Source organism: Convolutriloba macropyga, chromosome 5 (assembly GCF_964194025.1).
Source record: "Convolutriloba macropyga chromosome 5, txConMacr16.3, whole genome shotgun sequence".
In the NCBI taxonomy this organism is placed as follows: Eukaryota; Metazoa; Xenacoelomorpha; order Acoela; family Convolutidae; genus Convolutriloba; species Convolutriloba macropyga.
The window spans coordinates 28,120,103-28,232,961 of record NC_134472.1 but is presented as its reverse complement, the minus strand read 5'-3'; the positions used below and the strand labels follow the sequence as shown (position 1 = coordinate 28,232,961).

At 36.2% G+C, this 112,859-nt stretch overlaps 5 protein-coding genes across 10 annotated transcripts; all 5 read right to left on the bottom strand.

The window, feature by feature from the left end:
* Positions 1–15,375: 15,375 nt before the first annotated feature.
* LOC142339289 (sodium/glucose cotransporter 1-like) lies at positions 15,376–45,884 on the bottom strand. Of its 2 annotated transcripts, none has more exons than XM_075389201.1 (11): positions 45,270–45,884; positions 44,557–44,871; positions 40,056–40,301; positions 39,292–39,444; positions 33,728–33,938; positions 30,151–30,310; positions 29,430–29,604; positions 28,783–29,024; positions 27,674–27,904; positions 27,132–27,336; positions 15,376–15,602 (listed from the first exon to the last, which is right to left on the bottom strand). In XM_075389201.1, exons 2-11 carry the CDS (start codon positions 44,834–44,836, stop codon positions 15,454–15,456), a joined length of 2,052 nt encoding a protein of 683 aa, XP_075245316.1. In that variant the 5' UTR covers positions 44,837–44,871; positions 45,270–45,884; the 3' UTR covers positions 15,376–15,453. The 2 variants fall into 2 exon arrangements, with proteins under 2 accessions (XP_075245316.1, XP_075245317.1); XM_075389202.1 differs by having other exon boundaries at positions 44,557–44,873; positions 45,286–45,884.
* Positions 45,885–50,698: 4,814 nt separating this feature from the next.
* LOC142339287 (inactive phospholipase C-like protein 2) lies at positions 50,699–80,728 on the bottom strand. Of its 5 annotated transcripts, none has more exons than XM_075389199.1 (10): positions 80,373–80,728; positions 64,147–65,007; positions 61,245–61,414; positions 60,570–60,687; positions 59,720–59,857; positions 59,294–59,414; positions 56,105–56,464; positions 53,510–54,369; positions 51,782–52,937; positions 50,699–51,445 (listed from the first exon to the last, which is right to left on the bottom strand). In XM_075389199.1, the coding sequence occupies exons 2-10, from the start codon at positions 65,003–65,005 to the stop codon at positions 50,932–50,934; spliced, it is 4,296 nt and encodes a 1,431-aa protein (XP_075245314.1). In that variant the 5' UTR covers positions 65,006–65,007; positions 80,373–80,728; the 3' UTR covers positions 50,699–50,931. The 5 variants fall into 5 exon arrangements, with proteins under 5 accessions (XP_075245314.1, XP_075245312.1, XP_075245315.1 ...); XM_075389197.1 differs by lacking the exon at positions 80,373–80,728 and adding an exon at positions 75,518–75,673 and having other exon boundaries at positions 64,147–66,143; XM_075389200.1 differs by lacking the exon at positions 80,373–80,728 and adding an exon at positions 75,518–75,536.
* A 4,108-nt stretch (positions 80,729–84,836) lies between these two features.
* Positions 84,837–85,591, bottom strand: LOC142339286 (uncharacterized). Its single transcript, XM_075389195.1, has one exon. It carries the CDS (start codon positions 85,543–85,545, stop codon positions 84,976–84,978), a length of 570 nt encoding a protein of 189 aa, XP_075245310.1. The 5' UTR covers positions 85,546–85,591; the 3' UTR covers positions 84,837–84,975.
* A 97-nt stretch (positions 85,592–85,688) lies between these two features.
* LOC142339285 (toll-like receptor 7) lies at positions 85,689–87,275 on the bottom strand. The gene has a single exon (XM_075389194.1). The coding sequence runs from the start codon at positions 87,241–87,243 to the stop codon at positions 85,840–85,842; it is 1,404 nt and encodes a 467-aa protein (XP_075245309.1). The 5' UTR covers positions 87,244–87,275; the 3' UTR covers positions 85,689–85,839.
* Positions 87,276–87,453: 178 nt separating this feature from the next.
* LOC142339924 (NHP2-like protein 1) lies at positions 87,454–88,068 on the bottom strand. The gene has a single exon (XM_075390284.1). It carries the CDS (start codon positions 87,981–87,983, stop codon positions 87,591–87,593), a length of 393 nt encoding a protein of 130 aa, XP_075246399.1. The 5' UTR covers positions 87,984–88,068; the 3' UTR covers positions 87,454–87,590.
* Between the last annotated feature and the right edge of the window lie 24,791 nt (positions 88,069–112,859).

The following is a 112,859-nucleotide window of genomic DNA, read 5'->3' as shown; positions in this document are numbered from 1 at the left end:
TGCTGAGCATTATATTGAGCAACTAACTTCTTGTTGATATGGGTCTCATTAACCGAAAGAATGGTTTTGGCACAATTACAGTTGAAAGATTGAAATTCATACAATTTTTATCTATGAGACACTACCAACCATTAGCAGACTGTTAGGGAGTTCTTCGGTAATCAGTTAACACAGCAATAATAACAACATATTCGTGTTTTAGCGATTGTTCTTGTGAGATGAGTTGAACAGTAGTGCTGTTTCAGGTCGGCATCTCTGTAGTAGTGAATACTAAGCTGCTCGGTTCAATGATCCAGGTACTTTGTTTGCGATGTCCCTAGAGCTAGCTTCCCAAACCAACTTGGAATTCATTGGTGTTTGAATTGGCTCATTTTTTCTTCTAAGCAGAGACAGCAGTCTGAACGAAACAAGAAATTTAAAAAAATTGCAACCTGAAAAATCAATTTAGGTTCCGATTGAAAAACCCAATTCGATTCAGTTTTTTAAGAAAACCATCAACAATACAACTTTTCAAACATGGGTCATGTAGTTGGTTGCTTGTATCTGCGCAGAATCTTGCAATGACCAGGTCTACATGTCCAGCTGTTATCGTCAGAAGTCGAAAAACAAAACTGTGACTATCACAACTTATCAAACTTTTTATTAAGTTAGGAAATTAATAAGTTTCCTAACATTTAGGAGACTGTTAGACGAGCACAATATACCATTTCTTTCAGACTATAGAACCAGGCTAGATTTGTACAAGAGCATGATTCTGCCTATTACTCATTTCTCGTCAATTTATTGCTTTCTTAACGCTGAAAGGATGAAAACACTGTCAAATGCATACAGTGGAAAGCTTCCAAATGAATCTCTGGACAATTTGACTACAAACTTGCTTGAATAAATTTAAATATCCTTCCTTTACCATTTTATTAACAACTAATACACCAATTTTTTACTCGCAAAAGTAGAAATGGGTTAGTACAATTACTTTTTCATTAATCTGGTGTATATTGATGAGGGCTTGTTTACTCGATTGGCTACAAACCGTTCGTTCAAATACCGCAGACCAGTGCTCGCTGTTGCGGAACATAATTTCTGGTTTCGCTCTCAACTACTAGCGAACCAATTGCCAACTTCTTCAAGAACATCAACGTAGACGCAAAAAAACGTTCTCCAATGGATGTGGAGACAATTCGAGTGGTGCTACAGTGAATCAAACTCATGCAAAAGCTGTGAAATCAATCTCAAAAACTGAAAGACTTTTGAAAACCTGACATAAACTGAATTGAAACGGCCCAGCGTCCCTCACGATTTTTAGATCTTTATATCCTTTATATTAATAGTGATTATAATCCTTTATAAAGTGAAGATGGACCCAATCTTTTATGTTTCTATTTGGCATTGAAACAGTGAAGTGAACTTTGCACCTGAAAGTGTTTAGAAAAATCTTTACATAAAATTATGTATTTATATATATATATATATATATATATATATATATATATATATATATATATATATAGTGTAAGAGCAGACTTTGTCAAAAATTTTTGTTTGTTTTCTTCAATAGGAAAACTATCGTTCTTTTATCCGTAACTTTTATTGCCCGGCATTTGCAAAATTTTGCCTCAAATTTTTGTGAAGTAATCCATTATAACCCGGGTTAATCACAAAACATTGAACTTAGATACCTTATCAAAGTCATATAAGGAGGCCGACTACACAAGTACAAAAATTAAAAATTGGTGCAAATAAATTCTTGTTGATGTGGGTTTGATTAACTGAAAGAGTGTTTCTTGGCAAAATTACAGTTGAGGGATTGATCATCATACACAATGTTTTTATGAGACATTTCGGACCATAAGCGGACTGTTAGGGAGCACTTCAATTATCATTTAACCAAGATATTATAACAACACTTTTGAGTATTTGTGAGGTGTTTATGTGCTCCTTCAGGTTGGCACCTTTGTAGTAGTGAACAGGAGACTGCTTGGTTATAGGATCCTAGTACTTTTTTGCAACGTTTGTAGAACAAACCTCCCAGACCGCATTGGAATCCATTGGAGTTTGAATCAGCTCATGTGCTACTAATCAGAGAACAGGTAGAACGAAATAAGAAAATAATAAAGTTTTTAATCTAAAAACCAATTCGGGCTTTGATTGAAAAAACCAATTCAACTCAGTTTTTTAAGAAAAAAGCAACATTAAAATTTTCAAAGATCGGATAGGTAGTTGGTTGCTTGTATCTGCGCGGAATCTCTCCATGACAAGGTCCACATGCCCATGTGTGAGCGTCAGACGGTGAGAAACAAAATCGTGAAAATCCTAACATACGAAACTGTTTATCCGTTTGTTTTTATTGCACAGCCTTAGCACAAACTTGCCTCAATATTTTGTGAGATAATACGTTATAATCCGGTGTGACCATCATACACCAATCTTGGATACCATATCAAAGTCATGTATAAAGAGTATGGCTTCTTAGATACCATATCAAAGTATTCTGAAACACCGTGTTTTGGGCTGCTCAAAGCTTCAATGCTCCAGAAGCATAACTGCATTTAAAGACAGAATTGGAATTTTTTTCACTGGTTTCTTAGATAGCATACTCAAGACCACAAAATTTTCTGACCCACAAAAGATCAAAATTATGACCCAAACTAGCATGTCATAATGGAAAAATCAAAACTCGGTTTTTAATTTGAGAGTTTCCCGAACAGAAGTGAACCTTAATCATTTCAGGTCTATTTTGGTTAAATCAGACCAAATACCGTTTAAAATTATTTACAGATTCATAAAAACTCTATAAAATTATATCTCTTATCTCAGATACCACTGTCAGAGACCATAATGATTTCTCAGAAAACAAATCCAAGATCATACAATTTGACCTTTGTGATAATGGATCCAAAAGCCTTCATTTGGTTGCGATGTTTGACAATTTTGCTTAATCTAAGAAGCAATATCCAGGATCATATTTGAGTCCGAGAAAAAGGTGAAAAACCACGCCCAGGATTCTTCCCAAGTAGAACAAAAGAGAATAAAACAAACTATAACAGAATAGATAATATAAGGTCGGAAAAATAGCTCAAAAAACCAACTTTGCAATCTTCATGGCTTCATGTTGATGTTTCCCCTCTTTTCACACTGGGGCCTGGCGACGGCAGAATTAAGAAGAAACGAAAATTTTTTGAAAAAATGAAGCCAAAGAACTCAAAACTTTCTTATAGGAACGTTAGGCGGACATTTTTTTTTAATTTACATTCTGCCTACAAATTTTTGTTGTGGATATCAATTTAGTTCTTTTAAACACTCCTTCAACCGCTAAATTTTGACAATAATAATTGAAAAAAGTTATGCGAAAAAATGGAGAGTTCCAGTTGACAAACGAACTTATTCCCCGGAAATTTAGGTCAACCAAAATTGTATTAGGCAGTCTACTTACTTCTGAGAATCGGGGATAGGAAAAATCATTACGTTAAAGAACCCATTAAACCGATAAACTTTCCTTTCGAAAAAAAAATTACGAAAAAGTGGGATAGTTGCAGTTGACATAAGAACGTTTTTCCAGGAACGTTAGGCCGACCAATTTTGTTTGACAATCTACATGTTAATGGTAGTCTGGGATTTTAGTTTCATACGGTTTATTACATTCATTGACCCAAAAAACTTCCACTATTTTTCATAAAATGAACGAAACTGGATTTTACAGTTGAAATATGGACATCTTTTGCAGGAATGTTGTTTTACAAATTACATACAACGGCGGGTAATCGGAGAGTTTACTTTAATTCAATTTATTCAGTTTTTTCCGCAAACCATTTTCATTATTTTCGAAACTATCATAAACCAAAAAGTGGATATTTGAGTTTGTGATACGAACTTCTTTCGAGGAAGGGCGGGTCACCATTTCTTTGGTTTTGCAATTTACCAATTTACATAGTACTCATTTTCTATTGCCTCGTAAACCGGGGTTTTGGTCTACGGAGATAGGTCGTAAACCGGGGTTTTTGTCTACGGGGATTAGTCAACATGCGTTGTATGGTTCCAGAGATTTTTCAGTTACTTTTTCATTTGCCAGACGAATAGCATTTTTAGCTACTGTTCCCGCTATGATTGCTGAAAAATCCTTAAAGCAAGTGAAAAATCGTCTCTATTGTGGCGTCTAAACCGGACGGTCCTTGGCTGTCTTGTGTCTTCCAACCTGCTTTTTTAACTGCCGACTCACCTATGTTTTTGAAGACTACGGTGTGATACTGGAATGATTCAAACGTGTTTTCGCCGAATTTGTAATTGGCGTTTACTTGTGAAGGAGTCGGGTGCTTCTTTTTGAGCAACTCATATGCAGTTTTTCCATTATTTTATCGTTTCATGATTATATCCACCATGATATTTCACAAGTGAGACAATTGATGGCGTTTGAATTTTTTCCAGTTTCCATGAATTTGTTGAACTGTTTCACTTCTTAGTTTTGTCCTGTTTTTAGGGGTCTGACGTAGTTTACACTGCAGTGCTCAAACTTCCGGAAGAAGCACGGCGAGGTCGCCTTTGCACTACAACTGTAGGTCTCGGGCAAGGGTCCTGGTAGCCGAACGATCGTTGGTCAATTCACGCAAAAGACAAGAAGATGGGGAAGATAGCGACAATCTTAGATGAAATTTCTCCATAGAAGCCATGCAAACTGCTCAGAGTTTCATCTTGACATTCAAAAAAATTTTTCTCAGCGTTGTTTTTGTTTAGTATTATAAAGTTTGCCCGTCAGTGGCTGATTTTTTTATCAATTCTGTCAACCTTTTAGGCGTTTCCTGGCAGTGTATGCCAGAATGTTTTGTAAACTTTTCAATTTTTTCGCTCCATTTTTTGGAGGCCGTTGCGACTGGGGATATTTGTCCACCATTAGCATCATCAGCAACCGCTGGGGCTTCTCGTGGCGGTCAATGGGCTGTATGATCTTGGTTTTGCGGTTAAGGGGTCTGAGGGCAGGGCTGTAGTGAGGAGGTTCCGATCACCAGGTACTGATTTTGAATAAGATCGTGGACATTGATACCCGGGAGGAAGGTCAACGAGCGTTTCAAACCACTGCACCTTACGTGAATTCAATTGCAAGCCTTGTAGCAATCGCTGGCGTTCCTTAGAAAAGTTTTGCAATGACTGCTTTCTTTTTGATCATGGAAACGCGGTCATGGAACATTTGAAGTGAAAAATTGAACGTAGTAAAGAGCAAAAGTTTAAATCAAGAAATGAAGCATTCGAGCAGATAACTGACTGCCATAGTGTGAGAAATGAACACCAAATCTAGAGAAGAAAATAAAGTCTTAGATACTGTCCAAACTAAGTCCAATTACACAGGGATAGAAGTTAAAAAACAAAAACTGCTGAGCATTATATACAGCAACTAACTTCTTGTTGATATGGGTCTCATTAACCGAAAGAATGGTTTTGGCACAATTACAGTTGAAAGATTGCAATTCATACAATTTTTATCTATGAGACACTACCGACCATTAGCAGACTGTTAGGGAGTTCTTCGGTAATCAGTTAACACAGCAATAATAACAACACATTCGTGTTTTAGCGATTGTTCTTGTGAGATGAGTTGAACAGTAGAGCTGTTTCAGGTCGGCATCTCTGTAGTAGTGAATACTAAGCTGCTCGGTTCAATGATCCAGGTACTTTGTTTGCGATGTCCCTAGAACTAGCTTCTCAGACCAACTTGGAATTCATTGGTGTTTGAATTGGCTCATTTTTTCTTCTAAGCAGAGACAGCAGTCTGAACGAAACAAGAAATTTAAAAAAATTGCAGCCTAAAAAATCAATTTAGGCTCTGATTGAAAAACCCAATTCGATTCAGTTATTTAAGAAAACCATCAACAATACAACTTTTCAAACATGGGTCATGTAGTTGGTTGCTTGTATCTGCGCAGAATCTTGCAATGACCAGGTCTACATGTCCAGCTGTTATCGTCAGAAGTCGAAAAACAAAACTGTGACTATCACAACTTATCAAACTTTTTATTAAGTTAGGAAGTTAATAAGTTTCCTAACATTTAGGAGACTGTTAGACGAGCACAATATACCATTTCTTTCAGACTATAGAACCAGGCTAGATTTGTACAAGAGCATGATTCTGCCTATTACTCATTTCTCGTCAATTTATTGCTTTCTTAACGCTGAAAGGATGAAAACACTGTCAAATGCATACAGTGGAAAGCTTCCAAATGAATCTCTGGACAATTTGACTACAAACTTGCTTGAATAAATTTAAATATCCTTCCTTTACCATTTTATTAACAACTAATACACCAATTTTTTACTCGCAAAAGTAGAAATGGGTTAGCACAATTACTTTTTCATTAATCTGATGTATATTGATGAGGGCTTTTTTACTCGATTGGCTACAAACCGTTCGTTCAAATACCGCAGACCAGTGCTCGCTGTTGCGGAACATAATTTCTGGTTTCGCTCTCAACTACTAGTGAACCAATTGCCAACTTCGTCAAGAACATCAACGTAGACGCAAAAAAACGTTCTCCAATGGATGTGGAGACAATTCCAGTGGTGCTACAGTGAATCAAACTTATGCAAAAGCTGTGAACTCAATCTCAAAAACTGAATGACTTTTGAAAACCTGACATAAACTGAATTGAAACGGCCCAGCGTCCCTCACGATTTTTAGATCTTTATATCCTTTATATTAATAGTGATTATAATCCTTTATAAAGTGAAGTTGGACCCAATCTTTTATGTTTCTATTTGGCATTGAAACAGTGAAGTGAACTTTGCACCTGAAAATGTTTAGAAAAATCTTTACATAAAATTATGTATTTATATATATATATATATATATATATATATATATATATATATATATATATATATAGTGTAAGAGCAGACTTTGTCAAAAATTTTTGTTTGTTTTCTTCAATAGGAAAACTATCGTTGTTTTATCCGTAACTTTTATTGCCCGGCATTTGCAAAATTTTGCCTCAAATTTTTGTGAAGTAATCCATTATAACCCGTGTTAATCACAAAACATTGAACTTAGATACCTTATCAAAGTCATATAAGGAGGCCGACTACTCAGGTATAAAAATTAAAAATTGGTGCAAATAATTTCTTGTTGATGTGGGTTTGATTAACTGAAAGAATGTTTCTTGGCAAAATTACAGTTGAGGGATTGATCATCATACACATTGTTTTTATGAGACATTTCGGACCATTAGCGGACTGTTAGGGAGTACTTCAATTATCATTTAACCAAGATATTATAACAACACTTTTGAGTATTTGTGAGGTGTTTATGTGCTCCTTCAGGTTGGCACCTTTGTAGTAGTGAACAGGAGACTGCTTGGTTATAGGATCCTAGTACTTTTTTGCAACGTTTGTAGAACAAACCTCCCAGACCGCATTGGAATCCATTGGAGTTTGAATCAGCTCATGTGCTACTAATCAGAGAACAGGCAGAACGAAATAAGAAATTAATAAAGTTTTTAATCTTAAAACCAATTCGGGCTTTGATTGAAAAAACCAATTCAACTCAGTTTTTTAAGAAAAAAGCAACATTAAAATTTTTAAAGATCGGATAGGTAGTTGGTTGCCTGTATCTGCGCGGAATCTCTCCATGACAAGGTCCACATGCCCATGTGTGAGCGTCAGACGTTGAGAAACAAAATCGTGAAAATCCTAACATACGAAACTGTTTATCCGTTTGTTTTTATTGCACAGCTTTAGCACAAACTTGCCTCAATATTTTGTGAGATAATACGTTATAATCCGGTGTGACCATCATACACCAATCTTGGATACCATATCAAAGTCATGTATAAAGAGTATGGCTTCTTAGATACCATATCAAAGTATTCTGCAACAACGTGTTTTGGGCTGCTCAAAGCTTCAATGCTCCAGAAGCATAACTGCATTTAAAGACAGAATTGGAATTTTTTCACTGGTTTCTTAGATAGCATACTCAAGACCAGAAAACTTTCTGACCCACAAAAGATCAAAATTATGACCCAAACTAGCATGTCATAATGGAAAAATCAAAACTCGGTTTTTAATTTGAGAGTTTCCCGAACAGAAGTGAACCTTAATCATTTCAGGTCTATTTTGGTTAAATCAGACCAAATACCGTTTGAAATTATTTACTGATTCATAAAAACTCTATAAAATTATATCTCTTATCTCAGATACCATATCAGAGACCATAATGATTTCTCAGAAAACAAATCCAAGATCATACAATTTGACCTTTGTGATAATGGATCCAAAAGCCTTCATTTGGTTGCGATGTTTGACAATTTTGCTTAATCTTAGAAGCAATATCCAAGATCATATTTGAGTCCGAGAAAAAGGTGAAAAACCACGCCCAGGATTCTTCCCAAGTAGAACAAAAGAGAATAAAACAAACTATAACAGAATAGATAATATAAGGTCGGAAAAATAGCTCAAAAAACCAACTTTGCAATCTTCATGGCTTCATGTTGATGTTTCCCCTCTTTTCACACTGGGGCCTGGCGACGGCAGAGTTAAGGAGAAACGAAAATTTTTTCAAAAAAAAGAAGCCAAAGAACTCAAAACTTTCTTATAGGAACGTTAGGCGGACATTTTTTTTAATTTACATTCTGCCTACAAATTTTTGTTGTGGATATCAAATTGGTTCATTTAAACACTCCTTCAACCGCTAAATTTTGACAATAATAATTGAAAAAAATTATGCGAAAAAAATGGAGAGTTCCAGTTGACAAACGAAATTATTCCCCGGAAATTTAGGTCAACCAAAATTGTATTAGGCAGTCTACTTACTTCTGAGAATCGGGGATAGGAAAATTCATTACGTTAAAGCGATAAACTTTCCTTTCGAAAAAAAAATTACGAAAAAGTGGGATAGTTGCAGTTGACATAAGAACTTTTTTCCAGGAACGTTAGGCCGACCAATTTTGTTTGACAATCTACATGTTAATGGTAGTCTGGGATTTTAGTTTCATACGGTTTATTACATTCTTTGACCCAAAAAACTTTCACTATTTTTCATAAAATGAACGAAACTGGATTTTACAGTTGAAATATGGACATCTTTTGCAGGAATGTTGTTTTACAAATTACATACAACGGCGGGTAATCGGAGAGTTTACTTTAATTCAATTTATTCAGTTTTTTCCGCAAACAGTTTTCATTATTTTCGAAACTATCATAAACCAAAAAGTGGATATTTGAGTTTGTGATACGAACTTCTTTCGAGGAAGGTCGGGTCACCATTTCTTTGGCTTTGCAATTTACCAATTTACATAGTACTCTAGTCTGGAAAATCAAATTGTTCACTTAAAACAACTCCATGATTGACAAAATGCTTATTCTGATAAAAACACATAATGCAAAAAATGAATTGTTTGAGTTAACATACGCACTTCTTTTCAGGAACGGAAGACCAATTTCGTTAGTTTTACAATCCACCTTCTACTGGTAGTCTGCGTTATCATTTTGTTTGGCTTCAAGCATATTCTTTGGCCCACATTGTTTTACAAACTTTGAAAACATGAAAAAAGCGGATATTTCCATTTGATAGATATAATTCTTCCAAGTAATTGTTGCTTTTGGCAAAAAATCTGCGAAAAGCTGATTTTATTTTGTATGCAGTTTTGTCAACAATAGCGTCTTTCATTCGAAAAAAAAATAAATAAAAAAGCATCATGTCAGGTAGTTCTTCAAAGTGATTCAAACCTGATATAAATGAACAGATTATGTAAAATTTGCGACAAAAACAGGTTTTGATTTAGCTTGTCTGGAGAAAAAGTTTTCATTTTAGATTGTATCGGGTCAGGGAATTGTTAAACGTGAATCAAATTTCGTTAAAGTTGGTATTTAAGACGTAGTTTGGCGATTAATGCGAACAAAAATTTTAAAAATAATGGATGTTCATCAAGCAATGAGTTTTTGAAATTGAACTATATTGAGATCCCAGACTACCACTAGTACGTAAAGTGTGAAACTTTTAAATTGGTGTAGATGTCTTTGTAAAATAGTACAATTATATCTGAATTTCGGTAATATAATTCACATTTTTTCGAAAAAAATTGAAATCCAGGAGTTATTCAGTGTTATTGATACTAGATTTTTATATTAGCGTGCCCATTAAGATTGTAAAACAACAAGATTTTGATCTCTAGGTATAGTTTTGAAAAGTTGAGTTGACATCTCAAGCAGGTGAGTAGTGAAAGTTGTGCATAAGTTTTCTCTTCTTCTAGGATTTTCTCGAACATTGATTTCTGTGAAATCATTATGCCTTTAGGAGGTTTTTCTTGTGGTTTACGGTCAAAGATCTGTAAAATAATCAATTTTATTTTATTTTATCAAATTTTTTAAGTTTTATTCGAACAACCAATAAATTTTGTCGAGTCGTTGTTGAAAGTTGTTCAAAATTAGTACGGAGATACAGAGTATACGTAGTCTGCAAAAAAATTTTTTGTTATAGTTTTGGTATAGAAAAAAGTTTTCATCTAGATATATCCACTTATTTAACTTACTTTGCTGATTTTTTAATAAAAAGAAAAATTCTATGGGGTTTAAGAGTGGATTAAAACGAACGCCATTGACATCTCAGGCTACCAGCAATTTCTAGATTCGAAAACAACAATAATGATTGGCCTGGCGTTCCGAAGAAACTATTTGTATTTCAGCAGATGGAAACATGTTTTTAGATTGTTTTTTATCAATAGCGAAATTTTAACAGTTAAAGGAGTTGATTAAAGTAAGCAAAAATGATATTCCATATTACAAGTGCATGTATATTTTATGTAAAGACTTCATCGGTCAAAAAAGAAGCCGAAATGAATTAATTTTTTTTCAGATTTCAGCTGATCATAGATTAAAAAAATTTAAAACGACGCCAATTAAAATTTGTAAAATTTTGTGGATGTTTTTTCTATATTTGGTATATTGCTCATCCATTTCCTTCGTTGAACCTGGTGTTTTTAAATTGGAACTATCAGTTATTCCGATTGCCAAAAGACTAATTGTTTGATTAGGAAGCTTTCAAAAACAATAAAAAGAATATGGAAAAAATTGCGCCAATTTTCTTTTTTTGGTTGCAATATTTTTTCATTAACGAGAGGTTTTGTCTGCTACAAAATCAAACGCGTGTAATTGTTTTTGGAGGTTATGTTTTTGACCTTTCCTGTGAGGTTGGATATTGATTTCAAATTTTAAAAACAAAACTTTTACGAAATTTTAGTTATATTAAAATTTTTTCCCGCTCTTCATTGAACTTTTGCATGTATAATATTTTTCATGACTGACAGCTTTGTCAAAAAAATTAAATTTTGTGTTCTGATTTTGTTGATTTTTTTGTCTTGTCCTTGAGTCTCATTTTTAAAATTTCATGACTCAATAATTAGCATATTCGTATCAAAATTTCTCGTCCAATTGGTGAGTAGTCATTGATTTAAGATTAACGCAATTTAAATTTGTAAAATTTTGCAGAATGTTTGAGTTTTATCATTACTTAATTTTTATTTTTTAACTGTTCAAAATTGGTGCCTCGCAATTGGACTTATCGGTGATTTTGATTGCTGACAAGTCCATTTGGTTTCTCAAAAATCCATAATTGAAACTTCGGATTTGGTTTATTCTCCTACAAAAGTGTTTCTATTTTCTTTCAATAATAATGAAAAGTTTTGCCCTTCAATATTGTTCTGTCGACTCATGAATTCATATCATTAACAAAATGTCCGAGTTGGTTTTAGACTCTGTAATTCAATGTGTGGTAGTAAAAGTATGAAGTGCGAGGTTGTTAAAGCAAAAGTACCCACGTCGAGGTGGCCAGACAGAATTGAGCTCTAATCAGACCATCTTCGAGCGCACACATGTTCTCGGTGCGCTCGAATTACATGGTCTGGAAAAGGCTTCGAGCGCACTTTTGCCTGGACAATGGTCTGGAACTTGCCTGATCAGAGGCCACTTTGGTCTGGGACGGTCTGATCAGAGGTCACTTTGGTCTGGGACGGTCTGATCAGAGGCAGTTTCCAGCGCACACTAGTCTGACCAGAGACCACGTCGAGCGAATTTTTTTTCAAGTTTTTTTTGTTTTTTTTTACTGACATTTGTTGTCTCTGGTAAGAGACAACAATAAAACACCATTCTGATCCAAACTCCATCTGAAAATCTGATGGGTTTGATCAGAACCAAGGGGTCCAGCTGATAGCAACTACCGGTCCCCTCAAGAAAAGATTTTGAATCAAATTAGATCAAGACGTTTTTATGCAAAGCTGTCTAAATTCATTTATTCGGTTAAAAACATAAATAAATGGCATTTTCAATAATTTTTTGAGCATTTTTTTTTGTTTTAATTTCATTAGCAATACTTTTAGGATCGGTTTTTTGTTAGTTGAATATAGGATTGATAACATGGATTTTCATGAAATGAATATATTATAGCGATATTGAGAGATTTGTTCATGTTCAAAATCATTCTCTGATCGGACTATTTTGAACGTACTTTAGTCTAAACAGAGGCAACTTCGAGCGCACTTTTTTCTGATCAGAGGTGATTTCGAGCGCACTTTTGTCTGATCAGAGGTGATTTCGAGCGCACTTTAGTCTGATCATAGGCAATTTCGAGCGCACTTCAGTCTGATCAGAGGCTATTTCGAGCGCACTTCAGTCTGATCAGAGGCGGATTCGAGCGCACTTCGAGCGCACAACGATCTTCGAGCGCACACTCGTCTGATCAGAGATCACTTCGGTCTGGGACGGTCTGATCAGAGGCCCCACTTGTCTGGGACGGTCTGATCAGAGGCGATTTCGAGCGCAACCTCAACCTGGGTAGTTGGAGTTTTACCTAAAAGCTCCTCTTTTTTCATTTCAGCATCTGTTTGCCTATATGAGTTGAAAGCGAAATTGCTAGAGCAACTTTTTCATAAGCTCCAATGGCAAACATGAATTTCTTCAATTGTGATTTAGTTCATGTACAACTTGGTTAAGCTCTCTTTGAATTTGATCTGATTTTGCATTCTCGATTAAGATTTCGAATTGAGTGCAGAGACTATTTTCCATCTTTTTCTGACTTCTGGGTTCACTTTGTTTTTTTGGTAAAATTTTTTTGGTAGTTCACTTTATAATTTTTTTTCTATTAGAGAAAATTCATCAGATTTGATTTTATGTCTGTCAATCCGTGAAGAGCCCTTTTGAGCCCTTTTTCGTAGAGACCTTTGTCCTTTTTATATGGATCAATCAAAATTTAAATAAAAAATGTGCTCTACTTATTTAGAAACAGTCTATCTCAGCTTCAATTGGTAGACAGTTGAGAGAGCGAGCCTCCTTGGCCTACTTGACAGCCGAGTGACATTAGCGAGCCTCCTTGATCCTTACCTTGATAGACAATAGTTCATTACAAGTCTAATGCAATAATGTCTCGCTGGAGATGTAAGCCTTCGTTTAAACCAGCTGACCGAAATATTTTGCCGACGTAATTTCTAAAGCGGAGGGTGTTATGGAAAATAGCTATCAGCTATCTGAAAAAACTTTTGAAAGATTTATGCTATGAACACTCAAAAACAAAGCAAAAAAGAAGTCATGAAGATCAATAATTTTCGTTTGTCCTCAAGTATTCAGAGTTATCCAGTAGCTCGGTATTAGCGGGCCTAAATATTGGCTTTGCGGAAAACGGGATTGGCATTCTTCTCCATATGCTCGAAGAAATTACCTGTCCAAGTTGTGGGAACTTTACTCACAATAGGGATCCCCTTTGTTGCATCGAGGAACGGGCCTGTTTGTATCAAATTTTTATTGTTAGCTTTGTGCCACTTTTGCCAATAACAATCTGCTAATAATTTCAGGCGTCACTTGGGTCCACTCAAAATTTGGGTGAGCCTGCTATCGTCGTCAACGCTCTTCAGCAGTTCTCCCGATAGGTTGACCTCCTCGCTATAACTTCTGAACGTCGCTTGTGTTCAATCATTGTTCTTATTTGTGGCGCATGTTGCAGCGTTCGTACAATAGTGAGAGCAAAAGCACTGATTGAATTTTTGTCTACGTTTTGCCGAAAACTATCTCTTTCCTAGTTGAGAAAACCGAACAAAAACGACGATACATTTATAAGTAATCTATGAAATGTTCGGTTTCAAACGTAAGTAAGTGTCGGTACGGTTAGCTTGTTCGGTATTGTCGGGTTCAAACGTAAGAATGATTGGATATCGTCCTTTTCGGACGCAAGAGAGATTCGGTTTGTCCGGTTTTAGACGATTCGGCATTTAATCGTAAGATATCGTTGGTATGTTCGGTTTTAGAATTCAGAAATTGTCGGTTTTTGTCCAAATGAAATTTTGATTTTTTTGTGTATGTTGTCAAACGTTATGATAGCGTTCTTTTCGTGGGAATTTCAAACGTACGTGCTAGAGACAATTTCTGAAAGAATGTGCAAAAGTATATTCTCTAGCTCGTTCACAAAACTGATTGAACAATTACAATTTTTTGGTTATTATTGAATTCAAAATTGTAACATAATGGAGAGAATGATTGAACATTGATGAGAATTCCGTTGATTAGTTCACATCCACTGAGTTTTGACATACTTTCTTGTAGTTTACAAGCAAATTTTTTTACGGTTGATTGCGTTTGAAATCGAACATGACGACAGTTTTTTGGTCGTCTGCTGGACTAACCTGCTTTGAAAACCCAGAAGATAGAAGTTCATGATATTTTTGTGTTGTGTTAAATACCGAACAAAAACAATGATTCCGACTAAAGAATGTAGAAAATTTCGTTGTTTTTGGCTATACAAAAACGACGAAACCGACGATTTCTCATGTTTAAAAACCGATGATCTCCCAAAGAGGGTTTACTAAGTTTTGATGTCTGGTGAATTTATTATGAGGCAAAGCTAAATTTGCAGCTGGTCACGCCATAAAAAAACTGCTCGCTATATGTGTAGCCCTAGAATCGGTCCAACTTACAGTCTAGCCTTTCTTTCCTCAAGTTTAGATGGTTTTTATGTTTTAATTCTGCTTTCGTATGTTCTTAAAGATTGTTTTCAACCTCACAAGCACCACCACATTTTTAAAAATGTTACAAGAACTTTTCTAGATTTCGAATTACTGCCAGATAAGAGTTGTGAAAAGTGTCTTTTATCAATTAGAGTTGTCAAACGTGTCCGAAGGGCATTAAGTTCTTTCCAACAGCCCTTTGAGATCATTAGTTTATTCATATTTTTGCATGATTTGCGCAGGAACCTTGAAAGTTTTCAATCATCTTGCAAAAAACTAGAAGAATCTTCCCAAAAAGTAAGGTATGCGCACTACGCTAGGAGCTCTATATTATGGAGATCCAGTTTTTATCTAAATTTACTTATTGTTTTGATTTTGAGCTGCTAATTGGAGATATCGGCTAAAATTGGGATCCTTGAGAAGTAATAAAATTTGAATTATAAACATATAAAGATAGAGGTACATAAAAAAACAAATTGCAAATTGGTATTTGTTAGAAAAAGAGTACATAAATAAGTACAGTAGCCCCAACTATGACAATGGCATTTGCATCCGCAAATCTGGCCCAGTGGAAGCTCTCTCTGACGTCGTAGCCCATCTCTCGAATTCGCTTTTTCTCTAATCGTGCTTCTCTCTCTTCTCCTAAAACAGGACATTGAGTAATTAAATATCACATTCAATCTTTCGTATTAGTGATATGAAATATTAACATCGGGGATTGGCACCTTTACCGTTTTTAGTAGCCGTCATCCGCTACTCAAATGGGTACTCTTTAGGCGTTATCCCTTTTACTACTCGACTGTTTTTAGTCTTCAGGTCAATCCGCTGAACCAAAAAAGAGCGAAATAGACAAACGCGCTGGTCCAGGTCTCCTATAAGAAAACGAGCAAAAAGTGCAAATCTTTTTAGCGTGTCACGATGAATTATTTGTTCACTTTAGGCATATTCAATTTTGTTTCTTAGTTATTTGGTTTTTTTTACCCAAATGGCTTTTTTCACTCATTAAAATGTTTAATTGTACTCAAATAATTTTTTTGTTACTTTGCCGTTTTACATTACTTTCAGATATTTTGTTATATTTTTACTCTCCCGGTGAATTGGCAATGCTACTTGAATAAATATAATTCAGCAAGTACTTTTTGAGGAAAATTTTGGGTTGTCTCTAAACAACTAAACAATTTAATTTTGAAACACAATTTTAATGAAAATGATTTCAAAAAAGAAAGTTTTCCTCCAGCGTTTTTTCATCCTGCTCTCTGTCCTTGCTATATTTCTTCTCGGTACAAAACAAAAATTTACTAGAAAAACTGTACAGGTTTCATTGCTACGTTAAAACATTGATTAGACCGCTTCTCTAAAAATCATTCCAAATTCCCGTCCTTCTTTATGTTTTTCCGAGCGTTTCTTCGTCTAAACGTAAAATTCTGCTCTTTGAAAAATTCCAGAAAGTGGTGAAATGGTTCACAGTAAACCGAGAAACAAGCTACAAAAACCAGTTGCGTCTATTAAATATTCTACCACTCCCATGTTTCTTCAACTAAACATTTTGATGCTCATAAATTAGCCAAAAACAAAGAGTGCAAGCTATTACTGCCTGATGTCAATGAAGACCAAGCACAACTATCAGCGACCTTCAAGATGCCAAAAAGACGGACAGAGAAGGCAAGACACAATTTTGTACATCGGACATGCAGACTTATCAACCGACTGTGCACATACACAGAAAGAAGCAAGAGCATTGCTTTAAAAAAAATCGCATTTTGCACACAAAATGTGGAGATTTTTCAATGAAAAATGTTCGGAATTTAATAACTACAGGTGCTAATACTTTTGTGATTGCAACGACTGCAGAAATAACTGGACATTCTTTTCACCATGACGACAGGGATAGTTTCACCAGAACTACAAATTCCTTAAACAACAACAAAAAAAATGGTGCTTTTTACGACTGACTAACGCCATTACTGTTTATAACGAAGGTAAATAAGCAACTGTGAAGATATTAATTAATAATATTGATTATTATCAGCCATTATAATGATTGCTGTTGAGGTTGATATTTACTTAAAGTCAAATAAAGCGGAATTATCTGAATAAACCCGGTCGCAAAATCATACTGACTTCTAACTCAATATTATCAGTGCAAATTGTGAATAGTGCTGGAATTAATAGCAATCAAAACGTTAATTTCACCATAATTCGGCAATCTACGTTAAACTGTACTTCAATTCAAAGCAGTTTTTGATAACTGGATAAAATTAGTTAAATTAGCAACCAAAGTTTCGACAAATTAGCCTTTAAGTATCTTTTCATAGATTATGTGGAAACAGGCTTTTGTGAATCCTCGGATTAATGAATGGTTCACTTAAATCAAAAAATAAAAACTGTGTATTTGTTTGTGCACTTTTTAACTAATATTTATGTTCCAGACTGTGTTTAGAGGAGTGATCAAATAATTACAATAACTCAAATGAATATTTTTGCAAAGTAAGCTAGCTATACAATGCGTGAAAAAGTCACAAACAAAGCCGTTTGTTCATTTAATCAATTTTCTCCTCAAAGAGGAAGAAATTGAAAAACATAGCAGGACAAGTCCTGACGTACAATTCAAAGAATTTTCATTGACTAAAAAGAAAAATTAGACCTAGAAAGAACTATGAGTGAAATGCGAAAACCATTTTAGAAAAAATCAGATAAAAAAATAAGAAAAAACAGACAATCAATGTCAAAATGTCGCATGTGAACCAAAAAAACCACTAGCGGGAAATGAAAAATTAATTCAAACAAAAAACTAGGTCTAGAATGAGCTGTGAATAGATTGGGAAAACCATTTAGAAAAAAATCCGATCCAGAAAATCGAAAAAACAGTAAAAGTCAGAGTGAAATTGCCGCATGTGAACAAAAAACCACTACCGAGAAACCGAATTTTTGTTCAAACACCGTTTTCTCACTCTACTTTAAAATTAGAGCGAAAAAAATTCACGCCGCAAAACCACTCGCTTTTTCGCTTCATTTCCTGTTTCGGCGTGACCAAAACCACTACTCCAATTTGACTTCAAAAATCATGAAAATGTGTGAACAGATCTTAAAAAAAAACATAGCCGGAAGAATTCCGGAAGCGACTGGAAGCAGCAAAACTTCACAAAAAAACCGTAATTGCAGCTGAAGTCATTTCCCTTTGCTTTGTATTAAATCTTTAACTCATTACCTCCCCAGGTCTGATCTAAAAAATAGCTAAATTTAAACCACTATCACCAAGAGAAACAAAATGCAGCAAAATTTTATATTATTGAAAACGTTTGGCAACATTAAAAAAGAGCGATATAATTAGGATGGCCAAAATACCAACCGCCTGAAAAAGCTGAAACGGTTATCAATTGCGCTCAAATAACTCATGATTCTAATCTCAAAGTCGCGAAAGCAGACGGCAAATAATATACATAGAAACTAAGTTAAATTTTTCAATAATGCGCAAATTTAAGAATCGGAAAACCACTATAATTAGATTTCCAATCACAGCAATTAAGCCAAAAACAACACATACTTCTTCCTTGATGTATATATTCCAGACAACATGATTTCATACTAATTCAAAAATTAAATTAATAGAAACCACAAGCCACAAAAAAAATCAGCAACAGAAGGCAAAACATTGTTTAAAAACAATACCAAGGACTAAAGAAAACTGTAATAAGCAATGATAAGCAAAAATTTTGGAATAGGTTTTCTAGCAAACTCTCAGGACTAATGTATGATGAATGAAATCAATTGCAAACCAAAGAAATGACAAAAATCTAAGAAAAACCTGAAATGATTCAATTTTTAACAACTGAAAAAATTTTAAAAACGAATAAAAATGTAGATGCAAGGACAAAGCCAGAATGATACAAACTAGAATGTGAGAAAAAGGACAGAATGTAAGGAACACAGTAACAAAAAGACTAATTCTTGATTTTTGAAAGTTAAAAATCAAATTAAATAAATGAAGAAAACGATTACATTTTAATCTTCAGCATTCGAGACATAGTAAAAACAACGAGACATCTGAGACAAATATCCATCATCAAACGAAACGGAACAAAAAAGGCAAGATCAGAATTCAAACCTACAAAAAAATTTGCAAAAAAAATGTTCAAAATTTTTCAGACCGCATTTATGAAAAAATTTTTAATAAAAAAAATAGGTTTTCAAAAACTTAACGCCAAAAAATGATTGATTTTTGTTGAACGAAATTTAAGTCCGTCATGTTGCACAAAAAGAATAGTGCTAGTAATTAAAACCAAATAAAAAACAAAACTGAGAACAATTGGAAAAAAAACTACCAAAATCGGATTAGCATATGTACAATTTTATAAAACGAAATTACATCGAGATAGAAAGAGGTGTTGAGTATAAGAATTATCAAAGGGACGATGCTATGTTAACTGATTTTTGACAAAAAAACGGCTGAAAGATCAAAAAATGAAGAAATTACTAGAAAAAAAAGACAAAAATTAACAAAAAAATCAAGAAATATGTGACAATTTTGAACTTCAAACGCATTTTCAGGCTCTGCAAAACACTGTGGTATCAATTTCCGAGGTTTACGTTTCAATATAGCATCCAATAAACATTATTTCTACGAAAAAGCAAATCGCAAGCAAGAAAAAAGGGGCACTTGGACGAAAAAACGGCCAAAAACCGTTATCTATATGTGCCATTCAGTCAAAAACTTTTTTTCAAAGTCAAGAAGTCATTCACTAAACGCAGCGCATGATCAAAAAACTTCTCTCGCTCAGAAAAAATTAGTTCACACTGCATTTTTACTCACTTTCGCTTTCAGGTCAAAAAATCGTCTGAACGAATAGTACTTCCGGTAAAAAAAAAACATAGCCGGAAGAATTCCGGAAACGACTCGAAGTAGAAATCTGACTATTCTCACTAATGAGATGCATCACCAGCATATTAATAATCGACAGACATTGTAACCAATTCACAAATAAAAGACTGGAGAAGTGGAAACTTGACAAAGAACAAAAGCAAAAAATAATATTCTCTAAAAATCCAAACAAAATTCTCTACAAAAAGATAACATGCAGCTCCCCATTCATAACTCATAGAAATCAGTTAGTTATATACTTGGCTTGATCAATCGCCCACCTAGTACTTGCAGAGAAACGTTGAACGACAAACTAAAAAAAGACTAAGAAAAACTCTTTAACGAATTAGAGTTTTGTATAATTTGTTTAAATGAAAACTGCCCTGCTAAGCCTTCAAGTGCAAATTCAAAGAATCAACACCTACAAAAATGCTCCTTATTGGGAAAAAGTTACAAACAAAAAACATTAAATTGGAAGAAATCGGCAAAAAACTTAGAAAAAAGAAAAAAAGTGGCCAAAATTTGTTCTGATTTTCTTTAACAAAAACAACTCAAAACTATTATCAATCAAAATGAGAGACATCCAAAAGAGCTACAACAACTGAATTCCACTAGAAAACTCCCCAAATGCTATCAAAGGTTGAGGAAGAACAGAAACGACATTTAAAACCAAATTGAACAAAAAAAAACGAGAAAAAGTAAGGTGTTTTTTTTAAATTTACAAGAAAAAATAAAGCCAAATAAAATTACTTTGAGCAAATAGAGCAAAGAATTGCTCAAGAAATAATGGACAAGTCACAACAAGCTAAAAAAATTGTCTACGATGGAAAAAAAAACGAAAAAAAACAAAAAATTAAAAAAGGGGTTAAAAAATTCTCTATTTTTCTGTCATTTTTCTTTAGAAAAAAATGTTTTATACCAACAAAATTGTAATCAATTTATATCCTTGATATTCTTTGAGTAACGAGCTTCTATGCAAATTGCACTTAAAGCAGTAAAACAAAACAAAAGGCCAAAATACATTAAATTTCGTCGAAAAATCAGCAAAACTGATCAAAAACCTCCAAATTTGCATAAAACTCCAATTAACTACTTGAAACCTTCAGCTCCTTTCAGAACGAGCCCAAATCCAATACAATATCATAATCAGACCTCATAAACCAGAAAAATTGCAAAAAACTGCTTTTAAAAGCCGCACGTGAACAAAAAAATTTCGCTCGCTCAGAGAAAATTTTTTCACACATCAATTTCTCGCTCTCTCAAAAACAGCGGTATGAACAAAAAACCACTCTCTTTTTGCTCCGCTCTTCACTTTTGTTCAGCAACCAAATCACTCCAAATTTTTTCACGCGTTTCATTTCCCGCTTAAAAATTCACTCCAATAAAATTGATTAAAAAAAAGGACTTCTCCAATACTCCTCTTCGAGTCGTAAAAACCGTAAGAAAACCAATACTCCTCTTCGAGTCGTAAAAAAGACAGCGCCCCAATACAATTCAAATTCTTTGAATTGTAAAAAAGTCTTTTCAACGATTGATTCAATTTTTCCGCAGGCTGTCAGCGCTGCAGCTTTTGTATCTAACCGTAAGAGATATCGATCGATCTAAATTGAATTTACAGGAAAACCAGGTTGCATAATGTTTCTAAGCCTCAAATAAACTTCTAGGTTCGAACAAAACAAATGAGCAAACTCAATATTGTAATTTTTAATCAGAACTTTGATCGATCTCACTCTTTTCATCACTAGAAATCTTTTGCTGAACAACTCTTTTGCTGAACACATGGTTTTTTTTAAAAAGGAACTCTGTTTGGATATTAGTGGACAGTACAGCTGCAGCAACATGCCGATTGAGATTTCCAATTTTGTATATTGCAACTATAAAATTGAGGTTAGGTGCTGCTTGGATCCAAATGGATGGGTTAGTCCACATTCAGTTTGTTGTTTTGATAAACGATGGAGAAATGTTACTACCGCACAAGTATATGAAATAGGGAGAACAAAGCCCGCCCAATTGAATTTAGATGAATTGGTCAATACCGTTGAAAACGGTCATTATTTCTGGCAGCCCGACGTGACTATATTAGTTATCAAAAATGAAATCGTAAATCCGCAGATCACCTAGGCAACCTCCGAGCTCATCTTCCATGATGTTGAAAGAAAACGGTCGGATTATGACGAGGTTCAAAATTTGGTGTGATGGTTAGAAAGAAATATCAAGAACCTTAGATGTTTTCTTTATTTAAGTTAGAGCGAAAGAAGAACTTACCTGACGAATTTTGTTGCTATGTCAATAAAAAATAGGCACAAAACTAAACTCGATTCTAATTTTCTTTTGGCGCTATCATTATTTTATTGACCTATCAATCAGATGTCAGAAGTAAATTCTCCCACCCACAGAAACCTGATTCTAACATCAACCGACCTCTAACTAAAGAACTCGATTGTAACTAAGCCATATATGATTCTCATGAAATGTCGATGAAAACACCTCCGCGATTTGGAACTAGGATCTATTCGCATGTCAATCAAACAAATTATTTTTAGCTAATCCAAATTTTCTCTGTATGTTTTTGCACAGATAAATACTATATATACGAGCTAATTTTGTATATTTTCAGCTCCAATTTTAATTTTAAACTCAACTTATTGAACTCTTTTGACCCGTGTTATCGACCACGACAATGATGTCCAGACCACCTGCAGAGAGACACATTTTGGATCTGCAGAGAGCAGAATCAGTGACTGCTTGGATTATGTCTTTTGTTGCTAAATGTCGCGCAGAGAAGAAAGAGGACAAGATTAACACCAATGGTACTATACAGGACCTACAGATAACCAATTTTTTTCTCAGTTTGTGCGGGCAAGATGCAATTGTTAAACTTAGTAGCCTAATGAGTGCTAGGTATAAAGACACCGGATTGGCAATTCAAATTTATATTTGTAAAAAGATTAGTAACGGCAGAAAGGGCTAAAATTCTGTCCGTAACACAAATGTAGGGGAGTCAATCGACGATTTCCTAGCACTTCTCAGAGAAGAAGCACGCTATTGTGACTTCTAAAAACTCAAATCAGCGGCCAACCATGAGGAGGAGTTGGCAAAAATTTTTTTAAAAAAATCAAAACCCTGAAGAGGAATTGGTAAAGTTTATCTAAGGTTTGAGGGACCCTGAAGCAAGACTTAGACTATTTGACGGTTATAAAGCAAAGTCAGTAATGTCGGTTACCAAATGACCGAGAGCTTACAGTTCAGAATCAAGCAATGGTTTTTGCAAGTTCTTCATCAGGTAATAAGACTTTTACTCTGATAGAAGAAGTTGGGTACAAATTCAAAAAGACCTTTCGAAAACCAAACAAAGAAATTACGGCTAATAAAAACAACAACATGTGTACTAGGTGTGGAGGTAGGCCACACTCTAGTAGACACTGCCCAGCGCTAAGTAAAAAAAAGAAATAGCTGGAAAAGGTGAAACATTCCTCAAAATAGTGTAGAAGCAGATTCAGATAAGTACAATAAAGAATAAACTTTGAGAACAAACAGAGATTTCTTCAGAGCAAACATCTCCAGCATCGGTGAAGGAAACATTTATACAAAACAACAAGTCTGTAGCATGTCTGCGACATTGGAATAAATCTCCAAACACAACTGCAAAGTAAAAATGCAGGTAGACACAACACAGGTGCAGATAGCAAAGTGATATCATCAAAAATATGGACTGAGCTTGGTAAACCTCGGATGGATGGTAAGCTAAGACATCTCGAAGCTTATGCTGGTCATCAATCAACGCTTCCGGGATCATCTAACTGTATTGTTGAGTGGAACGGAAGCAGGCACAAAAAAACAACTGGCAGTCTGATAAAGAATTTGGATTTCTTGGCAGATACTTTTTACCCAAGCACGGTACATCTGCCTGCTGTGAAGGGTTCCAAAGCTCATGTGAAGCTGATACCAGGATCACAGCCAATATTCTGCAAAGCCAGAAAAATACCTCTACCTCTTCAAGACAAAGTCACAGAGAAGCTGAAATAGATGGTCAGACAGGGCATCCTTGAACTGGTGCAGCCAGGAGGAGTCACTAATGCATCTCCTGTGGCGTGACAGAGAGAGAAGAGTGTAGAACTGAGACTTGTGTGGAATTGAGAGTTCATATCAGTGGCAAGGTTTTGAACGAGGACTACCAGCACCAGACATAGAGAAGATCTTCCACAACCCACATGGGGATCATACATGGGGCTCATTCACTCAGATGCCTACTATCAAACTGAACTTGACGGATAGGCGAAAGCTATAAACACAATCAAAAAATCTCAGGGACCGTTTAAGATGTGCCGACTACCTCAGGGTTTGAAAAACTATTCTTCAATCTTCCAGAATTCAATCGAATCAACACTCAAAAGAATCAAAGTTGTTGTGATCTTTCAAGACGTTGTGCTGGTCTATAGAAATACCAAGGAGCAGTTCGATAAGAAAACACTTGCAGTTAAGAGCCGACTACGTGAGAAAAACTTTACTAATAATGAGAAAAAAATCTAACTCAAAACAAGTGGATAGCGTTAGTTTTTTGGTATACTCTATTTCAAAGGAAGGAATAGCAAGCACCAGATCCCAAACATGTCGAAAAAATGAAAATGAAAAATCACTGACAAATAACAAACAACTTGAATCATTTGTTGGGCTCGCAAATTTTTACGGAAGAATGATTCCTGATTTTGCAACCAAAAATGCTAACCTTAAATAACAAGAAAAATAACAATTTCTCATGGGTCAAATTGCACCAAACAACTTTTGCAGACATAAAAAGTGAGTTATGTGCTAACCCAATTTTACTGCCATATAGTTTACAAAAAGAAGCAACAGTTACCACTGACGCCTCCGCAAAAAAAATATTGTCGGGGTTCTTTCGCAAGAAGGACATCAAGTTATATTTGTTTATATAAGTTATATCTCCAGTTATATATCCAATTATTTATATATAGAGATAGTTAACACCAGCGGAACAAAACTACTAAAATAAAGAGCGTGAGATGCTGACAATTGTCTTTGTGCTCACAAGATTCAAACAAATTCTTCTTGGAAGAGGATTTAACCTACAGACAGATCATCGCAAACCTCACAAATAATTCTTTGCGCCAGAAGAGAGGGTCCTGAAAACAGAATCAGCTAGAATCACAAGATGGGCAATATCTCCAATGGGTTTCGACTTTGAACTGAAGTACATACCAGGAGAGAAGATAACCCATGCAGATGCTTTGAACAGAATGCGTTTCGACGAAGAAGAATCCGACAACGATCGAGTGTGCTTCGCAATCAATGACATCTACATCGCTAAGAGTGATTTGGTGACCCAATCAGAATTCAAAACTGAACATGGATCAAACAGATTCTTCCAAGACATAATGAATTGAATCAAAATTGGCAATTGGAAACAATGTTCAGAAGCAGAAAAAGGATTCGACTAACAGAAAAATGCAGTGAATAAACACAATGGAATCATCATCAGAGGTGTTATTCCTTTCATTCCAACCAAACTACGACACTTGGGTTTGGCAAAAGCGCATGAGACACACTCTGGGAAGAAAGCAACTGAGGCATCAATCAAAATGATAGCATGGTGGACTGGAATTACCCATGACGTTCACCATTTTGTTAGTAAATGTAAGAATTGTCAAATGAACAGGCCTAGACCGAGAAAAACAGTCTCTACGTGGCCAGAAGCCGAAGTTTGGGAGCGGCTCCAGGTGGAATGGGGTTATTTTAAAGACCAAGGCAATATCATAGTATTTTTTGACGGTGGTTCTGACTGGAGAGAAGCTTTCTCCGCGGAAAATAGAACATCAGAAACATTGAAAGTATATCTGGGTCAAATCTTCGGAATATCAAAAACCTGAGTATCTGATAGTCATCCTGAATTTGTAAGTGGTGACCTTAAACAAGGGTTGTGAATCACTGCGAATTAAGAAAATGGATTCACCCGTCTGCCATCCAAGAGCTAATGCACCAGCTGAAAGAGCAGTTCAGACAGTGAAGCGGGCGCTTCAAGCTTGGAGTCCCAATCTCCTATTGTGTCAGTTGGAGAACTCCTGCAAACGGCACCGATGACACATCGCAACACTTCAAAGACGAGGGGCAAAACTCCAGATGGACTTCTATTGGGACGCAAGAGAGACTACCAGCAATAGCAGATTTCGGCTTGAGAGAACCCATTCTTTTCAAGGACAATGAAAAACCAAAGGTAGTTCCTGCTACCTTCATCATCAAGAGGGGCTTGAACACATTTTTCATACAGCCCGAAAACTCAACACGGACTATTCTAGTGGGCGACAAGCAAATTGCGAGATTAGAGAGGACAACCTGACAACTGAATCATTAATTGAGGAGACCAGATCTAAATCAGAACCAAATTTAGAACAAAGATGAGTGACCTTCGCTTCAAGATGAAACTTCTGCAGCAACATCAATTGCACCAAAAACCCGAACCATCAGAGCCTTCAAAAACATCAACAAGAAACAGAAAACAACCCGACAGATTTGGAGAACCTCTACCCGCAAACATGCTTAAAAAGAAGGGAGGATAGGATGGTTTCAAACAAACGTTAAGAAACTTAAGAGTTTTTATTTAAGTTTCAAAGAGCGAAAGCAGAACTTTTCTGACGAACTTTGTTGTTATGTCAATAAGTAATGGCCACAAAACTAAACTCAAATTTTTTTGGCGCTATCATTATCTTATTGACCTATCAATCAGATGTCAGAAGTAAATTCTCCCATCCACAGAAACCTGATTCTAACATCAACCGACCTCTAACTAAAGAACTCGATTGTAACTAAGCCATATATGAATTCTCATGAAATGTCTATGAAAATAGAAAGCACCTCCGCAATTCGGAACTAAGATCTATTCCCATGTCAATCAATTAAATTACTTTTAGCTAATCTAACTTTTCTCTGTATATTTTTGCATAGATAAATACTATAAATACGAGCTAATTTTTGTATATTTTCAAATCGAATTTTCGAATTTTAATTTTTAATTCAACTTATTGAATTCTTTTGACCCGTGTTATCGACCACGACATTTGTTACTTTTAAAAATTGGAAATTAATAAATATGCCTGATATAATTACTACTAATTGTACTTTTGAGTGTATTGAGAATATTGCATGAAATTTTGAGAAACTAACTAGTATTAGGTCGTAACTTGGTCCAGTTCAATCCTGAAATCTTTTTAAGACAATTTCAGCATTACGGGCTCGATCCATTTAGATAAAGAAAGCAAAAGTTGCAAAGTCATAAAATTACAGGTACGATGCATGCTTGCCTTCGGTGGTCATTCCGCAGAACCTCTTAATAATGTTGGAACATTTCCTGCTGTGCTGCTCTTCTTCACTCAGGTGCAGCCAGCTTGACCTCTTGGACGAAGAGACCGTTTGCCCTCCGCCCTTTGAGGTCTTCTTAGGTCCAAACTCTGTCTCAATCATCATCACATCTGGTGATGGGAGTCCGAATTCGTTCATCGGGGTCACCTGAGAATAAAAATAAATTGGAAGTATTTTAAAAAACTAATAGCTCTCATTTTATGTTGTTTTTGGAGGCATGAGCTTAAAGTAAGTTTGGAGAAAAATAAATCAGCCAGTTCCAACATTAGCATATTCAGTATATTAAAATGCATACGTTATAAAGCTAAAACTAAGCAATGAAATAAAGTGGTCTCCAATGCCCAAAAATTGAACCCTTTTAGTTAATCTTGTCGTTAAAAAATTTAAAATGGGTTTTTTGTAAAGCGCTTCAGACAACATGGTGCATCCTGCGTGCATCCATGCAAACAATATTGGGTTAGCTAATAGAATAAAAGATAAAAACCTGTGTAACAATATCCTCCATATCCTGATCTGGCAACATATCCTCTGGCTCCCCTAAGTCCAATCTTCTCTGGCGTGAGAACCTGGATGCAAACGTGAGTCTGTACAGGTATTTGGGTGGGATTGGTTCTGTGAGTGCAGACACTAGGACTGTTACACCCAAACATACCAGGAAGCTGGCGCCAGCAAAATAGAGGTAGTGGAAGTGCCTTAGGAAAACTGGCCTCGTATCCTAAAAATAAGCCGTACATTGATAACGGCCGCAAAATGAAGCGAAGTGGCGACATGATGTAGTTTCTATTTTTCTATTTTGCAATCAAAATTACCTCCGATCTTGGTTATTTTCAAAGCTAGGGAATCGTTTTCCCCAACTACTCCCACCTTTGTGCAAATTGCATGTTTTCTTTGCAAACATCTCAAAACACAACTATTAGAAGACAATTTTTTGAAAAGGAAGATGTTATGGCAGATCACGACTGGAAAAATTAAGGTCAAAGAGGAAGATATAGAAAACTTATTATATCAACTTTTTGCAAAGAAGAGCCATAGCTGTTCATAGTATCAACTAATTCAAAATAACCGTGCCCTAAAAACCAAATTTAATTTTAAAATACACACAACTTTCCCTCCCTTTTGCATTTTACTAACATAAAATGAACAGGTCGGATCTTTTCCGGCTTTGCCCCCCCCCAATACGTTACGCGCCCCCAGTTATAGAGCACGTGTATATAGCCATTCTCTCTCTAGTGCGTTTCCCTATAGCTTGACGATTGCCAAAATGTTTATTTTTATTTCATCAATATCGGCATGAAATGAATTTCATTTTAAAAGTTTTTTTTCATCTAAAAGCAAAAACAGCACCGGCATCATTTCAGCAAAAAAAAACAATTCACCGGATTCACTGCATTCACAGTATTATTAGCCGTTTTCACTACTGCCACCTCGCTGAAGCTACTGAAGCGAATGAGGAATTTCCCGAACAAAATTTAATCGCGTTTTTGTGTAATTAAGTTATCCTCATATACTCCTTTCCTTTATGAACAACGCATCCATCTTATATTTGATGTTTTTAAAATCTTTTCTACCATAATAAGGCAGAAATATACTCACAGGTTGCCCGCAAGCAGGTGTAGTGTAGACAACATTGGTGACTATGAAGTGAGTTGCTCCAATCACAATGCCAACTAGGAGTCCAGCAGCTGCACCTGGCTCTGTAGTCCTCCTGGATGCGACTGCAGAGATAAAGACTGCAGCTATAGGTGCTCCCATTGCACTCTGCACCGACTGCAAGTAATCCATGAGGACACCAGAGTTCGACTCCATCACTATAGGAACCCACAGCACTGAGACACCTGTACAAAAACAGATCCTGATCCAGTTTTCTCAACAATACCGCGACCGACTAAAAACCGATATTGCATCTCCGTTTGTTCCTTTTGACAACGAAAGCTGATCAGATGTTAGGCAACTTATTTCCAGACTCAAGAGATCTCCGTTTTAGTGCAAAATTGGGTAACAAGCGCAGGCTTTCTGAGCTTTGCGTTAAATGTCCTATGATTTTCTTAGAAATGCGCTGAATTTTCACATCCTATGAACTCAGCGCTTTTCATGAAATTATTTTTGAAATTATGAAAAGTTTCATGAAATTTTTTGAAAAGTTTTGAAAAGAATTTTTGAATCCAGTGGTATTTCCAGCACAAATACCATTAGCCCGAAGTTAACTATAAACCATGTAAAATATCTCCCTATCGGCTCACCTATGAGAACGGCTACAAATATCCTTCCAACTATCATGAGTTCTGCTTCGGGAGCGTTCTTCCGAATGAGCTTGTAAAAATCCATTGTGAAGACAGTGGATGCACTGTTGAATACAGAGGTAAGTGAGCTCATGAGGGCAGACAGCATAACTGCCAACATCAGTCCTCGAATACCCTATAATACAAATAATATTGCCCAAGAATGTCTGATGGATATAAGTACTATTTTTTACAGTTTCAACAAGCGCTGCAGATTTATGTTTGATTGTGCAGAAACACTTTTTCTTCTTCTGACGCTAGACAGCAGATTAGCCAGCTTAATCATTTTAATAAATTAGGTAAAGTTGCTTTTGTATTAATTGTTTGCATTCTCGTTAGGTTACAAATTGCATTTTTTGTTATAGGTCAAGGTTATTTCCCATTAGAGCCCCCCCCCCCCCCCCCGGGCTTTGTAGTCAGATAACTTATTCCTCCCAATCATAGTAAATATACCATAATGTGGAGGGGCTGAAATTTCGTGTTGGACAGAATGGGAAAGACCTTAGTTCGCAAGCCAGACCTCGCACAAATTGAAAATTTAACCAAAAAAGGACCACTACCACTTTAAGGATCAATTAAAATAATCTAAAATGCTGAAAATTTTGGATAGCAATTTAGAAAGCGTGAAAAATCAGAAAATAAATTAGAAATAAACATCAAAACTCATTCAAAGAAGGTTTACTTGAGGTAGTAGTCCGACTACAAGTCTTGCGTAAGCAGTGTTAGAGCATCCTGAAGAGCTTCCACAGAATTCAAGACACTTCTCTGCAGAGTTGCAGGCCACCTCTTCTGTGTACAGAATACGACTCACCATCCCAGGAATTATAATCAGGAACAGTGGGCTAAAATACAGAACAAGATCCTACCCTAACAATGTTCTAAGCTATAACACTTTACATTGGTGATTTATGCTTTGTGGTTATATTTGACAACCTTGTCGTGTTTTCTCTATTTACCTGGGCATCGTTAGGCTGCCGTACTTTCAAGTTAGGTTGATTACTATCGACGATTCGCGACCGTCGTTTGAGAGCAGCTTGATCATTGTCCGTACCTAAAGTTTGGCTTCTGCATGGCTCACTCATATTTTGAAATACTGATAATAAAAATTCTTGGAATGTGGAATATTTTTCTCCAATTCTTCAAACTACTATTGACCAGAGCTTAAGTTGTTCATACTGTAGCTAATCCTCTATTTGTACAGGGTCCATTTCACCCGCATTCAATTGAAGATCAGGTAAATGCAATTAATAGAACGCAAAAAGATCATAAATGAATTATTTTATTTTTCCCACATATTTACAAAAAATATAAACTATAAGCCAGTCACACTTTTTTTGCTCAGACAATATTGGACTTTTTTAAGGCATCCTATACCAACATACATGGGGTATTTTAAAGCTCTCTTCATCTAGAGATTCACTTGAGAGAAACATTTTAAGAATTGTTGTTTTTGAAAAAAGTTCATGACGCATGGTAGACCATTTTAACCGAATCTTGTTACTTTTGCCCACTTTCGTTGATTTTGGGGGTACGTTGTTACTTTTTGCATAGTTGTTAGTGTCAGTTTATGTGAATTCTACCAACAAAAAATTCTCAAAAAAATTTAAGCCTGGTTGATTGCTTGTTGTCTATTTGGGCATATTTTTCAAGAAAATGTAAAACCTCTGAAAATATGAGGAAGAAAAAAAGTGCAGTTATGGTTTTTAATTTTCAATATCTAATGAAAAACTTTCACGTTTAGGCGTTTCCTAGTCCATGAGAGTATATGTTTGAGAAACAACAGAGCAATTCCTGTTTGACAATCAGCACTTATGAACTACGTCTCAAGGATCTATAAAAATGAAGAAAAAAAAGATTTATTCAAAATTGTTGTCAAATTGAGGAGTATCAAACACTAACTTTTCCTCTATAAAAGTGTGTCGTCAAAGACTAGTTTATCTTGTATGCTAACACCATAAATAACCTAACGAATCAGAAACGAGGCTTCCTCTTCTGCCGTTAGATTGCAACTAAAAAATAACTCTAAATTACATGCTGCTGAACACTTTTTTGCAGTACTCTTTCTTCTCAAAAAACCTAAAGAAATTCTAAGGAAAATGACCGCGTAGTTTTTTTATGTCTGTTGACTTTCAATTGACCAGCAACACGATGATATCAATAAGGATAAAAATTAAAAATTGTGATCAAACTGCTTTATTTCTTAACAAATTTGAGAATAAAAATTTTTGGGTTTAGTTTAGTTTGCTCTCTTGTTTTTAAATCTTCAGTAAATTGAAAAATCTCGACATTTAGATTCTTAAGTCAGTCAATTATTCATCGTCAATAGTCTGACCTGGTTAATTCTCAGGTTTATATTATCTTTTTCAGACTCAATTTTTTTGTTTAATTCTAAATCCACGTTAATAACACACGCTAAGCTAAGGGATAATCGAGAGGGGCTGGATATGACGCAAATCTTGTTGACATGATCATTCGTGCTTTTTATTCATTTTGCTTGCCTTTTCAAAGAAATGGAGCCGGGCTTTTTCCATTCCGTAAGCATTTTTTTTTGTTTTTTCCTAACTTCCGCTCACAATATTTGCCAATAGTTCAAAATATATCTTCTTTCAACAAAAAGTATAACTGCCTTGATGTGAGTAGCATAACTGCAGTTCAATTCTGGTTAATTGAATCGCTTACGATGAGCAATTCAAACTTGGATATAAAACCCGGTCTGTCTGGGTTCATTTTTTGAGCTTTGAAAACTGACTTCTGTTACAGGTTTACTGTAGACCAAAAAATTTCAAAAAACTAGACAAACTCGTCAAACATAGTTTTTGACAAAAATACAATTCGTTATAGGCGGGCGCTTCCACTAATATAGTTTGACTTGTTATCAAATAACACCTTTTTCAAAATAGGTTTTCAGCTCCGATGGCTCATCATGAAATCGTTTAACCTTTATACTGACTATAACTACTTGAAATTTTTGTCTATTTGAAATATCATCGCGATCTGATTGACTAATTTTTTGCAATAATTACGGTTCACCGAGCGGAAAAAGTATCTCTTAATGGCAACGTGTTAAAGTTTTGAATTATTAAAACTTTGACAACAAAATATTTTTAGGACATTTTTGAAATTGATAGTAAAAATTTGAGGTCTTTATCATCTGTCAATAATTTTTGTCAAAACCGTTCTAATATAGGCTAAAAACCGCAAAAATGCAATTCTTTGCATACTGAGGGAAATTAAATTAATTTTTTTGTTAATAAACTGCAGAGCTGGCAAAGCTCGTTTTTGTCAAGGCTTAGTTATAATCCTGCTACGCTTGTAAAAAAACGCCAGCTTTCGTAGCACCTAGCAATTTTTGTAACTTGTTGTTTTTGTAATTTTGTAAGCTAAGATGTAATCTATTGTTATTTCTGATTTTGCCTTTAATTACCACATAATTATTATTGCTGTTTTAAACTTTTCTAAGAACATAAGGTAGTGCAATAAGAATTTATTTTGGCAATTTACGTTCCAATTAGGATAATCTTTCTCATGAAAAAAAAATTTGAATCATTCTTGCGATTGTCCATTTTTTATTGGTCAATAGTGACAAGGATACAGGGTAATTTGATGGAGTGAGGAGGGCGTCATATAGGTCAAAGTATTTTTGAATCTTCAAAAAGACTCTTGCACTATATGAGCCAATATTTTCCCCATGTAACGTGCTAAATAATTATTTCGCAAATGTTAACGATAGCCTAATACAATGCTGGAATTTGGTAAACTAAGCTTCAAATACAAATGGGGCCACCTTCCGTGACTTGCACAAAACTATGCGATCCGTCTTGTTGTACTGTATACTTGTTGCTACACGGCTTAAGAAATATCGAAAGAATTCAACAATGACTAGAGAAATTAAAGATTTATCTGATTCTTGCTAAAAACAGTCATAAAAGTCGGGTGTTTGGTTAAAAACCTCTCTCTAGTTTCTCTTTGGTGGTAAATTTGTTTTCGGTTTCTTTTTGCTGATATTGGTCTGAAAAAACCGGCACCCTGGGTTAAATGCTGTGACAGATTATTTACTTCTAGCAATAATATCACTTAAAATTTGCATTTCTACAGCAGATTTTAAGACCATGCATTTATGTTGCAATTTATCGCCGGCTCACTGTTCCTGCTACGTCTTTGTGCAGTAAAAGTCAAATGTGCAAATATCGCAAAAATAATTCCCATTTATATTAATCAACAGTTTTTCGTATTTCAAGAAGTCAATTGTGCTTACTCACCTGAGTTTAAGCCACCCCGCCACCACTACTCCGAATTTACCACTGGTTAGGCTTCTGGCAGCCAGGGTTCTCTGAACAATAACTTGATCAGTGCACCAGTACCATATGCTGGTCACGACCATACCAGTGAAGACACCAGGCCATGGTAAGTCTCCATCCACAGGGTTGCGGAACAACTTGAGAGCATCTTCACGGGGAAAACCGCAACCATCTAGGCAGTTCAATAGGATTTTGTAATCAATAGTATCACTTAGTAATATTTTGTCACAATATAAAAATACAATAAATGAACAACCTTCTAACATTTCAAAAATTTTCATGTTTTCAGAGAGAAAAATTGAATCCAGTTATTTTTTCATAGAGTTCGTTTTTTCACACCAGCAGTAGCCCTACTGGAACGACTATTGATCAGTACTTTTCCAGCGCAATACACGTTAGGGTTGGATAGTCAATGCCGATAGGGTCTTATTTCAAATCTTAAGACTTGCCAAGACTTCGTCAAAAATCTTGAGTTGATCAATTTTTAGTTACGTGCCATGATTTGTTCAGATTTTCACTATATTTATTGTATGGTTTATCTAGGGTAGCTGCTTTGATGGATGGCAGTTAAGGTGAGTTGTAATGGACCGAAAAAGAGCCTCGAGCGCCTATTAAGTGCCCATTCAGCATTTTGGGTTGGTTGTCAGCAAAATTACCACCAAATTTCGTTTTTTGTTGCGATTTGGATAGTTTTGACTATGTAGCCGATTCCGGTTTAATTCAAACCGTTGATAAGTCATCACGAAAGGTGTCAAAGAGGGGTAAGAAGATCCAGCAGCCCCACAAGTCAAAAGTAACCGAACATATGGCAGTTTTCAGCTACTATGTTTGCGTTTTGACGACGGAAACGTCGCTCTCCCCGCCGCACATAATCGACCTTCTTCAACCCCAAATTTCCGACAACGACCCTCAAGATTGAGAGACTTTAATGCAAGCCCTGACACGAACAACTTTGACACATACAAAAACACCTAATATAGATGACACGAATTGATGAGCTTGCGTGTAAACCGGTTTTGAACACTGATTTTGGACAATTTTCCGGCTTTTTTGGTTTTCAGGACATACTTCAGACTTCATCTGGCTAATTTTAACTGTTTTCCGGACCTATTTTGAACAATTTCTCGGCTATTTGCCCTTTATGACCTAGTTTGGGCATTTTTTTTTACTTTTTTCAACATTTCAGGTCTTAACCAAGACTTGACACAAGATTTGCAAATTTTCAAGTCCTGATTCAAGTTAAGCCAAGTCATAAATGTCATTAGAGATCTGATAAAGTACCTGTTCAAGGTCTGCAATATCAGTCCTGATTAACACTAGACGTTCAATCCCTTCTTTGACCTTAGTTTTAGCAACTGCAGTTTCCGTGTCATCATTACTTCTAAAATTATGTGGAGCGATTATTCTCGTGCACTATTTTTATTAGCATTTACCGCTCCCTTATGCGAACCAGAACCAATCAAATCTTTTTCCAGCTGAAGACCGCTTATTCTTTTCAGCAGGTCCATCTGTATCAGAGTTTGAGGGAAAATCAGACATTAGTCACTTCACTGTTTCCTCAGAAAACTATTTAAGCTTCAGTTTTTGCTTTTCATTGGGTTTCTAGGAATAATTCTATTTCAAGGAATTTTAATTCTATTTCAAGAAAAAAAAATAATTCTATTTCAAGAAAAAAATTAATTCTATTTCAAGGAATATCTGAAGGACCCAAAGGCACTGGAGTACAGAGATTTGTTGAGGGACCTTTTTTAAGCTTTCATTGTTTTTAATTTCCTAATTATCCAATATAATTTTTTTAAAATGTTTTTAGTATTCCAAACGTTGTAAATAAAATATATTCTTATTGTTTTATGTATTTTAGAATTTGTACATTGCTATTTTGTTGACACTTTTAAGGTGTGTAACATTTTGGAATTCAATGTTTTTTTCTACCTACTGTATTTTCATTACGTGCTGCAGTAAGAAGCATCTGAGCTGAAACATTTGACTTGTTGAAAACTCCATGAGCTGCTGTACCACATCTACATTTCCAAGCTTCGTCGAAAACTCTTAATTTAATGATGTAACAGCTCGTTCTCGTTCTCTCCCTTTTGTGCTGACAAAAACCTTTATCTCGTGAGTGCTCTAGTTTTTCTTTTTCTTTGCTGATTTATCAATCCGCGTTGACAGAAACCAATCGTCGCTAGATCACAAAACGTTACTGCTTAGTGCAACTATTGATTGGTCGGATCGGTGTTTAGCCCATTTTAAATAATGCTGAACTGTTGAATTTTGTCAAGTGCTTTTGGCTTTCTGGTGGGTCATTGCCTCGCTTCTACTGGACAGGGCACCTCCTACCTTTTTCTTTTACCCAATGCTACTTTCTGATATTCAATTCTTTTGGTTAACGGCAACATCTTACTTAGCAACTTCAAAGATTTGGTGAAAAGTGGTATTAGGAAAAGCAACCCAGACAACTAACGACAGCATAAATTGAACCAACAAAAATGCGACGTGTACCCTGTTCGCTAGGTGTAAAATTTCACAGCGAGCAAAAGAGTTCCACAATTACAGACAGCGACAACTTTTAGGTCTTTTCACTAACCATTTGTCAGTATTGAAAAAATATTAAACTTTTTTTGGCGTTGTTTAAGTTAAGTTGTGTCTAATGAGGTCAACTTGATTTGTATAATCATCCGCTTACGTAAGTGTAACGCCGAGTAAGCAATTTGGTAAACATATTTGAAGCACCTCTTGAAAACACTTAAAAAAAGGTTTGAGAGTGGCCTCCAGGCTTCCCCATCTTCTAACTTTCCTTGATTTGACCCGGGAAAAATATTTTTACCAGTAATATAACAAGGTGATAAAAATAACGTAATAATATATTAATGATATAACGTCAAGATCGCAATAATAAATTGACCATAAAATAACAAAAAACTAGGAGCGAGCTCTCTTCCTTACAGCTATCAGTAGTCATCCCTGGACAATGCGCATAGATTAAACGTAATTACTGAAACTTTGATAATGTTTTTTTTCGGTTTTCATACAACGTCATATATTACTTGTATGATTCCCGTTAATCTATAAAGGAATCATACAATATTTTTTGATATCGCTAGTGTCTGTAGAACTACCCGGAAACGACTAAATAAAGACTTTTGAATCATCGGAATGATTACAGCCGCGTTCAATAAAGATCGGGAAACTCTTCCCCCTACTCATAACAGTTAATATATAAATTGTATAATTGAATAATACATGACTCCAAAACCTACAGGGAGTTCTCTTGAGGGATCGCTAATGATTTCCTAGATTTCATTCAACCCGGGCCGAGGTGTCAACGCTAAAAACGCAAAATTATGTAAGATTGGCGTTGAATGCGTTGAATTTATGTAAGCTCTACGCCTGAGCGTAGATATTACATAAATTCAACGCATTCAACGCTAATCTTACATAATTTTGCGTTGAACTTTGGCGTAGATCTAACATATTTGAGCGTTGAATTTTAACGTAGATCTTACAAATTTAGCGTTGATCTTACATAAATTCAACGCATTCAACGCTAATCTTACATAATTTTGCGTTGATTTTTGGCGTAGACTTACATATTTAATGTTGAATTTTAGCGTTGATGTTACATAAATTCAACGCTAATCTTACATAATTTTGCGTTGAATTTTGGCGTAGATCTTACATATTTAGCGTTGAATTTTAGCGTAGATCTTACATATTTAGCGTTGAGTTTAGCGTTGATCTTACATAAATTCAACGCTAATCTTATATAATTTTGCGTTGAATTTTAGCGTAGATCTTACATATTTAGCGTTGATTTTAGCGTTGATCTTACATAAATTCAACGCATTCAACGCTAATCATACATAAATTTGTGTTGAATTTTGGCGTAGATCTTACATATTAAGCGTTGAATTTTAGCGTAGATCTTACATATATAGCGTTGAATTTAGCGTTGATCTTACATAAATTCAACGCATTCAACGCTAATCTTACATAATTTTGCGTTGAATTTTGGCGTAGATCTTACATATTTAGCGTTGAATTTTAGCGTAGATCTTACATATTTAGCGTTGAGTTTAGCGTTGATCTTACATAAATTCAACGCACTCAACGCTAATCTTATATAATTTTGCGTTGAATTTTAGCGTAGATCTTACATATTTAGCGTTGATTTTAGCGTTGATCTTACATAAATTCAACGCATTCAACGCTAATCTTACAAAATTTTGCGTTGAATTTTGGCGCAGATCTTAAATATTTAGTGTTGAATTTTAGCGTAGCTCTTACATATTTAGCGTTGAATTTAACGTTGATGTTACATAATTTCAACGCATTCAACGCTAATCTTTCCATTCCATTTCAAACCACTTTACGATTTCAAAAGTTTTTTCATTTTTTTTTCAAAAAATTAATTTTTTTACTGTTTCGATCCCCCATACTGCACAGGTGAGAAAAGTGAAGTCAGCAAAAAAAAAACTTTAAGTGCTCTTTTATAGTGCAAAACCCATTTCAGACTATTTTACGATTTCAGAACTTTATCAAGTTTTTTTTCAAAAAATCAATTTTTTTCACTGTTTCGAACCCTTTACTGCAAAGGTGAGAAACATGAGGTCAGAAAAAAATCATTTTTAGTGCTCTTTTATAGTGCAAAATCCAATTCAGACCATGTTACGATTTCAGAGTTGCAAGTTTTTTTCGAAAAATGAAATTTTTTTTACTGTTTCGACCCCTATACTGCACAAGTGTGAAAAATGAAGTCAGCAAAAAATAACTTTTGAGTGCTCTCTTACAATGCAAAAACCATTTCCGACCATTTTAGGAATTCAATTTTTTTAAAACTTATAAAAAATTTAAATTTTTCCCAGTACGCCTCACATGGTAAATGCGTTGAATATGCGAAGTTAAAAACTACGCAAAATCAACGCAAAATCAACGCAAAATATGGAAGATCTACGCTAAATTCAACGCAAAATATGTAAGATCTGCGCTTTATAAGAATTGCGGCTCTTAAGGAAACCAAGGTACTGTGGCACAATGGTAGAAGAGGCGAGAAACAAACAGGAGGTCAGCAGTTCGAGTCCCATACGCAACTGGAGGTTAACAGTTCAAGTGGACGCTTTGATTTTTTGTAAGATCAACGCTAAATTCAACGCTAAAATATGTTAGATCTACGTTAGATTCAACGCTAAATATGTAAAATCAGCGGAGACTAGCGTTGACAAGTCGGAAAATTCACCGCAAGTTTCTTACATAATTTTGCGTTGAATGCGTTGAATTTTCGTCTTCAATTTCAACGCATTCAACGCAAAATTATTTAAGAAAATTGCGGTGAATTTTCCGACTTGTCAACGCTAGTTGCCGCCGATCTTACATAATTTTGGCTAAATTCCTCGGCCCGGGAAGGATCATAAATGTTTAAATTGGTTCCCTTCTTTGTTTCCATCAAGGATCATGCATATATGATCCATCGATGAAATAGAGAAAATTGCGACCCGGATGTTCTCTAGGAATGTATTTTTAGCACTAACCAGTGGTGTTCTTCGGGAAAGAGAGAGCATACTTCATCTTGAGATCATCCCATCCATCTACTTTAACAATGGCAAACACCATAAGCACAAAAGCACCCAACAGCATTATCACGCACTGAGCCACGTCTGTGTAGATCACAGCTGCTAACCCTCCTGTCAAAAATGAACAAAATGGGTCAGTCTTTGACATCAGTCTTTTTTCCAGCTTTCTCTTCGAAAATCATATCTTCATGAAAAATGTATCATATCAATTTAACTTTATTCCACTGGAAATAAATATGGGGTGTTAAAGTTATTTTTACAGATGATTGGTCATGGAACCCTTAAATTTCATTTATAATCGTATTTGTAAATTGTATCTGGTTTTAATGGTAAAATTTAATCAACCCAAGGGTTACACATTAAATTTAACTGATAAAAAACAGAGATCAGTAGTGGACCACATCAATTCAGTGAAAAACTAATGTATAAGTTGTAAAAACTCTGTATTGACCTTGAATGCCTTACAGGACACGCATTTGTGGCAGATTCTATTTCAATGATATCTTTCATTTTTGCTTAATCTAATATCGAACCACCCCACCATCTTAATGAAGCCCAACACATTCCCCTGCTCCCCAATTACCACACTTGTTACCATAATTTGGGCAATTATTGTCCGGGATATATAATGGGAAAGGGCTGTCATTTTTTCGATGTCTAACAATGCCACGATTAGGTAGCTACCACAGCGTGGAAGACGCCAACCAACATTATTTACAAACCAGCAATAGTGAAGAGAGCAGTGATTGCAAGAAGTGCCAGAATGGACAGGTAGATGTTCCATTTGAACACCTGTTGGATGAATGTGGCACCAGCAACTAGACTCACGGATATCTTGGTGAACACGTATCCAAACATGGAAATAGTAGCCAAGAACAACTGGATGCGTCTACCGCCGAAGCGTCTCTTCATGTACTCTGGCATTGTGTACACTCCCGATGCCATGTACACGGGCAAGAACACCCAACCTTGAATTGAAACAAAAGTTGCAAGTCGCTATAATTGATATAAATTTGACATCCAAACAAATTGCATTCCTTCGAAGACTTCAATTTCTTTTTAATTGAAACGAATCGGAAGCTACGCTACCCCAGCAGGACCGGGGAAGAGAACTAAACATACTTTTTCTTTAGAAATAGCATCTCTTTTGTCATGTTATTTGCCTTTTCATGACAGACGGCAGTTAGTGTTAACCTGTAGACGTGTCTAGATGCAATAAGAGCAGGCATTTTGATCTAGTTGGATCCAATAAAGAGAAGTGTACTTTATTACAATGGGAAATATGAGTTATATTATCTTTTTTGTTCTGACCCCACATGGTGGTGGGGGGGGGGGGGAGGAACTATATACTCAAATGGGTTTTTTTGTTCAGACAATTTTGGCCGATCGATATATTCATCGTAGAGATATGAGTGGTATCATTAAAAAGCTGGACCAGAGTAGAAATCAAAAATAAAAAGATTTTTTTGATTTTCGATATTTCCAGGAGTTACCGGGGATGAAATTTTGTGTGAACACGGGATATTTATTCGTTTTTAGTGTAATTTTTCTTCAAATTAAGATATTTTCTATAAAAATAGTATTTCAAAATTAAATTTGACGCAAAAAAATTGAACCAATTTAGTGTTCCTAATAGACTAAAGGCGATAAAAAAGACTACTTCTGGTCAAAGGGAAGTTCAATATCAAAAAAAAATCGAATTGTTTCTGAGAGCTATTTTTTTTATAAAAATTTTATAATTTTTTTTTTGTTTTTTTAAGTCACCTAGAGACAAATCACTTTTCATAACGAGGTTCCGTTATTGACAAACCTTCTTTACAGTCAAATGAAGCCCAATGAACAAAAAATCGTTTTCAAGGAATTGTTCATGTTTTCTTGGCTTCGACTCTGCGTTTTCGTAATTTCAAATGAAATTTTGAAATTCTTTTTGAGGTTTTGCTAATATTTTGGAGTCTTATGGCATAAACTTATTGACAAACATTGCAATATGTTCCATAATGAGCATTAAGTGAACGTATATAGTGCTTTGAGTGGATAGCTAATGACTGTTAAGACCTTAATTTTCCGAAAAAATTTGAACATTATTCAATCATAAACTTATTATCGTGAACTGTAAATCAGTCTCAGTGATGACAGCAATTTTTTCTATCCTACTGCAACCAAATTCAATCTGGCTAGCGGTTTTATCTTCCCACTTATAGTTATATGCCTTCAATGACACAAGACTTGAAAAAACTTTGAAAATTTTTCAGATATTTCTGTATTATTGGTTTTTTGAAATCTTATCACGTTATCCTAAAATTGACAGCTTCTTTTGGAATAAAGTAGACGTTCAGTGGATCACAGATAGAGTTTTCAGAGAAAAACTTATGAATTAAATGGCTTTGACATTTTCTTCTCGCACTTTTCTACTGAATTTTTGTTCTTTGCCTGTTTTTGTTGTTGTTTTCACAGTCATAAGACTTATTATGATGTCTTACTGTTTATATATTTATTATGATATCTTACTGTTTATAACGCGGTTCTACCGTATTTGTTCATATTTTGTTTCCTGAAGTTATTTTTTTAAAAAAGAGGAAATAATTGAACAAAGAAAAGTTTTTAGTGAAAAGTTTATTTTTTAATGCCTTCGTCACTTTTCTTTCTGCCTGTTTTTGTTCTTAAGGTAGTCGTATATTGATGATAGGTCTCTCAATCTTGTGATTGAGGACTGAATGAATGATTTTATCCGAAGTAGTCAGTTTATAGCGAATAGTCTTGTTTATGATATACATTTTCAAATATTTTTTTTGCTGTTCTTTCGTAAAATTGTACATTATTTTCGTCAATGAAACTTCACATTCAATTTCTTGTATTTCAAAAAATAACATATCTATTGATATTATTTGTCACTGATGCTTTGTTTGTTCGACCGTAAGCTTTTTTTATAAACGTTTTTTGAGTGGTCAATTTTTGTGTTTCTTTTTCTCTTCTTTCAGAACAATCGCGTAATAACAGATCCCAATGGTTTTCAAATGAGGCCGAAATATACTTATTTAATACCTCAGTAAAAATCTTTCAGCTGAGTTAGTAGAAATAAGAATTGATTTAAAAATGCATAATATTCAGATGATAGCTACGATTTTAATGGTAGCAATAGTTTGTGTTTTCGCAAATCGTTTGTAATTTTTAAAGTTTTTCTTTAGTTGGTTTTTATGGCTTAGTCTAACCAAAGGTAAGTCCTTTTGGTTTTGCAATGACTTTTTCGTAATTTATCAAGGATTATATAGTTAAAACTAATGGTATTTAAGACTTTTGAAATTTCTTGGTTTAAAAATTGTTGCTTAATTTTTGAATTTCGCCTCATTTTTCGTTCTCTTTGTCGATTTGTTACGTAGTCACATTAGGAAAACTTTCCATCTGCTGTAATTTTAAGAGAAGGTATGTTTGAGTAGCTAAGGTTTTATCTGACTGCATTTTGACGTTGTTACTATGTGCTTTTAATTTTACATTTTGAGTTTTTGTCGTGAAATTTTTGTTTTTGCTAATTTTGTTGTTTGTTTTTTTTGTCTCGTAGTCTCTTGAATGTCAGATCTTGTAGGCGCTATAATGAAGTATGGCATTATGTAATTCAATAAGTAGATAGGTTGTGTAACGATTGTTTTTAACTCAAACATCTATTTTTGTTATCTCTTCATTTGGTTGACAATTAAGTCAAAAATGTAGATGAGCTCGGGTCGGAACATCATGTGCGAACGCACATTAACCAGCTTCCTTGTTGTTTTTGAAAGTCCCCCCGTTGTACAGTCATTGAGTTTTGAATTATTATAACATTTTACACAGGCGTAATTAAAGAACTCATTTCTTGAAATCTACAATTTAATTTGTTCCTCGATAAAAGCTTTTTGAACTTTATTTCAATAGTAATTTACTGTGATGTTAATTGACATTAGAATTTTTAAGCTTCTGCTTAAGACATAAATGGAACCTTTTAAGTGGTGGTCCTGGTTAAAAAACTAAAGAGCTGAAATTACATTTCAGTATGTTTTGATTCTTCACTGGGTAGTTTTTCAACAGCTAGTTGAGAAAACAGGCTTCAAACTGTAAAGAAAAATTGACAAGTTGTTAATAATCAGCTAGAAAACAGTTGAATTTCATAACCATGTTATGAAGCTGAGTAAAAACAGCCAAAAAACAATGCTTTAAAACTGATTGAAGCTATAAAGTTAAATCTTGCACAATAAAAATAACTACTATCTAGCTAGAAGATATTTAGCGTGCAAAAGTCTTCACGCTTTGTGTATTAAATGATTAAAATTGCAAAAACATCAATGGAAACTACTTTTTAACACTTGCAGAAACATATGTTCTTATGCCACGTTAGGGTGTTAATTCGGTGTTAATAATCGGTGTTCTTAAAAAGAAATTCGGATTCTTTTTTGCAGTGCAGATAATTTTCTAGGGCTGAGAAAGACTTGCTGAGAAAAACACCAACTTTTTTATCTGAAAGTCTTCTTCACTTTAAAGTTGACAAAAAATATAACGATTGAAGACAAAGCAGTTTTTGAAGGTATTTGTGGCTGTCAATGGGGGGCTAAAACATTATCTAAAAACATTGCCTCTCTTATAAAGTTTTCTTATTTTTTGGACTTAGATAGTCTTTAAAAAGTTTGCTCTTGTTTTTTGTGCTCTATATAATGCAAAATTAAGAGAAAAACGTCAAAACGATCGAAACCGATCAAAGGGCCAAAAAGTTGCTTCTATAAAACTTTTCCACTATAACCAAACTTTGAAATGATAACAAAATTTTGAAATGATCAAAAGTTAAAAATTTTATTACAAGATAACAAAATTTTGAACATTTGAAATGATAACAAATATGTTGAATTTCGATTCCCGCAAAAAATTAAAAATTGGTTTAGAACCAAAAGCCTTGCTAGCATGAATTTCAGGGGAACGAAAAGGAGTAGTTTTTGAGACACAGACAGGGAAATAAAAACCCTACTGTTTTTATTGCTTGATAGTTCACATAAATTCTGGTAGCGCAGCCGCTTGCTACACAAATTAAAAACTCATTGAATGTCCTTTTCATTAAAAACAATTAGCATCATCTATTGCATCAACTACAGCATCGTCTCAGGCTCTCCTCATAATCCATGTAAGTATTTTGGTCGATTCGGTTTGGAGATTGTCATGATATATATAGACAAATCGGTCAATATTCAAGCAACAAGTAAAACATACCTAGCAACAGGAGCACCCACACTGCGTTGAACTCATAGCTGGCATATGCGACCCCAGACACCACCCCACTACCCGCCAGCCCAGTGAAGTGTTCACTCCCAATGTTGCTAGCAAACAGAGAACCTCCAACTGCCCAGAATGGCATGTCCCTACCTGCCAGGAAGTAGCCCTTCGAGCTGCCTCGTTTGCCCGGTCGAAACACTGACCAGAGTCCAACTAAGATGATAATTGTAAAGTGAATGCAAAGAACAACGACATCGACTATGTTAAGAACTGCCATAGTCTGTTTTGTTTCGACAGAAAAATTAATGGAAGCTCTACGCAAGGAAACGAAACTTGATAACGTATTGATAAGATGTTGAAAAGAAAACTTAATCTTATCAAGATTTTATCAAGGCAAGATTGAATATCTTGATAAGATCCTGATAGTCTTATCAGGATCTTATCAAGATATTCAATCTTGCCTTGATAAAAATCTTGATAAGATTAAGTTTCCTTTTCAACACAGGGCAAGAAACAGTCAAGACATACGGACTTGCAAGATCTTTGCATGTGTTAAAGCAATTAGCTATTTTTCTACCAAGTGCCTATCAAGAAGTTTCAAGATTATCAATAAAATTTAGCTTGAAGAGATCATGCGAAGATATTCCAAGTTTTGAGAAAAAAGTCCAGATCATGCATATCTTGGCGAGATGTATCAAGTTTCGTTTCACTGAGTATGCTACACACAATCTAAGTAAATGATAAATGAATAGACAACTGATACAACTAGAGATTATTAATGCATATTATATGACTCGTTATAGGGACGAAAAGCTTAAAGCCCAATTATGTCAATTGCAATTATAAGGTGAAAAAAATTAGTCGACCAGGAGCACAATTACGTTGAAAATCCTAGATATGATTCAAATTTGATAACTGAAAAATGCGAAAGGTGAAAATTGACGGTAAACAAAATAATATAATAGTTAAAAATTAACCACATTCATAATGTGAATGTTCTCATGGTCCTGGTAAGACTCTTACCATAAACAAATTGTGTACAAGGTGAAAAAATTTATCAGGTGCTGTTTAAAAAGTAGTTTGATGACTCAGAAAAATAAAAACAATACAAAACAACATTGTAAATATTTGAAGCTGCATGCTTACAAGCTCAAATTAGCTGAGTGTCCAAAATCATTAATCCACAAGGTACAAAAAAAAGACAAATTGTGTATTTTGGCATCGCTATTCGTAGCTTTAAATTAGTTATATACCAGAAACACAATAAGTTATTGATAACAATCAAAACTGAAGTTTTCGAGTCATAGTGTGTTTATCGTTCTGCTTTTGCGTTTCAGCAACTGAAACTTGTGCAAAGTATGCGTGATAAACTACGCGTAAAATAGTATGCGTGCAAAAGAGCAAGAGTATATATATACACTGGTGCTCTCCCGTGTGTTCACTATCAGCAGGTGATTGTAATTGTATGTTTTTTCCTATAAAAAATTATATAAATTCCTTAGTTAGAAGTCTTTTTTATCTTTGTTAATAGAAATTTCTCATCAGTTTAAATTAAATCATCACTAGGGTTACATTTCCCCGTGTCGAATTTTTACCCCAAAAAAGATGTAAGATTGGGGGGGGGGGGTAATCGGGGGTACTCTTTTGGGGGTAATGGGGGTAATTCGAGGCAAGAATGGGGTTAATGGGGAGTAATTTTGGGGGGTTAAAATGATGCAAGAGCAGGGGGTAATGGGGGGGGGGGGTGCGATGCAAGAGTAGGGGGTAATGGGGGGGGGGGGGGGGTACGATGCAAGAGTAGGGAGTTAAGGGGTCCATTACCCCCTCACTCTTGTTGCGTCGTTTTACCCTCCCCCCATTACCCCCTACTCTTGCATTGTTTTAACTCTCATTACCCCCTACTCTTACACCATTTCTCTCAACCCCCCCCCCCCCCTCAAAAAAAATTACCCCCATTACCCCCAAAAGGATGTAAGATTTTCGAAGGAAATAGGCTAAAAATTTACCGATTACCCCCCAATATTACATCTTTTTTGGGGTAAAATTCGACATGGGAAAATGTATCCCCAGTGATTTAATTTTAAACCTCTTAAAATTAACCCTAATCTTACATGTTTTGGGGGATAAATTTTGGGGGACAAAATCTAAAATGTCGCCCACTACCTCCCATTACACCTCATTGACCCCCCCCCCCCCCCCCCCCTCCAATCTTACATAGTTATACCACCCTAAAATTACCCCCTTTTCTTAAGTCTTTTTTTGGGGGGGGATTTTTTTTTGGGGGGGGGGGGTAAAATCTAAAATCCCCCCACTACCCCCCCCCCCCCCATTACACCCCATTACCCCCTAATCTTACATCGTTTTACCCAAAAACACAATTACCCCCCTACTCTTACATCAGTTTTGGTGGTAATTAGGGGGATAATTTTGACACAAGGTTGAACGCGCAACCCACGCATTTGCATTTTCAATGGCAATATTTTCAATTCATGACCAGCGAGCGCAATCGCTCCCGACTCATTGGGTTAGACGACAACATAATAAAATTGTTCTGCCACATAAATCTGATTGAGTTTTCTACTACATTTAACAAACCTTCTCCAAACATGCCCTAGAAACAGGTCTTAATTTATGTGAAAATTCGGCGTGAAGTGAGAAAATAATAGATATAACAGGAACTTCAACATAGAAAATGGTAACGTGGTTTGTACAGTAAGTCAAAACTCAAAAAAGACATTAAAACCAAAATATTAAAAACTTTTATTAGCTGGAGAATGTTCGTAAACCAAGTTTACGAAAGACTACCCAGGTTGAGTTCCAAACCCAAATTGAACTATGATCAGACCCACTCGAACACACACCCGTGTGTTCCTAGACCGAAAGTACAGGGTCTGGACTGCAGTTCGAGAGCACAATAGTCTCGATCATTGTCTGATGTGGGTCTGATCAGAGGCAGAGTCGAGCGTGTTTGAGTCTGATCAGATGCCCTTTCGACCGCAGTAGAGACAAAATAGCTAAAGTAGTGTCAGAATAATCTCAAGTTAACTTCAAAAAAATTTGAGATTTTTCCACTATGTTCTGGGTTTGTTTCCATCCTTCTTTCTGATCATAACTCAATTTTGGCCTGGACCTCAAGCTGGCTATGCTTGGAAAATATATGGCTTAAAAAGATTATGAAAAGACTCATGAAAAGATTCTTACTCAACTTCAACTGCGATTTTGGGCCATTTATTTATAGTTGATGTTTTGACCCCCTACTAGATTCATGATGCCTTTCATCGAGCCCCTGATTTCGTGAAGCTTTCTGTGTGAGGATGAGTGCTCACTTAACTAAAGTTCCAGCTTTACCACAGCCTGATCAATCTTGACTGCAATAATGGTGCCACGTTTAAGTTTCAGATGCAAAAAAAGGAAGCCATAGTATGCTCACGAAATGAGCAATATGGTATGTGGGGAATATTATTAAATGATAGCAGCTGAGAACAAGCAACTGTTAATGCACTGCAGAGTAAAAGCCTAATCCAGCTCCGCTGAGATTACGCTGAAAAAAATTATTTTCACAAGACGAGGAATAGATATTGAACATTTTGGGTCAAAACTAACAGATGTTACTTTTACAGTGTACTCGGCACCAAAACGCCAACTAGGGTAAAACGGTGAACGCGGACTAAAAATTTGAAAGCGGTAATTTTTTAAAACAGCAATTAGTTTTGTCATGTATACGTAAAACATTTAAAACCATTTTTTCCACAAAATCAAAAACATAAAACATTTATCATATCTTGAGAAATGGAGAAGTGCAACTTCACTTAAATTAAACCTCTCACCACAATGCTTTAAATTTTTGCGGCGTAAAAAAGTTTGTAAAAATTGAAAGGACAACAACTTTTAGACAGATAACTTTAAAGAAGGTAAAAACTTGTTATGACCTTATAGTAACATTAAATCAGGTTTCAATTCTTTAGAGGAGTAAAAAATGGAACAAATTTGTTATTCCTGGATTTTTTTCATAAAAAAAATTTAGCAAAAATTTAGAGAACTTATTACCATAAGACATTTTTCTGATCTGCGTCTAGAAATGATTTCTTTCAAACCGTCCTTCCTATTACGTTTTCTAATTAATCTTCCTTTTTTGATGAAAAATTATTTGATATATTTTCAACCCCACAGCTTTTAGGTTGATAAGAATTTTAAGCTCTAACATTTTCAGCTGTCAGGTTAGACACATTTCAGCCTACAGGGGCAATTTGAGGGAAAAGTAAAGTTTTGTAAAATTTCTAACATAGCTGATTTTGTGGAGAAATAATTAGACAATCTTTGATAGTTAATTCGTTTTTGGCATTCGCTCATGTCTCTCAAAAACAAAAGCGTTCAATACTCATTAGAGAATAAGAAGATACTTCATGGTTACCGCTTTTTTCATATTGCCAAAGAAAGACTGCGAAACTGTTTCATTTTAAAAAAGAAGATACCTGTAAAAAATTACCTTGCAAGTTTTGTGTAATATTTGTTCACTTTGAACTGGTTTATTTTTGAAACACATGATAGTTTCAACAACGTAGACACAACTGTTAGATACAACGTAAAAAGCTTAAAAATTTTACTCTGGTATAATTTAGTCAACCTCTACTTTATACTACTCCATTTTTAGATTCCCAACTGTAATTGCGTAACGATGGTGAAAATTTATGAAAACTAAAGATTCGCACTGGTTTACAGCGTTTTGAGAAAAGTAACATTTAGCAGGATTTAAAAAACTAGAGGGCAATATAATTCCTATGAGTCGGTCAGAGCTTTCGCATGTTCAATATTGAAGCTGTTTAGAACAAACGAAGTAGAGAAAGAAATTTCAAGATTAGGATTACTCCAACTGGCGACATTCAAAAAAACTAAGTTTTGAAAAATTATTTGTATTCAAAGTTCAAAAGAAATCACAGAAAACTCATGCTATATTTGAAAAAGGAGAACATGTCAAACGTCAGTCAGTTTCAGGCGTATAGTTTGATGCTTTATCACAATTTCATTCAAAAAGTCTCTAACATCAAAGAACTCACAAAGGTCCATTGCTCAACCAAAACTAGATGAAAATCATTACTTGAAAAATAAATGGCTCAAGCTTGATTCATTATCATTTTCTTAACTGTTAGCTACACTTGTCTCAATAAACTGTTAGTTCTCTTTCTTCTAAGTTTATTATTATACTTTAAAATGGCATCCTCTAAAAACTTCTCAAAGTTTTTTGTTCAAGTTATTTTTTTAAGTTTTTTCTATGTTTTTTAAGCTCAATAAGATTGTTGCCACTAGAAATCCACTCAGATGTATGAAGTGTAATAAAGCAAAATGATTAGCAATTCTTTTCTTTGGATAAGCAAATTTAAACTTTAAAAGCATTTCTCTTCGACTCAACTTGTAAGTTTGTGCATAATTTTTGTCGCAACTCTTTGTTAGTTTTGATTGCGTCTGCTTGAGAGCTCCCACGAATTAGAGAAACCTATGTTGTTTGTAGTAAAATGTGCTCCCTGAAGCGTACTTCGTTTTAAATAGTTATTTAATCAATTAAGAACAAGAAAAATCTATTTTCTGTTTTTGGAAAAGATTTAAAGCCATTTTTTTTGAAAAATACCAGTAATAAAACTTATCTCGGAATTGTACGAGTGCCATTTTTCAAATGACAATTTGTTTCTCTCTCTCGCACTTTCTCATCGAGGACTTTTGCATAGTCAACAATCTACCAGCAACGAAGTTGAGATTTTCAAAACTGTCACTACTTTTGGATAAATATATACAAAACGAATATCATCCAAAATGTTATTGATTTGTTTGAGATTCAAATCTTGATGCCATTATGCATCGCTTTTCTACTGTAACTCTTAGGTGATAAAATTATTCGGAAAAACTTTTCTGATGCAATCGGTGACGAAAAAGAAACAAAGTTTAAAAAGAATAAGATTGAAATGCCTGTTTTCATTATGCTATTTTTTTCGAAGAAAAGTTGCAAAAAATTACATGAACTGAAAATATCGCCACATATGACATATCTTTGGTGATCTATATGAGAAGTGTCCTGAAATGATGAAAAGAAGTAAAACTTCAGATCTATTGGAGCTGATGTGGCAATCCTGAGTTACAGCTTCAAAACTTGACGGCGAAAATAAGTTTATTTACAGAATGAGTCAGTTCCAAAAGAAGAGGAAATAACATGATAACTTGGAACTCGCATCATCAATGTTTGAATATTAAATATCAGTGGAAGACAAGGTTGTTTTTACAAAAATAAACAAATGGCTAATGTTTTGAATGGAAGCACAATTAAATAATGGTTCACTTTAAATTATTAGTAAGAGGTATTAAAATCAGGGCAAGTTTTGTTGGTTAAGAGTTTTCAAACTTTTTCTTCACAGCGTTGCTTGAGTTCACGGACTCAACCGGAAGTGACACAGACATTTCATGAAGATTTAAAACTCCTTCACGCACCGACAGATCGGGTGAATCACTGCTATTTTGTGGGCTTTCAAAACGGCTACGTGGGAATAAGTTGGCAGAAAATCTAGGAGGCGAACTGCTAACGTCACTCATGGGAGCTTCGTCCAACGTCGTCAACTCCAGCATCTCACTTTCTTCCTTTTCTGGTTCTTCTGTTGTGACACAGAAACTGTCAATAAATGAATAGCTTTTGTTAGGGTCAAAGCCCTGGTTCAAACTACGAGGGTGGCTTGTTCGATTCCGCTCCGCTTCCATTGTATAGAGGGAGCATTTAGGAGGTACAGGGGGTTGTTTTCGTATGTTGACAGACGTCTCTAAGTTAAGAGACATAGCATTGTTGCTTTGGTTCATTTTGTTTCGGAATCCAAAACTAGCTTTCTGAATGGCCGTTGAGTTCATGTATCTAAAGAGAAATTTAGGGTTATTTTAATCTTCTGCCCCCAGTCCCATTTTAAAAACCAAGTGAAGTGTTTACAAAAATTGAAATCAGAATCAATTTTTATCAGTCCGGCAGCGTTCATTGTGTACTGATTTGTCGGATATTTTTTACTAAATTGCTATACAATTTCCACAGTTGAAAAAAAATCAAAACACTTTATAATAAATTTGCCACCAGCTAACATCACAAATGATATAAAGATTTCAACTACGATTTTTTGTTTTCAGTTAACTTTACTTAATTCCACAAAAAAAAATTAAAATAGCGATGCCCAAACTTAGATGCTCATGAAAGCCTTACTTTGATCTCTGAGAACTGCGGTGTTTTAGGAATGTTCTGTTCAGCGATGCAGTCATTCCAGCGCTGGCCAATTCAGGGGGTTCTCCGTGCCAGCTATCTCTTACAATATCTCTTCCGGTTCGCCTATCAGGAACTGAACTCCCACCCTCAAATGAGATCTTGCTTCCGGTCCGGGGTAACTGAGTTGAGACATCGCCCTGAGTATCTGAGGAGCGGGTGGAGTTGTTGTCAACCACATTGCTATCGTTACTACTATCGGCTAAGGGCAAGTTCGACTCTTCAATAACTTTGTATAACGTATCACTCGAAGGGGTTGAGACCGAGTACAAAAAGCTCGGGCTTTGTTTTCGCAGTGATCTTTGAGACGAAGTTAAGGAGGTGTTGGAGCTGAAATTTTTATCAATTGTACATGACGAGGGCCTTGGAGGGTTGAACATTTCTTTCCTACTGTCAAATCGGTTCCCGTAGGCAGTCTGTCTCATAGACGGGTCATTTTTAGCATCGCCCGATGTCTTATCTCTAAAAGATTGGTACCGTTTGGGTGGTAAAGCTGGTTTAGGGCTGGATTCCTCAGATTCGAGACGGATCATTTCGTCGGTCATAGAAAGACTTTTAGCTTTGCGGTGTTCGGCTGACAAGAGTACCTCGGCTTTGGCAGCTTCCTCGAGCATAATGTTTAATTTATCTTTCTCAGACAAAGCAAAACTCGATCTCTGCTGCGCTGGTACTTGATTCGGATCCACGTTTGTGTACTGATTAGGGAATCTGGCTTTCGGTTCAATGTTGGACTTCGAATTAACCTGGCCGACCTGATTTGTTTCTGGTGACTCGTTTTTGTCTATTCGTGAAGGCGAGTTCATTGACGAGTTACTTAAGAATCCGCTATCGCGATCGCTGACAGCTTCGACGTTTCGTTCGTGTCCCTCCAACAAAGTTGTTGGAATGTCGTATTGTGGAGCAGGGTTGCTGGGACCTAATCCAGTCATTCCTACAGATCGTCGGAAGGAACCCTTGAGAGATTTCTTGATGAAAGAAGCCCGCTTGAGAATTCCAAGAGAAAATTGGGAACTTTTGCTGGGTTGGACATGCTCCTCGACTCTTACATGGCACAAAATGGAGACTGGAGTTTTTCCAGTCAGGTTGATGGACCGCACTCCTAAAGACAAATGCAGAAAACGATTCCATGTAGAAAAGATTCTGACCTAATCTTATAAATTTATAATCTTGTAAGATCTTATAGGATTTCATAAGATTCGCTTTGTCTTACAAGATCTTATAAGATATGCTTTGTCTTGTACGACGTTTAATGATATGAACTATAGGTAAGAATCTTACAAGATTGATATTGCTAAATGGTCATGGTAATATTATTATTCTACCGACCTGATGAAATTCTATTAGCATATATGTAAATTACCATTCCCACTTATCAATATCTGTTGGCGAGGAATTCAAATTCAAAAGTTGATTTTTGAACGAAGTTTTCGACGTTAACAGGTGGAGGGAGTTTGCTTTTCATCAACATTCAAATTACAAAGTATACCAATTAATCTCTCTTTTAAGTCGCAACAATAAAATTACCCGAATTCAGTCCAGCCAGATTACTGATTGTACTATTATTTTCATCGTGGTTCATTAGCCAGTGGAAATAATTGCTTCCAATTCCACTTATTTTCTTATAAATCTTTGAAAAAGAAACCAGTTAACAAATGAGAAGTAATGGCGAACCTTGTGCCAAAGATGATACGGGAATATAAAACTCTGCCAACACTTTTCGGCTCTGCAAAGACGTCTCATCGGTCACTGAAAAACCCATAAAAGCCAGATCAGGGTACTCTAGTTTCACCCCTCTCAAACCCTCTCTCAACTCCTCCTTGCTGTTGCACGCAAAACTGTGGGTGCTGGTATCAATTGGATGACCCAGGATCTCAACGCGGAGGCAAAACTCGGGTTGCGAACTCGATGCTGCTACTGAATGTTGGCTAGACGACATTGAATGATTGGACAGCGAGCGACTTGATGACGTTATATTACCCGACGACGTAGTTGAGGTGTTCAATACGTCATAATTTGCAACTTGGTCCACTATAGATATGTACAGAAAAGACATCGATAGAGTTTTAGTGCAGCTGAAGTCCTGGTTCTCGTTAAAAACGTCAGTTTGAAGTAACTTTGGCTTCAAAAAGTACCCACTTGACCCGTTCGCATCAAAAAGACTTCGATTCATTTTGTTCATACGGTCGTCTGTTTGCTGGTTTAAAGCTACGATCTGGACGCCCCCGTTCCAAAATTGGAGCAGTTCCGGGTTGCTAGAATCAATTCTGGTTGGTGAGGGCGAAACGGAAACCAAATTATTTTGAGAGAAAGACAATAGTTCCAAATACTGTTCACGTACGACATGGACGGCCTGGTTCTCAGGCAAGTTGTGGATTGATGGATTAGAATACTTGGAAAGTAAGTTGCCATTTTTAGAGTTGAGTTTCCTCAGAGTATGTTTGGAGAGTGCAGTCGATCTGAGGACTACACATTTTGACATTCTGGATGACAAGGCAATTGTAGGTGCTTTTCCTTGGAGAAGGTGTTGCTTCCTGGCAAACAAACAAGTTTTTTCTCTAAAAAATTACGCAAAAACATTAAACTTGTTGGCTAGCTTTGTGGTTTATTTTAATCCTTTACCAAAATCACTGAAGTCTAATCAAATGTTATGTTAGGGATTCATAAAAAACCAAAAAATGCAGTTACATGCTACAAAAACGTAATTTTTATATCAGCCTGCTTTCAATGTTTTTTAATACCTTTTTACTGCTTTCAAAAAGAATCGTTGGAGTTTGGCAAAGGAAACAAAATGTGGGCAACCTTTTGTGTATAATATGCATGATGCTTTTCATTACATAAAGGGTTTCTGAAGAACATCTCCAATCAAAATATTTTTTGATCATTACCATGCAGTAGATTTCAATAGATCCTAGTGGTTGAAAGCTTGACTATGTTTCTTTGGACCAAAGTGAGATGAATCTATAAGCTCAAAGGATTAAATTTCCAAGTTCCTCTTTTAATAATGTACGCTCAATAATTCCTCACCTGCGAATATCACCGTAAAATTTCTTGCAAGTCATTTAGAAAAAATTGTTTGATTTACCAAATCAACTAAAGGATAGATTAAATGTTAATCTGGGCCAGATACTTCACTGATAGCATCTTGAGTCTTACAAATTAAATAGACAATCATTCAAAATACACATTGGTCAAACATTACTTGCAAGTGCACGTTTACATGTTACTTAAGAGCGATTGAGAGACAACCATTAAGGTTTTTATGGAATCAAACTACAAGATCAAACTGAATACAGGAAAAAGTTTCACAATTCCAAAGCCTTAACTATCTTGTGCTATGTGGCTAAGTCCAGTTGTTTCAACACGCACAAAGTAAATTTGACGCAGCAATTAAAAAACAATTTACTCCTATCTCTTCAAATTTAAAAAAAAATCCTCGAAGCAGCTATTTTTTTTTCAATTTTTGTTGTTTACGCGGCTTTTTTTGAAAAAATGGATCTCTGGGTTTGACCCTGTCCGATAACCAAAGGACAACATTACAAAAAAGATGACACGGGTCGGCAAAAATCATAAATTTCCCTATTCTCGACTCCAACAAGACTATTATCATATAGAGAATCACAATGTAAAATCATAACGCCAATTCTAAATTAGTATTAGTCGTAAAATTTTCTCATATAAATTTAACGCACCCCTGACTAACAAAAATCCTGAATCGAGAAACTTTTGCTATAAAAAAGTAAACATAAGTTTGTAAATATATAACATAACCGACTAAACGTCGGAAGAATTGCTCTTGAACGACTAGTGGGAGCTCTAATCAATTGCATACTGCTTCAGTCGGGGGGGGGGGGGGGAGGGGGGGGAGGGGTAGCCTAAATGGGACTAAGAAGTTTTATAGTGGGCTTCAAATAACCACATTAGAGGTTAACATATACCACTATTAAGATTTAAAGTAAAAAAAAAATGGCACCAGTTTCGTCGCATTTTTCATTTGACATTTGTATTAAATTGCCGCCAATTGAGTTCAGCTGCTTGAAATTGTGATTGAGAGAGAATTTTAGATCACGCGAAATGCAAAAAGTCAAGGGCGTAAAAGTCATTCGAAAAGTCAAAACCGTCAAGCGAAAATTTTGCATAAAAAAAGACACACACGTTTACAATAATTGCTATGAACTGCGTTCACGAGCAATTAAAAATGTCTTATTAGTTGTCTTTTTGCATTGTTAGTACTCTCATACGTTTAAATCACTAGTGCTCCGTGCTTACCTTCGTTGATCATAAGCTCCTAAGTGCTCCACAATTTCATTCATCTCATTCCGTCTCAAATTCGGCTGCACTTTGTACACATCACTCAGTTCATCAGCACTGTTCTCATCACTAACTTCGCCCCATGAGTTATTACAGTCGTCTGCAGCATGGGGCACTTTGTCATACAAACTAGTCCGTTCATCATTCTCATCTTCCTCATGGCCATTTGACGAGAGATGCGCGATAGATCCATGCTCACTTTTGCTGTGAGGAAGGAACGATGTGGAGCCGAATTCTGATGTTCTGTTCAGCTTTTTGCTCTTAATCAGGATTTTGCAACACAGCGAGTTCAATGGCAAGTCCATTACGTTTACGCCGCTGAAAACGAACAACATGTTGAAATTTGAATGGCTGCGATGACGTCACGGGGCAGTGAAAAACACAGTTTTTGTTGTGCTTAATACAGTATATTTCAATTTTGAAGGCAAAAAGTGATAAACATTTGACTGAGAAAAATACGATAAAAATTCGCAACAACTATGTATCTTCTTAGGCTCAAAAACAAACTATTAGTGTCTGAATAAGATGTCTCTTAGTTAGACCGAAAATTAGTAGATCAGAGGAGTTCAAATAATTCATGAAAAACTGCTCCGTTTGTCGGAGCAATTCAAACAACAAAAAATCAAATCATTTCATGCAGCACATTTTCCCGGGAAGTCCGTCATACAACATCCTCAGTAATCATACAAGGTTATATATGAGTTCCGGTATATGATTTGTATGATTTAGCGGTAATCATAAAAGTGTAATACAAAATTTTTGGATGCTCACAAGGCCTCAATTTCGCCTGTGGTAAATTAGATACTAGTTTCGGTTCCAGTTATCCCTAATTTTCAATTGAACTTTCCTGGTAATCATACAAGGTCATATATGAAGATATGATTTTCTGGTAATAATACAATAAATGAGATATAAACCCGTCATATATCAATCTATAATCACCTTATAATCTTACAAAAAGCAGAAAACAGGAAAACCAGATCATCTGAAAAGTATATGAATGCATCGTTTCTCTGCAATGAGAAATCAACTGCAAAAAGAATTTTAGTTTTACAAATGTCATTTCAGAAAAATCAAGCTCAACTCTACGAAAATATTTTTAGCTCCAGCTTCACCCTAAAAAGATTGGAAAAGGTTTGGCGCAAAAATTTCAATTTTTAACGAAACAAAATAAACGGACTAACGGTGGATAAATTGCTCTCGAACGACAGGCGGGGCAATTTCAATTCGAGGGGATATAGCTTAGCGAAATATTATCGCCGACCCCATAGGGGATTCAAACAGCGGACCACTAGAGTGACGGTCCATCATCTTAACCACTAAGTAACAATGGCGTTGATTGATTTTCGCTCGCAATCACTTCTATATAAACAACAAACTTCATTTCAGAAAAAAGAGGAACTTAAATTAGTTAAAAATGAAGAACTCAAGCGCGAAACAAAGTAAGCCAAGAAGTCAAAGAATAATCTAGAAAAAAAAGCAACCAAGCACAAATTTTGCATTGAAAAGATATTAATTGCTTCAAACTTCTGTTCGAGAGCAATCAAACATCTTTTGCTGCATGTACAAAAGACAAGCAAACATATGACGACCAACAAAAAGAGATCAATGTAGCTTTTTTTGTTAAATGACCGCAGGCTCCAGAACCGTACTCATTCAAAACTAACAAAAACTCGGATCAATAGTTATTGGTTATGGAAATTGTTAGGGCAAAAATAAACTCTTACTGAAATTTCGTAGAAAAAAAAATGGGTAAAACTGATCAATTGCTGTCCTTTGGTTATTTCGCAACCGATGGACCGTTTGGGCTTAAAATGGTAATTTAACAATAAACTCAATAATTAGTGCAAAGCCGATCAAGATATGGACAATTAGGTGCCACCAATAAAACCATTATTAAAAAGAGAAGTTAGTGAACAAACTCTACGCAAAATTACAAAACGAATTCAAACTTGTTTTCTACTCACTTGTTTTCTATCTTGTTTTCTATCCTCCTTTTGACCATTCTATCTCTTGTACAGTTTTTTAATGATCCTAGCCCCTTGGCGTCCACCATTATGCGTTTCTGATTTCAAAAAGAACCCCTATTTTGGTATAGTCGAACTAAAAATCCTGTCTGAAATAATTTCTCTCAAAATTCTGTTTTCAATTGTTTTAATGCTGTGATTTTTATCAAAATTGGGCTTCTTTAGTCAAATTGAAAAAAAAAACAGCTAGATTTTTTACAGATCATATTTGCGGTTTGCAAAATTTATTAGCAGTTTTACCATTTTTCGACGACTGAGAAAAAATATATTATGATGAAGCTTTTGTTTGTTCGGTCAAAAGCAAGTAAGAACGCATTTCTATTTTTAAGAACCTTTTAGAGCGAAGCAAAAAAAACTGACTAAGCTCATGATTTTAAATCTTCTTTTTGATAGATTATTAGGTGGATTGCAGCATTATGTACATTCCTATCAATGATTTATCATAATGTGGAATCCTTGTTTTCATGTAAAATTCATTTATGGTTTCTTGGTAATCGTACAAAAAGCGTTTATGATCTACTGTTAATCATACATCGATCATCAATGATTTCCTCATAATGATACATATATCATAAATGATTTCGTGATATTCATATATTTATCCTAATTGGCTTCCTGCTAGTTATTGTTGTCTCATAAGTGCGTTCTTTTTATGACCTACTAATTACATAATATTTGTTTTATCGTACATGGTCATATGTGATTTTCTGGCAATCGTACAGGGATCGTAATAAAACATAGCGTATGATATGCATGACATCATAAATATAATCCTTGTACAATAACTAAAAAGGAGCGAACCGTGTTGAAAGTGCCGCCCATACAATCGGCTTTTCGATGCCAACAATTATGTTGCAACACCAACACGGTATTCATGGCAATTGCACCTGGGTCTTGTGTTTTCAGGTATCCTCAGAAAGTTGGTTTACAGGTATGCCTACTCATTGGGCGAGACAACGTAATATCGTAATATTATTTTTGAACGGTAATAATTTGATCACAGACTGATTGCATGAGATTAGTTTTTTTTTATTAAACTAAGTTGAAGTGGACCATGACATAATTAATTTATTTGTTATACTCTGAAACACTTTGCTTCCAAATGAGAGATGGAGTATACCTTGGGGAGTGTTCTTTGGGTAGGAATAGTTTTTCCCGGAAGATGGAGAGCATTGTTTGGACCAGAGATGCCTGCTGAGTGAGACTGCAGTGGTTCTCAAGTCCAATTACTACTGGGTATACTAGAAAAACAAATAATAACAATTATTAACAATAAATTACTCTTCTGATTCCTTTTGATGCCAAAGTTATAACTAGACTAGTTTAAATTGTAATCAGGAAATTTTACAAACAATCGACTAGCTATGAACTTTTATGGACTGTTAGTTTTTTCATAAATTTCGAAAAGGGACATAGCAGTGTCACTCAACAATGTTTAAAAAGTATCATAATTTTGTTTAAATATGATAAACACTATTCATCTGTTTTGTGGATCCACATTAGCTATGAAGCTGCAAGTATCTTTCTGAATTGTAAAACTTTTCACCTGATGTGACGAAAGCGGCCTGGTTGATGGCCTGTATGACGTGTGTGAATGGGATGCGAGAAGTGAGTGTGTATCCATGGTTGCAGAATGGCTGTCCATCCTCCCCGTCCCACACGTCTATCTCCACATAGCGCACACCTGTAATCACACAATGTAATAGTTAAAAGAATAATATTTCGATTCCGGCAGAGAACTTTATTTATCCTACGATGTAAAAGATCTGCGCTGTTTTTCTCCGACACAAAATCTGATAGTCCCAAGGCCAAAATATTTTTCCATAAATATTTTTAGACAACGGTTTCTGAATATTTTGACCGACCAAAGTCCACAATCCTCTCATATGTGAGAGTCACTATAATTCCACAATGAATATTAATACTTTCAACATAACGGTCTAGCGTCCCATGAATTTCTCTCAAACCACTCGCGAGCGTTGGCTTTGGTGGCAGTCAGCTTATGGGGATGAGAGGGGGTACAAAAGTGGAGAAGAGACGGAGGCGATCTAAAAAATCCTAAAAAAACCGCCCTTCACATCATTAATGCCGGAATTCTCAGCAGCATCAGCGAGACGTGGACATTGAGGCTAATATAGCTCTAAGCCCAGGGACTAAATGATCTAAGGCTTTTGCAGTTCACCCCGTTTTCAAGGATCAAAAGTTAAATTGTACTAGCTAAAAATCGCATAGAAAACCCAACATAACCCAAATAATGTTTACGGACTTGGTTTGAGAGCAATTTATTATTCTTTCATCGGAGCGTTCCATTTTTTTGATGCATCTAACATAATGTACCATAAATGAATACAGTGAAACCCAAGATGGAATGAGCTTGTTTTGATAGTTGTGGTTACCTCGGGTGAGTAGTTGTGTGTACATGTCAGCACTGCTCTCTCCCAGTAGTTGGCTGCCTGTGAGGAATGTGTTGTGGGAACTGTTCATGTAGTAGCTACTCAGCGATCGACTCATGTCCTGTTCACACAACAACCACTTTCACCTTATTTACATAACATAACATGCCAGGGGCACAGACGAATAGTTGAATTGTAAACTTCACGATCTTATCGATTATACCCCCCCTAATTGTCCTATAACTTATAGTTCATCATTACCGTAAATAATACCATAATGGGGCTTTATTTTCATGGCTGCTATAATGAAGAAAACGCAATAATGGAGAATCTCTGCAAAACTTTAAACCTTTCAGTCCGTAAAAAATTTATGTTACTCATGTTTAAAATTTTATGCGACAATAAACCTTTGCATAACCCGCCATTTTCATAGGATCTTAACTATTTCAATTAACTGCTTGTGAATCTCAATTTCACAAATAAGCTATTATATTTCAGATTTATTTACATTATGTAAATCAATTTATTGGAGAACATGTAAATATTTAACAATCTGGTTATGTTTTTTGAAATGTTTTTTTATTATGTTAGAAAAAACTTGAGAATATCAACTAATCAATGAACTCTAAAGTCTATAAATTTATTTCTACGTGAAAACTCTAGAATAAAAGAGTATACCTGATGTACTGAGAGGTGCCTGGGATCCATGAGACCACAGTGTCGACTGAAGAAGAATGACGTCAGACCATCCACTCCTAGCAGCAGGTTCTGTCTATACTCAGGCACCACTTCGAACGAGGACACTACACTTCGACAGAGGGCAGAAAGAGCAGTTTCACTTGCTACGCCTACAAAAATTAATCCTTAAACTTTGATATCAGCCTGCAGTAAAATTTCAACCAATTTTTTTCTTAATAAGAGTCAGTGATTTAATCAATTTGCAGTGGCTTTTTCTCCAGAAAACCAGAAAGCCCAATTTTTTGGTTCCTAAAATTCGATCGTTACACTGATACTGACCAGTCAAATCCATGTACTTAATGGAGGAACAGGGTTGCTACCTTTTGGTCAAAATGTCAGCTATTTTTGTGGAACACTGTTGGAGCTGTATTTACAAAGGCTACTATATAATTGATGGTATGGTTGAATTAATTGGTTCATATAGATATTGAAACAACCCAAAATTACTGCACAAATATCAATAATGAAACCAAAGTAATCTAAATATTTCTTTCCTGTTATTATATAGAAAACATGTATCAAAGTTTTGCATCAAAAATTATCTAAATTTAATTTTTTTTACCAAAGTTATGCATCATTGTCATCCACAATAAGACATCAATTTTACATAAAAATTCAGCGTTATCGAGGAAATCAAAATCACAAAGCTTTGACATTGTTATCTCCAGCAATTCAGAGGTGAAGACTGACCGGACTTGCCCAATGGAATATAAGAGTGAAAAAAAACTAGTCAATGAGCAAATATGATCAACGCGCATTCAGTGAGAATTAAACATAGTATCTCTTGAGCAGAAGAAACTATTGTGTCCAGTAAACCTCAACATAAATTATGTCCCGGAACGGAGAGATAGTTTTTAAATTAAAACTTTAGTTCCCACGAACAAAATTTATAATAATGAATAATTAAACTTTAAAAGAGCAAGGCCGATCTCAGGGACGTTTTAATGTATTCTAAAATAGTTTCAACACTGAACATATTAAAGCTAATAAAAATGAGTAAGAAAAATTGATTTCTAAAAAATTTGCAACACTTGCTTCATATTTTGATTATGAAAAATTGGAATGAGGTAAATAGCTACAAAAGAGCATCGTTTCCGGACAAAACAGTCCCAAATTGCAAAATATTTCCAGAAAAACAGTCTCCGATAAAATAGACCAATAAAAGTAGACAAAATAGTCCCTGACAAAATAGTCCCGAATAAATATGGAAACAATTGTAAAATTAATCTACTAGCCATTAACAAAAATAATCTGTGATTTAAGCTTGTGAATTCATCGTTTTGAAATGATATGAATAAAGACGAAACCAAACACCTGGTTCAAAAAATACAATTTGACAAAAAACTATGTTCTAATCGGCTTAATATTTGTTCAATGACATAAAATCAATGAATAATTTAAAGAGTTTCATTGTTAATTGGTGTGCAAATGTTTAACTCTATGTTTAGATGGGATTATTTTGTCTGGGCTGTTTGTCTGCTTTCTCGGAATTATTTTGGCTGGGAGTGTTTTGCCTGGGAATATTTTGCTATTCTGGTCTGTTTTTTCTACGACTGTTTTGTCTGTTCTCCAAGAGCATATATGGACTACAAAATGTGCAAAGCCGTATTGAGAAGCCTAATTTTAGATTAAAGTTTGAGTCAGTAACAAAAATTCTATTACACTTTGATTTAGTTTCAAGCAACACAAAAGTTATGAAACAGATATAAGAACAATCATTTGCTTCAACTGAGTTGACACTACGACGTAGAGCTGACATAATCAAAAAACTTAACTACAGAAACGGACATCCTAGTCAAAGTTGAAATTACCGAAAGGAACTGGAAGTGGTAATGTTTCTTTCGAGGGATATCTGATGCAGATAGAAAATGAAGAACAGGTCAACACATTTCCCTATTTATTGTGAATACAATTTCTTATTTTTGCTTTAAAAATAATTTGCTTATTTTTAATTTAAAATCCGAAAGCCACAAAGGAAACTTAGTCTGCAATATTCAATTTTGAAAGTTTCAAAAATCCGATTTGATCGTTTTAAAAACTGACAACGTTCAACAATAAATTTGGACAACTCAGGAAATGAGAAAACAATACAGATGAAATTCAGGTACCAGTACTTAATTTTAAAAATAAAACTTCTATCATAAAACTTTTATAATAACCAATAATTTATCGCAACAATTAAAGTAAACTTGGCAATCCTTAATTAAGCTTAACTTTTTGGTTTTATTTTTTATAAAAAAGTTAATGCCCTATTTCATTAACAAACACATTCCACGTTTGTCTTTATGCTGTCCTTTAAGAATATTCATAAAATGACCTGAACTTTAATATAAACCGAAATTAATTTGCCTTGAATTAAGTTTTTTTGCAAGTTCTTGCCAAAACATACGTGATGGAAAAAGAATATTCCGTCTCTCTCCATTTTTTTCTTTACAGGACACTCACTTGATACTATTAAGACCAAATTTAGACTATCATCAAGCAAGCATGATTAAGAGGATTCCTAAAAATTTTGTTTCGGAGCTGAATTTCAGCAAATAAGAAAACAGAAATTTCGAAAGCATTCAAAAAACGAATATTTTAAAAATTTTCAGTTGTCCTATTTTAGATCTGGTTAATCTATGTTTTGCAAATTTTGTAAATTATAAAATAAGGAAGTGTACTTTCAATGGTGAGTTTGAGCTAACTGAAGTTCACAGAAAAGAGAAATTCATTAAATTTTTGGACTGTTAATGTCCACTATAATAGCGACGCATGCATTCCTGCCGTTCTGTAATCAGTTAGTCTGCGTAAGAATGAATTTTCAATTTTAAAAAAATTAGTATAGAGCCTTTGTACTCACCATACGTAATCTCAGAGACTTCATTTATCAGCACTGACGCCAACTCCGAAATGTTCAACACAAGGTCACCACTCACGCTGTACTGGAACACAATTGACAACAGCAACCCAACAGATGTCAAATTGTCAAACAAAGACACAAAGTCATTACACGAGATCAACCTGCCATGCTTAAACACGCGTTCCAGAGCATAAGGCAAATTCAAACTCCCCGCTAAAGGTGTCAGATCATGGAACAGTTCAATTGCACTGTGAAAGTCCAGATTTTGAGCTCCATAAGATTTCGTCTTAAATTCAGTTCGGACATGGCGCTCTTTTTCGACAGGTAAATGTGAATTAATTCCTTGCTGAGATCTGTAGATTAAAAATCGAAGACCAGTTACCCAGTAATTGACCGTTTCTGCGTTTGAAGCCAGCAGTTCGCATGTTGTACCGTTGACAAATATTATCGTAAAGCCCAAACGAGCGAAGGAATTATTAGTTGAACTCTCTTCGCCAGTTGATGAATTAGCAGAATTCATTTGGGTACCCGCTTCCACTGATATTAACCCCCGTCTGATTCGGGCGAACCGTCTAACCTCATACTGGGCATATCTCTGACCTTTTCGGCTAGGTGACCAGGATATGAAATTATGCGAAGAGTCCAACTTGAAACTCCGGGCAAACTTTTTCCCACTTATTTGAGATGAGGATTGTTGGGACGGGTTTTCGGCTTGTGCGTATGTATTGCTATAATGCTGTGGGGTTCCTCCAGACACCAGTGACGTGTTTACTAAGAGTTTGCTGTTGCTGTTTTTGACTTTGTGCAAGTTCGATCCTCGAACCATAAACTGGTAACAGTCTTTTTCGAGTAACACCATCGCTATAATAAATTAAGGCAAAATATCCAACCCAAAATGAGGTATCAATATCAAACGTGTGTGTTATAATTAGGACAAAATTTTAAAAAAAAATAGCAACACTTTTGACAGTAATAAGTGTCAATTTTTTCAGGTGCCACAATAACACACCGCCAAAATTGGAATTTTTACGCAGAATAATTTAAGTTTAAGTTTTATGTTTACAAACAAAAATACAAACTAGAGGTCAGGAATTTTTTATTATCAGAAACGAAATTAATTATTGTATGAGAATTCATGTTTCATTATAGAGCTTTTAAATTAGCATTCTCTATTTAAATTAGAATTCGCCTGCTGTTTCAAGAGTGATAATTCAGGAATCAAACTGAGCAAGCCAGGTGTTCGAGGTTCGTAAGAACTCAAATCAAATACGTCTAGAAGTAAAATTTAATCATCTTCGTAAACAACAATCAACAAAGTCCAATCAAGGTACAAGAAAAATGAATGTATTTATAACTATTGTAATTAAATTTTGACCTCACGCGTTACAAGTTATAACAAAAAATATTAAAATGAGAAATTATAAAATTAGCGTAGCAGAAAGACTTGGTCTGTAATAATGTTGACCATCGGATAAAAATTTAACCGCGAAGTTTCATTTTATTGTAGAAACTGCAGCGGTTCAAAATGACAGAATCTGAAAATTAAAAGAGTTAAAACCAGATTTGTTTTTTTAAATGAAAAGGCGAAGTACATGTTTAATTAAGAAAACTGGCTTTCATTAATTTTTATGTTGAAGTTGAAAGGTAAGCAAAAATTAAACTATCGAATTCAACGTTTTGTGTTTTGCGCGGATAAAATTTTACAACACAAATTTGCCTGTTGATAAAATCAAACGCTAAATGCGCTGCTTAATAAATAAAGAGCGAAAAAAGTTATAAATAATTAATTAACGCACGATTGCAAAATCAAATTGAAAAATTAAAGAAAGAACGTAATTGAGAAAGCATAACGAATATTATAAATAGACAGAAGCGAAAATCATGTCAATGTATAAGAAGACACCATATGATGGTCCATAATGTGGTTTGAGTTAAGCCATACATCATTTGAGAAGAGAGAGAGAGAGAGAGAGAGAGAGAGAGAGAGAGAGAGAGAACTGAAACACACAAGACAAGGGAAGAATTAATAAGGATTACGCATTGACCAATTTTGTTCCAGTTCTATTGGGAAAACTGGTAAATCCCGGCAGGTGTTGGTTAAAAAGGAATCCTTTATTTGAATATGGAATCAAAATCTAGGAAAACACACACACAGTGTTTATGTGTCTGTGTTTCTTGTTCTGCGCGCGCTTTTTCAATATTGACTATATCGACTTTTACTCATCCAAATCTACATCTCACGTGATGATTTTTTTCTTTTCCAAACCTCTAAGCTTAAAATAATTGATATAACAGAATTGAAATCATAACTAGGAGAAAGAAATCTTGCAAGTGTTTTTTTATGAATTTCAGCATGAACTTTGTTCTCAAAAGACTGCCATTACAAGTAGTATATTTATTCTGTACTGCCCCCAAGTCGTTTGTTAACCCCAAGAACCCCAGACAGGCAGATCCCCTTTTCCCCCCTTTCAATTGCGGACTTTATAGAAATTCCCTTTTCAAAAGTTAGCCTAATGAAGCTACAAACAGACATAAGACAATGGGAAACAACCGAAAATTTTAAAACGTTTTCTAGTCGCCATAACGCTAGACAGAACAAGAGAACAAATCAAATTATTTTAAAAAAGAAAACAAAAACGAAGTGGAGTAACAAATCCTTAATCTTGAAAAGCGTTCAAAAATGGAACAAATTGCTCTCTTTAATAAGAACTTTTAACAGTAAAACTTGCTTTAAAAATGTTTTAACCGAGTTTTTGCTCGATCAACACAAGAAAGTACCCGTTAATAGACAAATAGGAGCCTTCAAATCCTATTTTTACCTATGAAAACGAACAGCCAAAATTTGAAGATTATTATGTTAATAACAATGCTGATTAATTTATTTAACATTTTAGAGCATGTAGATATCTAACCTTAGGGTTATAGTCTGAGTGATTTACATGTTTCAAAAAAAAAGTTTTCACTTATACGGGTTCGAATTTTTCGCCTTTATGCAGCAAATTTTAAGCTAAAAATTAAGCTAAAAATCTTCAATTTTCGTGCAAAACGGCCAATCAAGCTTAAATTGAGTTGAAAGCTCTGCGTGAAAGCTTTGTTTAGAATAGAATTTAGATCACTCAAATTAGAATTTTCATGATCGATGACTTAACTTAAATGTATCTTACTACGTGACCAAAATTGGTAGACAAAACAAAATCTTTGACCGGAAAGATCCGCGACCTCCACTACACCTAGATCAGCACAAGGTCGTCCCTTAGGAGCTCTTGTGGAACCTAAGAACAAAATGGATCGATCTCCCACACCCCCCAAAAATCCAAAAAGATATTTCAGATAGGTATGTTTGTATATATGTATGTGTGTAGACACTGTACGTCTATGTGTTCCATGCAGCTTATGCATTAACAAGAAGGACCGTATGGTTTTGTGCGTGGCACACAATGTTCCCACCTAGTAATCAATAAAATACAGTGGACTCAATTACCAAAATAGGAAGTCTATTGCAGAACTTTTTCTGCAAAAAATATTTCTACAGGATGCAGAGAAAGGTAGGTATCAACTTGTTGTACAGAAACAAGACAGAAAAGAAGAGATTTGACCAACTTTGATGACTAAACTTGCAATTTTGCGCGTGCTAATTACAAGGGTTAGAACTGATATAAATAATTAATTAACTTGACTCATATAAAAATATTTTGTTCGTAAACGTAGTGGTTGACCGTTACTTTTGCTGAATCTTTCTACTGAATCTTAATAATTTTGCTTCGTAAAAATACAAGAGTACAAACATACACATTATTAACGTGACTTTTCCCCAAAAACCATTGAAAAGTAAGCTATTTAAAAATGTTCTTGAGGTTTTCACAAGCAGAGCTTTTTCCGACACCTTAAGAAAAAACCCTTACGTAACAGTAAAAAAAAACGATTTGATGTCCTCTGTGAGAATGTTTTCATGGACAAAATTGAAAAAAAAAATTAAAAAACCAAAAAAAAACAGCCATCAAATGATGAAATCTGTTAGCAAGTTGATCAGTTTACCCTTTACTCCGCGGAGCGGCAGAAGTCAAATAATAGAGCAGAAAGAGAAATTTTCAAGCATTCCATCATTGCACGATGCAGCAATGATGGCAGTCTCATTGGTGTATTTTTTATTACAATTCAAAAAAGTTGAATTGTATTGGGGCACTGTCTTTTTTACTACTCGAAAAGGAGTATTGGTGAAGCGTCTTTTTATCGATGATTTTTTGGAGAGAATTTGAAACAGGATGTAAAAGTCAATGCCGCAAGCGAAAACTAAGTGTTAAGGTCTAACGGTGGATGGAACAAATTGCAGAGCAGAGAGAAAAGAGAGTAGTTTTCTGTACATGTCTTCTTTTAGAGGTATCAAGAAACGTACGCGTAAAAAGATTTTCGCTAAGCGAGCAAAATTTTTTTATCACGTGCGGCTTTTTCAAGGCAGTCTTTTACATTTGACCTTCAAATTTTTCTCTAAAACTTCTGGTACAATTTTTCAGTCAAAGTTGATTTTCTTAAGTATCTAAACTAGTATTAGTGCATTTGGAGGCAATTTTGACCTTCTGAAGCCAACATTACATTTTTAGATTCAATTTTCAGCTATTTTTACCCTTTTAAATTGTTTTAAGCTTAGCAGTTTATGAAGTCTTCATCAGTTTTTGTATAGCAATTGAGGAGCTGTGTGGTTGAAAATAATTTTTCTACGTCTTTGCTTTTGATGGATATGAATTTTCAGTTGCTTCTGCTGAAGAAAATTGGATAGATTTGAGCTGAATTTTACCAACTTTGTCTATTTCTTAAAATGTTTTTTTTTTAGGTTTTTGCAATTTTGTTTCTTACATTATGCATCTGAATTGAAACATTTTGGTAAGTTCTTAATTAAGAGCTATGCTATAGGTCTTGCTACTGCGAAGTGACCGTTGGAGGCCAGAAATGGCAATTTTCACGGGAATACATTTCAATTTTTTTTAGGTTTTTTATCTTTGCATTTTTATTTGTTGTATAATGTTTTTGTGCCACGCTATGAGTTTCTGACTGGTCTAGTAGAAGATGTAATAAAACTTTTTTATATAAAAATGGGTTGGCAAGTTGAATTTTACCATTTTCTAAAGAATTTTGTAAGAGTTTAGAGAATATTATTTTTCAGTTTTGTCCTCCGTCATCTACTTTCCCTTTCCTCTGCTCCAAGACCGTCCGCTTCTACCCGGCATCCTCACTGTTGTTTGGTGTTTGGTACCAGAAAACGCAGAAAAACCTTACCTTTTCCAAAAGCTGCATCTAACCACGCGATAGTTCTACTCTCTATAGTGCGGCCAAATGCTGGCTTTCAGAAGTAGCTTCCTAAGTTACAATTCGTACACTCAGATCCCAATTTAGGCCGAATAATTTTTAGCCGTAAAATACGAAATACGAGATGTTCCTAATGGAATAATTGAATTGAAAAATAATTAACTCACTTTGTTGCTTAGCATTCAATTTTTCAGAAAGATTTAACACTTTAATGTCACGCCTGGTCACTTTTGGGTATTTTTTTTACTTTTAATTACCTTAATGCAATACGAGTGTGGAGGATAAGACGGTTCAGACTAAAGAACCTGCGTTTAGTCGCCGTCGATTAGTCGATAGGCCGTCTAGCATACTATAACGATTTTTTATCCCGTGACTAACATTTGAATCGGGCCGATTACACGGTTCAATTAAACAATGCCCGCGCCTATTAAAATGGTAGCATCCTTTTGTTATATACTATGATCCACTGGTCCTGACGATGCTCCTGTAAGATCTTAAAAAGTTCTCGCAAGATCTTGTGCTAAACTGCATAATCTGAACAGATCTGGTACTATAGACGAGACACTTTGAATATAGTACCAGATTATGGGACTGGTTCCCCGGGGGTAGCGGTGGGGAGTGGGAGGGTTTAGATTATATCCTTTTATAAACTGTGGTCAATGTCAATATTACGCTCTGTCGGCTAGAAATTGATGCTCAACTTAGTTTTATTCATTCCCCAAAATATTCGCATACATGTAATTCTCTTACCATTTAACTTGAAGCCGACTCTTGTCTCGGCTACGTGGGTCCACAAACAGCTTTCGAAAAGTCAAAAATTTGCATATACAAAGGCGTCTCAAAATAGACCCAATAAGACTGCGGTCTGTTTTAAATCAAATAAGTGGAAATATTTGCATTGGGATTATAGTCTCAACTGCGTAAAAAAGCAAACAATAAAATTCTTCACAAACAAAGATTTCGCGCGAAAATAAAGTGCTGCTAATATTTCATTTGTTGTGCAAATAATGCTCTTTGAAAGAAAAAGTATTGCAGAAAACCAGAACTATGAATGGAAATTTGCTCAAGACTTGACAGTAGTTGAACACATGTTGTTTATAAAATTACTAGCGCGCGTACACCAACAAATAGGACTGTACTCATTTGTAGAGTTGTAACGCAAGGAATTAAAGGAAAATATATAGTACCACCAAATTTGAATTCATTCATATCTACCAATGCATACCACAACACGATAGAAGAAACGGCGGCCAAATATTTTTTTACAATTTGGCATGTGACTCACTTGTTTGTAGAGATTGATTTAATAAAATTTAAAATTAATCAAATCTTTTTCAACAGATATGTATTTAGAGTAGCTGACACGTTTATGGTATTACGAGGATGGTATTATGCAATCCGGCCTCCACTGTGGTAATTAAAAATGAAAGAGCGCCAAAAGAGGTACCCTGGGATATACTACGAAATTATTCCCTTGATACAGCTTATTTATTTTTAATCAAGCCTTTTCCCATGCAATGGTGGAGTACTTAGATTTCACGTTTCGTAAATTATGCATTTGCATGTTGAAATTTTGATTATAATTATATATACATTTTTTAAGAACCTAATCAGAAAAATTTTGGTGGACACATCAAAGCTAACTAAGCGTAAATAGGCGTGGTCAGTTTCTTCCTACCAATCATAGCTTAATATACAGAATGTCATAACGAGACAGCCGAGAAGTCGTTTTTTGTGCTTAAAGCAACAGACAATTAATTTTCAACTGGATGCAAAAGTGTAATGAAAAGTGCAAAAGTTTACGACTCATTGCTTCTGATGATGTCAAACGCCTCGAAGTTCCGAAGACTGTGTCTGGCTATGTGGCCGATCCGATGTATCCGCAATAACAAACTTTTTTTCAGACGTTGAGGCTAAGTTGACGCCAGCTCTTGATTCAATTGAGAGTTAAATTTCTAAAACTTTGAAAAACAGAGAAAAATTGGTTGGAGCAAGCATACTGACTATGAAGTTTTCAATCTACATACAAAATACTACTCAAACTCTGAGAAGAACATACAAGAAGCTGAATCCAGCCTTAATATTGATGATTAAAGGCATAGATTAAAAAGGGGGTTTAGTAAACGGTCGGTATGGCTACTATCTCCAGAAATTTAAGAGAGTACGATTGTTGATTTGACAAGAGAGTTGATTTAAAAGGTTATGTCTGTTTGACCTGGAATTTCCAAGTCAAAGAAGGGCTAGGGGAGAAAAGAATTAGATTTTCTCTAAAGTTGTCTGACAACCATCCTTTTTATCGAGTTTTGATGGCAGCTGTAGGCTACCAAAATACAGGCATCTAGTACTTATCAAAAGGATGCAATTATCCGCAACAAAATTTTTACCAGGTAAAACACAAAATTAAGGGTTGCACTTATAACGAGATCAAGACTGATGTGTTCCGTGGAGGTGATCGTGGTCCATCTATTCAAAGAGCTTCAAAACTAATCATCAATTGCCTGCCTCCTAATTGCCAATAATTCAGAACTGAAGAACGTCGATAAAAACTTCTACAATTCATCTCTTCATTAGTTATCTCTGGCTGCACTGATCGAACACTGGCTATTAATCAAACATGACAACACAAAAGTACAAATATAGTATAATTAATCCTGTTTTATATTTTATCATTTTTCTATTTTATCTTTTATCCTTAATTTAGCATTCTAGTGGTTGATATTGCAAAAATTTTGGGGAATCGAAAATGAAATTTTTACACCCCTCAAGTTTCTTGATTTTGAGGAATTGACATTACAGCTAGATTGATCGATGCCGTTCAGGCAAAATGTAGTTGAAAGAGATCTTGACAATTGCAGGTAATTAAATTTCCTTTATCAGTTGAATTACACAAATAAATATATGCACTGGATCCTATATTTTTCTGTTAAATAGAGGACCTGCTATTTGCTATTATTTTGACAGCAATTTTTTTAAAAAAGAAAACTTTTCCTTACTCAGAAAAACATTGGCTGTTTTATTGCTTGAAGTAAAGATATACCGAGGACGTCGATAGCATTTCCATTAAATCTAATTGCTAATCAAACAATTAGAATATTGGAACAAAGCAAACATCGAAGTCAATTTAACTCTGATGTCGGGGAAGTTGGAAAAGAATTTTTTTCCGTTCTTACCTCAAGTGGTTGCCTTTTACTGGTTTTTAAACGTTTTTCTTTAAATTTTCGACTCGTATCTATAAAGTTTTTCTGTTTTGATCAGATCAAAAATCTGTGCAACTACAAAAATGTACAAACTTTGATGGCGAAAGAGTCAGCAAACATTGAAATGGTTGTTTTTTGCCTTTTGAATTCTTATTTTTTATAAGCTCTGTATTTTGTTAACAAAGAGATTCGTGTAATCGGATTTAATTATTAGTACATAATTTATTAACAAATTTTCTAGCAATTATATTTTTTAATATAATTTAATATCACCTCTCAACCCTAATCCATGTTTTCCCTCAATCCATGTTCTTTCAAATTCTTAAGCAAGTCTTTTTTTAAACTGCAATAAAAATTGCAGTCGTTATACAAAACAAAACTAACCTCTAAAGGCTAAAAAAGATGTTTCGTCTTTTTTCTACAATGCATAGAAAAAAGTGGACTGTTAACTGACTGAAGAAAGAAGCCCGCATTGCACATATTTCACCATTTTGAAATGTTGGAATAGTATTCAAGAGGTAGCCTATCGAACTGATTCATCATTAAAACTGCTAAGCAGTGAATTGTTTCTTTATGGAAAATTTTTACTTATCAAAACACTCAGCTCGAAAATTTTGAAATCTTCTTATCAATTAATTAAGCCTTAGACTGTCAGCAATTCACATCTGGTACGACCTTCGAAAAGAACACTACAGAGGTTTGCATGCATCTAGGACAAGACTGCTCGTGCGAGCGTAGCACAGAATGTTGAAATATACCTCTCAAGGTTGTAAAACGACTTCTAAATTCTTTCAGAGAAACTAATGGGATTATCCGAGAGCAACCTATATGGAACAATTTAATTGTACTGTAAGTAGAACCAAAGAATTTGCAGTCTTTTTTTAATCTTTCATTCAGGTCTTCTTTCTTTTTTTCTAAAGATAACTAGGTATGGACTTTTTGAGTCAATTGCAATTTTGACACTTAACTTTGAAAAATCTTTTGAAACTTTTCGAAAACATATTTGTCATTTTCGATAAGCATAGTCGACGATTAGTTTTTTAATCTTTTTTGTTTTGCAATTTTTGTTTTGAATATATAACAGAAACTTCTAGCAAATATTAAGTAATTGTTCTGATTTTTTCTAAAAGTTCTCACAGTTTTTGCACTTTGCCTCTACTTAAGTTCAACATCTAAAGAAAACGTTAAAATCTGTACTTAAAAGCTCTCATTAAGTAGTAATGAGGAAAGTTCGTTATCAGTAAAATTAACGTTTTGGCCCTTTCGCTCATTTTAAGAATGTTTGAGTGAACTGAAAATGAGAATTTTTTCCTTCAAAAAAGGAGTTTCAAAACCAATCAACTAATTAGTTTTCAAATTACAGGAACCCCCCAGTCTGGTAACCATCATGTCAAAGAGCAACTTCAAAATAGAGAAGTGAAAAATAATTTTCTTCTACCTTTCAAAAACAAACTATGAACATTTGTATTAAGTTTTTCAAACTGGCGACCAATAAATTCTCTTACTAGCAAATCCTGTAGTTCATTATAATAGAGGAGATTATTTAGAACGATCTGCTCTCACAATATAAAGAATGCAAATTTCCATCTTTACTTTTGAATAACGAACTTGGTTGATTTATTGATTTCAGGACACTGGATTTTTACGTCTCAGCGTTTTTGGAAAAAACAGAAATGAACAGATCTGGCGAACTAAGAAGAATAGATTGCAAAAACAACTCCAGAGTTCAGAAATGAATATATTTCTCCGCTTTTAGTTTTACATTTTCAAAGTTGATTTCTGCTATTTGGAGAGCTCTAGATTGCCCGAAGTCTTGGATTTTGTAAAAAAAAAATGATTCGATGCAGATAGAAAAGATGGTTAGTATAATAGTTTTTAACCGGCAGGAAACAAAAAGACAGATTAAATTTTTTAAAACAAAGTTTTGAGAAAAAAAACAAAATGATTTTTTGGAAAATTTTTGGTCAAATAAGTTAAATCGTTAATTTTTGGTTTAAAATTGCAAAGAATTTGTGGTGATAATCAGATTGTCCATTAGAGCTAAATAAGTTTACTGCAAATTGGTCTGTTTGTTCTTATCTTAAATGTCATGGCAATTTGTCAACCTCAAAAATGTTCCGGCGCTAGAGTTGCTCAAAACTTCCTTTGCAACCTATGATTTTGTAAGCGTACAGCATTTGAGTTCCGGACACCTACGGTTCTTATTACGGTTAAACTTATTTCTCATATTACGGTTGAACTTACTCAAATTTTTTCTAGCCAGAATGAATTTTTGAAATCTTTGCAAATATTTCATTGTGTCAGACGTCATAGGGTCTCGACTTAGCGACGCGGATAGTTTTGTAGTGCAATTTTTTGTTATATCACTAGTTTAGCATTGTTTTTAGTTTCAGCTCTTTAATCTACTGGCCATGCATAGAATTAATTGCACAGATGTTGGAGTGCTGAGATACTTCTCAAGGCTCTAAGACATGGCTTGAATATTGTTGATTCTTACCACGAAATAAAATAATTTTATCAAGAAACATCCACCAGAAGCAGAGGCTTTATAACTAAATCTGGTTATGATACAAACTATTTTGAAGTTTAAACGCTGAAGAAAGATAAAACTGTCAAAATGAAGATCTACTCAGTTTAGAAATTTATGCCAAAGCCACAATTATGCTCTAATAGCTTTAAACTTAACGAAAATGAAACAACTCTCTTGAATTTTTCCGGCAAGACCTATGATTTAATGAACAAATTACCCGATACAGCCACGCTTGCATGAGCTATCTAGATAAGCAAGTGCTACATAAGTATAAAGATCAAAAACGTTTTCAAGGTCAAATAATTACGAAAAATTGTATAAAATTGAAAGAAAAAGTACTCACCGGTGAAATAATAAAAATTGTTCTTAAGTGAAGGTAGATGGAACCGACACGGAAGCCTAATGCAGCAGACAACAAAACTGAGTATGAACAATATTGATGTATTTAAAGTTGAAAAGTAATTCGCAATTAATCACAACGAGTGTTATTCAAGGAGCTCTTCTTGTGAAGTGATTGTGGAATAATAATTTTGCAATAACGCCTCGAGGCGGCAGATGAGTCACTGTAGCCATTGCTAGCCATACCACACGTTGTACTCCAATATCAATACTACCACTACTACCATTAACACTTACTCGATCTCACACACGCAGCTTTTCGCTCTAGTATAGGAGTAGTAAAGACAAGAGATATAGTAGTAATGAGATAGAAAGGGAGAGAGAGAAAGTAATACGTCAATGATTTGTGTGAATGTAATTATGGATTACTCTCCTAGGGGGTGGGATAACTCACTCCCACGCAACGAGCTCCAAATACTTCAATTTACTATCCCAGTTGAAATCTGACATGAAATCCAAAATTGACGTCATTTTAGAAGACTGCAGACACATCCTTGATAAAAAAAATGAACTAAGAAAATTATCACAAATTTTTGCGTACTATATGAGTTCAAATGTCAGCTAAAATTGAAACTGCACGAACGCTAAATGCACAAAGATTGTTGGATCTTTTCAACAATTGCCCCCCCTTTTGCAAAAGGGGGGCCTATTCTTGAATAGAATTTAAGCGAGCTATTTATTAACCAATCAGAGACGACTAATAACTTTCCACGCATGCACATACTATTAAATTGAATAGAATAAAATACAGCGTGGTATAGCAATTAGCCGAACCGGAATACAAAGCGATAAGAATTTCCGACTGGCGGGTCGGTGGGCGCGCTTCGCGCGCGTCGCGGCTTCGCCGCGATAACCGACCCGCGATTTCCGGATTACATCCCACAGCGCATGAGAGGCATGGCCATGAACAGCGGTCCGCAATCGCGCTTAAACTAATATTCGGCTATCTAAAGTGTAGGCCAAGTAATATTGTGGTAAAGTATAGCACAAAAGGGGAGGCGATTCTCTACTAGGTACCAAAGGGGGGGGGGGGGGGGCAATTGTTGAAAAGATCCAGATTGTTTTTCAAAAAGTTATGATTACAAAGGATCTCTTTCTGCGAAAAGGAACGTTGCATATTTCGGTAGCTGTGGTACGGTCAAGTCCAGCAAAAACATATTGCAACACATACACTGTGGAACCGGAATTATATGAATTTTTAGCACTCTTCACCTTCACCTTTGAATATCATGAAGAAAATTGACTGCATTTTAGAAATGCGTTCTCAATCCTATTGGAACTATCAAGAAGTTGCTGTATTTAATGATTGAAAACCGGAAATGTGAACTGAATTGGTTACAAAGTAATTTTAAATATTAATTGTAATTTTTTTTCATTCAATTCCCTTTGTATAAGCGGGGAAGTCCAGAACTCCAGAAAAAAGATAAGTTTCGCAATAATTTTCAGGGTTCCTATGATTTATAAGGGTATAAAGCTGCCACCCAACTTTTCAAAGATTGCCGAAAGGCAGTTGTTCAGTACCCCATAATTTTGTTCAGAAATTGTCATTTTATGGGATATGAGCGGCAGAAAAAAATTCAACATTAATACCAGACTTCTGTTTGCTAATCATTGCAACTGACACCAAAAGAGGTGTATATGTGAGTGTTTTTAAATGCGAGCTGGTCTGTGTTCACGCTCACTTGCCGGTTTAACTATGACTGCTCCACAGCCACATTCGTGGGTTGTGGTACGCTACCAAGGCCAGTTCTGCTCAGCCCATCCAGACCAATACCTGCTCCGAGCAGTCCAACTTCGGTCGCGCACTGGGGTTTTAGACCAACTTTGAGTGCACGCTGCGATTTCTAACCATTTTTGGGTGTTTCAGACCGTAGACACACCCATCTACGAATGATATTCAAGGGTCAAATATTAAGCAAAACAAACCGAGAAATTAATAAACTCTTGTGATTAAGTTTGACAATTCATGACTGTTTGTGCCAGTTTTTCACTGTGTATTGTACAAATTAACAAAATTGTTAAAAACTTTCGCTGAGAGCTCGAATTTTTTTTCTAGCGAAAAGCAGATTATTCAAAAAACCTAGATTGACAAAGAAACTAAAACATAAACCGACTAATGTCGAAAGAAGTGCTCTCGAACGACAGGCGAGGTATTCAAATTCAGGGGCTGTAGCCTAGATAGAATTTTGTATGCGTGCAAAAATCGTTAACCACGCCAGGATTCAAACCACGGACCTCCCAATCCCTCACCAGAAGCCGTACCCACTCTGCTATCAGACCCTTTTTTGATATGAAATTGAATTTATATTAGCAACAAGCTTCAGTTCGGAGTGAGAGCAATAGAGATCACTCAAAAATGAAGAACGAAAGCGTGAAACATAGCCGGCAGATTGCCGGAAAATAGCCGTGATAGACGCTTGTGGCCTTGCATGAATTGAAACCACTAAAGAAATAAAATAGACAGTCGACCACCAGTCCTTTAATAGACCACTAGACTTTTCGGGTTAGATTCGTACTCTCAATTTTATGACACACACGTTCTATAAGAGCCTTTTCAGAACTGATATTCGAAATCAAAAACTCAAGACTAATACTCAAGAATTAGGGCATATAAGTTTGGCACTACTTAGATGCACACTATTGATCTTCAACTAGTAAATGTTAAGGAAATTTAGAGTTCCATAAGTGAGTTCAGAAGTCATTTTTTTTGAGTGAGGTAAGTCACGCAGTTGACATAAAAGCAGAAATGACGTCACGCGCACAAATTTTAACTGCAGAGCAGTAGAATTCACTGAAGTCATTGCAAAAGTCAATTCCAAGAAGTCAGGTCGTAAGAATCATCGATGGAGACGAAGAATTAAACGAAAAACTACGATGTCCCCAATAATAGCCGCTATCGCTTCCCGGCTATTGAAAGTCACTTGAGAAGTCAAAGAATGTTCAAGAAGAAAAAGCTCACAGACGATCAAGCGAAAAATTTGCATGAAAAGACCCGACAGGTTTACAATAATTGCTACGAACTTCGTTCGAGAGCAATTAAAAAGCGGGATTTGAAAGACATGGGGAAATGAAACGCAAAGAAATTCAAACAGAACCGACTAAACGTAGGAAGAATTGCTCTCGAACGACTAGTGAGAGCTCTAATCAATTGCAGCCTGCTTCAGTCGGGGGGAGGCTTAAATGGGACTAAGAAGTCCAATAGTGGGCTTCAAATAACCACATTAGAGGTTAACATATACCACTATTCAGATTTAAAGTAATAAATGACACCAGTTTGGGCGCATTTTCATTTGACTTTTAGTATTAAATTGCCGCCGATTGAGTTCAGCTGCTTGAAATTGTGATTGAGAGAATTTTAGATCACGCGAAACGCAAAAAGTCAAGGGCGTAAAAGTCACTCCAAAAGTCTAAATTGTCAAGCGAAAATTTTGAATAAAAAAGACACACACGTTTACAGTAATTGCTAAGAACTTCGTTCAAGAGCAATTAAAAAGAGAACTATGAGTATGACCTTTGTCATTTTGAGCTTTTGAGGGAATTGGCACAAGTGATTTAATAAGATGTGGTTCTCGACCACGGAATTGCTGATTTGAGCCACGCACCTCAACTGGGAACTATGTAAAATAAAATAACTTCTGATGATCTTGGAAGTACGCTGAAGACATATTGAAGAACATCGAAACAAAATAGAACCAAACATCTATTAGTTGGGCAGAGCCAAATCGTTAATTTCCACTCTGATATCCAAATTTCTGAAACGATACCGATCAAGAATCTCAAAACGTGTCAAAAAACAGCCAGTCAAAAGTATTTGTAATGGTTATTTGTCTGCGATTTGTTCAGGGACAGAAAATGTGATATTAACTTTTCGGCTCGCTATGTAAAGTTGTGGATTTATATATTTTAATCGATAGTTTAATCGTACATTAGTTTTTATTGGCGATAATTGATGTCGGTTAAAAATTAAAGTTACCGGATATGTCACTGATTTAATTTTTCTATTTAAAATCCCTTTTCGTCTCATCAGTTTTGCATCACTTTTCAGGACTTTTGGAAAGTGTTTCTGCATTTTTGAAAATGTCTGCACGCATTTTATGCAATGAATTTCTCATTTAAAAAGTGAAACCAGCTCTGCCAATAGTCACGCCACTCGTGATTGGGGAAACTAAGTTTTAAGATGCCAACAAGGATTTTTCGCTTCGAAAAGCGTCCGAAATATTTTTAATAAACATTTATTAACAAGTAATTTAGGAATTGTTTTCAATCATCTCGATCTTACAGCGCCTGCGGTGATTTTCGTCTAAAAAAGGGGTGCACAGACAAAACAGTCCCAGGCAAAGTATTCCTGGACTATTTTGTCTGATGATATTTTGCTATTTGTGACTGTTCTGTCCGGCACTAAAAGAGTACCAAACAACAAAACATCGATACAGAGATAGATAGTCCCAAAAAACCAGACAAAAAACAGTCGCAGACGAAATAGTCGTAATTAACCATGGAATTGAGCATATGCTCACCAATTAGCAAACGAACTCCTTGAGTTACCTATAAGTCTTCAATTGAACAAATATAAAGCGTATTACAACACAGGTCTATATCAATTACAAACAATGCATTGACAAGCTTAACGCTTCACTTGCTTGTAGATTTTATAAGCTTTATTTTCGATATTTCTTTGCGATTATTGTGTCCGCTTTTATTACAATTATAATGTAACGTTTTGTCCGGACAGGCCATAAAACTTGTTCACAGTAATTAAAGCTTGCCCATCTTGTAAAATAGGTGCCTGTAAAACTTACCTCAACTATGTTCCAAATAGACAACACTAAAGCTGCTTCCACGTCTTCTGTTTCCTCATCATTCGAGCGTGTATAAATCCAAAACATAAACAAAAGACATCCGAAATGGCCGCAGTTGATCCATTTATTTTGGTATTCCTCTAAAAGATGAAAAGCAATAAAGCGCTATAGTCTGTAAATAGAGCAACTAGCGCTTGAAAGTGTCCAATTAAGACTCATTCACTCTTTTGTTCATGCTTTACACCTGGTCAATTCAGTCCACCTTTTAAGTGTGCGCCCCTTTTGTTCAGACAAGTTGGGGCTACTCAACAGCAAAGGTCAAACACCTTTTAGAACAAAAACTATATAAACAGGCGCTCATTAAGAAAAGTAAACATACAATTTCAGCTCAAATAGAAACCACAATTGTTCTTTATGAACCATTATGGCGTAACGAAGCAGTTTATTAAGTACTGTTTTGAGGCAGAAATAGACACTGAAATGGGGGGGGGGGGGTGAAAAGGATAGGAGATCAAAAACAGATGTTTGTTCACTCTTTGACAACAAAAGAGGATAGACAGTTGAGTGTTTGAACTGCTAAGTTGTTCATGTGTCAAAATAGTGAACGCCTGGTGTTGAAATCGAGCCTCCTAAGCCTTTTAAAATCTACCATTTGTGTGACGCACATATCTAATGGTCAAAAAATTTAAAGAAATAAAAAAAAGATTTTATCCGATATTAGTGCAAATATACAGATAGGCTTATTGATTTATAAGTTTACGAAAACTAACCAATAGAACAAAATACACAACTTGAAAATAATAGGGGTTAAGAATCAACGATCTGAATTAAGATTAAACGGAGTTGCTTAAAAGAATTACACTCAAGTCGATCACTGATATTTTTCGAAGTCAATCACTGATATATGTTCGCCGGTGTCAGGACAATTTACCCAATTCCATTTTACCCAATGCCATTATACCCAATGCCATTTTACCCAACCTGCCATTTTACCCAATGCCAACTTACCCAATTTACCTCCTTGCTAAATTAACCAGAACGACTATTTAGCCGACTATAATATAAATGGCCCGTGGGACTTGATATGAAACTATCACAACCGAACGTGGGATTAGTCAATTATATAACTAAATGGCCCGTGGGACTTGATATGAAACTATCACAACCGAACATGGGATTATATTGTCCACAAATATTTTAAATCATCCTTCTAATAGCGACTGCTAATTTGTAATCGGAAATTGAACGAAAAGATCAAAGAGCATTGGGTAAGTTGGTATTGGGTAAAATGGCATTGGGTAAAATGGCAGGTTGGGTAAAATGGCGTCGGGTAAAATGGCATTGGGTAAAATGGAATTGGGTAAATTGTCACGTAACCATGTTCGCCTTACATATATAAACTTGAGAAAGAGGCTCGCTAATGTGCGATGGCACATAATGTTCCGACACCGCTCATCCACAATCTTCTCTCAATTATCTACCAATGCAACGATAGACTGCGTCTAAAAACGTAGTTAATTTTATTTAAAATTTAATAGATTAAAAAAAGGATAGACGTCTATACAAAAAGGGGTTCACACAAGCGAGATCAAATTTCTTTATTTCACTACAATAAAAACTCTAACATACTAAACGACAGACGAAATCAACTCTAATGCTAATGCAATTTCTGAAGTATCAGGTGGACTTATTATCAGGTGAAGAACTAATTTTACCAAAAACTATCAGGTGAACAACTAATTTTACCAAAAACAGAAAATGAAAGCCAAAAATCAATATCTATCACGCTTTCAATATAAATCTCAAGCTGAAATATCTTTTCAGAAACAGATGGCCTCCACTTAAACTCGATTGGACTTTACATTCTCAATTTAGATTTATAAGTATGACAAGCATTAGTGCATTTACTTATTTTGAAAGACCAGCGTTCATAAAATAAAAATAAATTTTGCAGTAAGGTCAACAGAACCCTAATAGAGACAAGATATTAGAAAAATAAATTACTGTTGAATGCAGTTCATCATGACAAAACATAACCGACTAACGTCGGAGCAAATTGCTCTAAAACGACCGGCGAGCAGTTTTCTTCAGTAGCTAGCTACGGTTTAGTGAGCCTAGCTTTAGCTTAATTGAAGGGGTTTCAGGTTATCATAGCAGGAGGGGGTATGGGGGTTCTAAGAGTACTTAATGACCTCCGAGCACTACCTGTTTATCCCCGTTTTAGAGGACGAAGAGTCAAATGGGTCAGACGAAAATTCGGTCAAGCAAAAAATCTCAAAAAGAAGACCAACAGGACAAATACCATTGCAACAAACTTCGTTTGAGAGCAATTAAACAAACAACTGCCTACATTCCCGTATTTATCTTGTCAATTGGCACCAACTTTAGACGCATAACCACAATTGTGTTGTCAAACACCTTTTAGAACAAAAACTATATAAACAGGCGCTCATCAAGAAAAAAACGTACAATTTCAGCTCAAATAGAAACCACAATTGTTCTTTAAATCTCACAAAGAAGACCAACAGGACTAATACCATTGCAACAAACTTCGTTTGAGAGCAATTAAACAAACAACTGCCTATATTCCCTTATATATCTTGTCAATTGGCACCAACTTTAGACGCATAACCACGGTTGTTTCCATTATCTTAAGAAAGCCACTCTAGGGCTCACATAACAACACAAGTTGAAAAGGCCTTTCAAAATAACAAATAGTGGACATAGCTGACAGATAGCCAGCAAATAGCCGCAATAGCTTTGTAGATCTACAGTCTAAAAACAAAAAAAAACAGACCAAAAAATTACTTTTCATTAAAGGATGAGATGCTATTTTGATAAAGAATCTGTTTAAGTTATTGGTGCCAAGTACTGACGTACAATTCAAAAAATTTTCATTGATTAAAGAAAATCTCGGAGTAGAACGGACTATGAGTGAACTGGGAAAACCATTAAAAAAGATCAGATAAAAAAATCATAAAAACTGAAAATCAATGAAAATGCCGCATGTGAACATAACACCACTTGCGAGAAGGAGAAATTTGCTTCAAATAAAAAAAGGCCTAGAATGAAATAAGCATGGATTGGGAAAAACATTTGGAAAAAATCCGATCCAAAAATTAGAACATTGCTGGCAGATTGCCAGAAAATAGCCGCAATAGCTTCTTAGATCTGCAGTCCCAAAAAAAAAAACGTAAAAAAGACAGACCAAAAAAATCATCTTTTCATTGAAGGCTGATATGTTATATTTTGATTAGAAATCTATATAGGTTTCTGCTGCCTCTATTGGCTGCTCTCTAATAACCTTCAGAACGGACTATGAGTGAACTGCGAAAACCATTAAAGAAGATCAGATATAAAAAATATAAAAACTGAAAATCAATGGAAAGGCCGCATGTGAACATAACAACACTAGCTAGAAAGAAATTTGCTTCAAATAAAAAATAGGCCTAGAATGAACTAAGCATGGATTGGGAAAACCATTTGGAAAAAATCCGATCCAAGAATTAGAACATTGCTGGCAGATTGCCAGAAAATAGCCGCAATAGCTTCTTAGATCTGCAGTCCCAAAAAAACAGTAAAAAAGACAGACCAAAAAATCATCTTTTCATTGAAGGCCGATGTTATATTTTGATTAGAAATCTATATAGGTTTCTGCTGCCTCTATTGGCTGCTCTCTAATAACCTTCATTTAGAGTGTCACACACCCATTTGACCTTATCTCCTTTAACTAAAGTTAAAAAAGTCAATTTCCAAGTGAGGAAGTCATTTTTGTGAGTTAGGAAGTCATTCAAGTGTGACCAAAAATTTAATCACGCAAATGAAAAAAACTCACTCCACTAAGAGCGAAAAATGACGTCACGCACGCTCTTCAGTTGAAATTGCATGAACGAATGAACAAAAAGCAGATTTGAAGTGCTTGTGACGTCATATGGTCGTAACAAAAATCGCGACGAAATAAAAAAAACCAAGAGAAGGCCAATAATAGCCCCCGCTATCGCTGTGCGGCTATTAAAAAAACGGTAAAAATCAAAATGAAATCGCCGCATGTGAACAAAAAAACCACAAGCAAGAAAGCGAATTTTTGTTCAAACAACGTTTTTTCACTCTACTTTAAAATTTCACTACGCAAAACCACTCGCTTTTTCACTCTACTTCCTGTTTCGGCGTGACCAAAATCACTTCTCCAATTTGACTTCAAAAATCATGAAAATGTGTGAACAGATCTTAAAAAAGACAAAAGCCAGCGCTCCCCAATACAATTCAAATTCTTTTAATTGTAAAAAAAACGAGGCGCCAATAATAGCCTCAGCTATTGCCGTGCGGCTATTAATTATGCGAATGCGCAAGTGCTCCTTCTTAATCTCGGAACCTTGCACTGCCAATATATTTCACAATTCATGTAGTTGTTGCGTTAGGCTATTCTCAACCTTCGAAACCAACATTCTCATTAAAAACTAACAACAAATTTAAGTAGATGTATTGCACAATTCATAATGACCAATCAAAACACATGAAACCAAAAATCATCAAACTGTTTGAGAAAGTTTTTTTTATTCATAACGCCAAACGAGGCACAGCAAAGCAAGTTCTTCCTCTAAGTTTACTTGGTTCCCGTGGATCCGAATCCACCCTCGCCTCTCTTAGTCTCATCAACTGACTCCACTTTCTCAATACTTGGATACCAAATCCGTTCACATACCAATTGCGCAATTCGCATTCCCTTAGTCACCAAAAATTCTTCGTCAGACAGATTAAACATGACAACTTTGATTTCACCGCGATAATCTTCGTCCACAACACCGGCTCCGACGTCTAATGAATGCTTCACCGCCAGACCAGATCTTGGAGCAATACGTCCGTAACAGTTTTCTGGAAGCATTATTTTGATTCCAGTCGAAACACATTCCTTGCCGCGGGCTGGAATTGGGATTTCAACAGCGCTGAACAAATCGTATCCAGCAGCTTTCTCTGAGCCCTTGACAGGCATTTTGGCATCTTCATTCATTAGCTCAACTCTCAGTACAGGGTGCGATAAGGTGCCCGTGGTTTCAGTCGGGGTTTCAAGACCATTCGGGACAGTGGATAGAGGTTCCCGCGTATTGTCAAGCGAACGCTTCTTAGCTGGAGAATCAGCTGCTGCAGTTTGAGCTTCTATACCAGCTGTTGACATATTCAAGCCTGGAACAAATTGAGTAAACACAGCCAGAGAAAATCTAAACTAATATTGATTTTTGATTGACAATCAAAATTAAATCGTTCTATCTATTAGACGAGCTTCATTACGCACATGCTCTGTAAATTTGGCTCATACAAGAAGGTCGCAAAAATAGTCAATTTAAACATATCGTTTGATATGAGAAACAATGTACACAAATATCTACATATTTACAAAAATTTGTCAGAATAGTAGAACTAAATTATGGCAGTTCCTAAAAAGATGGTGAGTAAAGCTAACTAAATCACATCAGTCTTCCATGTTTAAGGAAGCAGCAAAAAGTCTAGCTTCCTCCAGTCTAGCCCGGCCACTGTTCCTCGCAGAGCCAATTCTTGACGTCGGTGGCTGGCTTGTTCTTAAATCAGGAGGCAGATTATTAGCCTCAGTAATCCTTGGAGGGTGAAGGGGAAGTGTATTCATTAGACCTCGAATAGAATCGAACGTTCGCAGAATATTTTGTTCACTTTCGTCCAGATTTATCGTGAGACTGTTGATTTCGTTCTCGAGTTGGCGCACCGTAATTGCTGTCGAAGCACTTGCAGCTCTTTTAGCATACAAAGAAGACTGTTCGTCTTTCTCAGCCAGATACGTTCCGTCAACAATTTCCATATTTGGTAACACCTGCTTCAAAGCTTTCCTGTCCTCACTTGTGAAGTCCACAACACATGGATTCCCTTCGATGTACATTTCGCGGACTGAAGGGCAGAACTTGAGATACTCAAAATATTTCCAGTCTGTTATTTTGTTGTTCCGTACATCTAAGTAATCCAAATTTGGGAACTGTTTCCTGATATAATTCAAATTTGACAAGAAATTTGATGCCATGTGTAATTCGGCTAGCTTCTTTAACTCTCCCATCGGTTGTAAAGATGTTACTTTATTGTTGGTCAGCTTTAAAACCTGTAAATTAACCAAACTAGAAATTCCACTGACATCGTCAATAATGTTAAATGATAAATCTAGCTCGACCAGGGTGATATTTCCAGAACAGTCTGCTTTCTTGAGTCTGTTACCAACAGCTGTTAAGTCCTGCAAAACAGACGCAAATTTCAAAGCGGACAAACTTTCAAGAAAGTTGTAACTGACATCTAAGCTTTCTAAATTGCGGCAACAATTGAAGTCTCGGGGTTCAAAATGAGTTAACTGATTACTATCCAGACGTAGAGTTTTAAGCTTCTTCTGAGAAGCAAAACCATCGCTGATAGCACTGATTTTGTTGTGCTGGAGAGAAATTGATTCCAAATTCGAAAGGTCGAGCAATCCTGATACTGTTGTGATCATGTTTCCGTACAATTTGAGGTCCTTTAAACCAGAGTTTGATAAATTCTCTATTTTCGTTATGGCGTTACAGGATAGATCGAGAGCTCGTATGTTCAAAAATTTTTCCATGTGCACTATTTTTGTAATGCCGCAAGCATGTAAATTTACTTCCTCGACCGCTTTCACATCTGTCTCCCCTGCTTTTTCGAGTATTTCATCAATTGTTATGTTGGCGACAATTGCGTTAAAGTTGTTTGTTTTCGTTTTCGTGGTTTTAGGTTCGTGTTTCTCTGACTTCGTTTTGTGCTTGATTTTGACGTTTTCAGAGATGTTGGCAACATTTTGCTGGTTGGGTAGAGCAGGAGCTTTGAGCACTCCACGTACCATCTTCATCTATAACAAGATCATACGTCACACGAATAAGCTCATATCTATATAGAATATACGTCTCGTGCGATTGAAATCACTAATTTTAACTACACCACACATCCCCAACCAAAACAATTGTGCGTTCCAAAATAAGGGGAATATTCAAACTTTGTCAATTTTCAAACAATAAGCTAGTGTTTTTATTCTTGTGAGTTGCTGCAGGCGGAAGAAAAAGGAGAAACGAAAGACTTAAATTAGACTGAATCTCATCAAGAAATGCTTACTGCGATTTCACAAAGACTCAGCTAGAACACGTCTGCACATGTGCTTTCTTAAGAACATCAAAATAACAGTAAAACAATCATTGCAGTTCATATCAGTAGTTTTTCAATCTCGTTGCGCACTTTCTCTATTTGCGGCGCAAGTTGTGACCCCTCATTCGAAGTCACACTGCAAGCGATAACTCCCCGGGATAAGTTGCATGCACGACCAAGTGCTTGCTTGCTTCTTACAAATACATATGGGACGTTTTTATCTTCGCACAACAAAGGAAGATGCAGCAGGATCTCCAGTGGTTCTCCATCTGCAGCTAGGACGATCAACTCAGCTTGTCCCCTGTTAAGCGTTTTGGTAGCCTCATTGGCCCCTTTCCTCAACTGCTTATAATTGGAGGCCTGCTGACACAAGTCCAAAATATGACTAGTCAGGTTGGCTCCAGCAAGTGGGTAGGCTTTAGGGTTTACTTCGGGTTCTGCCTCCGCCATTATAGCTTCACGGGATGAACTGAAGTTGCAATGAACTGTGCGGCAAGTTTTTCAAAGCACACCTGAAAACAATTATTCGGGGAAAATAAAAACCACCATAATCTAACAAGTTGTTTAACATGCAACATTGTTTAAGCATATCAGATTACTACTTTTCGACGCATCGAGCAATTAAAAGGATAATAAATAGGTCATTGAAGCCATTAATTATGAGTATCAAAAATCTGAAGTCCAAAGAACTGAGCACACAAGCGTTCGTAGTTTTTAGAGTCCAATTCCCGTCCATTTTGATCAATTATTACTAGTAGTTTAGGCTTTGAATCAGTCTGATTCGGGGCTTGGGATTGTCACTTCACAGCTAAGTTGATTTTCTGGATTGGGTTGTAATGTCCGCAATTGCACATGAAAGTCCCCGATCACGAATTTACATCTCAGTAACTCTTATTCAAGTAGATCTTAGATTTATGATATTTGCTGACTTCGCTTGTTAATGTACAAGTCTGTTTAGCAACTATGTCTAAAAGATGGCTGGCTCTGGTCCAAAAACTTCTCGTCAGCCTTTTTCGTGTGTTTTTTTGTAGTTCTATAAAATCCTGTTGTCTCGTTTTGTCAGTATTTTTCTCTGACTTTACTCTTATTGGTAGATCGATATCAAAATTCCCTTTGAGAAAAGACAAAAAAAGAGAAGGAAGTCATGAAGTTCGAAATACAATGAAATTGGTAAGATCTTGAGCTTTTCCAGTCTGGTCTTATAATTAGTGCTCCAATCATTCAAAATCCAATTTGTAGCTTTGCGCTAAACTTTTTCAAGATCCTTCATTTCAGTTTCGTTTGCACACCTGGGAAGCGTAGCTTATTACTGGTACATAGCCCACAAATGCATTTATTCTTATTTTTACATTAAACTTGGTAGACGTATTGTTTCAATAACAGACGTATTGTTTCAATAACAGACGTATTGTTTCAATTATTACAAGGATTATTTCAATAACAAACACAAAAATCTCTAAAGCCTGGTTCTCTGAAATCGTGAAGAAATCAGTTTGAAGCTTGTTCGAAATCCAAAACAATTCTAAAAGGCATCGATATTCACGGATCTCAGCTAGTGTTTTATAATGTATCGTTAAGTGAGCTCAACAAAAACACATAAAATTTGACCATATAAACATAACCCACTGCGCAATTAAATCCACCTAAATGAGCTTTGCCCGAAGACCAAATAGATGCTAAAAATTAACAAAAACAATGCGAGTCGTGCTGGTCTGTACGTGGCAAAAAAACTCCCACATAGAAAATGAAAAATGGCAAACGAATGAACCATTGCGGCAAAAGTTGCATTCAGGCAGGAAGATGCAACAAAGATTATTGGTGATGTTCCTCTGCTCAAATTCAAACGTATTTTGATGACGCAATTAAAGTTTGTTTAACAATCAATCCGGAAAATTGGTCGTCAGGTAATGTATGTCATACAATTGGTGAAATTTTAGGTGACTCTTAAAAGACCGCAAAAACATGATCAAAGACAAATCAAAAGTTAAGCTAAACCAACAAATACCCAAACAAACAATATAGACAAAAATTAAGCATTAGACTAAATGAAAAATTACAAAATAACGCACCTTACAGTGCTCGACACAACAACGGAACTCAAAACCTGCTTACCACAGTCAGAGACTAATTTTTGTTCAGCATCTGAAATCGCACGTGTATAAGAAATGTCTTGTACTGTGTGCATTTCCACCTATATCGGGCAAACTTGCAGACATATAAACAGGCGGATGACAGAGCAGCAAAAAGTAAACTTGCCTATGGGTATGACAAAATGATCAGTGCATTAAAGCTCATCTGCCACCAAAAGCTCCTGACTCAGGAAAAAAACATAGCGGAAGCCTTTGCTGAGCAAAAGCTTCCGCTATAAAAAAACCCATTGCAATAAAAATTTTGGCTAAATGTGATGTACTCTGGCCGCTAGCGCATTAATTAGATTTTTTCAAGTTCGACTGCATTTTATACCACAAAAGTAAACGTCTTTATTATTAGAACGCAAAAGACTGAGTACTATTCTTTTCTTAACCAACAAGTTGCTTTCTATTTTTAACTCCGGTGCCCATCAACTTTACGCCTAGCGAACTGCCACACGGGTGGGTACTTAAGTAAGAATGCTAAAAGTCATTAAATAAGTTTTAGTTTTTCTGAACACTATATTCCTGGAGAAAATAAGTGCGTTGATGTCCAGATTCATGTGCGTTCATGACTAGACCCTCGTTGATTCATGTTAAAACTTTCGTGCATTCAAATCCAGACTTTCGTGCGTTAATATCTAGACACTCATGCCTTCATGTTCAGAATATCGTACGTATTTCATTCTTTCCAGGCTATGTAGTTTTGAACGCACGACGCTCCTTCAAGCGTTCAGCTTCGATCAGGACATACCTCAGGGATTTGAAGAAATTAATTGCAATTAATTGGCTAGAGAAAAAAGGTTACAATGAATTAATTTAATTGGCAAAACGTAACAATCAATTACTGCAATAACTGCAATTATTGATCAATTAAAGTTCACTTTCTATCAATAATTGTTTTCGCAATTTTTTGTAAAACTTTAGTCTTGACTGTACCCAAAATTGTACGCATATGATTATACTCTTGCAGACATTCATTTTTTTTTTCATCACGAAAAAAATGTCACCCCAAAATCTCAAATTACTTTGCGACAAAAATCTGTAGTCTGGAAATTTTTTCTCTAGTTCCAGGTTTCAGACTTGGGAGTATGCTGCTTCGAATTTCGCCAATTATTGGGCAATTAATTTCCCAATTAATTTTTCCAATTCGTTTTTCCAAATCCCTGACATACTTAATTGCTTCGGTTGTTTGCTGCCTCGGTACAGTGTTCTCTTTGGGCTATGAATGCTTGATTAGTTTTCCTTCAATTCTGAAATTAATTTTTGATTTGATATTTATTTGAGTGCGTCAGCAGGAGTTGGTAAACTGGCTTTGTGACGGTTGCGATGTAAACTAGAAGTTGTAATCCATATGATATTAAAGAAAGTGTGAGCGTTTCCAAATATAGCCTCTCCAAGCTAACTGGTCAGATAACTTTTAGCCCAATAATGGTAAACGTACCATAATGGGGGGCTATTATTTCATGGAGGCTATAATGGGAAAGACCCGAAAATTTTAACTGTTACATGCTGTTTAAAAATGATGAAGTGATCAATAGAATCGCCGAGAAATTTTTCCAAATTCAGTTAATATAAACGGTAAGAAGCGTTGTCATCCACTTAATCACAGCAAAATTTTCGTAATACTTGCGGTGTATTTTCTAAAATTTCAACTCTGGTTATCGCTTATCCTGGATAATTTTCCATTTCTAAGCGAAGCATAACATAATGAAGCATAGATCTTCCTTAATTTTGCGTTGAATTTAGCGTTGATCTAACGTATTTACAACCTTTAGACCTCAGCCTAAGAGACGTGCACCATTGGCTCCTTCATGCTTGCTACTTCTGATTCCACTGTGCCCCAGTACACTAGTTTTCTTGAGAATCAAATTTTTTCTATACTGGACTAAGTGTACACTTTACAAAAATTTTGGCGTTTCCAAGTAAAGATCTGACATAATTTTTTGTTTTTAAGCGTAGATTTTTATCCATTTTCAATTTTTAAGTGCAATTCACACATATAATCAGTACCTAATATCTGTATCGAGTAAAATTGTTTGTTCTATAGTCAGTCTGAGTTTTCAATGCATGTAACATTGAACCGACAAAAAACAATTTTGGGACTGTAAAAATGGCAACCAAACTATAACTCCCACATGCACATACTTTACTACCTCACCTCCATCAGCCTACCTACCACTAAACCTACACCCGTCCCCTCACTTACCGTACCTAGACCCCAACAATATGTGAAATAAACACTAAATTCCAAAATTTGTAAGGCCAACAATAAATTGACGGGAAAATTATGTAGTATCTACTTTTAGAAACCCATGAAGATCCACGCTAAATTCAATGCAAAAATATGTAAGGTGTACGCTAAAAAAATTAGTAAAAAAAGTGTACGCAAGAAATGCTAACCGCCTCCCTTCTTCATTCACAGCTGCCATCGAAGCATCAACAATTTCGGACCGCCTAAGCGTCCTTTACCTGCGAATGCAGAGGATGGAACTCCTCCGAAGATTAAAGCTGATTTTTGTCCTTAGATATATGATATCGGCGTAGTTGTTTTCTTTTCGCGCAGAGAGCTTTGATGGCAGTTGTTTCAGCGCTTTTGAAGCTGATGGGTCAGCTCCACCAGTGCAAGCAAAGACAAGCAGATTCTTTTTGATAGATTTATGATACTTGTAGGCTGAGCTACTGCTTTTAGGGCAACTTTTTTTCCCGCGGGTTGAAAACTTTAACATCAAAATAGGTTTCGTTGAACCTCGATTCCAAAGGTCTGTTGGCCTTGATATCTAATCTTGCATCATCAGTGGTCGTTGATTTAAAATCAAAAGTTTCCCCTTGCAACGGCTGAAAATGAGGTTCAATCTCGACATCATGACAAGTTCCCGCTCTTGGTCATGACATGGGCATTGTTTATGTCAAGGGCATTGTCGTATTGTTCCATCAAGTTGGTTTTTACTCGTCTGGTTGGGTTGCGGAGTGAACACCGACGAGCTCTTGACTCCATCTACCAAATTGTTTAAAATTACTGGTTGGTCGATTATTTAGTTATTTGAATTGAGGACCTGGTAAATTTCAGAATGTTAGAAACACCAGTTTATTCAGTTTTTAGAAACATTTCTTATGATTGAAAATATCAAATAACATAGTGAAGCAATTCAAACATATTCTAACATCATTATGAATGGCAATTGAGAGGTTGATCGAATGGATTGGTTTGACCCTTCAGACTTATTGAAAGCAGTATGTGTTTGAAGATATTAACCCGTCCAGTAGTTTTTATGCTTTAAGGACTTATTATAGGAACAGTCGTGGAATTGTGATTTGGGTAAACTTCCATTCAAACTTTCAAAACATATATTGGCGACAGGAATTTTATTTCAGTAGAAAACTGTTGAAAAAAATTGGCAAAACTGGTTTCTGAGGGAGCTGATGAATTTGATCTTCGGAAAAAAAGTCCAAAGATAAAACTTATCTGTTCTTTTTATCATTCGGTATTACTTAAAAAGATACTTTGATTACCAAAACTGAACAGCCCCCCGAACAACCAGCAACAGTAACAACTCACCTCAGTTGAACAAGACTTACGAAAATGTCGTAGGAGCACCCCGGCTGTGATTTCGAGAGTTTCGAAAGATGGGTTCGACACCTAGAATCCATTTCAAAAGCCAACAATTGGGTTGATCAGAGACCAAGCGAACTCCTACCCACATGTTTGAATAGTTATGCGTTAGATGAGTATTAGAATCTCGTCAGTCATTACTTTCAAAATTTGCAAATGACAAACAAGCTCGACCATAGCGAGAGTTTTGAAAGCTCTCAACAACAGAATTGCAGACTTTCCCAACCCAAGGAGTGCACATACTGAGTTCAAAAATCTTCAAAAAATAGAATCGGAGTCATTTCAAGAGGTCTCAAGGCAAGTTTGTAATTTAGGGGAGAAACCCAAGGATAACCTTGATTTTGCGGGACGACAGGAAGCTAACAAAAAGATGAATTTTTGGACGAATTATTGGACAACGTAATCAGATTCACACTCCTCCTGACGGAAGAACCGGGAAGCTGTAATGCAGCTACAAAACGGGTCATTGCTCTAGGCGCCCTCCGTAAGGCTGAATCTAGTCGACTGTGTGGACGAAGAAACGGACACCTGAAATGAACAAAAAGTGCTCCTATGGTTGCCCGAACACAAACGTATCTTTGATATTTGAAACTCAGGCGATGAAGGAAAACAAAGTATTATTCGACTTCCTTTCTATGCAAATGATCACAGCGAAAGAGGGCAGGGTTTGCAATTTTGCAGATTTTCCAAAATTTCAATTTTTTTGTACAATTGAAATCTTTATGCACGTACATCATTGTGAGACTGAAACAGAGGCCGGTCTCCATCAACGTGAAAGGACGGAAGAAACAGAGCACCCGGTAACTCCAGAAACAAATCTAAACCAGCCTTATGATGAAGAATTAGAGCACATCTGTTCTTTAGGGTTTCCAGATAGATGCCAACACTGATAGAAGCCACGACAGAAGAACACTGTATGAGAGTTTAGAGATGTTTTTGCAAGGAACGACAACAAACATGGACCGAGACAATTATTGGTGCACGAAATAGTACCCATCAAACTCAGTCCCCATTGACTTGCATATGGAAAAATCACAACGCCTAAGAAGGAGATTGAGGACATGATTGCATGAAATATTATCCTACCCCATTGCAGAAATCCATAAAATACCTAGGATACAAGCTGAGCCAACAAAAACTCCATCACATGACAACAAATTTGTCGCAATACGGGATTGAAAACAACCAAGGAACATTACCTGAAAAGGACTTTCAATGGATTTTGTTATTACAGCCCTTTCATTAAAGACTTTGCTGGGATAGTAAAACCACTTCACCAGTTAACAAAAAAGAACAACCGTTTTGCTCGGAACCCTAAATGCCCTAATGTGTTCGGAAAATTGAAAGCAAAAATGACTGATAGCTCAGCAGTAAAGCATTTAGACTGCAAGTCCCTTTTATTGCGGAAACGGATGAAAGTGACAGCAGATTGGGAATAGTAATCTCAAATATTGTCAATGGAGTTGAGTACTCAGCGGCCTTTCCGAGTTTTGACGCCAGCAGAATATTGTTACTAAGTAGCAAAAAGAAAAGCATTAGCAGTCCTCCAGGGAATGAAAATGTTCAACTCTTGCCTTTGGGAAACTCAGCTTGTGCTCAGAACAGATCATGCATCACCGCAATGGTTATATAGACAAAATAGTGACAGGATAATTTTCCGGATGCTCCAAAGGTAGCAAGAGTTTGATTTCTAAAAAGAGCATAGAACTGGACTCTTGTCAAGACAGTGCAGGATCACACATGAGCTAACTAAAGCTGAGAAAGTGCAGTTGTTTGTGAATTGTCCGCTAGTTATTTTTTTCGAAGACGCCCTTTAAAGAGTTAACATAACTACAGTACAGCACGCGAATGAATCAATGAGTATCCAATTTCAGGAAGACATAAACTAACCACGGCTGGCACGAAGAAACGATACTTGCCTACATCTAATATTGCAATGAAAGGAACGCCGAGATACATCTGGACCAAAATCCGCTAATAGACTTCAAAATCAAAAAAAGAAAATCAATAGAACAATGCAAAGAACTAGTAGCAATATGAGGCCTCTCGGACCAAATGGAACTTACTGATGGCGTGATGTACAGGAAGAGGAAAAAAGTACAGAAGCAAAAAAACTTAAAAACAACTTGTAGTATCGCAAGGACTCAGAGAGAGAGAGAGAGAGAGAGAGAGAGAGAGAAATTTTTGGAGCAAATTGACGATTCAATACACAGTGGAGGCCAATTTGTGTTTGCCAGGGCAATAAAAAGTTTGTGGTGCCGAAATATGAGAAAAGATATTAATCGAACATTTGAGGACTACAACACGTGCCAGGCAGAACCGTGGGGATGAAAATTATAGCCCCTATTCAGACAAGCAAGGTCGGCATACAATTCAGCAAAGTGGCAGCTGATATCCTGTGACCTGTTACAGGAGCAAAGACAAGCGGTGTAAAACAGATAACTGTATTGATAGATTACGAAGCACGTGTGTTTCGTTCTCCTAGAAAGGACTACTCCAGAAGTTGTTGATAGAGCGATCGTAGAGAATTGGGTTCTGACGTTTGGAGCACATGGTGCCTCCATACCGACCAAGGAGGAAACTCTGCAGCGAACTATTAAAAAAGTACCCATTTCTTGGAACAGAGAATACAAGAACATCTCCATACCACCCGCAAGGAAATTGCATGAAAGGATCTCATAACACAATTGTTGCCAAATATTGCACTGTATCTAGGACGAATGGCAAGCAGCTGGGACAATCCAAGCAGCTGAGACAATCCAAGCCACTAAGACCAATTCATCCCCCATCTCATCTTCGCGTGTAATACGACAGTTCACAAAACAACAGGGTGGACTCCGTTCTCACATATGCTTGGACAAGAATGCAAACACCCTATTGAAATTATATTTCCGAAAGCAGCTTGACACGAAAAAGCCAAATACAAATTCACAACGTGGCTCAACAAGCAATTCAAGGAAGCACATATGAATGCCAGACAGACATTTGGCTACAGTCAAAAAAGACAAAAAGATTCATATCAGAAAAACGTTTTTGGCGAAGAACTGAAGATGGGATGGAGAAACTGTCTTTTCGAATCCCTAATAGCAAGACGCAAAAAACTCTTCCTCTCAGGAACAGACCACACAAAAGCATTTAAAAAAGGTCGGTGCTCAGTCACGAAATCGTAACAGGTGATACGCTGCGCATCAAATTCAGTCCCCAATAACTTGCATATGGAAAAATCACAATGGTGGAGAAGGAGATTGAGGACATGATGGCATGAAACTTCATCCGACCTCCAAATTGCCTGTACAGTGTACCAATTGTTCTCGTTATTATGACGGATGGGAGCAACTGAATGTGCACGGACTTCAGACGAATCAATGAAGTAACAAAGAGAAACGCTTCTTCTCTGCCTCAAATTCATCAGATACCGGGTCATCTGCAGGGAGCAAATGTTTTCTCAAGCCTTTAATTGGCTTTAGGATATTGGCAAGTTCCATTGGCTGCAAGTGCTATGAAAGATACATTGTTTTGCAGCCCCGATTGCCGACGTTACGAGTACCTCAGACTTGCATTTGGACTATATGAAGCACGCGGAACTTCCGAGCGGCTTATGACAAGCATTTTCATTGAACATATTTTCTCTTTTGTTGTCATCGTCAGGGAAAAAGTTTTGGTGTTAAGCAACAACGTAGAAAAAATACAAAAAACATATGCTCCTTTTTTTTAAGCATTTCGACATGCAGTTCGCGAACTCAAACCCAGGAAACGTCGCTTACTTCAAAAATCCATAAAATACCTAGGATACAAACTGAGCCACGAAAGAACTCCTCCAGATGACAAAAAATTTGTTGCAATACGCGATTAAAAACGACCAAGGAACGTTACCGGAAGAAGTCTTCAATGGATTTTGTTATTACAGCTTTTTAATCAAAGACTATGCGTAGATAGCAAAACCACTTCACCAGATAACAAAAAAACAGCCATTTCGCTTGGAACCCTGAATGCCATAGTGCGTTCGGAAAACTGAAAACTAGATTGACTGACAACTCAGCACTCGCGAATCTGGACTACAAGTCACCTTTAATAGCGGAAATGGATGCAAGTGACAGCTGTCTGGGAGCAGTACTCTCAAATTTTGTCAATATGAGAAAAGATAGTGAGCAGAAATTTGAGGACCACAACATGTGCCAAGCAGTACCGTGGGAATGAAAAGTATAGCCCCCATTCAGACAAACAATGTCGGGATACAATTCAGCAAAGTGGCAGCTGATATCCGGTGACCTGTTACAGCAGCAAAGACATGCGGTTTAAAACACATACCTGTAATAACCGATTATGGTATACGTGTTTTGCGTTCCGATGGAAAGGACTACACCAGAGGATGTTGATAGAGCGATCGTCGAGAATTGGGTTCTGACGTTTGCAGCACCCGGCTGCATTCACACAGAACAATTGAGAGTTTTCTGCACCAAACTACTACTAAAAGTGTGCCATGTCTGGAATAGAGGAGACAAAAACATCTCGATACCACCCGCAAGGAAATTGCACGAAAGAACCTGATAACACAGTTATTGCCAAATATCGCGCTGCAACTAGGACGAAATGCAAGCAGCTGGGACAATCCAAGCAGCTGGGACAGTCCAAGCAGCTGTGACCAATTCGTTCCCTTTTTATCTTTGCGTGTAAAGCGACAGTTCACAAAACAATAGGATGGACTCCGTTCTCACTTGTGATTGGACAAGAATGCAAACACTCAATTGAACTGCTGTTTCCAAAAGCGACTGGACACGAAAAAACCAGCTACGAATTCAGAACGTGGCCCAACAACCAAACCAAGGAAGCACATATGAAAGCCAGACAGACACTTGGCTACATTCAAAAAAGACAAAAAAATTTATATCAGAAAAATGTTTTCGGCGAAGAAAAGAAGATAGGATAAAGAAACTGGCCTTTCGAATCTCAAATAGCAAAAGCGTAAAAACTCGTCCTCCTAAGGAACAGACCATAAAAAAAATTGAAAAAACGTCGTAGCTCAATCATGATATTTCAAAGGATGCGATTGGGAAAAATGGCAGATCGTCCGCTACAATCATTTGCAGCATGTAAAAAGCGTTGAGTAATTTTTGGGGGATGTACCAATTTTTGGTACCCAAATGTAAACCTTTTCAGTTTGGACAATTTTTGAATTTTGACAATTTCTAAGTTTTTCCTGTTTTAACATTTGTTTCTTGCCATCTTATTGCTCTTGTTTCTGATTTGGAGTGGTGGCAAAATCGCCGGCCCTGTGCTCCATCCCATAATTACCATTGTAGAAAACTGGTGCTAACTTTACGACTGACTGGGTCAATCTTCTATGTGCCATTTTTACTCTGGCTGATTGCATAAAAATGTCGTTGTTTGTAAAGATTTTACTAATTCGTCGCAGTTCGTCTTCTTCGCCTTCTTTCGGTTTTCGCAAAAATTTTCATGACCAGTTTATTCTCTAGATTCATTATTGAAGGTGTTTGCGAGTCCATCTTTTCCAGACCATGCCGGCAAATACATAAGCCGTATTGAATAATTTTCTCAGGTCTTGGTAACGCTCACTGGATGGCATGATTGAAGCAGTTGCGTTTTCTCCTCCTATCATTGAATGATTAGGTGCAAGTTCTGTCATGTCTTCAGGATCGTCACTTACTGCTGTCAGGGTTCTTGCCTGTACAGTGTACCAATTGTTCTCGTTATTATGACGGATGGGAGCAACTGAATGTGCACGGACTTCGGACGAATCAATGAAGTAACAAAGAGAAACGCTTCTTCTCTGCCTCAAATTCATCAGATACCGGGTCATCTGCAGGGAGCAAATGTTTTCTCAAGCCTTTAATTGGCTTTAGGATATTGGCAAGTTCCATTGGCTGCAAGTGCTATGCAAGATACATTGTTTTGCAGCCCCGATTGCCGACGTTACGAGTACCTCAGACTTGCATTTGGACTATATGAAGCACGCGGAACTTCCGAGCGGCTTATGACAAGCATTTTCATTGAACATATTTTCTCTTTTGTTGTCATCGTCAGGGAAAAAGTTTTGGTGTTAAGCAACAACGTAGAAAAAATACAAAAAACATATGCTCCTTTTTTTTAAGCATTTCGACATGCAGTTCGCGAACTCAAACCCAGGAAACGTCGCTTACTTCAAAAATCCATAAAATACCTAGGATACAAACTGAGCCACGAAAGAACTCCTCCAGATGACAAAAAATTTGTTGCAATACGCGATTAAAAACGACCAAGGAACGTTACCGGAAGAAGTCTTCAATGGATTTTGTTATTACAGCTTTTTAATCAAAGACTATGCGTAGATAGCAAAACCACTTCACCAGATAACAAAAAAACAGCCATTTCGCTTGGAACCCTGAATGCCATAATGCGTTCGGAAAACTGAAAACTAGATTGACTGACAACTCAGCACTCGCGAATCTGGACTACAAGTCACCTTTAATAGCGGAAATGGATGCAAGTGACAGCTGTCTGGGAGCAGTACTCTCAAATTTTGTCAATATGAGAAAAGATAGTGAGCAGAAATTTGAGGACCACAACATGTGCCAAGCAGTATCGTGGGAATGAAAAGTATAGCCCCCATTCAGACAAACAAGGTCGGGATACAATTCAGCAAAGTGGCAGCTGATATCCGGTGACCTGTTACAGCAGCAAAGACATGCGGTTTAAAACACATACCTGTAATAACCGATTATGGTATACGTGTTTTGCGTTCCGATGGAAAGGACTACACCAGAGGATGTTGATAGAGCGATCGTCGAGAATTGGGTTCTGACGTTTGCAGCACCCGGCTGCATTCACACAGAACATTGAGAGTTTTCTGCACCAAACTACTATTAAAAGTGTGCCATGTCTGGAATAGAGGAGACAAAAACATCTCGATACCACCCGCAAGGAAATTGCACGAAAGAACCTGATAACACAGTTATTGCCAAATATCGCGCTGCAACTAGGACGAAATGCAAGCAGCTGGGACAATCCAAGCAGCTGGGACAGTCCAAGCAGCTGTGACCAATTCGTTCCCTTTTTATCTTTGCGTGTAAAGCGACAGTTCACAAAACAATAGGATGGACTCCGTTCTCACTTGTGATTGGACAAGAATGCAAACACTCAATTGAACTGCTGTTTCCAAAAGCGACTGGACACGAAAAACCAGCTACGAATTCAGAACGTGGCCCAACAACCAAACCAAGGAAGCACATATGAAAGCCAGACAGACACTTGGCTACATTCAAAAAGGACAAAAAGATTTATATCAGAAAAATGTTTTCGGCGAAGAAAAGAAGATAGGATAAAGAAACTGGCCTTTCGAATCTCAAATAGCAAAAGCGTAAAAACTCGTCCTCCTAAGGAACAGACCATAAAAAAAATTGAAAAAACGTCGTAGCTCAATCATGATATTTCAAAGGATGCGATTGGGAAAAATGGCAGATCGTCCGCTACAAACATTTGCAGCATGTAAAAAGCGTTGAGTAATTTTTGGGGGATGTACCAATTTTTGGTACCCAAATGTAAAATTTTTCAGTTTGGACAATTTTTGAATTTTGACAATTTCTAAGTTTTTCCTGTTTTAACATTTGTTTCTTGCCATCTTATTGCTCTTGTTTCTGATTTGGAGTGGTGGCAAAATCGCCGGCCCTGTGCTCCATCCCATAATTACCATTGTAGAAAACTGGTGCTAACTTTACGACTGACTGGGTCAATCTTCTATGTGCCATTTTTACTCTGGCTGATTGCATAAAAATGTCGTTGTTTGTAAAGATTTTACTAATTCGTCGCAGTTCGTCTTCTTCGCCTTCTTTCGGTTTTCGCAAAAATTTTCATGACCAGTTTATTCTCTAGATTCATTATTGAAGGTGTTTGCGAGTCCATCTTTTCCAGACCATGCCGGCAAATACATAAGCCGTATTGAATAATTTTCTCAGGTCTTGGTAACGCTCACTGGATGGCATGATTGAAGCAGTTGCGTTTTCTCCTCCTACCATTGAATGATTAGGTGCAAGTTCTGTCATGTCTTCAGGATCGTCACTTACTGCTGTCAGGGTTCTTGCGTGGATTGTTTGCTCAAAAATACACGTTTTTTGCTAAGTAAATCGTCGAAGAGGCTTCCGTTGCCAAAGATTGCTTTGATGACACTCTTACTTTTTTGGTTCAATATCTCCCTGATCTTTCCATAGTGTGGAGATTCAGGTTGATTGAAATTCCAAACGATCTTTTTCTGCGCTAAGTTACTCTCGATCTTAGCTGTGTCCCACTCGTTCATGAATTCTTTACGCTCGTTAGCTGCTCCGACAAAATTTCTTGCATTTCACTAATGCTGGAGTTCGGGTAGCCACGTGTTGCAATAAATCTCGTCACTCTAGCTAGACATGACTCGGTGTCTGTTGACTGTGACACTTCGATGTGTTCTGCTCTTGTTGTAAAACAAATCAAGAGGCAGCACCATCTCTTTAAGGTGCGCCGTAGGAAATTGATTTCAATTGGTCCGAATTCATCACTTCCAGTAATGGTAAATGGAAAAGATGCTCAACAAAGCTTTCTCGGGTTGGTGGGTGGATTTTGCTGGCGTTCTTGTGTCAGCATTCGATACACCTCGAGATGATTTTTGGTGAAGCTTTCCGCAACCCAACAACTCAAATTTCTTTTTGGAGAAGACTTCTCACGCACTATGTGCCTTCCTGAAAAAATCCGTGAACTACCGAGGATAAAAACTGACTCCAGAAGGAATCGCACCAGATGAAAACAATGTGGTTGCAGTAGACGACTGGAAATTAGCAGAGAGCGTTAGCGGAAAGAGGTCTTTTATTGGATTTTAGTTACTACACACTTTTCATTAAGACTTTGCTGGGATAGCAAAACCACTTCACCAGTTAACAAAAAAGAACTGTTTTGGTTAGAACCCTGAATGCCGTAATGCGTTCAAAAAACTAAACGTGGCTTTGATTGAAAGCTCAGTACTCAAGCATTCGGACTAAAACACTTCTTTTATCGCAAAAACGGATGCAAGTAACAGCAGTCTGGGAGCAGTACTCTTATTTATTGTCAATGGAGTAAAATACATAGTGGCTTTTGCGAGAAAAATTTTAAGAATGTTGCTACTAAACAACAACGAAAAGAAGTGTTAGCAGTCATCAAGGCAATGAAATGATTCACATCTTTTCTTTGGGAACTCAGTGTGTGTTCAGAAGAAATCATGCATCGCTGAATGGTTATTTAGACAACACAGTTACGGGATGTTATTCAGGATGCTCCAAAGACTACAAGAGTTTGGTTTCCAAGTAGTACACAGAGCAGGAGACAATCACGGGAGTGAAAATGGCCCGTCAAGACAGTGCATCATCACAATCGAGCTAGCTGAAAAGGATTGATTGCACTTGTTCGTCAGTTGCCCGCCAGTGAAACCTTTGGAAAGCCGCCTTGAAACAAGCAACCTAATTAAAGTTGAGCACGAGAACGAACGAATGAATATTGAATTTCAAGAAGACTTCGGCTGGCTCGAAGATACGATCCCTGCGTACGCCTCATCTTGCAACGGGCAAACGCCGAGATACCTCCAGAGAAAAGTCCGTTAAGGGACTTGAATGTCAAAAAGACAAACTCAATAGCACAATGCAGAGAACTAGTAGCGATATGAGGCCTCTCGGACTAATTGGAACGCCTAATGGCGTGCTGTATAGTGAGGCATATGGAAAGAATTAAAAGAACTTAAAAACAACTTATAGTACTGCAGGGACTCAGAGAGATGATTTTAGAGAAACTTCACTTTTCAAAACTCAATTGATTCCATTTTGTTTTTCAAAAGGCCCTGGACAGGGCAATACAGAAAATGTGATGGCAAAAAATAATAAGAGACATTAAACGAAAAAGGGAGAACTGCAACCTGTGTCAAATACTACCGCGGGAATGAAACGGATAGCCCTAATTGAGACCTTCAGTCATGGGATGCAATTCAGCAAAGGAGCAGTTGATATTCTGTGACTATTTACAAGTGCAAAGACAAGCGGTTTAAAACGCACCTGTATTGACGGATTATACAACACGAAAGTACATGTTTTGAATTCTCCTAGAACAGACAACTCCAAAAGGTGTTGATAGAGTGATGAAATGCAAGCAGCTGGGACCATCCAAACTGCTGAGACGAAATCATTCCTATCTCATCTTTGAGTGTAATACGATAGCAGTCAAAATAACAGGACGGACTCCATTCTCATTCGTGTTTGGACAATAATGCAAATACCCGATTGAACTGCTATTTCAGAAAGCACCTGGACACAAAAATTGCGAACTACAAATTCACAAGGTGGCTAAAAGAGCATTTCATTCAAGCACATTTGAATAGAAGAGAGACACTTGGGTACAGGCAAAAAAGAAAGACCGATTGACAACAAAAAAACTTTTTTTTCCGAAAAATTGAAGAAAAGAGAGAGAGAGAGGCTTTCTTTTCAAACCCCACATAGCAAGAGCGACAAAACTTCACTTTCGAAGAGACGGACCATTTAGTAGCACCGAAAAAACGTCAGAGCTTATTCTCAAAAATTCAAAGAAGCCTAATACAAAAAATGACAGATCGTCCACTACTATCGTTAGCAGGTGGTGAAAGACGTTGAAGATCTACTACCTAGAATGAAAACAAGATCTTTGCATTACAAAAGGTAGCGGAACCAACAGAAAGCAGACGATAACAAAGGAAAAGGCTGACAATTAAAACATTCAAAGTTACACACATGATTTTTTGTCCAGACAACCAAGAGAGTAAAGTCGTTATATAAGTTTGGATGAAGACGACTTTCTCGCTAAAACCTCTACGACCTTCGCTGAACGCCCGAGCACTAGAAAAACTCCCACTAAACACGTTTCGCAAGCGAATTGAATGAGGGAAGAGCAAGAGTCAACCGAAACATCTCTACATGTACTCAAAGAAAACCAGACTGCCTTTGTGACGCCATACAAAGACTTCAGTTTAACACCCCTTTGTCAAAGATTCCACAAGCAAAAAGTGGTGATGAGAGATTTCACTGAGAGAATATCAATATCACCAAGTGCGAGGAGTGAAACGTTAATACCAAGATTTTTTGCGGAACTTTCATCCATGATCAGAAACAGAAGATGACGCCTTCTGAATTGCGAAAACAAGTGCAGGATGAGCGCTCAAGTATCCGAAGAGATTCGGAATTGACAACGGATAAGAAATGTTCATCAAAAACATACAATATTTTTTAAAAAAATGTAGAAACCTGATTATGTCTTTAGTCAACAAACTATAGGGGTCTATCTCAGAAAAACAATTGTAAAATACTTGAGCTAAATCCACGACTGGCCGGCTCAGCGCTTTATGTGACTTTTTGACTCTCATTGATCTTAAAAGACCGTTGTTGCCAGTGAAGATATCAATGTTTCGTCCCAACTTGTACTAACAGCGTTTCACAAACTCATCAACTTGCCAAAAAAACTCGCCTTCGTTCAGGTTTATCGGATTACGTCAGCTAACGCTGGGTGATTTTTGTTGGCGTTCCTGTGTCTGCATTTGATAGGCCTCGACCCGATATTTAGCAAAAGATTTTGAAATCCGACAATCGAACATTCTTTTTGGAGAACTTTTCTCACGTACTCAGTGCCTTCGTCCAGGTGGTTACTATGTGATCTCTCTAACAGAAGTTGAACGACTGGATGTTTCGCTGTCAAAATCTGTAGATGGTTGTATCAAGAATCGTATGTTTCACTGCACATTTTATTCTTCTATCCTCGTCTACGAAAATTGACATTTTGACAAATATTTTCAAATTTCTTTGCTATTTATTATCGACATCAAAACATTCGGTAACCTTTCATTCTGAACAAACCGCAAAAACATGTTTTTTTCTGTTCGGTGGATCACATCAGCCTTGAGAAGCCTTGCTGCTTTGTTTTGAACCTCATGCACTAGCCAATATAGTTTTGAATTTGTTTGAAGCTACTGTTTTATCTCCAGTTGAATGGTTGTTATAGTTCTTTTTGTGTGGCTGAGGTACTAGGTACTGGTATCTTGATAAGCTTCCTTCATCTTCGTTCATTTGGTACCAAGACCACATTTCTTCATCTGTCGATGAAAATCCCTCTGGTGCCAAAATCCGATGGTTTTTGATGCGTTTAACATGTCTCCATTGATCCATAGAAGAGCTCTATAGTATTTCTACTGACCTGTTGGCGACAAAAACTTATTGTTTCTTGTGCTCTGATTGTAGCTACTGTAAGATCGTAGATGAAACAGTCAATAAAAAGATTTTGTCAGTTTTAGCATCATGCTATTTCAATATCTGCCTTCTGAGGCGAACTCCGTAGACTGCGACATTTAAGATTAGTTTTAACGTCGCGTCATCTAGCAGATAAGCTATGCCGCAAATTGCTGCTTCTGATGCGTCTGTGAAAATGTGGAGACTCAAGTTTGTGCATCCGTTTTCGAAATTAATTCTATTTATCGTTTTCCTGCTTAGTTCTTTCAGATCACAGCACCGTATACTGAATAGTTTTTCTAGCTCAGCTGGCAGTTCATTGTCATATGGTTGTCCCATTGCCACCTAGTTGCTTTAAGTAGTAACCGCATCCTTATAACAAATGGTGAGCATATCCCAAGTGTAATATTGCAAAGGACAGAACAGTTTTCTGAGTTATTGTTGCAGAGTTTCACGCTCAGTTTTAAGACAGACTATGAAACTGTCGGTTTCCACATTACAGTTTAGTTCTAGGATTAAGGATTATTGTGTTTCGGCCTCGATTGTTTTCACAACTTTCGTTGACTTGTCTGCCTCGAGGGTCTGTGACCTGATTCTTCATCATTTGTTATCCAGTTTGCCAAATTGAATCCACCTTTGCTGAGGACGTTTCTTACATTTTGGTAAATTTTTATTGTTTATTGATGAGCTCAGACAGAAATTATAAAATTGTTCATGAAGAAATTTCTCTGAAAAATTTGGTCAAGAACTTTGTCGGTTTTCGTGTTATCTTTCGCAACTTGATGCAAAGCGTGATTTGCACAAGTCGGCCAGCTCTTCTTACCAATAAGGTGTCGTATGTACTCGTAAACTTCTATCCACTGCACTAGATGTTCTTGCCTGTGAAATCGTAAGCATCGGTTGTCACCGCTTGGAACAGAAACTTGAAGGAACATCGCATCGCTTCTATAACGGCTGAAGACGCTATCTGATATTCACGGAGGCAAAAAACAATCCAATCACACTCTGCAACAGGTCCCCATAGAAGAGTAGAAGTTATTTGCTGCCTTCAATTTCACTTCTCGCCACAGAAGTCTAATCTCATATCTTTCATCAGTGAATCATGTTGTTTGCTCCAATTTCTTGATTGCTCTCTGCTCATCTTTGGAATGACCGGTGACATTAAAATTGGAGGGGGGGGGTAGGATTTAAGGATTTATTGTCCCACCACATACTCAACCAGTTTGCTAATTTGTCTTCTGCAATTCATGTTGCTGTTGTTGCAAGCGTTTGTGCTGGCTCCGCTTGCTGGGGACACACTTAAGGTTCATCTTATTTTACTGCCAACGGTGCAGCATTATCGTTTGATTTCTTGAATTCCAATGGGTGACGTGTTTTGGAACAGTCTTGTCCAAGGATGAATTGAAGTTCCTTTGGATTTTTGCTCTGATCTGGAAGGTTCTCTCAAGCGCGGGTAACGGTATTTTAATCCTTGCAGATCTACAATTTGTTCACCTAAATTCAGTATTTCATAAACAAAGAATTGCAATTTCGCCAATGGTTGAAGCTTTTCGTGCGCTGAAATCACTATTGGCACTATTTCTGTCTTAATATCTTGTAATCCGTGTATTCCTGCTACTGACAAAGACGCCTAGCAGCTTTTCAGGTGAAGTGTAGATACGGTTGACTTACCACCAATGAAAATGAGGAGACTTACCACCAATGAAAATGTATCACACACTTCCAGCACGCTCAGGCTGTTGTTTCCATTCGACTGTTTATTGCGCACCGCAGGGAGTCCCCCTTGTGTGACCTTCTTTACTACTACAGTCGTAGCATCCGAGGCTCAGTTGTAGCCTCCTTTTTTGAGACGTCACTGTGACAAAATTTGTTGTATTGTATTCCACAATTGGCCACACTTCAAGCTCAAAAACTGCAATTTTTTGATTGATGATCAGGTCTCAGTTAATTGAAACAAGGCCGTTGTTCAATCGGCTTCATTGAATAAATTTTCTCTCAGTTTCAGATGGTGTACTGTCCATCTTCTTAATTCTTTAGTTTTGTAGAATCATTAGCGTTAGATGCAAAAGTACTTGTTATTGGTGTTCTGCAGCGTTAAAACAACTCTTTAAATTTGAAAATTATCAATTTTAATCAGCCTTTGAATACAATCAAGTATGCTGCTAGAAGTCGATAATTCTGAAAATGTCGAAGCCACTGCTCTGTAAGCTGAGGAGAAGGTCTTGTTGTTGCTGCAATCAAAACTGCCTCTGATTCCAGGTCAGGCTGAGAGCAAAAAAACTAACTATGCGAAAACGTCTGCAAAACAAACAGTGCTTCTGGAGATATCTTGGCTAACTGGAGAGTGACTGCTTATCTTATTAAGTTGAACTTCGACTATGACTCTCGGTCGGGCAAAATTTTTCTGTAGAATATCCCAAGCTTGATAAAAATGACTGTGATCTGAAACCCAATCCAAAAATTGCCACTCTTGCCTGACAAGTGAGGCTAATCTTTAGATAGTGTATCTTCTCAGTATCAATCAGACGCTTTTGATGCACAATGATATCAAAAAATTCTGCCCACTCGGGCCACTTCAATAGGTCTTCGGAGAAATCCGTTTACTTGAGTTTTGATAATCCTCTGGGATCAGCACTCGATTGGTAAAATAATTGTGGGGTAGGGCTCGTTGTTATTTGGTTTGGCTCTCCATTGATCTGTTAAAAGAGTTTTGCTTATGTGTTTAACTTCTCTGTCTGTTTTTGAATGCTGACATTCCTTGTTGTTGGAACGTCGTCCTTGTCAAGTACCTCTGTGGTACTGTCAACCTAACTGATTTAGGGTTTTCTGATTTTGTGAGAATACCCTAGTCAAGCAATTGTGTTGAGAAACAATCCAAACCCGGTTTAAAGAGCAGGGCAGTTTTCGGGGAAGTGTTTGTCACCTCTGTCCTGTGATAATTTCCTCGGAGGGTTGATCACAATATTTGGAGTTAGTGGCCGGCTAGTCTGACACTGAGCGAAAGTTGGGCGAAAAAAAGAAGACACTCAAATAGTTGGTCAAACAAATACCAACATGAGGACGTAGTTCGTCCTCCTGTGTTAGAAGTCATTCTTTTCGTCGAAGTAGCTCTATTTCTTGACGCTCTTTTTTAAGTCGTACTGCCGTTCAGGCAATCGTTTTTCTGCGTTTTGCTTAGCTCCTCGGTTTGCTAGCTCCATTTCATAGATCTCTCGCCTTCTCGACAAATTAGATTTGGTAATAAATGGACCTTTTCTGCTTCGGTGTTTAGCAGAAAGCCTGGAAGAGACCTCAACATTCTCTTCGACATTTCGTTTCGCGCCTACTAAAGTTACGTTTGGGTCCTTAGCTCGAGCCGATGTGGATGACACTAATGCCGTTTGATTTCAACTATCCTTGGTTTGCAGATGCTGTTTTAGCATGCCTTGATGATAATCTTCGTTCTTGTTTGAGGCCGTCAAACTATCCATAGCAATATCTGTTTCACAATTTGTATAACTTCTTTGTGAGTTGAGTCCATCTTCGCTGGATTTAAGTTCCGGCTTGTAACACAAAGCTAGATTGCTATGAAACAAAAAACATAATGCCGTCATTGTATAAAGTCGAAAAATGTCCTCTCGATATTTGAAAACGTAGCTGCAATGTTCTTCTATAGCTCCCATTTTTGGTATTGATTCGACCAACCATCGCAATGTCTTCTTCTTTTTGCCCAACTTTCGCTCAGGGTCGGCGTCGAAATTCTTCATACACTTTGGCCTCTGGAGTTGCCTCTCTTATTGTCTATTTTCCTCGAGTTCATCTTAATTCTAAAATTTTGGCAGACACTGTTTTCTTCCGGAAAGAATGACTTTCCACACCACTAAGATAACTGGTAAATATTTTGAGCAATTCAGCTTGCTCTTTTTCAAGTCTCTTGAAAAGGGCTGATATTTTGTAGTTTTTATAGTGTTTATAGTGTTTTCCAAAGTCTATCGGGGCTCTTTCAAGCCATAGTAAAATTTTCTTTCTGGTCTGCTAAATTGAATTGAAGATTCGTTGATGTTCGAGTCCAATTGTCTAATTTTCTCGTAGAAACACTTAGCTGCTCGGATGTTTAAATGAATATAACTTTAATTTTGAATGAAGTTAACAAAATCTTGAATGATAATCCATTTTCAATTTCGTGCTAAAGATTGCAAGGCTCCATCCAGTGTTAGTACTGTTGAAAACTTAATATCTAGTAAAACTAAGCAAAAAAACTACATTAGATTAAAAACCAAACTACCGTCCAAACTGAGAGCCAACTGCTCTTTGTGACAGTTTCTAAGTTTCTATATGCAATATGGCTGAACTGTTCAACAATTGAACTTATGTAAATAATCAGGTAATAATAATTTTTAAAACCATTTTCATCCGCTTTTTTGACACAGGCAAATTTTACCTTAAAAAACTACAGTTGATTAGAAAGTCGAGTTAAACTCCAATCTGAGAGTCAACTGCTCATTTTAACAGTTTCTAGTGGTTCGAAATACGATATGGTTGCACTATTGAAAAAATTGAGTGAAAGTAAACAAATAAATTATTATCTTCTAATAAATCGTTCTAACTGCTTTCTGATTGGTTAATAAAGTTAAGTGATATAAGTCACTGCTTACATAATAAAGGTCACATTACTACAGTATTTGTTTTGATGAAATATGCACGAATGGTTATTTCGTAGATCAAAATGCTTTAAAAGTAGGGCATTTGATTATATTGAACACCTAAAGTATTATAAAGTAAATAATTTAAAAAGTTTAACAATATAAGACAAAATATCAAAAAACGCTAATATTGCACCGTATATGTGCTAATAGCCGCACTTATGGGAAAGATGTCATAATATTAGTAGGGACCATAAATAGTTTAGAGGTTAACCTAAACGTGTGCTATAGCCTCGGGTTTCTCTGATTTTTCCTTCAAAAAATAAAAAAAATCGGGGATTGTGCAAATTTTCAGTCCCAACATACAAAATTTTTAACTTTTGGCCATTTTTTAGATTAGGCAAATCTCTTGTAGCTGATTTGCTGTGGCGATAACAGAAAAATGATTATGTGAAGTTTGTTTACGTATTTCAGTATACTTTGATAGCGTAAAAATTCTAGGAATTTCCTTTAATCTTAAAAAAATCAACGTGGCTGAGAAAATTCATCACAATAAGGACATCGTCTGAAACGAAAAAAGACGAGAGCATCCTAAAGTGGGCGGACAGTGCGTTCGAAAAAAGCTATAGCAAAAATCCAGAAAACAGGGACCTAGAGTTTGATCGGCTGGCTCATTCGATATTCAATAAAGGGCTACAAGTGCTGAATTTGAAAAATGAACTCCGTAACGAGATTTTCGTAGGATTTGCAGTTGCGGTGGGCCTAGCCATTTACCTGGACATCAGTAATGCAACACAGCCTCAGCCAGAAACTATGCCGGACGATGATGATACTTGAAACACTACCGCTACAAATGGGAAACAAAATAGCAGAGAAGGCAGCACCCAAACTGAAATGGAGCCGCTAGAGGTAGCATTTAGCCCAGAATTTTACTTCCCTTTGATTCAATTGGTCATCTCTTGGCAGCAAAACATGCTGTGGACAATAGAACATCTGAAAAGAGGACAGGAAGTTTTGACCGGTGATCAGCAGACGCAATCCAGATCTCGGTTGATCTGCAACTGATGTGTTCATGAAGTAAACTAAAGCCTTGTTTGGGCGGAACAAAAGAAATCAGCTGACATCGAGCAGTGACAATCTCGGGAAAAACTTACTGAGCTTTGATATTCAGTAAGCTATGATGTTGAGACCAAGGACTCGCTAGAAATTCGTAACAATTCTACTTATAACTATTCAAGAGAATAGTTAAGTCCAAATGGGTGGTGTAGAGTTTCCAACTTAAAGTATCTTTAGAAAATTACGAAAACTTACGGAATATTTGCAAAAGTACTAACTTTGGGTGGTGTAGAGGTGGTATAGAGTTTCCAACTTAAAATATCCTTAGAAAATTACGAAAACTTTGCAAAAGTACTATCTTTGAGTTAATTCACAGAGGTACCAAAATGGCTAATTAGGATAGGACTTTATAGGCGGTTTATTCATAAAACATTCATATTGATGAGTAATGGCAATTCTGATTTTGTTTCAATTGAACAGCTTCAAAAACTATAATGAAACTTAGAATTCTCAGCTCAAGTAAGAAAGAGTTTACCTACTAAATTGGGAAAAAATTTGTTTCAACAATGTGGTTTTTGGGACTTTTTATAAACTCAGTTTAAAAATAGAATAAAACTTGATTATATCTTTTTTATTTACATTTTTGGATTGTAATTAAAGTTTGATTTTGTTATTTTTTTCAGCGCTTCTTTTCAATTTAGTTTTGTAAGTAAAAAAGAACAACCACTGTACATTATTCTCCTGCATTTATAGGGATACTACTATATGGAGCAGTAACTCCTTACCTTTATAAGATGTTCAATTTTTGGATTGTCTTTTTCGCAACTGCATTACGACTTCAAACGAAATTGAGTGGAAAATATAGCGCTCATGTTTTACTTCAACCAACAACTCCAGTGCCTCTGACAAACTCCTATAAAACCTTTGGCATCATAATACATTGTCCAAGACCGCTGCTAAACCTGAAGCTGCAAAAAGTCTACAGTTACAACAGTCCCTCAATAAGTAGAGAAAAAAACTTGGGTCAGCTCTAAGTTCTGCAACAACCAGGAACAAAGAATACTATTGCAGCACCATTTTGAAGATTCAGTTTCTTTCATTCAGACGGATTATGGCAGAGCAGAAACGAGAAGAAACAGAGGAGTTGACGAGGTGAAAGTCTGTGTACTGAGCAGACAGATCAAATACAGAGTCGAAGACGACCTACTTTCTTGTTTGCGATGGGAGCAGCAACTGCTATAACCATGGAGTCGTTGATAAAGAAAGCCGGCTGCAGACTCCTCTCTGAGTTTGGTCTTTGCCAGAGTACTAACCAGAAGATGAATAGTCTGGAAGGGACACTACACAATCTCGAAACACAAACAGTCCACTTTAGCGACGAAGAAAATGAATCAGTCCGAGTTCTAGCAAGCAGCAGTTTAAAGCTACAGCACAATTGTAAACGAGTGTTAAACTTCAGAGAGGACAAATGTCGAAGGCTGCGACCTTTATTTGACAACCTTGAACAGACAATGGAAATCCTACAACAAGCACAAGCATGTGATAATCGGATAACGAATGTTTTTATTCTTTCTTTTCTGATTCTGGCGTGCAGCCAACAACCTCACTTAAACACTGAATGCAATACAGACTGAGCCACAAATTTAAATTCTGTACATGGCATAGCAGAGGAC

Excerpts from the sequence above, each read along its gene's own strand:
- LOC142339924 (XM_075390284.1), bottom strand. The coding sequence starts at position 87,983 with ATGGCGGAGGCAGAACCCGAAGTAAACCCTAAAGCCTACCCACTTGCT.
- LOC142339285 (XM_075389194.1), bottom strand. The coding sequence starts at position 87,243 with ATGAAGATGGTACGTGGAGTGCTCAAAGCTCCTGCTCTACCCAACCAG.
- LOC142339287 (XM_075389199.1), bottom strand. The coding sequence starts at position 65,005 with ATGGTGTTACTCGAAAAAGACTGTTACCAGTTTATGGTTCGAGGATCG. Across the intron at positions 59,415-59,719 it reads GGCCGCTTTCGTCACATCAG|TATACCCAGTAGTAATTGGA; the intron begins GTGAAAAGTTTT and ends TTGTTTTTCTAG. Across the intron at positions 54,370-56,104 it reads GGAGCTTATGATCAACGAAG|GAAGCAACACCTTCTCCAAG; the intron begins GTAAGCACGGAG and ends TTTGTTTGCCAG.
- LOC142339289 (XM_075389201.1), bottom strand. The coding sequence starts at position 44,836 with ATGGCAGTTCTTAACATAGTCGATGTCGTTGTTCTTTGCATTCACTTT. Across the intron at positions 30,311-33,727 it reads GCGGGGTGGCTTAAACTCAG|CCCACTGTTCCTGATTATAA; the intron begins GTGAGTAAGCAC and ends TCTGTATTTTAG. Across the intron at positions 15,603-27,131 it reads CTGCGGAATGACCACCGAAG|GAGAAGAGAGAGAAGCACGA; the intron begins GCAAGCATGCAT and ends GTCCTGTTTTAG.
- LOC142339286 (XM_075389195.1), bottom strand. The coding sequence starts at position 85,545 with ATGTCAACAGCTGGTATAGAAGCTCAAACTGCAGCAGCTGATTCTCCA.